This window comes from Triturus cristatus, chromosome 10 (genome assembly GCF_964204655.1).
Source record: "Triturus cristatus chromosome 10, aTriCri1.1, whole genome shotgun sequence".
Taxonomy (NCBI): Eukaryota; Metazoa; Chordata; class Amphibia; order Caudata; family Salamandridae; genus Triturus; species Triturus cristatus.
In genome coordinates, this window is record NC_140593.1 from 257,043,850 (window position 1) to 257,188,028 (window position 144,179).

General features: G+C 45.7%; 1 long non-coding RNA gene and 1 other non-coding gene across 2 annotated transcripts; both read left to right on the forward strand.

The window, feature by feature from the left end:
- Nucleotides 1-57,492: 57,492 nt before the first annotated feature.
- LOC146789287 (Nuclear RNase P) lies at nt 57,493-57,798 on the forward strand. Its single transcript, XR_014970198.1, has one exon.
- Nucleotides 57,539-77,368, forward strand: LOC146789288 (uncharacterized). Its single transcript, XR_014969779.1, has 4 exons — nt 57,539-57,749; nt 62,023-62,071; nt 62,158-62,310; nt 76,467-77,368. It is a non-coding gene; the product is annotated as an uncharacterized LOC146789288 (long non-coding RNA).
- The last annotated feature ends 66,811 nt before the right edge of the window (nt 77,369-144,179 follow it).

Genomic DNA, 144,179 nt, shown 5'->3' on the forward strand with positions numbered 1-144,179 from the left:
ACCAGGACAAAGCAAAACAACACAAGAATACACTATTCGAATGGCACAAAGCCACAAAACATGTCCAACAAGCACAAAAACAATACATTCACTGACCTGCAACTGACAAAATCCCAAACAGAGGCCCAAAACACAACCACTCCTTATAACACACCCACCCAAAGTTCAAACACAGCCACACCCACCAATGGACCAATAAAAAGGGCCCACAGACACAAACCATGAGCCTTTGCAACAGACTCACTGCTGCCAGACCCCACAGACAACCTACAGCACCATACTTGAACCTTTACTACACCTTACACTTGCACACCTTCACACACCCACCTTCACAAACACCCCCTCATCACATTCACACACACACACCCACAACCATCCACACCCACACCCCCCACAACCATCCACACCCACACCCCCCACAACCATCCACACCCACACCCCTCACCATGCCCACTAACAAGAATCCAAAGTTCACTAGCCAAGAGTTGAAGGTCCTTGTCGACGAAATCCTCAGAGTCGAGCCACGCCTCTTTGGAACATTGGTCAGACAGACCTGCATGTCCGAAAAAACAGCCATGTGGCAGAGGATTGTCGATGCTGTGAATGCTGTTGCGTCCACCAGAAGGACCAGGCATGAATGCCAAGCCAGGTGGTACGATCTGCGGAGGAGGGTCCGAGACAAAATGACCGACGACCACAACCAGGCCAACGTCACTGGAGGAGGGCCGCCCCGCAGACCCGTACAATACCATCCCTGGGAGGAGAGGGTGATGGCCATACTGCCGGTGGTGTCAGTGGACGGATTAGAAGGACTCCGAGACCCGGGTGAGTACACAAACAACTCACCTCACATGGGGGGAACGTCATCCACAACCAAACTCACAATCAGGCACGCAACCACCCCAAGCTATCGCATGACTCAACCACACTCCATGAACACGCACATGCCACTGGCGCCACCATGCCCCATGCACCCAGCTGGACAATGCAAAGTCACAGGCCACAGAAATCACCAACACAAGACACGGTAAGCCGGATGGCGGGAGTGTGGGCCCCAAAAATCACATAGTGCAACTCAGAAGCAGACAACAATGCCCTCTGCCCATATGGCCTAGGTCACAGCCAGACAAACAGTGTGTCCCCACACAGGAAAGACTTACCAGCAAATGGCGGACGCCTTGCATTAAGACATGGGGGTGACGGCACGTTTTTGCACATGACAGCAGCTAATGAACAGCCAACACTGTGAAAGAGTGGCAGCACACACCACCACAGCAGCAGCGCAGACACAGACACTACACCCAATGGGTCCCTGGAGATCAGAAACAAACTCACATCAACAAGCCAAGGGCCATTCAAAGAACTGCAAAAAGTGTGTGCCTAGGAAGCTGGGCTGAGGTGACAGAGGGTGACACACAGAGGGAGGGAGAGGGGGAGAGAGAGGGAGGGAGACACAGGGAGACGGACAGAGGGAGGAGGCTGACACAGGGAGGGAGGGAGAGGGGGACAGAGAGGGAATGAGAAAGGGACACACAGGGAGACCAAGTCAGCCTTGGGGGGTGTGGGAATGTCTGCTCGTCAGCAGGTGGACTGCGTGCATGTAGACAAGGGTGGCCAGTGCCTGAATCCCCCTCTCTTCTCCATGGCAAAACACTGGGCCATGTATCAACCAGTGCACGAGCACAACGCCAGCTACCTGCATTATATAAGTGTGTGGAACAACTCCATGTGCCCACGTACAGTGCAACACGGAAGGCGCCAATGCATGGCTCGCCACACCTGCTCACTCCACTGCTGACTGCAGTCACAATTGACGCAGCAAGTAAGACTGTGCCACAGATAGGTAAAGTCGCAAAAACTGTGGCCAAGGGACATACCCATGCACAAGTGCACTGTGAGTGGAATGCAAGACATATCCAAATTCCCAGAGGAAATGTGCCAACTTAGAAACGAATGAAACATGGATGTTGCATGGAACAAAATTAACATTGTCTCTCTCACACACAGGTCAACGTCGTGGATCACCCCCCAACACTGGGGGGGAAGACTCACAGGACCCGGCTCGGCGGGATGACGGACCCACCGGCAGCGACGACTCTCACCACTCTGTGGACGACCCCGACCAACCTGGCCCCTCTGATGTCCAACCACCTGCAGCACCTGCGTCAGGTACAACTGGGCCAACCACCACCCCCACTCCTGCCACATCCCAGGAGACACCCAGGATCCCTGCCCCACCACCACAATGCAGCCAGGCTGTCCAGGAGGGACACGGTGTAAAGGGCACCCAGGAGGAGGCAGGCGACAATGCCAATGCCACCCCTCAGGGGTCCCGGAGACCCGATGTGCCCACAAGGGCAGGCCAGGTGCAAGTGGGCAGCGGTGGTGGGAGTGGAGGACGGTGGAGGCACGAGCCTGACCAGTTGGCTGCGGAACCGGTATATTCCCATGTCAGAAACATCCTGGAGACATACCGGCAGGACACCACGGGCATGGCCCAGGTTGTGTCCATCCTCGAGGAGATCAAGACCCAGCAGGCCCAGCAACATGCGGAGCAACATGCCTGTCTACTGCAACACCAAGGGCGGATGGAGGACAGACAGGCTGAGCTCGTGACGGTGTTCACGGGAATTCACCATACACTCCGTCGGATAGCCGACAACATGGGCAACCCTCCCTGTGCCGCCAGGCGTAGAACATCACCACCCACAGGGAGGGATCAGGAGGAGGAGGAGACATCCGACGGAGCATCCCAAACATCGTCACGGCCTGCTTCTGAGGGTCCCCGCAGGAGGGCGGGTCGTCCACGGAAAAGACCGTGAGGGTCGGCGCCACAGCACCATCCCCCAGGACAGCTGGCCTGGCACCTGGCCCACTGGACCAACAGCAGCACAGCAGCAAAATACATTCTCTGCCACATGGACTTGCTGGTCACTGTCTGACCAATGTTGACAAAGACTGTGGCATGGACTCTGAGGATTTCCAATGGCAAGGACACCAACTCCCCTAGTGAACTTCCACACACCCGGAAAGCCCCTCATGTACCCCAACAAAAATAAAAAGTTACACGATAAAGAGATGATGCCTACATTTTGCATTATTACCTTACATGTGTCTTGTAAAGTCTAACCATGCCTGAGTTCTCATATGACTTCAACCATCCACACCCTGGGGCCTGAGTCTGGCACCGGACACACATGGGTCACAATGTATTAGGCAACACAGACATGGAGCACCATACACACCCGTGATGGGCCCAACCAGCTGAGGGGGTGGCCGCACAACCGTGCCAACAGACATATTGAGTACAGCGACAGCCATGCGCAGAGGTCAGGGATCATGTGGAGTCTCCTGGGGGGCACCCAGGTATGTGTGGACAGGTGGCAGAACCATGTCCTGCAAGCTTGAGTCAGGTGGATGCAGAGAATGGTGGCCTGGCCAACATTGGATGCATGGGGATGGCACATGTCACAATACCCACACAGTCATGGACATCATGCACAATACACAGTCTAATCCCACACAAACAGCTTGCATCTTGCTACTCGACACATAGACACATAGCCACTATCAGGGAAAACCATGCCAGACATGCCGTATGCACCGAGGCAACACACCAGCATTGACTGAGAAGAGGCACCTTGGAGGCATAGGGACACCTTTATTAGTCATGTATTCCGGAATGCAGAGGCAACTCGGAGTACACATACACAGGTAATGTGGAGTAACATGTGGGTCCAACACTGGCACCCCCCTTCTGCACCACAAATGCTTGATATCCATGGAACTGGCACACAAGTGTCGGGTAACAGCTAAACACCCTCTGCTGCTCACGGAGAGGCTGCCATACACCATTGATCCTCTGATGTGGAAGTCCCACACCATGTCAAGCCAATGCAAACCGTATGTGTCCGAGGGCAGTGTTACACACATTGATGCCATCATCACAATGCACTATCCCATCACAGATGACTGTCAACAAGTCTGACCATCTATTCAGGTGTACCCAGCTACATGTCATGTGTCCCATGGTGATGCGACATGTCTGCAGAGGAACCAAACATCGACAGGGGCAGTGTGCACACATCGTAAACAACTGCCACACCCAATACACCCCTGATGCATCCCTTACCCTAAGGAGACTTCCAAACTTGTCCATGCGTGTAACGCTGAGTCAGTACACGATGACGTGTCCATGAGGAATAGCAGTGCCACAACAATGCAACCAGCAGACGCCATGCGCAGGTACCTGGGGATGAGAGACACACAAGAAGTCAGCCACAAAAAGCACAGCCACTTGCATGTGCATCTACTCGACACATGTAAGGATGACAACATGCTAGGTCACAATTATGACTGGGGAATTACACTCATCACTGGCACCATCACTCCAGTGACACATCCACACACACCTCTGACTCACGTGGCATACATGCAGATGGACACACACATCGCAACACATGCCACACGGGGACCAATGCGTGCACACTCAGACACTGGTACTCACCACTAAGCAAAGAAGTCGCGTATGAGCCGACTCCGAATGTCCTCTTGTGGAACCACATCCTCCACATCACTAGCCCCATTGCCAAGCCCTTCGTCCTCCACGGGTGGATGGTCCTGATCATCTTGATCCAGGATGAGTGGCACAGCTTTCTCAACTGCCATGTTGTGCAGCATGCAGCAGACCATGAAGATTTTGCAGACCTTCGCCGGGGCATATGGGAGGGCGCCGCCGGTCTTATGGAGGCATCTGAATCGGCTCTTCAGGAGGCCAAATGTCCTCTCTATCACTCGCCTTGTCCGGCCATGGGCGGTGTTGTAGCGGAGCTGGGCCGGCGTGCTGGGGTTGCGCAGAGGTGTGATCAGCCATGGCATGTTGGGATAGCCAGCGTCCCCTACATGGAAACCACATGGACATAAGTAGGACAGGAGAAGCGGTCGTGCTGGAAGTCTACACAAAATACAGGACAGACAGAGTGTACCCACCAACAACACATGCTCGTTCGTTGCGCAGCTGCGTCATCATTTCAGGCACCCTGCTACGCCTCATGATGTAGGCATCGTGTGCTGATCCTGGAAAACTAGCACAGACATGTGAAATCACCATGTTGGACAGACACACCACAATGGCATTGATGGAGTGGTAGTGTTTGCGATTCCTGTACGCTACCTCCTGTGCCTGTGGTGGTACCGAAGCCACATGTGTCCCATCTATGGACCCAATGACATGGGGCATCCCTCCCAGGGCATAGAATCCACGCTTGACCCCAGTCAACAGTTCAAGAGTTGGGAAATGGATGAACTCATCAAGGTGAAGCAACATGGCCTCTAAGAAATCATGCAGCACACGGCTGAACATGCTCTGGGACATGCCACCAACATGAGCTATGGTATATTGAAAGGTACCCGTGGCAAGAAAATGTAGGGCTGCCATTACCTTCAGCTTGGGTGTCAGTGCCGTAGGATACCTGTGCAGCGGTTGCAGGTGTGGTGCCAGCCTTGCCGTCAACTCCTCAATCAACGGTTGGGGGAAGCGGTAGCAGCGTATACAGTCATTCTCCCGCATGTCAGCCAAGTCCGCAATTGGTCGGGGAAGAGGCGGCGCTCTGCAGTAATTTGGAAGTGACAAGGAAGAGTGAGTGCACTACAACAACAATTTATTTGTACTGAGCACATGTTAATCTGTCCATACACATATGCCACATACGGAGTCAGGTATGTGCCACATGCCCTGGACACGTATGGCTGCCAGGTGACACTCCTACCAGGACCCAGCTACACACGGAGATTGTGAACCTCCACATGCCATGGCATGGGATTAGCTGTGTCCCAGTGTAAGTGAACAGCCAGACGCAACACAGGAGTGACATACATCAACACATCAGCAGAAGTAGGATGTCGATTTCAGAGACAGGTAGCGGAACACTAGAGCCACAGGTCACATGACATTACACTAGGACAGCCCACACACCTTGCCAATAAGGTGTACATGTAATGACTCACCACACATACATTGAGAGGATGCAGACAGGTCCTTGTTACGCTACTCCGTGTCCCATGCATACATACGCACCTCACATCCGATACCACATGTGGCCTGGTGTGCGTAACAGTGTGCCATGTCCATCTACACACAGACACATGTTGGTTGCTGCAACAGCTGATGCTCTTGAGGGAACACCAACATCAAGCTAATGGGAACACACCACACATACATGACATAGACACATCGTGCACCGTGGGTAGTCACATGTCTGGTGTGGTAACCCCTGTAGCGGCCATCAGGGGACACTTGCGTGTGTTGTTGACTGTGCCATGCCAGTGACGCTCATCCCAAGTATGCAGTACGACATGCACACATGTCAAAGGAGTCAAGGGCATGCCTGGCACATATTGCACCGTCACACATAACATCTGTACACATCTCATCATACATCTATTGCCTCCTCGACTCAGGAGTAATGTGCCACATCACAGCCTTTCACACCTGTGCCCCACACATGTAGTACTGCCCAGACAATGCCTTGATGTCCATCCATGGACAAGTATGTCAGCTCTATTCCTTCCTGTGTGCTGCCTGTCACCACTGTGATGTGTGAAAGGCACCGTACATTCGCTCAGAGGGCCTGTGTACGTTCCCTAACACTATGGGAGTGCTGCCGTATGCGTATCCATAGTGATAGTGAGCGTACAGGCGTGTGTACGGTCCGTATCACTATGGGTGTGCTCGCGTATGCGTACCCATAGTGATAGTGAGCGTACAGGCGTGTGTACAGTCCGTATCACTATGGGTACGCATACGCGAGCACACCCATAGTGATACGGACCGTACACACGCCTGTACGCTCACTATCACTATGGGTAAGCATACGCGAGCACACCCATAGTGATACGGACCGTACACATGCCTGTACGCTCACTATCACTATGGGTACGCATACGCGAGCACACCCATAGTGATACAGACCGTACACACACCTGTACGGGCCGTTTCACTATGGCTTAGCTCGCGTATGCGTACCCATAGTGATACGCCCCATACACGCGCGTGTACGGGCCGTTTCTATGCATTTGGGGTGCCCTAGGGCCCTGGAACTCACCGTACCTGTGTGTGAATGTCCAAATTACATAGGGGACACATGAGGGACAAGTATAAAGGCCTACATGCATGCTGGTTGTCATGGAGACCAAGTTTAAAGTATGAACTTTTTTCTGCAGGTGCACAGCAGAAGTCAGTTTGAATGAATCTACTTTGTTGCAATGTGGTTCTGGAGTTGACATCATGCTCAAGAAAAGAACACAATTTAAACCCACTGACTGTGCTAGGTTTGAAGGGATTGGAGGAAACATAGGATGCAAATGTGAGTGACCAATCACTCTGTACTCCTGTGCATGAAACAGGCCAGCAAGGCAGATATAAGGCAGCCAGGTCCCATGAGGGAGCACTTGCCTGCACATCTTTGGATTCTACGACCCAGCTGCTGCTCCTGATTCCCTGGAACCATGTCAAGGTCTGTGGAGAGGGCACAGCCTTTCACCCTGGAGGAGAACCTGGCATTGCTGGATGTGATCCTCCTACAGTACCCCCTGCTGTATGGGCGACCAGGGTATCAGGTGAGTGCAGAGTCTACTAGCACAGACTGTGTCCCTTTTTTGTGACTGTGACTTCTGGAATTGTGTCCAGGTGTGACACACATGCAATGTACTGTAGGGTGAGTCCCAGGGGGGGAGGAATGCCTGATGTCTCCCAGCCAGAGCATGCTGTGGTGCATGTCTGCCATCCTCACTTGCATTGTGTTTACTGTGACAATCACTGCATGGTGCATGCCACATTCTGCCTGTCTTATCCTCCTGGGAATGTAGCCTCTACAGTCCTCATTTGATTATGTGGTCAGCCCAGTGTGACAGGTGACTGTACCCACAGATGTGTGTTAGTTCTGTGTACCTGTGCTGAGAGTGTCCACATGATGTGTTCGTACCCTGGACATCGGTGTGTGTGTAAGTCCCCTGTCATGTGGGTGGGTGCATATGTGGAGTGTAGCACCCGGGCTGCATGAGGGATGGATATACCCTGCCCATCTGATGTGAGCAGGGAGCAGTGCTGTGTGTCTGACGTGCAGAGCCAGCCCCACACCTGTGAGCCCCCCCCCCGTCTACTGGCACATGTGCAGAGTGAGGTTTGTTGCTGCATTTGGCAATGGCAGGTGAATGTCCTGTGCCTGTGTGTGTCTGTGTACTCTGCTGAGGTAGCGTCAGTGGCCTGTGCCATGTGACTGCTTAGAGGTGCTGCACATAATCCTGGTGTAGCTTGTGATGCACAGTGTGAGCCAGGATCATTGATTGTGTCGTTGCCCTCATTCCACCTGTGTACTTTCAATGGCACGTACTGCTTTTGCCCTTCCCCAGAGGATCATGTCCCTATGACAAAGGTGCAATGCGTTGGATGCATACTATGCCTTGTTGTAAACAGCAAATTGGTTCTAATATGTGTCTCTGTGACATGTGCCAGGTGTATTGATGTAGTGTCACTTGTTCATCCTCACAGGTAGGCGCCTCTGCCAAGAAGCAGATCTGGATGAACACCGTCAGTGCCATGAGGAGGACGGAGGGTCGCAAGCGGCGCCTGGCCCAGGTGAGAAAACGCTGGCAGGATATCCGGTGCTGGACGCGGAGGATCGCACGGGTCCTGCTGGGGGACTCACCTGAGACCCATAAGAACCGCAGGTGCCGCCGTCTGACCCACATCCACAAGCATGTGCTGGCGGTGGTCTTTCCAGACTTGGACAGGCGCTTACAGGAGAAGCAGCAGCAGGAAGGGGGTAGGTACATGTGTGTTTGTTGTGTGTCACCAGCATTTGTAAGTGCACAGTTGCATGGATACACTGCCAGGGTTTACAGGTGCTGTGCAGATCCGGTTACCCACAGTATAGCGGTGCTCTCTTGCCTCCCTTCCCCTCCTTGCAATGTGTTCCCTGGTCTGTGTGTAGTCACTCCTTCACAAGGTTATCTAGGCTGGCAGTTTTTCCACGTGAACAATGCCTGTAGCATCATGTGTGGGGGTGGTGTGTAACAGGTTTTGGGACCTTGCCTGTGCCCTGTCCAGTTCAGTACTTGTGGGTTCCATGTCAGTTGGCACTGATGCTGAGTCCGGACATGGGAGTTAGTCTCTCAAGTGTCATGCCTTACAGCACGCATGTCCTATGTTGTGGCCTGTGACATGATGTGCATGAGTGTGCGATACGCATGGTGCAGGGATGGTGGCGTGTGTTGGAGTCATTCCCATTCAGGACCATGGAGTTGTGTGGCCACTACTGTCCCCTGGGGCATATTTTCCTATGTGTCATGTGTGTCATCACAAAATGTGGACACTCTCAGTGTCTACAGCATAGGTTGTGCTCTGTGCCATTGTCCCCTGGCACCATGTATATTGACGTAAAATGTAGTACAAGTGTCCACTGTACAGCCTGACCTGATTTTCCTTGTTCATACTCACGGTGGCCAGTGCCTGTGTGTCTTGTTACAATCATCTGATGATGACCATTTGTACATGATTATTTGGACAGGCGCACCTTGGGTATTTGGTGTCCAATCTTGCATTTATCCAGCCCATGTGTATTTCACCCAGACTAAGAGATGTAAGTGCTTCCTGTGTCTCAACAAATTGTCTCATGTAGGGGGTGGTTGGTGCGGGCAAAGCCTACATGTCAAAACCTGATATCTCCTTGCTAGGTCTGGCCAGTGTGTGATGTTTGTCTGGGCATACACTCAAGGTGCAGTGAGCCAGTCATGGTGGGCATGTTTTCAGTATTACCTATGCAGCATGTGCCTCAAGTTCATGGATATGGTCCCTGCTCATCCCTATTTTCGGCAACGCTGTGTGGTGCAGATGCAGTGCTGGATTGTCCCCAGAGCCTGGCTCCTCTGTCAAAATCCATTTCATGTCATTTGCTATTGTGTCATGCTCTCCATAGTTTTTCAGTGGCATGGTGGGTCAACCAACTGTGTGTTGCATGCCCTACATATGTACCTTGTTTTGTAGATGTTACTCATCTTTCTTTTCAGGCTATGCACTGTAACCTATGTAGATTGGACTCATGTGACATATGTATACAGGTGTATGATTAATTGCTGTCTCTTCACCTTGCCCACAGCATCGTCGGGGGACACGGAGAGAGACATCAGCACGGACGGAGCGGAGGGACCGAGCACCAGTGCCAGTGGTGACATCGTGGCTGGCACATCAAATGGAACTGAGGCGGAGGAGAGTGAGGCCGAGGACCTGTCCAGTGCCACCACAGAATATGAAGCTGACGGGTCCGAGGATGAGCTCTCCGAGTGGGCGGAGGCTGCACCAGCAGCTGACAGCGGCACAACATCTCTCCCCGCCCCCTCCATTGCCATCAGCCGCCTCCCACTTGCTCGTGTCCCTTCCCAGCGTGCCCGGTCACCACATGTCTCCTTCCTGCCAGGCACCGCACCCCCTGCCCCTGTCTCCACTGCTGCCGCCAATGCCGAGTCTGTGGACATCCAGCGGCAGTTGCAGGTTGGTCAGGCTGCGATGCTTAATGTCCTCCATGGCCACAGCCAAGTGCTGAACAACATGGAGGCATACTTGGAGGGCATTTTCTCATTGCAGGCTGACCAACGCAACTTGCTGAGGTCCATTGACTCGACACTGACTGCAGCAGTGGGTCTCCTGCAGCGTTTCATCCAACCCCCTACCCCTGACCCATCCACACTTCTCACTCCCATGCCTGTCCCACGTACACCCAGACGTCAGCATGCACCCACCACAACAGACACAGGCACCACACCAGCAGGGAAGGTCAAACGCACACCTCCTGGCACGCACACACAGGGTGAAGTAGGCACACCCACTGGGTCGGGGGGCAAACGTAAGTCACGCAGCCAGAGTGGGAGTCCGCATTCCACCAAATCCACTCCCTCCAAATCCCCTCCCCTCAGCTCTCCTGACCACATATCCAGCAAAGACTCCTTCATGGCCGCTCTGTCCCTGAGCCCCACAGTGACACCACCCCGCAAGCGGTCAAGGGAGTCCCCGGTCAGGGTGGTTGAGTCCCCCCCCTGTCCACACCCTCCCCCAGTGGCGCTGCGACCCATCCCTCTGACCCCCCCCTCCTTGGGGCCTGTGGTTCCTTCGGGTGCAGGGGAGTCGCTGGAGGACCTTGCTAAGGTGTGCAGCGCCATCCTGGCCTCCGCCTTTGGCCCTGCCCCACCCCCTGTGGTGGAGTCCTCTATCCCTGCACCCACGATACCTACCTTTCGCCCTCATGTCCCTGCGGTGCCTGGTCCTTCACCCCCACATGATGCCCCCCCCTCTGGAAGACGAAGGAGTCTGACTGTGCAGGCAAGCTAGGGGACACGCGTCCCACTGTGTCCCCCACCTGGATTTGTACTTTGGATTGCCCTATGGGCATTGTACATTTTGAACTTTCAAGGGACAAACAGATTTTTGGATGCTGAATAAAGCAATTTATTTTTCCTTAGTACACTACTGTCTGTCTGGTATTGCTGTTGGTGGACCTGCTCCATTATTTTGGGTGGTGATAATGTGTTGGGTGTGTGGGAATTGTAGTCTTGTGCTGGTCATAGGGTGGATCCTGGTATCTGTGTGCCATCACAAGCTGTTGGCTACATAACTTTGTTCATGTAAGCAGTCACTGCATGGTGACATCGTCCCAAGGTGTGTTCCTTCCTCTGTGTAACCTCACATCTTCCCTGCAGGGTCATTCCAATATGTGGTGCTGAGCTGTGTCTACATCAGCTGGGTGTGTGACGGACTCGTTAGACTTGGGCCATGCATGCTGAGCGATGTCTCCACCTGCATCATTCGTGGCATCCTTGGTGGTCACTGTACTTGTGTATGTAGACTGTTGACAAGACTTCATGTGGACATGTTCTCTTTTAGGCGCTATGCATGTGTGTACTCCCAGCCTCGTTCACATGTGGTACATGTACTGCAGGGTCTTTGTGCACCTGACTGACATTTGTGGGCATTGTATCTGTGGGTACTCCACCCTTTGCGTTCCATGGGCACTGCTGGGTGGACTCTACACCCACCCCTCCTGTGTCTGGGCACTGCTGGGAGGACTCTGCACCCACCCCTCCTATGTCTGGGCACTGCTGGGAGTGATAGGCACCCACCCCTCCTGTGTCTGGGCACTGCTGGGAGGACTCTGCACCCACCCCTCCTGTGTCTGGGCACTGCTGGGAGGACTCTGCACCCACCCCTCCTATGTCTGGGCACTGCTGGGAGTGATAGGCACCCACCCCTCCTGTGTCTGGGCACTGCTGGGAGGACTCTGCACCCACCCCTCCTGTGTCTGGGCACTGCTGGGAGGACTCTGCACCCACCCCTCCTATGTCTGGGCACTGCTGGAAGTGATAGGCACCCACCCCTCCTGTGTCTGGGCACTGCTGGGAGGACTCTGCACCCACCCCTCCTATGTCTGGGCACTGCTGGGAGTGATAGGCACCCACCCCTCCTGTGTCTGGGCACTGCTGGGAGGACTCTGCACCCACCCCTCCTGTGTCTGGGCACTGCTGGGAGGACTCTGCACCCACCCCTCCTATGTCTGGGCACTGCTGGGAGTGATAGGCACCCACCCCTCCTGTGTCTGGGCACTGCTGGGAGGACTCTGCACCCACCCCTCCTGTGTCTGGGCACTGCTGGGAGGACTCTGCACCCACCCCTCCTGTGTCTGGGCACTGCTGGGAGGACTCTGCACCCACCCCTCCTATGTCTGGGCACTGCTGGGAGTGATAGGCACCCACCCCTCCTGTGTCTGGGCACTGCTGGGAGGACTCTGCACCCACCCCTCCTGTGTCTGGGCACTGCTGGGAGGACTCTGCACCCACCCCTCCTGTGTCTGAGCACTGCTGGGAGGACTCTGCACCCACCCCTCCTATGTCTGGGCACTGCTGGGAGTGATAGGCACCCATCCCTCCTATGTCTGGGCACTGCTGGGAGTGATAGGCACCCACCCCTCTTGTGTCTGGGCACTGCTGGGAGGACTCTGCACCCACCCCTCCTGTGTCTGGGCACTGCTGGGAGGACTCTGCACCCACCCCTCCTATGTCTGGGCACTGCTGGGAGTGATAGGCACCCACCCCTCCTGTGTCTGGGCACTGCTGGGAGGACTCTGCACCCACCCCTCCTATGTCTGGGCACTGCTGGGAGTGATAGGCACCCACCCCTCCTGTGTCTGGGCACTGCTGGGAGGACTCTGCACCCACCCCTCCTGCGTCTGACCATGTACGCTCCATACAAACACTGTTGGGGTGGGGGTACGCTCCATACATACGCAGGTGAGGGTATGGGTCGTACATACATGGTTGGGGTGGGGGTATGCTCCATACATACGCGGGTGAGGGTACGGGTCGTACATACACGGTTGGGGTGGGGGTACGCTCCATACATACACAGGTGAGGGTACGGGTCGTACATACACTGTTGGGGTGGGGGTTCGCTCCATACGTACGTGGGTGAGGGTACGGGTCGTACATACACGGTTGGGGTGGGGGTACGCTCCATGCATACGGGGTGGGGGTACGGTCCGTACGTACACTGTTGGCATGGGGGGTACGCTCCATACGTACGCGGGTGAGGGTACGGGTCGTACATACACGGTTGGGGTGGGGGTACAGGCCGTACATACACTGTTGGGGTGGGGGTACGCTCCATACATACGTGGGTGAGGGTACGGGTCGTACATACACGGTTGGGGTGGGGGTACGCTCCATACATACGCGGGTGAGGGTACGGGTCGTACATACACGGTTGGGGTGGGGGTACGCTCCATACATACGAGGGTGAGGGTACGGGTCGTACATACACTGTTGGGGTGGGGGTACGCTCCATGCGTACGCGGGTGAGGTTACTGGTCGTACATACACAGTTGGGGTGGGGGTACGCTCCATGCATATGGGGTGGGGGTACGGTCCGTACGTACACTGTTGGCATGGGGGTACGCTCCATACGTACACGGGTGAGGGTACGGGTCGTACATACACGGTTGGGGTGGGGGTACGCTCCATGCATACAGGGTGGGGGTACGGTCCGTACGTACACTGTTGGCATGGGTGGTACGCTCCATGCATACGTGGGTGAGGGTACGGTCCGTACATGCACTGGTGGGGTGGGGGGTACGCTCCATGCATACGGGGGTGGGGCTACGGTCCGTACATATCCATACCCACGCTGTGGAATGCTTGTGCGGGCCGTACCCAGGCCTTTGCCACGTGGGTACAGCCGTCCCGCCATTGTTGGGGTGACGTAGGTGTGGGCGTGGTACGACTCGTACCCACACTCTTAAGGCGTGGGTACGGGACGTACCTGTATTGTTGTGTTGCCGGTTCGCGTCGTCAACCACTTCCGTTGTGGCGGACACTGGCTTTGCTGGACACGCCCCCACCCCCTCGTAGTGACCAGGGCCTGGGGGTCAGGTATGTCCAGGGCATGTGTGCTGTGTGACTTTGGTGGGGGTTTTGTGGTCTGTCCCTGCTCCTGCCCCCCCCTTTCCCCTCTCCCTTTGTTGTTCTGACCTTCTGCGGCATCTGCGTCGTAACCTGTAGAGGAGGTCGACTGCTATGAGGGCCGGGATGACACGTAGGTTCGGGTCCATGTCTGTCCGTCGCGTGCAGGTACTTCTTGTTCGCGTCGTCCTGATTTCCTGGCAGTTTTTGGCTGCCGGAAAATATTCTCCGTGCGGGATGACGTCGGTGCGAATCGTACTTCCTGGTTCATGAATGGCAGGCTGCGTGCGTCCCAACGTCACGTCGGCGCTTTCCCGGATCACATTTGTATGTTTATTTTCGTCGGTCGGGGTTTTGTACGATTCGTACGGAAATAGTATTTCCGTGCGAATCGTACTTCCATGTTTGTATATTGTTACGACCGGGTACGCGTCGGACGGAGAATATGCTCCGTCCGACGGTTCGTACCCGGTTTTTACAGGATCGTAATCGGCCCCCAAATGTTTTAATGAGTTCAGCTAGTGCCGTGACATATAGATCGAACAACGAAGAGCCCTGTGGGACTCCGCAAGGCAGGGAGAAGGGCTTGGAGGTGAACTTACCCAGTACCACTCTCTGTTGCCTTTCGCTAGTAAAGATTGAAGGAGATTAAGTGCGATACCCTGTATCCCCAGCTTCTGCATATGGTCAACCAAAATATCATGGTTGACCGTATCGAACGCCGCAGAGAGATCCAGTAAAATCAAAGCCGCAGTCCCTCCACTATCCAGAGTTTCTCGAATTTCCACAGTGGCTACCACCAAGGCAAACTCTGTGCTATGATTTTTCCTGAACCCGTACTGGGTGTCATCCAACAGATGGTTCTGTTATGTTATGTTATGTTAAGTTAATTTATTATGCGCACAGCTACTCCAGCGAAGGAGCGTCCCGGCGCACAGACAAGGAGGAACACAACATAGCAAAACAAGGACGCCCAAGATAGACAGCTAAAACAGAAAAGTCTTAATCGCTCTACGGAAAGAAAGCAGATCGTCTAACTGTCGGATTTCCACTGGGAGGGTGTTCCAGATTAGAGCAGCTTTCACGCTGAAGGAACGACCCCCCATCCGACAGAGTCTAAATCTGGGGACCACAGCAAGGGCCTGGCCCTGAGATCGGAGGCTACGGGTAGGAACGTAGGAGGAAATAAGATTGGACAAGATTTCAGGGCCAATACCTCTTAGTATCTTAAAAACCAAGCAGAGGACCTTGAAAAGAATACGCTTCCTTACAGGGAGCCAATGCAAGGAACGAAGGACATTCGCCACCGGACAAAATCTGGGCAGGCCAACAATGGCTCTAGCCGCAGCGTTTTGAACCCGCTGTAAGCGGGTTAACTCAGCCTGATTCGCCCCAACCAGAAGAGAGCTAGCGTAGTCCAGGCGAGAGATGATAGTAGCCTGGACTACCAGCTGTCTGGTAGGGGCATCGAAGTATTTGAGGACTGGTCTAAGACCTCTTAGTAGGCCGAAACAACAAGCTGACGTTTTTTTAGTATGTCCTGTGAAAGTAAGGCCGGCGTCCAACCAGACCCCCAGATTTTTCACCTCCGACACAGGGGTCGGAGTGGGGCCCAGCTCGGAAGGCCACCACTGATCACCCCAGAGCTCCACTCCCTTCCCAACAACCATCACCTCTGTTTTTGTGGCATTAAGCTGGAGACAGTTTTCTGTCAACCAGCAAGCCACCGCCTTCAGTCCAGACCGAAACCTAGGGGCGTCTAGCTGGACATCCCCGCTAAGAGTAACCGCCAGCTGAGTGTCATCGGCATATGAGAGCAAAGTAAGGCCCCACTGCCTCGCGACATCAGCCAGCGGTCTCACGTAAAGGTTGAACAACGTGGGACTTAGCGAAGACCCTTGCGGAACCCCCATGGCCAGAGGTTGAGAACTGGACGAGAAGGGAGGAATAGCCACACAGAATGACCGATTGTCCAGGAAGGAGCGGAACCACTGCAACGCCAGACCCTGAACACCAATCTCCTCTAGCCGATGCAGGAGGATGCCATGAGATACAGTGTCGAAGGCGGCGCTGAGATCTAACAATATCAGCGCCGCCGTCTGACCCGCATCCAACCTAGCACGCAGATGTTCCACCATTGCGAGGAGAGCGGTCTCCGTGCTGTGACCAGCACGAAAACCGTTCTGTGTGGGATCAAGGGCATTGGTCCGGGCAAGATGTTCCGACAGGGCCAGATTGACATGGGCCTCTGTCAACTTTGCCGGCCACGGTAGCAGCGAAATGGGGCGAAAACTTTCAGGCTTAGACGGGTCTAGGGAGGGTTTTTTAATAATCGGAGACACTACCGCCTGCTTCCATTTAGTTGGAACAACCCCCGACTCCAAGGAGAGGTTGACAAGGGAGCGCACCACAGGGCGTCCCAAAAAGGTCTGGTCTCGGAAGAGAGCAGGCTTTACCGGATCAGATGGAGATCCTGATTTAACTTGCAAAGCAAGTTTGTCAAACCCATCAGAGGTGAGGGGGGGAATGAAGGCAGGGTAAACTGACGTAATGTCTCGATGGAACTTTCCAGCGGAGCCCCAATACTAGGGAAGGTCCGATAGATCGCTTGGACCTTTCCCAGAAAATAAGAGGCTAGGGCTTCACAATGGGAGACCGAGCTCTCGGCTAAAGGGATAGTCCGTTTGGCCATAAGATCTTTAACCGCTTTGAAGATGGCCTTCGACGGGTTGGTGCTGTTCCGAAATTCTTCAGCATAGAAGGCCGCACGAGCCCGACATATGGCCCGGTGGTAGATCTTAACCGAAGCAGCATAAGCGGCTTTTAAGTCCGCCCCATAGGTCTTCCGCCATGCCCACTCCGCCCGTCTACAGGCCCCCTTCAAAGCGCGTAAGGCCCCGCCATACCAGGGACTAGACTCCCGGGGGTTGATTTTAATTGATACAATAGGTATCAGAGTGTCCAGCGCCCTAGTGAGCCAAGAGCAAAAGAGATCATACCCTTCATCCACATTGTCCGATGTGCCCAAGGGTTCCACCAACAAAAAATGGTGGAAGTCTTCCAGCCTGAGTTTGTTCCAAGATCTCCTAAGTACCCGTCTGGCTGAAGAAATGGGATAGGTCACTGATACGGGACACTGAATAGACACCAGGAAATGGTCAGACCATTCTACTGGTGTAACTGCATTAACTTTGGCCTCAGTTAAGTTGGTAAAGAAAGGGTCCAAAGTGTGTCCCCCTATATGCGTAGGCTGTGAGACCAGCTGGAATAGTTGAAAAGCCTCTAGATCCAAAGAGATGGCACGAGCTGTCAAACTGGACAATGTGTCGAAATGCAGATTTAAATCGCCCAGTATAGAGAAATTGGCGCAGTCGGTGGTCAAAGTGCCGACAGTATCCACAAAAGCATTTCTAAACGACACATCACTGCCAGGTGGACGATATACCACCATCCCAGACAGTGTAAACTCAGGATTGACAGAAACTTTAAACGAGGCGCTTTCACAGCCAGTTATTTTGATACTATTCCACACACAGGGAAAACAAGACTTAACTATCAGCGCTATTCCCCCTCCTCTGGAAGCTCTATTCAAGGTGTATATCGAATAGCCAGAGGGGCATGCCAGATTGAGAATGGCAGTATCAGCTTCCTGAAGCCATGTTTCAGTTATGGCCATAATGTCCGGACCTTCATCCTCAATGAGATCATACAGATTCTGTTGATGTTTCAGGATCGATCTCACATTCAAGTTCATAATCCGCAAAGCGGGAGAAGACACCCTGCTACGTTGAACCGCCGAGTGAGATTTCCGAAGAAGCGGCTTTGGGGGGCCAAGAATCAGGCCGTTACATGGGCAATGGTATGGGCCACAGAGAGGATGGATCGGCGGGTGCGCACAGCAGCGACTCACCTGATTGATAAACATCAGGCTTTCCCTGGTATATGTCAGCATGCCGGCGGACACGTTGTTCAACTCTCACGCACCCGAGCCAGAGTCCGCCACGACCCGCACGGCCTTAGCGCGGACGGGCAGGACTCTGGCACGACTCTGGCCACGCGAGGACACGCCCGCTGCGCGATCCCGCTGCGCTAGGGGAGGAGCATTAAATGCCCGTTCCCCTCTGGCGCATGCGCAGTAAGCGCTGTGAGCCTGATCCTCACCCCCAACCCAAGATGTCTGCCACCCCGGCACCCAGAGCCCGGAACCAGCCCGCCAAACGGCGGTGAGGGACACAAATTAGAATGCAAGTGAGGGGGAAATGAAGCGCGAGTCCGAAAACCTAAGAACAAAAGAAAACAGGTAAGATATTAAAATTTGCGCGACAGCGCCGTAACGCTCCTGCTGCAAACGCTCCTTGTCAGGGGGGGAAGGAAGGCGGGGACTCGCCTTAAATGCCCGTTCCCCTCTGGCGCATGCGCAGTAAGCGCTGTGAGCCTGATCCTCACCCCCAACCCAAGATGTCTGCCACCCCGGCACCCGGAACCCGGAACCAGCTCGCCAAACGGCGGTGAGGGACACAAATTATAATGCAAGTGAGGGGGAAATGAAGCGCGAGTCCGAAAACCTAAGAACAAAAGAAAACAGGTAAGATATTAAAATTTGCGCGACAGCGCCGTAACGCTCCTGCTGCAAACGCTCCTTGTCAGGGGGGAAGGAAGGCGGAGACTCGCCTTAAATGCCCGTTCCCCTCTGGCGCATGCGCAGTAAGCGCTGTGAGCCTGATCCTCACCCCCAACCCAAGATGTCTGCCACCCCGGCACCCGGAACCCGGAACCAGCCCGCCAAACGGCGGTGAGGGACACAAATTATAATGCAAGTGAGGGGGAAATGAAGCGCGAGTCCGAAAACCTAAGAACAAAAGAAAACAGGTAAGATATTAAAATTTTCGCGACAGCGCCGTAACGCTCCTGCTGCAAACGCTCCTTGTCTTCAATATATTCGGATAGCTGCTCATTCATTACTTTCTCCACCAACTTAGCAGCAAGGGAAGTCTGGAAATTGGGCGATAGTTGTTCTAGTCCAGGGCGCTGAGATTATCCTTTTTAAGAAGTTGTAGAACCAAGGCAGATTTCCAGTGCACGGGGAAAGCACCCTCCGAAAACATTATATTGAAAATCTGCGTAAGATGTTTTGCCACTTGCACTGGAATCATATGCATTATTTTTGGTGGACATGGGTATTACAGAACATCAGATTTAACTATAGGGATTAAACTCCTGAGCAGTTATTCATAAGGTACCTTAAAAGTAGAGAGCCTAGATTGACCTGAAGCTGCATTTAGTATTTGAACCTATGACGGTATAGTTGCCCTGCCTGCAGAAAGTTTATTAAACATATTGGCTACTTTCTCTTGAAAAAAGCAGGCAAAAGCATCACAAAAATCTTGACTATTCACTGCTGAATTAAGATTGACTGGTACTACCAGTTTTTTTTATGACTTGAAAAAGGGTTTTATTGGCATTACATGCTAATTTTATCTGCTCAGAGTAATAGAGCGTTTTAGCAGCTAGAATACATTTTTTAAGTTTGGCTAATTTACATTTGTAGGTTATTCTTTCATCGGACTCATAGTTTTTCCTCCACTTCTGTTCTTGCCTACGAAATTCCTATCTTGATGTCTTGAGAATCTCATTGTACCATGGCTGGGAGACTTTCTTTGTTATAGGTTTTAATTTGACCTGAGCTAGAGTGTCTAAGGCCAAGCCTAACCAAATGGAAACGTTTTCAACTTTCTGCTCTAGATTATAGGTCGGTTGCCAGAGTGAGGTTGTAAGTATGGCTTCCAACTCAGCCAGCTGAATTCTGTGCCAGGCTCTTCCTGCAGTTTGTTGAACTACAGGTCTGTGAAAAGAAGTCTCCTGAATTTTTACCTGCCATTTACCTGCCCAGTGGTCGGACCACATGAGAGATGGATCATTAGAAACAGATGTCCAGCCCTGTCTGTCGATCCTCTGGATATTAAAGATAGTCCAAGACCGTTCATAATATTAATCGGTTTGTGGAGTCCGAATCATTCTCCTTTTCTAGATGAAAATTAAAGTCACCCAACACTGAGAAGTTGGAGTTGAGGATGGATGATGCAAGTGTCACACTGAGCTTATCCGCAAAACTGCAAGAGGCCTATCTGTCCCATTGGGTAATATTGGGTTGCCTTATTAAATTTAATAAGTGCTAATCTTTGATTGGGACCAGGTAGCTAGTTCATGTTTGTTATCTATGAAATTGTAATGAAAACCCTCTTCAATTTTGAAAATGCCTGTTGGTATTTTCCTACCATTAGCCCTTTTGCGCCTGCAATCTATCTTGGGTCTCATTGACAGTTAGACTTATTGAATTCCTCCCAGACAGTCACACAACAGTCACCAACAGTCACACAACAGAAGGATTAGGTGCCTGAATGGGCCATCTGCTGGCAGGCTAGAAGTGGGGTGGAGCTGAGCACAGCCCCACTTGCAATTGAAAAGGCTGTGCTCTGCCTTTACACAGAGGACTAGTTATTACTTACCTATTGTCACTGCAACCAGCCTGGATCCAGGGCTGGGAAGACAGGAATATCCATGCAATTCAGAGACTTTCTAGAACCTTCTCCCACCTTCCAGAGGAAGGGCACCAGGTGTAAAAATAGACCCTCAAACCCACTCTTCAGTTCATTGTTTCACCTACGGAAGGAATCTCAGAGAACAGCCTGCTGCCTTGACCTGTTTGCACACTGTAAGGCTGGTTTACTATACCGAAAAAAGACTGCTTTGCTGCCTGCAGCCTGCCTTGAACCCTCAGAGGCCAGCACTGCTGTTTAAGCCTTGCATCCACGCCTGCACCCAAGACTACCAAAGTGACTTCAAGGGATAGTTTTCTTGCCTACTGTTCAGAGCGTTAGGGACACAAACGGCTCCCACCATCTTGGATCCGCACTTGGACCCAACCTGAGTGAGTCCTGAACCACCAAGTGGTGTTCCACCACTCCTGGGCCCTTGGTTGTGGTACTAAAGGTGCGCAAATGGCCATAATCCAAAACTGAAAAACTATTTTCACCAGAAATTGCTCTGAGAACCAGGAGGAGATCAGGACCAACATGCTTGTTAAGCTGCCCAAGGCACATCACCTTTCGACCTGATGTTGCAGCTGCTACTGCTACTTTGTTCTCCGTGGGCTGCAAATCCTATTCAGTGGTCCTTCATCAAAGGGTTATCTGAGCCCCTGGAACTGTATTTGACTACTGCCTTCTGCCTCATTCCACTGGAGATTTTGGACTTCCAAAAAAAAAGAATATGTCCGTGCATAGAAATATTCATTGCAGCTCCGACTCAAGGCTCCCTGAGGACAACGCTCCCTCCTCGGACGCTTTCTGCAGCTTTGCCCTGCTGAACTTTACCTACTCAGAACATTTTTCTCAAAATTTCTTCTAAGTCCGAAGGTCAGCGCTGACCGAGCCCAATCCATTTCTTGTATCTGGCTCACGCTCCATCGCGGTCGGCCATATATTTTACTTTGACCTGGTTTTGCGCGACTGGATGTAGGCAGATGGCACTTTGATCTCTAAGGTGCTAGTTTTTACAAAAAAAAAATCTAAATCATAACTCAGCTTCTATGGATTGGATTTTTATCATTTTGGTGTCACAAAATTTATCAAAATGTACTCTATTTCCCTAAATTGGTGAGGGATTTTTCTTGTTTTGTGTTTTCATTTTATTACTGTTTGTATACTGCATAAATACTTTACACATTGTCCCTAAGTTAAGCCTGATTGCTTTTTATGCCGAGCTACACAGGTGTAAGCACAGGTTAATTTAGTAACTTTTCTTGGCTCACCCTTCAAAGGAGTGTGGCTGATGCTTGACCAGGGCTCACACCCCAGTCAACCAACGACCTAATTTCTCACATTAGTTTTCAGTGGTGTGGATCAGGCTCTGTATTTGTGAAGTATCATACAGTGTTTTGTGTTACACAAACATCCCAGAAAAATAATTTGACATTGGTGATCTATCTTTTTAAATTTTTGCTGGTTTTCCATTGGCTGTTTTATCCTTTTTCTAAATTTAAGTACACTACCTTATATTTGCACCGTGGCGAGGGATCTGTGCAACTTTGATACTCTCAGCAGGGCAAAGCTGTTGAAGCTCTGCAGGCAGAAGGAGCTGAAAGCAGACAAGAGGGCTATCCAACTGGGTCTCCGGGTAGCCCTCAGAGCCTTTGAGGAGGTGCAGAGGTGGTAGTCCACCTCAGGAGAGGATAATGGTGATGACAATGAGGAGGAGGGAACACTGACAGAGGATGAGAGGAGGAAGGGTCCAGTCCAGGTTTATGAGCTGAAAGGAGAGCCAATCTCAACCCCAGCAGATTATCAATATGCCCCACATAGAGCAGAGAGCAGTGTGTCTGCCAGGAGCCTCATCCCAGAGGAACTGGAGGACAGAAAGGCAGAGAGGGAGCTCAAATTGCAGCTGGCCAAGCAAAAGATGGAATCTGTGGAGAAAATAACAAGAGAAAATGTAGAGGCTGAGATAGCCTAGGATGAGAAGCAACTGTCCATGGAGAATCAGAGAATGGCCCATGCGCTCAGTCTCAAAGAGCTGGACATAACAGCCAAGCAAGTGGATTCTAGCAGTATTGGTGGCAACTTTCTTGCAGGACCCATTGAAGAGGTAAGGTTCCACCTACCCAAGGAGTTGGTACCTCCTTAAGGCGACGGGAGATAATATAGTTAATGGTGTTCTGTGTATGAGATAGCACTGACGGTACACAAGGTCCCAGAGGTGTACTTGGTAGTAATTTGTGGCGGTACATGGCTACAGTGTGGAAGGACACACTTCATACAGTTGAAATTGACGACCAGATCAAGTATGCCCCATGAAGGCTATCATTCTTTTTTCAAATTCAGGTTGACTCCTGAGAAATATCATCAGAGGTTCAGGAACAGCCACAAACCCCCAAACAAGTCCTGGGTGGACACCTTGGACTATTTCAGCAAGTCACAGAAGTGCTGGGTGAGGTGCAGCAAAGTGGATAATTTTGTTGGGCTGTACAACCTGATTCGGAGGTAGCACATGCTCAATACCTGTTTTTGGAGCTATGCCAACACCTGGCAGATAGCAAGGTCACTGGCCCCCGATACCCTAGAAATGTTATCATTTCTGTAGGAGAGTAGGATCTGCTTCATGTTTACCTCCACTTTTTGCTGGTGTTTCACTGTTTTTCAACTTTAGTCTAGCTGGGACCCTGCTGTCCAGGGCCCAAGCCTAGCTGCTTCCTCTCTAAATTGATTGCATGTACTTTAGGTACACCACAGATTAGATCCTGAGGTACCCTTGTGAGTCCCTAGTATATGGTACACTATGTACCCAGGGCATAGGTACCCCAGAGGCCTACCAGTGGCTGAAGCATGTAATATGCCACCCCTGGAAAGCCACCCAAAATGACGCCACAGGTCTGCTACTGCAGCCTGGGTAAGGTGGTGCATGCACCCCTTACTGTGATATAGGTTACCTGTATCACTATATATATATATACACACATATAAACCTATAAATCACTCCTATGGCAGGCCTTAACAATCCTGAAGGCAGAGTGCTTGGTTCTTATGTGAGAGGATGCCCCTGCATGATCAGAGCCCCTCTGCAGCGTTCGGAGACCCTTCTCTGATGCTGTTTGTAGGGCAGCCTGACCATATACTCTTAAGTGCATTATACCCTCGCGGTAAATGCTAACTTTGGGATGGCTGCACAGAAACATGTTGTGTTTGGTGTCAAACACTTTGGAATTCTAACCCCCCCACCCACCATTTCTGGCAGCGGGGGTAGTATTCCACCCTTCTAGAGGGAGAGATGTCCCCACTGGTATCCTCGGTAGAAACTTAATAGAGCCCTGGCATCACAAAATGGATGCTTTGGCCTCCTGCTGCTGACCAAAACTCTGGCAGGGGAGGCCTGGACAATAGGTTTCCTGTCACAAGAAGGTGTAACAACCTCCCAGACAGGCTTATTTGTATTAGGGCTGGGTGTGAGCACTCTCTGAGTGCTTTGAATTCCTGCACTGGGGGCACATTTGGTGTCCCTGTGCATAGGCCAGCTCAGACCGGTTCAGGGGCCTCCAGCCCCTGCTCTGGCCTGAAACTGGACAAAGGAAATGGGTGTAGCCACCCCTCTTTCCAAACCCTCCCATAGGTGGGTCCCCAGAGCTAGTCCAACCCCTTCCTTAGGTATAAGTAAGGAACCTCTGTAACCAGAAGTTTAGATATCCCTGGATGAAACACTGAAGCTGAATCCTGGAACTGCGACGCTCTACTCAAGACTCGAGGACTGAAGAAATCTCCCTTGGGGTCAAGGGGTGACTCTCCTGCTTGGCAGGCACCAATGAAGCAATTTGCCGGTCTGCATTTCCGAAGCTCCCGCCGGACTCTGATGTATTTGCAGCCCAGACATCTCGGAGGCCGACAAAGCTGAGACCCGCAACCCTCGTGAGTAGCGTGGAACTGGAACTCCTGGTCACCGTGCACTTTTGCAAGTGCATTGACTTCTCGACATCTCCTGAAGTCGTGCTTGGGCTAACTTGTATCCCCAACCTCCAACACAGAATCCACCGAAGATTGTTGGCCTAGTCACCCCAAGTGACCCGTGGGCCGCCATTTTGTGTTTCGTCTCGAGGTCCCTTCGCGATCCCTGGTCCGTCGACTGGTGGGTCCCTGAGGGGGTATCTTCGGATTTCCTTGGGCTTCCCTGGTTGCTCCAGATGTACCCCGACTCCCTACCAACTGGTGAGTCCCACAGACCTTGCTGGTCTGCACCGAAGCATCTTCCTCCTTTCTGCGTGGGTTGCTGTTGCCAAGGCTTGGTGAGTCCAATCCAGACCCCAACACCGCAGCACTCGACATCCTTTGTGGGACAGCTCTAATTCAGCTCCTGGTTGTTGTTGACGCCTCCTGGTCCTTGTGGCTGAAGAGTCAAGCTTCACCTCCTTCACCTGAAATCACCCAACATCGGTGGGCATCTGCCTATCGCTTTCCTTGTCACTGGCTAGTGACCCAGACTCTGTCCCCTCTGCTTTCAGGTTCTTCTCGTCTTCGATCCAGGCTTCAATCTCTTCGGACACTTCGCATCTTCACGGTAGCAGCAGCACTTCTTCGCCTGCTCCCATTGAAATCGATGACGCGACCGACACCATTTGACACCTATGCACCCGGCTTCCCTCGGTGGGGTAACACGAGTACTCTGGTGCTCCCGTGGGTGCTGACCCTAGAACTTCCTAAGTCAAAGAGGCTTTGGTCCTGCCTCATTTCTAAGTGTTCCTAATCTTTAAAAAACTAACCGCGGCTTTCCCCATAGAATCTAACGGGAGCTCACAGCTGTGTTCTCACACTGCACAGTGCACACGGCCCCCATGGGTCCCCTGTGTCACTACCTCGGGTGGTTCCTTGGGGTCCCAGTAATTCTACAGGCTCTAGGCCTTGTGTCTAGTTAAGTCGTGGTTCTTATACCACTATTTTAGTATATGGTTTTGCTCGCCCCTAGGGCCTGATGTGTATTTGTGCTTATTACTGTGATATTTGAAGTGCAACTTATGTGTTTTGACCTCTAGATTCATGAAGAGTCTAGGAGGATGTGTTTAGAAATAAATACATACATTTTATATATATATACCTGGTGAGGTTATCTTTCATTTAGGAACTCAAGAGATTATAGACTGGTAAAACAAGCTGCTTTACATTCCTTCAAGACTTACCCTGAAGGCTGCTCTCCATAGCTACCACTAGGATAGCTTTCAATAAAGGTTGTCTTTAACCTATAACCAATAAGGGGTTGTTTGGACTGGTACAGGGTGCGCACTATAACTAGTGGACAGCATACACCAGGTCAACTTCTCACAATTTCCAGATACTTTCACACCTGCATAAAACCATGTCACGTACATGCATCACCAATCACAGCTGTAAATGCTAATTTTCCCAGTGACCACACTTGTAAACATCTCCTTAAACGCACTCACTGGTGATATCTCTCTTAATAGAAAGCATCCTTGACCTGGCTGACTCAAGACACTACTGTTACATTGATAGGTTGGAATCAATCTAAAAGGTGCTATTAAAAGCTGTAATAGTCCAACTACATGCATACATAAAAGCACAACAGGTCTCTGGACACCCAGGGGCAGAAGTCCTTGACACTGCGTTCATGTGGCAAGCTGTTCCACCGGTATAAGAACTGCAGCAGTGAGGACCGGCACTTGTGTCTACGCGACTCACTGCTAGCAAAGAACTGCACGACTGCAGTGGTAGAGGACCGGCACGTGTGTCGACACGCCTTACCCTGTGGAAGGAAAACCTCACACTAGGATGGCCTCCACGACTTCGAGGGATCCTCTTGGCCCTACGACCCGAGCTGTGCCCAGCACTGTGCCCGAGATCCCGTACCCTCCTGTAAGTGGCCCTGTCAGCCTCCTCCTGCACCTCTTGCACTGCCTGCGAAACCGCAACCTCCCCAAGACGGTCTGACGACTGTGTGGCAGTCTGCTGAAAACTGATCCGCTTCAGTGCTCTCAGCAAACTGCGAGGGTGAATCTTATTGCCAGTATTGGCCGCCTCAGTGTCAGATTCCAGCTCCAGACCACAGGAGTCGACGATGGACCCAATACCCCACCACCTGAACTGCCACCCGAAGGAAGACTCGTAGGTCAGAGCTTAAGTAGAGGGGAAAGGGGAAAAGGGAGAAAAAGAGAGACAGCCTCCGCGTCAGAGAACCGGAGTCCTCACTTGCTTCGGGTCGATGTGGTGGAGAACATCTTCTAGCTGCACCTGGGAGGGAACGACATTGATAAACTACTACACCTGAGGCTTGAGCCGGGTGTATAGTGAGCGTGCGGCTAGCGAGGTACTGAAACTGCTTTTAATTGTTTTTTAACTGAATACTGCTGCTATTACCTTCGCACTGCTTATTTGCACAGCTTCGCTCTGTTGAGCTCATTTGCACAGCTTCTCATTCTACCGCCGTTGCAAGGCGGAGCCGCCATCTTGGGAGCTTTGAGGTTAGCGCTCTAGGCTTCCTCATTGGCCCCTACTTAAGGACGGTGCCTACGCGAGCGCGCCCAAGGACACCTGAGGCTTGAGCCGGGTGTATAGTGAGCGCGCGGCTAGCGAGGTAAAGAAACTGCTTTTAATTGTTTTTTAACTGAATACTGCTGCTATTACCTTCGCACTGCTTATTTGCACAGCTTCGCTCTGTTGAGCTCATTTGCACAGCTTCTCATTCTACCGCCGTTGCAAGGCGGAGCCGCCATCTTGGGAGCTTTGAGGTTAGCGCTCTAGGCTTCCTCATTGGCCCCTACTTAAGGACGGTGCCTACGCGAGCGCGCCCAAGGACACCTGAGGCTTGAGCCGGGTGTATAGTGAGCACGCGGCTAGCGAGGTACTGAAACTGCTTTTAATTGTTTTTTAACTGAATACTGCTGCTATTACCTTCGCACTGCGTATTTGCACAGCTTCGCTCTGTTGAGCTCATTTGCACAGCTTCTCATTCTACCGCCGTTGCAAGGCGGAGCCGCCATCTTGGGAGCTTTGAGGTTAGCGCTCTAAGCTTCCTCATTGGCCCCTACTTAAGGACGGTGCCTACGCGAGCACGCCCAAGGACACCTGAGGCTTGAGCCGGGTGTATAGTGAGCGCGCGGCTAGCGAGGTACTGAAACTGCTTTTAATTGTTTTTTAACTGAATACTGCTGCTATTACCTTCGCACTGCTTATTTGCACAGCTTCGCTCTGTTGAGCTCATTTGCACAGCTTCTCATTCTACCGCCGTTGCAAGGCGGAGCCGCCATCTTGGGAGCTTTGAGGTTAGCGCTCTAGGCTTCCTCATTGGCCCCTACTTAAGGACGGTGCCTACGCGAGCGCGCCCAAGGACACCTGAGGCTTGAGCCGGGTGTATAGTGAGCACGCGGCTAGCGAGGTACTGAAACTGCTTTTAATTGTTTTTTAACTGAATACTGCTGCTATTACCTTCGCACTGCGTATTTGCACAGCTTCGCTCTGTTGAGCTCATTTGCACAGCTTCTCATTCTACCGCCGTTGCAAGGCGGAGCCGCCATCTTGGGAGCTTTGAGGTTAGCGCTCTAAGCTTCCTCATTGGCCCCTACTTAAGGACGGTGCCTACGCGAGCACGCCCAAGGACACCTGAGGCTTGAGCCGGGTGTATAGTGAGCGCGCGGCTAGCGAGGTACTGAAACTGCTTTTAATTGTTTTTTAACTGAATACTGCTGCTATTACCTTCGCACTGCTTATTTGCACAGCTTCGCTCTGTTGAGCTCATTTGCACAGCTTCTCATTCTACCGCCGTTGCAAGGCGGAGCCGCCATCTTGGGAGCTTTGAGGTTAGCGCTCTAGGCTTCCTCATTGGCCCCTACTTAAGGACAATGCCTACGCGAGCGCGCAGCGGGCGCGCCGCCGGCGCGCCGAAGGCGCGCCCAAGGCAAGCCCGTCTGCGCCCGTCCGCGGCCGGCCGGGGACAGGGGCCATGACCCCTGGCCGAAATGGGTCAGTAATTTGCTGGAGCGTGCAACAACTTCGAGCCTTCTGTCCGGCCTTTTCTAAAGCCTGTCTCCATAGTCTTAAGGCGGAAGACACTAACAATTGTAAGGAGTGTCAGTATAACTGGCTTAATAGATCTACGCTTAAGGCTGAGAATAGTAGGCTTACATGCGGACTACTTAATACTAGATCTATGCGGAAGCATAGTCTCGATATATACGAGCTGCTCACAGATATGAAACTTGACCTACTATTTCTTACTGAGACTTGGCTTGACCCCAATTCTGAACCGGATATAGTCACTTCTCTTCCCGTTGACTATTCCATAGTACGACTGGACAGAACTGTGGGTAGAGGTGGTGGAATAGCTATAATTTTTAAGAAGCCACTATGTTGTCAACTTGAACCTCTCGCTATCGCTGACAGTGAGACAGGAGCCTTCTCCATTAAGGTTAACGATGGTAACACGGTGAAGGGTTTCTTGGTCTATCGTGCTCCTGGTCCGTTTACCCACTTTACTACCAGCCTAATCGAAGGTATAACGGAAGCCGCTCTGCGTAGGAACAAGCTTATGCTCTTAGGTGACCTTAACATCCATCTGGATGACCAACAGGATAAAGGAGCCACTGACTTTTGTCAGCAATTACATTCCCTTCAACTACACATCAGATCCAAGGCCCGACCCACCAAAAGGGCCACTTATTGGACCCTATCTTTGTCAACTGGGAAGGCATTGAAGTTAAGGCCCCCGTTCCTGTCCCTTGGTCTGACCACTTCTTTGTGCCTTTTATAATAAATATCCCTGGCAGTAATATCCAGAAGCCTACTAACTCTAAATATATGAGCCGTAGATGGACTGCCTTTTCTAAAGCCAAGTTCGATACTGCTCTGACTAAAGGCGGCAGACCAGGAGGGGAGGATGCTGTGACTGCATCGGATAGACTAGAAGGTCGCATTAGTAATGCTTTAGATGACATAGCCCCTCTCTATCACAAAAATCCTTGTAGTAGACGCCAGAGATCCGCCCCCTGGTATAGTGATGAACTTCGCCTAGCGAAAGCGGAATGTAAACAACTAGAAAGACAGTGGAGGTTGGCTTACCTTGATCAAGCAAAACAGAGGTATATAGATAAACGTAGAGAATATCATAGTTTGATCAGGCGTGCTAAAACAATTCATTTTTTAGGTAGGATAGGAGAAGCTAATAACTCTACCAAGGAGCTATTTAAAATTTATATGGAAATCTCTCTCTGTGGCTCATCTGTTGACCCGTCCTTGATCTCAGAGGAAACCTGTAACCGCATTGCTGCCTTCTTTTCTGATAAAGTGGCCACCATCTATTCCACTTTTTCGGGGGGAAGGAAAAGGGAACAGAGTTCAGTGACAGTATATTGATCGATGTGGGTGCTAATAGCCTTGACAACTTTCTCACCCCATCCCCTGACGAGCTCCAGCAGATATGTTGCTCCATTAAGTCAGGATCCCCCCGTGATCCTGCATCACCGAAACTTCTTGGAGAGAGTATTGAGACCCTTGAACCCTATATTAGAGATGTTCTGGATCTTTCCTTCAAATCCGGCACCGTACCCAAAAGTCGGAAGCAGGCTGTAGAACTCCCGCTTCAAAAAAAAACTAATCTTAGCTGGGACAGGTTGGATAATCTCCGTCCTATTTCACTCCTCCCCTACCTGGCCAAAGTGGCAGAAAAGGTGGCAAATCTTCAACTTATGGCTTTTGTGGAGAAAGCCAACCTGCTCCATACAACTCAGTTTGGCTTTCGTGCACGCCATTCTACGGAGTCTGCACTGCTCATGGCCACTGAGACCATCAGGCAAGGGGTCGATGAGGGGCATACTATGGTCCTCATTTTACTTGACCTAAGTGCAGACTTTGACACTGTAGCACATTTCACCTTGCTACAGTGTCTCAACAAAGGGGGAGTCACTTGGTCAGCACTGAGGTGGATCCAATCTTTCCTGACAGACAGGGGCTTTCACGTCAGACAGGGAGAATACTACTCTTGTGTATTCAGTCTTGATCAAGGGGTCCCTCAGGGCTCCGCCCTCAGCCCCACCCTGTTTAACCTTTATGTCTCCCCTGTAGCCACCATTGTGGAAAGGCATGGCATCCAACTAGTGTCATATGCTGATGACACACAGATGGTCATCTCGCTGTCACGAGCACCTGATGTTGTGGCATCCAGCTTCAGTGCTTGCATGCAGGAGCTTGCATCCTGGATGTCTGACAACTGCCTGAAGCTGAATGGGTCCAAAACTGAAGTGCTCGTGGTAGGGGGTAGACCGAACGTGTGGTCCTCGGCATGGTGGCCAGCATGCCTGGGCTCCACTCCAGTGCCCTGTCAACAGGCCAAAAATCTTGGAGTGATGTTTGACTCCGACCTATCATTTGCTCCCCAGATTCATAGGGTTGTCGGAATGTGCTTCGGTATGCTCAAGAGTCTAAGGAAGATCCTGGACCTACTTCCAGTTGGTGCCAGGCAGACTCTTGTGCATGCCTTGGTCACATCCAGACTCGATTACTCTAACCTCCTCTATCTAGGAATAACAGCCAGAAGCCTCAATCGTCTCCAGGTACTTCAAAATGCCACAGCCCGGCTGGTGCTGAGGCTTCCTAGAAGAACTGCCTCTAAAGCTGCCTTGAAGTCCCTACACTGGCTTCCGGTCAGAGAAAGGATTATCTTCAAAGCACTCTGCATGTGCCACCGCATTATTAGGGGCAGGGCGCCAGCTCCCCTACACAACCTCATCACCCCCTACAGACCGGAGCGGATGCTCAGATCCTCTGGCACCGGACAGGTAGTCGTCCCCAAAGTCCATAAAGCTCGAATGGGGGGGAGATCTTTCCGGTTTCTTGCAGCCAAGAGCTGGAATATGCTTCCGATGGAGCTGCGCCTCGAACCTTCAGAGGCTAAGTTCCGCAGAGCGCTAAAAACTCACCTCTTTCGCTCAGCACTGATGTAACCTCCATGCTCTAGCCGCCTCACACTCTTCACTCAGCACGGGGACACGCCGGGGTGCGTAACCATGCGCTTTACAAAATTCCATAATAATAAAAATAATAATGATACAACCTTATAATGTTAGTTCAATATACTGCTGATTTTGATTTTGACTATAATTACCCCATTGACCAAAGGCTTTTGCTGCTCTCTAACTGGTAGTATTGAAGATGTTTGACCTTACCACACCTGCAAGGGCGACAAGAAAACATGAACAACCTATATTCCTAAATTGCTGTTCTAAATCTGTTTCTAGATTAGTGTTTACCTCATAATACTATGTAATATTCCTCAAAAATCCTTGTATTCAACTTCAGTAGCAATTGTCTTTTCTACAACTCCTTAGCGTTCTTTCTGAGCTACCTGTTGGTAACTGGGAATGAGCTTAGTCACTAAAAAGAGTTCTCAGCATTAAGTTCCAACAGGAAAAGAGATTCTCAGTACCTTGTCTTGTCAGTCAGTGTAGAAATGACACTAAGCGGTCGTTGCCCTTCAGTTTGTTTCCTTTAGTTTTCTCCACAGCAACACTCCCTCGTTGCGCATGCATTGTCGACCTCAGTTGGACTGTAAATAGGAAACTAATCTCAAATCAATAGACGCTACTCGCGTCTCCAAAACAAGCTCGAAAATTGCCTCAGAAAGACTGTGCGTTGAGGAGACACTATCTCCGTGCACGGTCACAGTTGAAGTGCGCAGTTCCTTCGTGTAACATGTGCATTGAGGACTCAGCGGGTCGCGCGAGCTGGAGCACTAGACCGCCAGGGACATCTTAAGGATTTTGGGGGCCCTGGGCCAAACATATTTTGGGAGCCCCTGTTCAGAACAGCTTTGAATTTATGATCCAATTTGAGCCCCTCTTTCCCACGCAGTTTCTGTTTCCTCAGTTGTGTTAGCAATCCAATTTGCATCGTAGGCATTAGCCTATATATTCCTGATGTATATGGACGTGTGCAGCTGACAGCGGTAGGATTTAGTGTTTCATGCCCTGCTACTAGTTTTTTAATACTTTTTAAATTGTATATGTGTGGCTGAATTACTCTGTGATTATTAACAATTTCTCCTACCTACGCACACTTGCACTTTACTTGATTCTGCTTGCCTACACCTCCTTAGCTGCTCCAATTCGCATCTCGCTTTTCCTCCAGTCCTGGTTCGCCGCAGCTGATACTCCGATTGTGCGGACGGCTGGGGCTACTATCGGGCTTCTCACTTTCGCCCACCCAGTTTCCACTTCCTCAACTGTGTTAGCGATCCAGTTTGCATCATAGGCATTAGCCTATATATTCCCGATGCAAACGGACGCACGCAGCTGACAGCGGTAGGATTTAGAGCTTCCTGCCCTGCAACTAGGTTTTTAATACTTTTTAAATTGTATATGTGTGGCTGAATTACTCTGTGCTTTTTAACAATTTCTCATAACTATGCGCACTTGCACTTTACTTGATTCTGCTTGCCTACACCTCCTTAGCTGCTTTGATTCGCATCTTGCTTTTCGTCCAGTCCTGGTCCGCCGCGGCTGATATGCCGATTGTGTGGAGGGCTGGGGCTACTACTGGGCTCCTCACTTCTGCCCATGCAGTTTCCACTTCTCAGCTGCGTTAGCAATCCAGTTTGCATCATAGGCATTAACCTATATATTCCTGATGCAAACGGACGCGCGCAGCGGACATGTGCAGCGGGCGTGCTGCTGTTATGCCGAACGCGTACCAAAGGCAAGCCCGTCTGCGCCTGGAGGTGTCTGGTGCCGGCCATGCTGTCCAGTTCCCCTCCGATGAGTTTCTTACACTATATTACAATAAGGAAAAGCTGCTTAGCCTTAGGCAGCTACCATTATGTCAGTGTACAGCGGCTGATCCGAGCTTGGAGGTAGACTTTCTTTCTAATAAGTGAAAATGGTCTCTCCTCCAGCCCAGGAAACTCATACCCAAAATCCTCACACACAATAAGTGTAAAAGCAATAAGAAAACAGAGGACTTAAAGGCCACCCTTTTAAGTTGTCGCTCTAAGCAAAAGCATGAACCACACATTTATCGCCTACTTTTAGATGAACAGCCTGATCTTTTATTTCTCACTGAGACCTGACTGTCTGAAGCCTCCAACTCTACTATCACGTCTGCCATCCCTACGGGTGATTAAATTCTTAGGAGGGACTGACCGAGTGGGAAGGGAGCGGTGTCGCCATAATTAAAAAAACAAGACTGCTCTGCCATCCCAATGGAAAACATTGAGGGCGCAGAGTCCTTAGTCTTCCACTGTACCTTATCCCCCATCATAGCATAGATGGTTTTCTGATTTACAGACCTCCCAGTGCAATTGGAAATTTTATTACTACGCTTAATACAGCCACCGCCTCCCGGGCCTTAAATTACAACAACTGCTTAATTCTGGGAGATTTCAATATACATATGGACAATGGAAAAGACCCTCAAACAAATTCCTTGTCGGAGACGCTGCAGGCCTGCAACATGTTCCATCTATTTCTTCGGCCACCCATGAGAAGGGCCATACCCTAGACCAAATCTTTCACAACTTTGACATATCAGTAAGCCTACCTCTTCCCATTACCTGGTCTGACCACCTCCTATTAAAATTCGCCATTCCCAACTCTGCCACAGCCTCTCGGGCTAACGCAGGGCAGAGGGTCCCTAATTACAGGACGTTCCATAAAATATCTATCCCAATGTTAGCAGACACCCTTGGTCGTTCCACACCGGAGCTGTCTGGCTGCCCTGACTCGGACTACCTCTCAGTAGATTCATGGCTCCGAACCAACATTGATGCAGAGATACCGGTTGTTTTCAACTCCTCAAAGAGGTTGCCCCCCCAGCTCCATGGTTTAAAGATTCCCTCAGATCTAACAAAAGAAATTGTAGAAAAATTGAATTGATATGGCGTAAATCCTAGCTACCTGAGGACAGGAAGGTGTATAAAGATACATTAAAAGCTCATTACATTCTTGTGAAGGCAGCCAAGTAAAACTTCTTTCAAACCAAGATAGAAAATGCCCAAAATAAGAGTAAGGAAATCTTTAGCATAGTTAAATCCTTTACTGCCCCGGAAGCCAGCACAAAGGAAGGGCCATGCATGGAAGAATGGTCTAAGCAAATAGCTCAATTCTTCCACAAAAAGATCTCCGTGATCCAACAAGCCTTCACTAACATCTCAGAGAAAGAACTGACCTTCTGCGTTTATTCTAATAGCAAATTTCACCTCTTGGATCCTTCATCTCTACTAGCTTTCCATGAGTTTCAGCTTGAAGACTCACTAACTCTTCTCCAAAGCATTAAGTCTGGCTCTCCTACTGACCCATGTCCAGCGAATATCCTGAACCTATTAGCTCCCACCAAAAACCCCGCGGTAAACCAGCTCTTTAATGCTTCCCTCTCCTCAGGCAACATGTCGAAATATGGAAGAATGCTAAGATTCTTCCACTGATAATAAAGGCTAACGCCAAACCGACGGACCCTGCCAACTACAGGCCAATTTCAAGAGAAGCATGTAACAAGACTCTCCAAAAACACATTGATTATGGGAAGCTCCTTCATGAGTCCCAATCCGGTTTTAGGGCTAGCTACAGTACGGAGTCCGCTCTGCTGGAAGTGACTGAATTTCTCAAGGGTAAGCTGGACCAGGGAAGCAAAGCTGTTCTGATGCTGCTCGATCTGTCGGCGGCCTACGATACAGTCCCACACGAAAGGCTCCTGGACAGACATGCTAACATCGGCCTGGGGACACCGCCTTAACATGGATGTCATCCTTCTTGGCAAATAGATCTCAGGACATCTGGCTCCTCCCTTTCTCAACCCCGGTTCCGGCCTTGAATGTAGGTGTCCCTCAGGGCTCCATTCTCAGTCCTACCCTTTTAAATATATATCTATCCCCCCTTGCATTTCTGGTAGAGGAAGAGGGCACCAAAATTGTTTCCGATGCTGATGACACTCAGCTGATTTTTACGTGTGAAAAAGGAACCAACTTTGACGGGGCAATGATTTGGTCTTGCCTCACAAAGGTTTGTAACTGGCTTAAGATCAATCAGCTGAAGTGCAATCCTGACAAAACTGAAGATGTTTTCTTTGGTAATCCAGAAACGCCTGACTGGAGCTGTTGGTGACCATAAGGAATTGTCATAGACCAGACATTCTCCATGTGCTTTCAAATCCAAAATCTAACTGGCGTTTGCTTTGGCATACTCTGGATGGTAAAATAAATCCTGACACTGTTACAGCTTGAGAGCAGAAAGACAGTGGTACAGGCTCTGGTGACATCAAAGCTTGACTATGTCAACAGCTTGTACCTCTGTCTTCCCAAATCCCTTATCCAGCACCTATAAGTGTTACAAAATGCGGCGGCCAGAGCCATCCTGAGACCTAAACCCAGATCTAGTATGACCCCTATTCTTAAGTCTTTACACTGGCTCCGCATAAAAGAACGGATCGACTTCAAAGCGATGACCATTTTCTTTAAAGCTTTCCAGGGCTTAGGAGCCGGCTACCTAAATAAGCGCGTTAATCGCTACACAACATCTAGACCCCTAAGATCTTGCAATGTCAACCTGGCCATTTTGCCTAAAATATGCTGTGCCCGCACTGGAGGCAGATCCCTCGGCTTTCTAGGTGCAAAATTGTAGACTAGCCTCTCTGAGTCTTTGAGACTAACCACAGACCTATTCTCTTTCAGGAAGAACTTAAAAACCTGGCTTTTTAATAACTGATTGGTCATTTACGCACATTTTCGACCCACTGTCACGCGTCAGGACACTCTAGTAAGGGTAGATGCGCACTTTATTAAATACACTATTTCATTTCATTAGGTCCCTGACAGTTCAAAGGAGGACTGGTCCAAATTCTTAGGGCCTTATTTATGAGGCATTGCTTCACTTTTATGCTGCCGGCGCGTCACTTTTTGTGACGCACCGGCAGCGTGATAAATGTGCCATGTTGCGCCCTATTTACAAAGTGTCGCATCTAGGCGGATGCCTCACTTTGTAAACCCCTGCACCACATTATACCCACACCAGGTATAATGTATGCAGGGTGGGTGTTGCCCTACAAAAAGCCTCGTAGATATCTATGAGAACTCAGTGTGCCACTTCTAGGACGCCATTGCATCAATATCTTACACCTGCCTCACAGCAGGCGTAAGACTGATGGAGGCCCTTTCACATGGCACTTTCCCCATGTGAAAGGACACATTGCTGGAGTTGCGTCTATTTTCAGACACACCCCAGCAATGCATCACTTTTGCGCTTACAGATACGTCAGAAAGACTGACGTATCTGCAACTCCTTGCGACATGATGCGTCATACGGTAAATATGACGCATCCATCATGTCGTAAGGAGGGCGCACTAGGAAGTGACGCATCCCTGATTTCACACAGCGATGCATCACTTATCATAAATAAGGCCCTAAATGTGTTTACATCTAATATTCAGGGATAGTTATGTGTGTTTTCAATATTGTAACACAGCATCAGCTCGCCAATATTACTGCAAATAATCTTTGTGACGCCCTCCCATTTCTTATATGTTAGGCCTTGTTTTGATGTAAAAGAAACTTTTTTATGTATATTGCATGAAACATAAACAAAACATTTCTCTGCAAAATGGCTGTACTAGACTAGACTCTCACACATCGGGTACATAAAAAAATAAATTAAATGAAAACAGGCTTTAAAACAATCTGTTTAAGAAATATTCAAGGTCATTAAAGCAAAACACTGGAGAATGGAGCTAACTCTGTCAGGGGGTCCCCCTGAAAGGCTGGGGCCCTGGGCCAGAGCCCACTTTGCCCATGCATTAAAACGTCTCTGTAGACCGCGACCCTGAAAACAAACGATCCTTGCCAGGACCACCATTTTCCAAGTGAGAGTTTTTTATTATTCTCACACAATGTTTTATTGCGAGTTTTGAACCCAATTGCTGTCTAATCCATCGAGGGTATTTCCTGACCTCCAACAAACGTGAATTCTTGGTTCTTTGTGCATTGGCCACTCATACCATCGCTACGGTGGTCTTGACACTCAGAAATGTGGTAGATTGGGGGCACCCAAGAGGAATCCTGGTCCTCTTGGGTGCCCCCAGTCTACCACAACCGACATTGCCTGCAGTGGTGGCGTGATACACCCAAAGACTGGACTGGAACTGTAAGTGGCTTACTTAGTTGTTACCCTGCACAATTGTTTTTCTCCACAGGGTAATATTGAACTGGTCTCAAATTGGCACTGTCAAACTTCTGAAACATGAAAAGTATTTTTAATGCGAACCGTACTTACCGTAATGTGAAGACCTTGGTCTTATAATAAAATATAAACAAAGTATAATTTTCTTAAATTGGTCTGGATCTCCTTCATGAGTCGTGTGTCCATTATTGATTACTGTAGTGCAATAAATGTCTTACACTCCTCTGTGCTACGGCTAAGGCTGCTCACCCACACTACCATTAATAGAGCCCTGAACACCTTTGTGGAACCCCTGGACTCTGTTAACGGTATTACCAACTAGTGACAATATTATATACAGACCCAGCTTCCGACAGGTTCCTCCTCCTGTAATTATGCAGCTCATAACATTATAGAGTGCTTGGCTCCACAGTATTAGTGGTAGCAGTGATTAGCTGCTTACCCTCTTATTGCATGTCCCCTGCACTGCTCAATAGATCCCCCCTCTGTAGCATTTCATTTGGAAGTCACGTTCACTGTCTCACTTGAATCATCAATCAAAGGAAGCCCCTTTTCTTAAAATATGACAAATTCCAGCAACAACAACTGAAAAAACAAATGTAGCCTGGTGGCTTTGCCAAGGATTGTACCCTGATACTTTTTGTTGGAAGGCAGGAACTGTCCACCTGGAATCCTCATACCAAGAGTATCAGTTTCAACTGTTGATGGTACCTTCCTGTGCTGCCTTGCACGAAAGGCAGAGAGCAGAAATGCACCGTATCCATTAAGATATGGTGTAATTCTGCTCTCTCATAGCTCTGGCGCACTTCAGGCAGCCTAGTGCTGATGCAGGCACCTTTGCACCACGGTGCAAGGGTGACTGCATTACAAACCAAATTGTTTTTGTGCAGGAAGAAATGCTGCTAGAGGCTTGTAAATATACTCCCGAGACTTTTTGCAGTGTTCCACTGCCCAGCCCTTGTTGGAACTGATAACGCAAGCAACCTGCTCAATGAAACAACTCTGGAGGTGTGAATTGGACATGTGAGCATCTGAGCTGCATCTGGTGAGATAGGCCATCATCGCTGTGAGCTCATGCACCTGGAGCATGACGTCTCCCCAACTACATTTTCCCATAGGCCATTTGTCATGAGACGTTAGCAGTGAGCAATCGCCCAGGTCTGACCTAATGACTGTAAGCTGCAGAGATGTTGTTTTTCTCTGGCACACCCGGAGAAGCCAATGCAACTCCAGCAAACGTGATCTATGGAACTGGGATCCTTTGGATCCTGCCTTCTTAGCAGCACAAACACTAAAGAATCTTTTACTGAAGAAAGCTGCTAGGACGGAAAGTAGTTCAGGGCACTCAAATGTAAACCAAGGCTATTCTAATGCGAATTTGCAGTATGCATTTCTCACTCTCTTTTTTGGGCATCGACATTTCCAGCATAGCTACTAGGATAATGTAAAAGTACAATATATGCCACAACACCTCTGTACGTTACTGAGCAGAATTATTTAAGGATACTAACGCATTTTTATATTATTTGATAAAATGTTTGACTATAATATTTATTTTGAGTGATATATGTGCTGCCTGAACTAGTTGTTCTGTCCCACACCGCACCACTTTTCAGGAGTAGGCCTTGCCTACGGAGGATGTACTGTAAAATACTGTGAGCAAGCTGTAGTATCTGATGTCTATGTTTCAAAAGACTAAGCTAGCACTTGTTCAAAATATCGCCTACCTGTCCTTGACTCCTTTAGGCTTTGGAGAATTCCCGACTCCAACCAATCAGAAATCCAGGTTGAACTCAGGGCAGAGCCTTCACTCATCACAGTCAGGAACAACATCTTAGAAACAGCTGACCACAATGCTCTGGGCATGGGCATGCAAAGCCTTTTTGACTTGTTGGTTCCATTTGACACCAGAGAGCAGACACTCCTTCTGCACTGATTAAAAACAACGACTCATTGCTCAGAGGAATTGTCCTATCCAACTGCAGTCAAAAATGAAGACTAGCAAATTATCCTCATTGACCAGCCCATTCAACTGCAGACTCACATTAGGCTCCCCATGTTCACCTTTATAATCGGCATTCACAGCGGTTTCCTCACCCACACTTCAACTTCTACTACTACTGCGATGACACACAAATATACCTAATGGTGGCTTGTAAGTGAGGCAAGGGAGAGTAAACATATTGTACGATTAAAATATTGCAGTTAATATGTAGACTACTAAGACATCATGAAGGTAAGCATATATGAAATAGTTGAGATTTATTATTCGTGCCATGTCAGTGACACCCACGTTATTTAGTCAACTGTGCAAATAAATGCACATTCACTCATTACTGTTATGTCTAAGAGGGGGGGGTGTTCGGGTGCAAATGTGGTAAATGGCAAACGGGGATGTTGCAATGATCAACACGGACATGATGGTCACTGGTACGGACCAGAAGTCCCGAGCGACTCTGGTCCCTTTATTTAAAGCCTTCTAGCCACGCCTGGCCAGAAGGTGATACAATGTATAGGTAAGGTTCCTGGTTGGGGTCTCTCTCACCGGAGCGGCTAACAACTAGACCGCTACATCCCATCCCAAATCAGTCTGAATAAACGACATGAAATTAACACACATAGTCAGTGAGCCTTTGATTGCGCTTTGGACGAGGTCTCAGATTATACCGATGTCGTTGGTTGTCATCTCTCGGGTTTGCGGGTTCTTCTACAGGTGACCTTTCCTCCGGCCTAAGATCCCTGCAACTCTCCTGGCCTGCTACACTCATGTTCGGGCTGCTTGCCTCGCTATGGCTTCCGCCTATCTGACCATGGTCTCGGCAGGGGACTTCCTCGACCATTGGTCCCTCTACTCTTGAGCCTGGCACCCTCTTGAACCACGAAACGTTTCGAGTGATGACTTCCCCATCTCTTTCGGCTGTTACTGCCGTGCCCTTCACACCTTTGACTAGCCACGGTCCTGGTTCATAAGGTGTGCGGAATTTCCCTCTGCTACGACGATTTCTCACAAGCACGACACAGCCCGGTGTCATCGGCCAAACCTTGGATCGTCTATTCCTGCTTGCTCTCTCATTGTTGGCTAGTCTCCTTGCCTGTGTGCTCGCAGGATCATAAGGTTCAGGCTCCCAGTTCTCTGCTACAGGGATGTTGTCCCGCCATTGCCCAGCCAGCATCAGCGACCACGGAGAACGTTGAGTGGTGCAATGTGGAGTGCTCCGATATTCCCGCAGGAATTTTTGAAGTGCGACTTCCGGGTCGGACTGCTCAGCCACAGATATCCGTAACACTTTGTTCAGCGTCCGCATGAACCTCTCAGCCTCTCTGTTTGCTTGCGGCCACTGCGGCGTGATGCGGTGATGTTTGACGCCTAGGCGCGCCAGAAAGGCCCTGAACTCGTGCCCTTGAAATGGGGGTCCATTGTCTGTTTTGACCACATGCAGTAGTCCGAAGAGTGTGAACGTCTTGTCCAGCATTGACAGTAGGTGGTCGAACGCGGTTGACGGTTGTACTTCCACTACTGGATATTTCGTGTACCCATCTATCAGAACGGCTGTCACTCGCCCATCAGGGAAGCTTCCGAAGTCGAGGCTGATCCATGACCAGGGTGACGGAGCCGGCTCCTCTGTGATCACTGGAGCTGGAGCTTCCGAGCACCCTGTCAGCTGACAAGCTCGGCACCTGCGTATGAACTCTTCTATGGCTTCTTCCAGATTCGGGAACCAGATCTTCTCACTCAACCTGGCTTTCATCCGTCTGGTGCCTTGATGACCCTCATGGGCTAGGGCAGTCACTTGGTCTTGGAGAGTTAGGGGCATGACAATGCGTGAGCCTCTTAGCACCACTCCGCTAGCTGCGGCGCTCAACTCCTCATGGACTCGCCACACCTTCCCGAGGCGAGCTTGGTCCATTTCGGTCCATCCGCTAACGTCTTGGAGAAACCCTGCCCACGAACCCTTTTGTATCGCTTCCAGCACCTTCTTCAGAACCTTGTCGGACTGAGTATGTGATTCAATCTCTGACAGTGTTAGGGCCTTTGGGAATGCCCACTGGGTGATCATGCTGACAAACTCCTCCGTCAGTTGCTCTTCGCAATGAGTTTCCTCCGCGGTAGCGGCTGGGTGGCGTGACAAAAAATCCACTGGATTTTTGGCACCAGGCCTGTATACCAGATCAAATTGGTAATGCTGGAGTTGAATCACCCACCGTTCGATCTGTGGTGGTGGGTGGGGTGCCGTTCCTCTGAATAGCGGGACAAGGGGCTGGTGATCCGTTACCAAGCGGAACGGATGTCCGCTCAGATATAGGTGAAAGTGGTTGCAGGTCCACTTGATGGCCAGTGCTTCTCGTTCAATTTGGGAGTATCTTGTCTCCGTTGCCGTCAGGGATTTACTGGCGAATGCTAGGGGGACCCATGTTCCTGGATTCGTTTCTTGGGACAACAGCGCTCCAAGGCCTACGGGGCTGGCGTCCACGATTAGTTCCGTTGGTCGCTTTGTGTCGAAATATGCCATCGTTGTCTTTTCTAGTAGTGTGGATTTTACCTTGCTGAAGGCTTCCTGTTCTTCCGGGTCCCACTTCCACATGCTGTCTTTCTTGGTTAGGTTTCGCAATGGTTCTGCGACTGTTGCAAGGTTAGGTATGAACCTCCCACAGTACGTTGCCATACCTAGAAAGCTTCGAACTTCTGATGCTGTTGTGGGAGCTGGAGCTAGCTGGATTGCTTGCGACTTCTGGGGGTCTACTTTAACACCCTCTTGGCTGAAGACATACCCAAAGAATTCGATAGTCTTTTGGAAGAACTGGCACTTCTCTTTGTGTAGAGTCACCCCGTGTTCTGTGAGGCGATGGAGCGTGGCTCTGAGCCACCGTTGATGGTCTTCCAACGTTGCTGAATGAATTAGGATGTCATCACTGACATTTAACACCCCTTGAAGCCCTGTCAAGACTTCCCGGACTGCGTTTTGGAATATCTCGGCAGCTGAGGATACTCCGAAATTTAGTCTTTTGTACCGCCTAAGTCCCAGGTGTGTCGAGTAGGTAGTTATGTACCTGCTTTCCTCAGCCAACCTCAACTGGTGGTATCCTGCGTTGAGGTCTAATTTAGAAAACCACCGGGACCCATTGAGATCCACAAGGATGTCGTCTGCGGTTGGTGTCAAATGTCTCTCCCGACGTTTTGCCTGGTTAGGCATGCACATGTCTATACAGAGTCTGATTTGTCCAGGCTGTTTCGGCTTCTCAGTGATTACCATGGGTGATACCCAGAGGGTGGGTCCGGTAACATTTTCTATCACCCCTTGTTGTTCCAGTTTGATTAACTCCTGCTCCACCATTGGCCGTAGATGGAATGGGATGCGTCTGTGCCTTAAGACCACGGGTTTCACCGACGTGTCAATATGCAGTCGGACTGGAGGTCGTTTCATGATCCCTAGCCCTTTGAACAAATGTGGAAACAGTTCTAGGATGTCTTCTATCTGAAGTACTCTTACCGCATTTGCGCTTAGGTCCTCCGCGGTGTGGCTCCCCATGAGGATATCTGCCTCTTTGTCAACCACGTGGAACGCAGTTTTTACTTCATGACTTTCTGACTTCACCTGCACCGTCATTTTCCCTTTTAGCGGCAGGGGCGTACGACTTCCATACATCAGGATTTTTACCTTGGACGGCGTGAGCTGGGGTCTTGGGTTTAGTCTCTTATAGTGCTGGCTCCCCATCACGTTGACCGAGGCTCCGGTGTCAATTAGGGCTGTGACGGGGGATCCTGCGATCTCGATTGCACACGTCGGTTGAGGACGTCGCCTCCATTTTATGTCACTTGCGAATGATATGAGGAGGCACTCCTCTTCCTCATCTGTGGACGGGTCTTCGAGGTACCCTCTGTGCGGTGGGGCTACCTTCAGTGTTCGTGCCGTGTCGGGTTCTTCAAGTGAGAGGTGTCTCACTGCTTTCGTCGGTGGCCGTCGTCCGGCACTCCCTCTGCTCCGCATGCCCCCACGGCATATGCTGGCAAAATGGTTCGGAATCCCGCACTTTGAGCAAGTCTTCCCTCGAGCCGGACACTCTTTTGGTGCGTGCTCTTCTTTGCCGCAGTATCTGCACTGCGACTGGCGTGGCCTCCTTGTGGGCCACCGCCCTCTGCTGCCACACCCTGGGGTGTACGCTGCATCCACCCTTTCTGTCTTGATGGCCATTGCTGAACTCGCTGTGGGCATAAGCGCCGCCTCCATCACTGTGGACCGGACCTCGGACAGGTCATGTGACCGTGCTAGGACCAGCATGTCTTCCAACGAGATTCTGGGTTGTCGGAGGATGAGCGTCCTCAGCGTCTTGTTTCGGCACCCTTGGATGAGTTGTGCGCGCACTTCCTTAAGTGGATCATCCTCCGTGCATGTGCTGGCTAACTCTCTCAAACGTGCGTGGAACGTATCCATGGACTCCCCTTCCCTTTGACGGGCCTGCCGCAATTTAAAACGTTCGTAATCGGGGTTTAGTTGCGGGTCAAAATGGGCATTAAGTGCCCTCACTGCTGCGTCATAATCTGTGGGGGCCCCCGTGTTCGGTAGGTGCTTGAAAAGCTTGTATATCTCATCCCCAGTGAAGTGTAGCAACAACGACCTCTTGACGGCGCCATCTGTTTCTCTGGTGGCGGTAAAGTAATTGTCCAGCCGGCCAACCCACACGTTCCACGTTGGTGATGCAGTGGCGGGATCAATTAGTTCGCTGAGCGGTGGTAGCGCGCTCACCTGGGAATGCACTGGCGTTGCTGGAGCTGCCGCTGCTGCTTGCAGTGGGGCCGCTGCTTGGTCCGTCATGGCTGTGCTTTGTGGCACTCTTTTTTTTGTTTTCCTTGACTGAGCCTCCTGCTGTCTGTGAGTTTGTCGTGACGTATCCCCTTTTCTGTCCCCTTTTCTATTTTTTTTTCCCCACAATTCTCTGGTCGTGCTCCAGCACCTCACTCTGCCCCCTCTTGTTTTTCTGATAAGCTGGGTGTTTCCCCTGCTTGGCGCTTATTGGTGGCTTCCCTTGTGGGCTGTGATGTTCATTCTTGTGGCCCTTGTGCTGTGCAAGGCAGTGTGTTACTCAGCCAGTCTGTAATGGCACTCTTGTGGCCCTCTTCCACTCTATTTATGTTGTGTTTGCCAATGCTTGTTGTCTGTTGGTGTTGCTGTGACTCTTGGGTGTTGCTGTGGCTCTTGGGCGTGTGCCTCGACTGACCGACAAACACCGCTGGGGTTTTCTTGCGCTGCTGCCGCTTCTGGCACACCTTCCGTTCCAGGCAGGCAAAACTCACCACTGCGCATGCGGGCCCCTCCGTGATGAGCGCAGGCCTCAGCATGCTTCCAGACACCGCGCGAGGCCCAGGAGAAGCGCGATCCGGAGCGTAGCGGATCGGTTCGGTGCCGAGCAGGGAGCGATGGTAGAGCTCACCTCGACCTGCCCGCAGGCGACACTTCGCACACCTATCCGCTGACAGGGCGATCCTCACGTCGCAGGGACCATCGGGCAGTCGGGCTGGAACGTGGATCGGCAGCGACGATCCGCAGCCGAGGTGAGGGGTTCTGAAGCCTACACCCTCGTCGCCAGTGTTATGTCTAAGAGGGGGGGTGTTCGGGTGCAACCGTGGTAAATGGCAAACGGGGACGTTGCAATGATCAACACGGACACAATGGTCACTGGTACGGACCGGAAGTCCCGAGCGACTCCGGTCCCTTTATATTAAGCCTTCTGGCCACGCCTGGCCAGAAGGTGATACAATGTATAGGTAAGGTTCCGGGTTGGGGTCTCTCTCACCGGAGCGGCTAACAACTAGACCACTACAATTACTACAGTAAGAAGGTGGAAATACAGTAAAGCAAAATTGATTTTAGGGAAACTCTGTTTATTGCCTCAAAGTTAGCACGTATCAAATACTTTTTCACAGGGAAAGACCTCTCCTAATAGTCACAAGGTCTCTTCAATGTGATCCTATCTTACTGCAAAACTTTAACCCATTGAATCCTGGTTTTGGTCAGATATCTTTTGGAAAAACGAGCATACATGAAAAAAGGCCATGGCATAAACCGGAAATGAAGATGCACAGCTTTTTATATGCTATTTACTACCCCTTTGAGGGTGTGGATGGGCATTGTGACACATTTTAGGCTTCTCTTGTCATGATTCATAGTCCCGCCTCACAAACAACAATGGAATGAAAATGTATGTTAATTTATTCACATCTGCATATATACTATAAATGTAAACGCCAACTGCCCTATCTTACAGGAGAATGAACTGAACTCATAACAAAGGCGAGAAACATAATTGATAGGTTCCAGTTCTGGAACAATCTTCTCTTTCTACAATGCTCCTGCTCATGTGCTCTTTAGGCCCTATTGCAACAGAAGCCCTAACAAAGACTCTCTCTATAACTCCAAACATTGCAACACTTACACCAAGTCTGCAAATGATGCCTACTAGTCTATTTTTTTGCTTACTCTGTACCGAGTGTGAGAAAGTGCCATCTTTCTTGCATGGTATGCCCCCACTTTTTGCTGAATTGCTGATGTACTTTGACTGAGTGTGCCCTGGGCTCCTGCTAATCAGGTACCCAGGGCCTATGTTCCTTCCCTAAAACTGTGTTGAAGCCTAAACCCAATTGGCATCTCTGGCCACATGTCAGCCGCTGGTAAATGGCACACTAGGTACCCAGGGCCTTGTGACCAGAGAAGGCCCCTAAGGGCTGCAGCACTTATTGTGCCACCCTTAGAGGCCCTGTACCCTGACACACACACACTGCCCTTGCAGGCTGAGTGTCTGGGTGCAGGACAAAACAGAGAGTCGACATGGCACACATCCCTGTGTGCCATGACCACAACACACACTGCCCTGGCATACCTCAGTCACCCCTCTAGCTGGGTGCCCTATGCCAGTGGTGTGGGTACAGGCGCATGAGCCCTGTGCCCCTACAGTACCCAGGTCCATTCCTGGGCACTGTAAGTGCAGTGCTGCCATTTAAGAGTATATGGTGCTGATAGATCGTCAACACGAACTCCACAGCACCATGATGGCTACACTGAAGACTGAGAAATTTGGTATCAAACTTCTCAGCACAACTGATGCCAGTGTGGGATGTAATGTACAATGCACGACAGAGGGCATCTTAGAGATGCCCCCTGAACCTAACCTACTATCCACGTCTTGTCTGAGGGGCTGCCTAGGCTACCACACAGCAGACATGTTGCTGGATCCCTGAGTAGAGAGTCATCCGCTCTCCTGGGCCTGCAACAATGCACATCCTGGGCGAAGTGCAAGGTCTCCTCCCCAGGATGGGCAGGGGAAGCTTCAAAGGCATGCCGCCTTTGTGAGCTTCTCCAGGCCACTTGCTGTACTCAGCAACTGGTCCCTACCGGTTAAGACCCCCACTCTGGCAGGAAGACTGGCCGGAAACCCCAAGGAAGGAAAAGGGGTGTGCCAGCCTCTGCCAACCCCACCCCTCAGGTGGGGGAGGCAAGGTGAAGCACATCTCCGGGCTCTCGCCATCTTGAAGATGGGAAGCCCTGCCCAATCAGGACTAGGCTACTGCCCCCCTCCCACAGGAGAGTGGCAGGATAGGGGGAGTACCCACCCCAGGGAAGGGACCCATTGGTCCCTGCCCTTTACCTACCTGTAACGCCCCTAAATTTAGTATTTAGGGGAACGCTGAACCTTCCTTCCTCAAATCCAGATTCCGAAACAAGAAAGAAGAACAAGGAACAAGAAGACCTGCCGTACAGCTGCTAACAAGAGGAAGACACCAACTGAATTGGCCCCAGCCCTACTGGCCTGTCGACCCTCGAACCTGCTCCTGCTAAACCCCGGCATCTCCAGTGGTCAGCAACCTCAAAAACCCCGGAGGACCTCACTGCCTTGTGACTCTAACTACCTGGGACTCCCACGAGCAGTGGTACTGCTCAAAGCAAGTAACTGACCCCTGGCATCAGCCAGGAACCGCGAACCCTGCACACTCTGCACCTGCCAAGCCTGGCCTGTGCTGGAGTGGACAAAGACCACGAGGACGTCCCCCCGGCGACTGTGACCCTGAATCCAGCACTCAAGGACCCACCTCGACGCTCCTGATGTCGACGCCTGCAGCCTCAGAACCAGGTACCCCTCCAACCGCGAACAGCAGAGGGTAAGATTTCCCAACACCAGAAGGCACCCCTGCGCCCGGCACCCTGCGGCCCCCCTGTGCCCAAATCCTGGATGGCTACCTATCCTCCAACTACCCAACTTACCTCTCGAAGTGGTGGTCGCACCTGAAGAATCTTCTTCCCCGAGCTTGCAGCCTTTGTTCGTTCTTGAGCTTCTCCATTGAAATCCATTGAGCGCCCGACGGCTCAAAAGCACGCTGCACCCAGCCGCCTAAGTGCCGCTGGCAGTGCAACCTCTACTCTAATCTACTTCCCCATTTGCCCTGAGCAAGTGACCAGGAGCTCAGCTCCCACAGCTGCGTGGCCTGCGAGCCAGCAGCCACCAACCAAAGGCCCACTGCCTCCCTTAGGATAACATAGGCCTAACTCACTCTGCACCCGGCTGCCCCTGTGCCGCTGAGGGTGTAACAACTGTACCTACCTGACCCTGGGAGACCCCTGAGTCTATGCCCAGAACCTTAACTCTGCCAGTCGAGTACTTACCCAAAAACAGATAACTCACTTTTCTTCCATAGGGTAACATTGACTGGTTTCACTTGGAAATTCTTCTAAGTGTCGAGTTTTGAAACTTAAAATATTCATCTAAAATCAGCCAAATTACGAAAATGAATTTACTCACCTGTTATCAGGAGAGATCCCAGTGCTGTCTCTTGGTGCCCAGCACTGACCCTGAAAAGTAATTACAACCGTACTTACCTATAACTTGATTTTCCTCCATAGGAAAACATTGCCTGGTTTTGCCAGAAATTCTTCTAAGTATCGATTTTGCAAACTTACAAATATTCATTAAAAATCGCCTGTATAACAAAAACACATTCTTTCAACTGTTTATAGGAGATGCCCCAGTGCTGGATCCAGGATCCAGCACTGAGTTAGAAAAAGTAACAATAACCCCACTTACCTGCTAAGTGAATTTCCTCCCATAGGATAACATTGGTGATTCTATGTGAAAAAGTTTTTAAGTGTCAACTTTTAAAATACAATAATATTCCTTAAAGATCACTACTGTAACCAAAACGTTTTTACTCAACTGTTTACAGGAGATGTCCCAGGACTGAATCTAGGATCCAGTCCTGTGGTAAGAAAAGTAATCCAAAAAGTAATCTATTGCATTTAAATAGAAATTCCCGTTGAGCTCAATGTATAATTGTGTTTGAAATTGTGTTGCCTATTGAAACAACTGTAACATTGCATTCAGAAGTCTATTGCCTATTGAAAGTATTTATCTAAAGCATCTCATTCTGAGAAAGTATATTTTGATACCTATTGTTGGTTCTAAAAAAAAACAACCATATATTTGTATACAAAACCATTGGCCTAGAGTTCAGTTCTTGAGTGTGTGAGACCATTTGCTGACTGAGTGTGTACAACAAATGCTTTACACTGTCCTCTGATAGTGCCTTACTGCTCGACCAAGCTACCACTTTAGAGAGGAAGGTTATATCTAACTTTAGCCTCTGCCAAACCTCTGGGGATTGTGGACTCTGTGCACAGTGTACCTATTTGGGAACAGTATATACAGAGCCACTTTCTTACACCGAGTCAGTCCAAAATCCATGGATATTACAGATGTTTCTCCCTTTTTAGGTCTCGCCAAGCATTGCAGCGTGAATGCGCTGCCATCGCTTTGCGAGGCACGCAGTATATACTGTAGTGTGGAAGCTTCATGGAAGCTCCGCTCACTCTCTGCCCATTGGCTTTTGTCTTAAATGCTGCCTTTCAATTGGTTTGAGGCTTGTTAGTCCCTCCTCATTCATCATTTGCATCCTTCCACGGCTATTGGCCACTTTACTCCTGGCACTATTTTCTTTTAGGTCTTGCCTAGCGTTGCAGCGCGAATGCGCTGCCATCGCTTTGCGAGATATGCAGTATATACTGTAGTGTGGAAGCTTCGTGGAAGCTCCGCCCACTCTCTGCCCATTGGCTTTTGTCTTAAATGCTGCCTTCCGATTGGTTTGAGGCTTGTTATTCCCTCCTCATTCATCATTTGTATCCTTCCACGGCTATTGGCCCCTTTACTCCTAACACTATTTTCTTCCCTGTCTCCCCACCCCACCACCCCCTCCCTGAGTCTGTGACTTCTCACCCTCCCCCACCCCCCTCCCCACTCCTGTTCATGTTCTCTTGCCTGCTGGCACTTCTGTTTTCATCTTTATTATTGCCACCTTGAAATATGCGAGTTCAAGATGCGTGCTGTACAAAAACTTCTCGTGTTTAATGAACTAGATTTTAATGTTACTCTAAATATAATAAGACTCTAGGCCACATTCGGGATATGCATGGCAACTGACGCCTCTTAGTTCACAAATGGCATTGTTGTCGGGCGGGAGGAGTGGCAGTGTTTTAACTCATGCTTAAAACTAGCACTTTTAATAACTTCCTCTCAATTCAGTGCTATAATCTTGTGTACTGAGGTGACACGCTAAAGAAATGCACTTTTTTGAATTCTGAAGAGACATTATCGCACATTTACATCATGTTTACAGTAGGATTAACATGCTGATCATTTTCACGGCTCGCCCACTGGCTCGTATACGGCTGGCTCTACCTGTTAATTAATATATTGGTGATTAAATAAAGAGGACTAGCTTAAGTTGACCAAAGTGTTACAGTACTCAAATAAGTTCTGTCACGGGCACCTTGTTGGTGTATTCATGAAGCCCTCACCCACCAACCTAGTTGGTATATTGCTGAGAGTGCAGTGAGGTTGGGTGAGTTACCGGAGGACGACGGCGGGACAACAGGTACAAGGCAGGCACTGACCAGAAAGACTGGTCATCCCCTTACCGCTTCCCTCCAGGAAGCCTTGGCTAATAACCCAAAGCATATGCATGAGAAGGGAATCCCCCTCTCACATATAGAAAAACGCCTTAGTGAGTGTATCACATAGTCTGTACCACAACACTAAGTCTGTTTTATTTCACCACACCTTTTTTAAAAAAACGGTCCTGAGGAAAGCCAGAACACTCTAAGGCACTGGCTGAAACATGTCGACCATCTGAAGGACGCAGGGGCCAGTAACTCGCCACCCTCACGCGTCCTGTAGCCTTACTTTTAACCGCTGGTGACGGCCCAGTTATTAAAATTTAATTTACCCTCGGGTACTGGGACCACCACCAAGCCGTTTTAAATCACAACTCACCCAACCTCACTGCACTCTCAGCAATATACCAGCTCCGCTGTAATCAGGCGTCGTAGCACACCCGGGACATACTAGGTGTCACTGGGTGGGCCCGATGATGAAGCATGCCACCAACTAGGTTGGTGGGTGAGGGCTTCATGAATACACCAACAAGGTGCCCGTGACAGAACTTGTTTGAGTACTGTAACACTTTGGTCAACTTAAGCTAGTCCTCTTTGTTTAATCACATATAAACCCTCGGGGACTCGGACTAGCTAACTAGTCCTCTCTCTCCCTCTTGTTACACGCAATTAATATATTGGCTCATGCACCTCTAACAGAGAGAGATGAATGGATGTATGACAGTGAGCCTGGTAGATGGTAGAGAAATAGACTGGTGCAGACAAACTGACAAAGCCAGTCTCCATTGCCTCACGTCAGAATCATCACTTTCAATAACCAGGAAATCTTCCGGCAACTCCCGCATGCCCCAACCTCATACCCCTCACCTATTTGTAGCAGAAGCGGCAGATTCTGATCTGTGCCATGCTGGTTAAGAGGAGCACGGCAGAGTATGTAGAAGCGCTGGGATCCCTAGCCTCTCCGGGTGGGCACCTAAGCCTTCCGGGTGCCTTCATACTCAGGATAAATGAATACATTTTGTTCTGTGCTTTAGTCGCCCCTCTGTGAGCACTGTCTGGAAGATGAAGCTCTGTGTTAATAAACACATTCAGAGAGGTGGTTGTGTACAAACAAACAACAGCCACAATACCGTACGTTTTGAACATGTAGTTAAATACCTGGTCATCGAGGACCTCATTGGCTTATCATTCCATGGCACTACCAAAATCATATTTGGACACATTTGCTCAACTGTAAAACACTCCCTTCTATGGGTCATTTAACAACTCGGGCTTTGGGGTTAGGTAACCTACTTTGGATGCTGTGTAAAAGAGTAAATACAAAAATTGATGCAATGAAACTAAGCAATGAGTACTGTCTAAAACACTGTTACAACTGACACGCATTCTGGCATTTTGTTTAGTTAATGTCGATTTTCTCATAGATGTGAGTAAAGTACTCTTAATATCGTAATGAAATCTGCACACTTTTAACTAATAGCACCGGGCGATCTTTAGCAACTAGGCAATGAATACATTTTCATGTACCCCCGAAGTCCCCCTGCCCCCCGCCCCCTAGGCAAACTTCATTGCCTCCCAGTGTTTGGGGGATAACCAAGATGCAGGAGAGTGAGTCAAATAGTCTAGAAAATGAAAGAGAAGCCAGGATTTGGATTCGCATGCTCTGATTCCGATCGCATTGGTTAGTCTGTAAGCACTACTTTTATTAATGAGTTTCACATTAGTAAAGCACCACAGTGTGCATGTGTGGCGACACTTCACCCATGAGGTACGTGCCAAACAATTGTTGATATTATCCACACTTTGCGTCTTTTTCAATATATTTATCACGAAGTGCAGGACCTTTCCAAGGGATTTTGCACACTACATACATTCACTCCAGAAATAAAACATATAGGTAATAAAACATTGCCATTTACAATGTCAATAGCTCTAACTCACAAATGCGAGACCTATTTGCACTGCAAATGCTTGTTTTCTTGGCGACCAGGAATTTGATGTGTTTACTGGAAGTAACTTGTGTAACTACAATCATGTCCTCTCCAAAGTAAATATATCTGCAGAATTCTCTCACCCTCCATCCCCCGCCATACAGGGCATTGCCCAATAAACTGTAACCAAGAAGGCTTAGCCTTAGAAGATGACCTTTTCAAGCACCTAGAGGCAATTAAGCTGTGCAGTGTAGTATGATTGCTACAAAAATTTTTTATAAAAATTACTATGTATTGTAAATAATTTTGGACTTCACACATTTATTGTTCCCAATGACATTTTCCCTCTATAGTCTACTTAAAAACCATAATACAAGTTTACAACTTGGGATACAGGGATGCAAAGCAACAGGCCGGACTCTGTTTATCAAGTATTAAATCCTGGATAATCAATCAATCAATCAATGGCCATTTATATAAAGTGCACAGCTACCTCGACCGAGGTGTCCTGGCGCTACCATACAGACTAGAGAGACTGAACAGCTTATGATACTAATCCCCCTGCCTAAGAGCCAGGTTTATAGGGCCTTTCTAAGGTAATTTTCTGTTTCTAACAAGCCCAGGTGGCAAGGCAAGGTGTTCTATAGTTTGACAGTCCTTACCGTGAAGGACCTGCCCCATCTTCGCATCTTTGTAAAATGTGGGACCGAGAGGAGACTCTTCTGATTTGATCTCAAGGTCCACTCCTGTCGATATAGGCTAAGCCTCAACCTGAGGTAGCCTGGACCCCTTCCAAGAATGGCTCGAAAAGCAAGAGTGAGTGCCTTGAACTCAATCCTCCTGGCCACTGGGAGCCAGTGAAGCTGTCTCAGGTGCAGGGAAATATGCTGGCGAAGAAGCTAGGTCTCTGTGGTGAAAGATAAGCACTTGTGCAACAAGAACATTGGCTTCTGTCCACTAAAACCACCTTTCAAGGGTCTTTAATAAAAATACAACTAACTAGTAAATAAAGAGATAAACGAATGAATTCTAAAAACGGATGACATTAAATTGGATTCCGTTTCTAAGTTTCTGTCAGAAGTTGGAGGAGTTCTGCTGGATTTCGAATGTTGAGAACTGTATGATGGGCTCTGCTTTCCTTTTCCAGACTAAAGAAGACAAAATACATCACTTGCAAGATGTAATGACAGCTTTCTGCTCAGCAAAGGAAGCGCCACAAACGGTACTTCAAAGATGAATACGGATTATTGTCCTCTTGAAAATAGACACTGATTCTAGGACAAACTGATAGGTATTGGAAGCTGTTCAAAACATCCCAATGGCATACATGCCAACATTTCAGAAGAGCAAAGTTGGAGATTCTTAAAAAAAAATCGGGAGAATGGGGCCTTGAATCGGGTTACTGTCATGTATGGGTCTTGGAAGTGTGCTGCTGCAGGATCGGACATTTGAAACGCAAATGCACGTTTTTTTCTTACCTTTCAGAAGCATGGAGCGCAATGGCAGGCAGAGAGAGGGTTATGCAAGTGTTCTGCACTCACTGGCCTGGCAGGTTGCTGGCAGCGCATATACCAACCCCCTCCCCCCGTGTGGCAGCCCAGGCACACACACAGCCGCCCCCGAGTACTCCACAGGTCTTTAAAAGACCATTCGCTTGTTAATGGGGCTTTGTTGGTTTTTCACCCCTTCTAGAGCCCCTGCATCGCCACTCTGACTATTGCTGGAAGAATTAGCACGTTACACAATACCGAGCCCTGTCTGCTGAAACCCTGAGGAATCGGGTTTTTGCTTGCAGGAATCAGGAGGCGGGAGACTAGCCTTGAAATCGGTAGTCTCCCGCCTGAATCGGGAGGGTTGGCATGTATGCAATGGTGATGTATTGTTCAAGCTCCTCTGTACGTAAACGGGATATACACTCTCGAAGGGCTGCAGTCAGGCTATCCACGAGCTTAAGCACAGACAAGTGCTCCCTCATTTACAAAATGCCCATGTACCCCTCAAGGAAGCTGAGAAAAAGGGTCGAGGTTATGGGAATTAAATGTCTCTCTGGATATTTAATGATAACGCAGATTTTACCAAACAATCACGTGACAGAATGGATTGAAATAGATACAGGTCGAGATTCAAGCAAATTAGAGAACGGACATGAAAATGGACCAATCTTTGACGAATTCACATAACTGGATAGAAAATGTACATCCATTTCAGTATCTTCGTTTCTGAAGTGCCACGTGAGCTCAGTAGGCGCATTTCTGAATGCCTTCTCGAATTCTTGGTTATTCTTTCTTGAAAAAAGGTCTCTAGATTTTCATGGGCTTTTGGGTCTAACATTCCTCAAGACCTTAGCATAAGGCATATGCGTCACATTACAGAGACAATAGCTAACAGGAGCATGGGCGCGGTGCCAGTCATGAGGCTGTATGCAGTTGGGGCCACATTATGATTGATCATCGGCCTAACAAAGGTTTGAGAACTTCAGACACGCAAAAACAAAGTTTCACGCTAAAGCACTTTTAAAGGGAATTATCAAGCCTTTTGTCAGTAAATTCGGGCCACTACTAGGTTACGACCAAAGTAGCTGTATTTCTTTGCTTTGTGGCAGCACCGCTCCTTCCACTCCACTTCTGCTTGGAGGTCCTCCACTATTTTTAGGTCTTGCCCTGAGCGAGAGCGCAAGCGCTGCTTTGGGGTTGATCTGTGGTAGTTCACTAATGAGGGAAGCTCCGCCCACTTCCCCGCCCATCTTTTTCATTGGCTTGCGTCTTTGTCCTTCCTAAATGCTGCCTTCTGATTCGTTTTTAGGGTTGTTAGTCCCTCCTTGTGACGGCAATGTCGTCATTTGTATCCTTCCATGTCTACTGGCCCCTTACTTCGAGTGTTGCAGGGTATGTGTTATTTAGATTGTAAGCACTGTTTTCTTTAATGAGGTTCTCTTACTGCCTGTGCCTTCTCCCCCTCCTGCAAGTCTGTGCCTTCCCGCCCCACCACCCACACTCCCACAGTTCGTCCCTTCTCGCCTCTCTGCCTAACCGTCCGCCCGCAGCCCCGTTTGCAATGCAATAGGTCTTGCGTAAATGCAAGTCCTATTGCATTGCAAAGGCTTGTTGTTCAAAGTTAGCAGATCTTTTGAAAGACTAGTGAAAACACTAATGTTCCGCAATCTCGCCCTAACAATTTAAGCGCATGCTCAGTGCCATACACGACTATTAGTGGGTCGCCACCATGCATGCCGCTTTGTAAGGAGCTGGTGACATTGGCATAGGGGTTCTCAGCAGAAGAACGGCCCCGTAGCTGGTGTTGGCCGCAATGACACCGCTGGCGTAGCACTGTTTTGCTCATTAAAATTGAGCTTCCTTTTTTTTTTATTATTATTATTTTTTTTTTAAATACCTCCTTCTTCAACTGGGTGAGTTATATATATTAAAAGAAAAATACAAAAAGAAAATTGAGTTCCCACACCTTCCTAAACCGGGTGAGTTGTATACAGACGTCATGGACATAGAAGAGGGACTAGCATGTTACGACGCAGTGACAGAGCGGCTAGATCGACAGGCTCTATCTAGTAAGTTAGGGGAAAGAATAGAGCTACTGTAAAGATAGAAAGGTATTTGTCAGCAATTGACCATATCAAAGGCATGCACGCTCTTGTTTTATAAATGGTGTAATCTGTAAATAGTGCAACACCTCTTTAGTCATATCAATAAAACAGAGATTGTGGTCCGTCGGCTGCGCTGCCGCCTCTGGTGCAGGAAACCAGGGTTCGAGACTCCAGGTCGCGTCCACATCCTGTGATTCTAGGCAAATCACTTAATCTCCCGTGCCTGAATGTGTAATGTAAATACGGTACTATGTAAAGCTCTCCAATACCTTCGGGTCGAGTTCGCGCTATATAAATATGCAACAACAAAAAAATGTAGTTTTGTATTTCATGGAGGAAGATAAAATTATAGATATCATCATACCTTGGTCATCAGACTATAGAGTGTCCATTGAAATCTGACTCTGCTTTAGTTATCGGATTAATGTTATTTACTGAATTTGTGATTATGCTTTACAGGAGACACGGCGCATTGAAAGCAATTTGCTCCTCTATGTAGATGCCTTTAAATCCAACTTTTCCAAGATGGCCGTTCTACAGGTCCATGATTGGGTGCGAGGTTTGTCGCAAGGGATAAGTTTAACGTCAGAGGTCATTTACATATTAGGAATCCCGAGCTATTAGCGGTTTTCTTGGTAAAACCGGCAATTTGCGAATTGGTAGTGCGCGTTTTATACATTGTAATTCATTCCCTTAGAACTTTTATTGTTCATATTTAGTACATTTCCACAAAATCCCCTGCTAAATTCAAAATAATAAAGTCACCCTCAGTTACAAAACATGTGAAGCGGAGTCATTTATAAACGAGTAGGCGTAAACATGGTTGTAGCGGAGGAAGCTCATCACTGAGGTCACGTGCTGAGTGCGTCTGTCACTCAAGTACCTTGGGGAAGGTCTGAGACAAGAGCCGGTAATTGCCCCAGCAGGGCATCCCCTGATAGGAGGAGCGAGCTCCCAGAGACCCGGGGCCCAAAGGGAGCAGCAGGAGACGCGTGACCGTATATCTAGTTCTCGCTGATGCGTAACCCCCTCCGGGCATTGGAAGTGGTTCGCGGCTGGCACCCGCCAGAGTGCAATGGCTGAGGTGAGGCACAGGCGCTTCATGACCCAATTCAGACTACTGTCCTCCCGCTTTTTTAATTGAATGGTATTTGTTTCTTTTAAACTAACTTGTATTACATACTCAAAGCGGAGAAGTATGATACCTTATCATATCAGACGATTGTTGCATGATTTGCGTGCCAAATATGTTATCATATCAAGGATCGTTTATGGGTTCTTAGAACCAGAGACAAACTTTGTCTGGGCTCTCAGTTAATTTCTTGCCTCGTCCCATTTATCACAGGCTCTAATGATGGGGCAGCCACGGGCTTTGGACGTGGCTTGCATTGTGATGGGCTTTGTTTTGAAAGTGGCTTCTGTTGTGACTGGCTTTGCCAGGGCACAAGTCCTAAACAAGCATTTGCAATGAAATAGGTCTCCAAATTCCGAAATTTTGAGCTATTGGTGTTGTAAATGACAATGCCTGTTATTTATGTTTAAAAAACAACACATAAAAAGAAACATTGAAAATGCAAAAGGCCTTGTTTAAGTTAAAGCAATTCGGTTTGTGAGTTTGAGCTATTGACATTGCAAATAACAATGCCTTTTATTTTTGTTTTCGTTTCAAAAACATAAATAAAAGGCATTGTCATTTACAATGCCAATAGCTTAAACCGTTTAAGTTTGTTTACAAAACTACGAAGACAGGTCGGCCCTCTTTCTGTGTAATATATAGCACCTTCCTTGTGACTCGGAGCAGTTCCGAACAGATGACACCAAAATGTCAGGCGGGATTTTGTGGATGTGGTGTCATGGCTGACGAGGAGGCACCGGTGACGCGCGCTGCCGTCAATGTCCTATGTCCAGTCCCCTGGGTGCCCTTCTGTGCTTACAAGAGCTACACCGAGGGCGGCTGGAATTATGCGACAAGGACCAGGCAAAAATTATGCGGCAAGAAAAGGCAACATAAAAGACGTAATGCCTCACATTTGGATATTACTTCATGATTTTGTCATGTCTACATATGTTAACACCAGCTATGCACGGTTTCACTTCATTAGTACCAGTAAAACACCGGCATGCAGTAAAAAGCAACTGTAAGGCCAGTCAACCTTTGCCAAGGGCCACGTAACGTTTTAATAACTCTTAATCCGTTTGAGTCAAATTTTTTGTGGTTGCTAAAATAAGCAAATTATGCAGCAGATGATAAGAGTATGTGGCAATTACAGTAAATCCATAATTATGCGGAAAACTTTGCACCCAAAGAACAGCATAATTCCAGTGCCCCTGGCTGTACCTCTCTTGAATGCCGTAGCACGGACAAGCACAGGTGACGTCCAGCTGCAGAGGCAGTATTTCTTTTCTTTTCTAGCACTTTACATTTTTGGTGGAAAGTGAAGGGAGGCTGCCGATGAAGTAATTGTAACAGAGCTGCACAAAGCGAGGATTAGGCCCAGGTCTCCGTGCCTCGACCACGCCCCCTGTTTGTGGCCCCTCCCCCATTGCTTGATTCAATGTTGTAATGTTCCTTGGAACATTAACAATCGTTAGCAGTGCTTGCTTTAGGCAGAACGTTTTTAGAATTATGATCACATGAGTAAATATTTTATCGATCTCGAAAGTTTTAATATTATTAACACATGCTGATGAGCGAACTGTAAAACACTAATGGAATCAGGTGCATCTCCTTCCGGTAGTGTAAGAAGACTGATTATGCACTTAAGCCTCGATAACCTCTTATTGCTCCAAATGGGAACTCCGTAAGCTACTGAAGTGTATGGGATAGCGCCAAAAGCGCATTTGAAATCACCATCCAATCTGGGAGCTGGTACCAAAAATTGTATCTGTGATATTACTGGGTGCTCCAGTCTAAAGATCGTCCCGGTGACACCAAAGAGGAATTCGGATTGCATAGAGACACTCAAGGTGATTGGGGCTATATTACCTTACCTCAGAACTCGAGGTACTCAAAGCCAACAACTGATCTGCACAGTACAATGGTTTTTCAATGTGAACCGAGAACAATTCATACGGTGAATTTTGTTGTGAAAAATAGATATCAAGGAATTCTATGCATTTCTGAAATGGGCTCATGATATGGAGTTTAGCAGCAAGGGTTATTTAAACAGTAATTAATTTTTGGGTACCCATTCAAGCTTGTGATTTAGAGGACATTTTACAAAATAACTTCTTTCTTACACACTTGCTTACATTTGAAATGCACAAATGCAATGAAATTCAATGTGTAATAACAAATGCTCTGATATTCTATCTTCCCACATGTCTTCTGATAAAAATGGTTCCTCACTTGTACTTGCACTAGAGCCCTCAACAGGAAATTGGCCAAAATCCAACATGGATGCTTCACATTTTCCCACTCAAATTGACCCTTTTTCCCAATGTGGGTAGCTGTGGATTGTGGGCCCTCAGGTTAGGCAGCACCTAGATAAAACCTAACAGTTTTTGAAAAGTAGATGCAGAATCCCTTGCAAACCTTAACTTTAGCTAAGAAAACACATCTTCCTCATATTTCTGTCATGGAAAGTTCTGGAATCTGTGTGGAGCTCCAAACCTCCTACAACTCAGCATTCCCATGAGTTTCCCAATAGAAATGGCAACTTAATGTTGATTGTAGGCCTAGTGCCTGCAACATGAAACGGGCCAAAATGTAACATGTACGCCCCACATTATTACGCTCAAAACTGACCTTTTTAGGTCTCGCGTATGCAGTGCGCATGCGCTGCATAGTAAAAAGACCTTTAGCCATCAGCACAGCTTTGCGGGCAAAAACATGCACACATTGCATTGTTTCCAACGCGTGCACGTCTGGCGATTCCCTTGCAGGAGCGAGCTGTTTCGCCATGTGTTATCAATTATCTCTCCTGGCGCCGCTCACTCCCACAAGGGAAACGCTGCCTGCTCTCGTCCGCACTCCCCCACCCCCTACTTGTGCGAGGCGCGCATGCTTGTTATGCCTATAATCAGCTTCATGGCGGCCCGAATGAGTTTAAAACAAGGGTTACTACAATAGTTTAATGCCACAAGGGACAGTACAGAATTACCACTAGGAATATATGTACCAAATGAACCCGCATTTTTCTGACATCTGTGACATGGAATTTAGAGCAGGAACAGAGAGAAGGATGAGTACAAGTGCATGTATTTAAGCAGTACTTCCAGTCCACTTCAAAGAAGCATAATAAGCATATAGAGGAGCACGCACGGTTAGAACACTACTGACACCACCCAGCATACTTCAATGGCCGGTCCGTGGCTGACTCAGTGGTTACCACAAACCATTCGCCAGAAAAGCCCACCGTCACCGTGGCCATGCTCTAGAACAAGGCACTGCAAGTCTGTGCATTCCGTGGGAAAAAAACACCACCTACTCAACCAATAAGCATTTCGGTATTTCTGTGCAGCACGCTAGGATTGGCTGCGGTGTCACTAAGCCTCCAATTCTAGTTCATTTTACACAGGAGTTCCTCCCACACCCTATAATGTCAGAATATGTTCAGACCTATGATTGGGTGCCACGCGACCCGGAAGTACTGAAATTACGGGCAACTAGCCGTTAAAACATCATTAACGGGCAACTGTTAGAGTAACTTATCTTTGTCAGTTTTCCTTGGTATTTTCTTCCTTAGTGTCTGTTGTAGCTAATGTTCCTTGATTGTATGGTCGGTCGTTGACAGTTATTGGATTAGCTTGGCGGAGGTGCTGAGCTACTTAACATCTTGTGGGATTTAGTTTGCATGTACGGAATGTTACCAATACACGGTTTATCGCCACTGTTGTTAAATAATCGGTGAACTCTTCTACAAGTTTTGGAGCTTTATTAAAAAAAAAGTCATGTATGTGTCTGTGTTTTTTTTGGGGGGTGCTTTTAACAATGCTGCAAACTGTTCTCGTTATTATTGTCACTGAGCAAAAGAGATGGTAGTGTTTCTAAGCCTAAAAGTTTCAAGTTTTTGGCGGGGGGGGGGCTTTTAACAATGCTGCAAACTGTTCTTGTTATTATTGTCATTGAGCAAAAGAGATGGAAGTGTTTCTAAGCCTAAAAGTTTCACATTTCCATGCGCGTCAGTCAGCAAGTCCAGTGTTGTGTGTGTTTATATATATTTTTTTTAAATTTATTTTACTTCTGCAATCTGGGAATTGAACCCCTGCTGATTCAGCGATAAAGTTATTGCTATAAGTCCCAGAGTTAAATATAGCGGTGCTTAGTTGAGCCTCTTAAGCATGGACTCGGGAAACTTGAGATCTTTGTGTGGCCATTCTACAGGTGCTCTGACTTGTGCTCTCTTGTTCCACAGGTTCCACTGATGGCTGCTCTTGATAGACAGCATCAGACATATCGGACAGGTGAGGAGTTCACGATGACTTCTTCACTGCAGGTCTCTTTCACTTGTCGTTCTTCCGCCTGTCACCAGCTCTTTACTTTATTTTAGGCTCTGACACAGGGCGCCTGAATGGCATCTCTGAAACCAACTGGCAGACCCCGGTATTGTCGTCAAAGTTTAAATCTCGGTTTGTCTATGAACCGGGCGTGGCAGGGAGTGGGAACCCACTACATGGAGCATCCGAGACAGATCATACGGAAGGTGAGTGACATGTATGCCTCAAAGTTTGTTAGTTGCAGACGAAATGGCGGCATCTGCTACGGGCTGTTCATCTCTGTGCAGACATCCTGCATTAATAATGAAACTTTAAATACATGTGTGCTGTGGTAAGGTGACAAGCAATGTGTAGCGTGTGATGCCACCGGCAATAATAACCACTCAATAAAAAGTTAAATAAAAAATGAGAGATGGAGAAAAGAATGAGCGGAAAGGAAACCATGTGGAGCCAGAAAAGAGACTATACCAAGCCAATTAAGTCTTACTGTATGAGATTGCTTTAAAAATGGTATTTTAGCCATGCTGCACAGCAGCTACATGTCTCTATAACATGGCTAAAAGACCATGGTAGAGCCAATATGCTGGACCACAAACCCTCGGTGGAAGATGTGGCACAGCTGATCTTTTCGCATAAATCAACATCTTTCAGTTCTTAAAGGTATCTCTGCCCTAAGCTGAAAACTAGGGTATCGCTTTTTCTTCCGTGACAATATGGCTTTTCTTTTTTTGACACCTGTGTAGCACTTACTCGGCCTCTCTTCTGGGCAAGTCATTGCACAGTCTCTCTCCCTACGATGTATACTGTTGACATTTGTGGAGTGCATAGTCTGTTAGTATGGCCTTCTTAGTTGTTAAGTACTTTTACTCTTTTTAGTCTAGCCTTAGCTTGTAGGGGCTTTTAGCCAATCCTCTTTATCCCTTGGTCGGTTACAGTCACTCACATTTTTCTTCCCTCCCTCCCCCCACTGCAGCAATGGGGTCAGGCCACTAAAGCTTCTGGTTAAGTTCATAGAGTGAGGACTGAGGGGCAAATGTACGACCCTTCCATTTTGCAAATTGCTCGTTTTGCGACTCGCAAAATGGAATGTACAACAGTGTCTTAGACACTGTTGGCAATTACCAATGGGATCACAAATGACCTGCTGCATTAATATTCTTGAGGCAGATCGCAATTTTTTACGACTCCATTAGGAAAGGCCAGCACCCACAGGAATGGTGGCCAGCTGGGGTCAGCAGACCACCATGTCTGTGACGGTTTTTTAAATCTTTTTTTTAATGCAGCCAGTTTTCCTCAAAGGAAATTGGGATGCATTTAAAAAAGAAAAATGAAACGTTTCTGTTTCCCACTGACCACTGCCTGCTCTTATAAAAAGATTTTATCAGCCAATCACAAAGGGTAAGGGGTATCCCCTAGGCACCCCTTCCTGTTTATGAGTGGATTACCACCTTTTTGAAATAGGTGGTAAACAATGAATGTTTTGCGACCGCAATTGTGGTCACAAAAGAATCGTGCATAGAAGTGCGACTTGCTATTGGGAAGAGATGCCCTTCACACGCCCCTTCCTATTAGCGAGTCTCAATCACTATTTTTGCGAGTCACTAATAGGTTACTGACTCGCAAGATAGTGTTTATACATTGCACAGACCTATTTTGCGGTCGCCAATTTGCCGATTTCCTATTAGCGTCTGCAAAAACAAGCATTGGCATAGTCAATAGGACTCGCCTTTGGGACCTTATAAGTGTTTAGCCATGCAACAGTTAATTTTGTTGCAGTAAGGATATTGTGCTGCATAACTAAATACTTATAAGGTCCCAAAGGCGAGACCTATTGGCTATGCCAATGCTTGTTTTTCCATTGTGGTAGTTGTTGATTTGGAGCCCTAGGTCAGGAAGCAGCTTGGGAAACCTAGCAATCATGCACATGTTTGAATACTAGACACTGGAGGGAATCCAGGGTGGAGTGATTTGCATGGCTTTCCAAAGGTTTTCTTACCAAGACTCCCATGCAAACTAAGAAGAAGAAATTAGCACCCTCCAGACCTGTATTACTTCAATTCTGCTGATACATGCTGTTGGTGCTATACCATTTACAATGAAATATTGACATGTGAATGGTTTTTCATAAGATCAATTTTATCTTTTGTGTATATTTTATTTAGCAAGTTTTCTAGTATTTCTTATGTATTATTTGTAAAACAGCATATTAATATGAACGGTCTACAAATACATAATTAACAACACCTATTTCTTTGGTTTTATTTAAATAAAACAAGGTAGTGCCATCAAAAATAGACCAACTGCCTTCATACCCAAGCCTCTTATTCTATATTCTATTCACACTGCATCACTAGCATACCACAACATTCACACTGATGTCCCAGCAATCTATACATCAAGACAAGCCTCAGTAGAGATACAGTATGTAACATTATTCGCTTCGGTGTTGTGGGCTGGGATCTGCTTTCAAACAAGAGGTCAACACACGTTTTGGTGTGCACAAATAATTCCCCCAGAGTATCAAAAAACCGAAATGCACTACCTATCTATTTTCAAAAGAGCGCAATAAATAACAGAAACTTTTTGTTGAAGTAACACTGAAACGCGCGTCGGCGTGTCTCTGGGAAATAATAAACCCCTGTTCCCTATGCATTTCATTGATTGAACCAAATATTATATATCCACATTGATTTGATCACTGGTGGATCATGAACCTGAAATCTGATTGATTGATGAAAGGATATATATAGATATACTTTAACAAAAAGTTTCTGTTATCTGTATAGGGAATTGATATCAGTTTTGGGCATCATGTTTGATGAATGTTTAATGTACTTCCACATTCAGAATGGGTTATGTGAGTGTTAGGATGTATGTATGAATGGTATATAAGGTAGTCCATGGGTATTTTCATTTTCAAGGATCAATGCCATTTCGTTGTATATATTTTATGATGACAATAGCAAAATTAAAAGAAAATGTTTTGATTAAACAATTTTTTTCTTGAATTGAGCACATGGTATAGCTGGAGCATTATACCTGACGACTTTATTGCGCTCTTTTGAAAATAGATAGGTAGTGCATTTCTGTTTTTTGATACCCTTGAATTTCCCCCTTTGCACTACCTATATCGTCTTACGGGTACCCCCTTGTTTTAGTGGTTATATAATTCCCCCCAGTCACCTTCTTCAGGACCACACATAATATTTTGGGTTTACTTCCAGAGGTAGGTATGAAGGGAAGAGTCTAATAAAAACAAATAATTACATGGGATCAGGACCAACCAAAATAGCCTCCCAGAATCTGGAGGAAAAACCTAAATATTAAAGATGGGTTCAAATGTATAATGCCATAGCTCAAAAAGCACCAAAGATTAGTAAGGGATAAGGTGTTCTTGTGTAGAAAGAAAGTGCTGCCTCTCCCGAGCATTCATTGTGCAAAATGTGTGCTCTTTTTCCCATTTGCCATGCATGAGGTGAAATAAATTCAAAGGTCACAAAGCAATTATTTTTTAAGGAAAGAGGCAAGTGAATAGATTCAGAAAAGATCTCTTGCATGCTTATGGTCCTATTTCAAATACCCCATACATAAGTGCATTTATAAATGTGTCTGCACTTACTAAGATAGTTATGGGTACGACCCTAGTCCTAGGATGCACTAGTCCTTGAGGATTATGTGTAGATCCAGAGGCAAATCCTCATTTAATAATGATCAAATATCTTTAGATGTGTCTCTACATTTAAGATCCTATTTGGAAAACATAATGAGGAGAAAACTTTTTTTTAAGCTCAAACATAATCTTTTATTTTAAAAAGATGAATTTCTATTATCACTAATGAGGCGCTACGTGTTACCTTTGTTAGAAGTTGACACAGTAACTAGTAAATCTACAGAGGTGCCATGTGTCTGGCGATTCAGATAAACTTGTTTGGTTCTTGGTTATAAGAAGTCAGTGTCCTAATATATAAAAAGAAGTTACCTCTTCATTTATTTAGTTATACGAGAGGTACCACAAGGATAATACGATTGGAGGCATGGAGTACAAAATGTCTCCGATAAGATATACATAAGATAAAGAAGGAGAAATTCCATACAATTTATCTCTTTGTATATATATATATAATATATATATGTATATATGTAAATAGGGCCCCTGATGTCCAGCTATAATCTTGCTAATGTCACATATTAGCTATCATTGCATCCCCTGTATGTCGCTATGATATTTCTTAAGCTGTCTACCCAGTAGAGGTATGCAGGTCAAATTTCTAATGCCTAACTCACAAATGTGATCTACATCTGGTAGGGGCCATGACACAAACCTGCAAATTACATTTGAAGTGGAAGCAAGGTCATAAGATGAAAACACTTAGAAAGAATTGTGCTAGACCACTAGAATCCATATACATTGGATCTATTGCCCAGGCATAGAAGCGTTACGGAAACCGATATTCGACTGGGTGGTAGTAATTACCTAACAAAAGGCTACACAACCTAACTGTGAGAGAATATTTATACCAGGTTCTTACCTATTTCAAGACTTCAGGAAGAGTACCTCATTGTTCTGGCAGGGAGAACCATGAAAAATGTGTCAGCCAGCATCTGGCGTTCCCTAAATTCAATAGAGATGAAATTGAACAAACTAATGTCAGCACGCAGACCGTGTGTGCGTAGATAGTATGAGAAAGTTCCCTAGAGGCGTTGCTATCTTTAAATGGGGTCTAACATTAGCAGTGTTGAATCTGAACGTGTAGCAAATGGGTCCTATATTGCTTCCCCCAAGAATAATATGACCCTCTTAGGTTTCTGTTCCCACAAATCAAAAAATGGGTAGGAGGAATGATATTGAAAAAGCTATCGTAGGAACGATTGCAAAGTGTACGGTGAACAGCTCAGAAAAATGTCACCAACTGAACATGTCATCATCTCGGATTGGGGTTTAATAGTACCCTCGCCAAGATTATATGGCAAATAGGGGTAGAGCGAGGATGTATGCAAAAGCTGTCAGTTATCTACCTGTGTTTGAATTCAGACGTGGATCAGTTAATTGAGGAATTCCACCTAAGTATATTGAAAAATAGTAGAGAAAGGAAAATCCCATAATCATGAAGGATACTGATTGCACCTTACTATTGTTTTGCTAGAAGTTTACTTAATGGTTTATAGTGGCGTGTTAGTTGCTTAAACAGAGAGTAATACAACTTATGGCATCAAAACCACTGATAACAGCGCATTAATCCCCACGCTGCCACTAAAATCGGCATGAACTCAGTCTACGTCCGCACACGAGTGTTTAAATATATCGACATGCGTTTACTGAAATCTTCAACGCCCACGGCTTCACTCTCTATATTAAGCGCTCAGCGATAAGAGACCTCACTCGATGTATTACTCTCTGTTTAAACAACCAACACACCACTATAAACCATTTAGAAAACTTCTAGATTTGCCTACAACCTAACAAGTTACAAGCCAGCTGGTCAGCAACGTGTGTAAACCGGGCTATTCACAATCACAAAGTGATTTGCAAATTCAACAAGAGAATCCAGTCACAGCCCTGGGGCAGAAAGCCCACTAAACACCAGGGATTTTTTGGGCGTATTTTTTTTTAAGGTGGGGGCTGCCCGAAATGGGCACCCCAATGCCCCCACCCGCGCAACCATTACAGCCTTTCTGCCCCCCTTGGGGGCTGAAAGCCCACTGGGCAACAGGGATTTTTAGTGAGAAATTAAAATGAGGGTGGGGCTGCCCAAAACGGGCATGCCAATGCCACAATCCCGGCCACCATTACAGCCTTTCTGCCCTCCCTGTGGGCAATGGGGGCAGTAGCCCCCAATCTGCCACCCCGGGGTGGGCAGAAAGCCCACTAAACACCAGGGATTTTTTTGGGCACATTTGTTTTTAGGGTGGGGGCTGTAGCCCCCAATCTGCCCCCCCCGAGGGGGCAGAAAGCCCACTGGATGCCAGGGATTTTTTTTGTGCAATTTTAATGAAGGTGTGGGATTTTTTTGGGCGCATTTGTTTTTAGGGTGGGAGCTGCATGAAACGGGCACCCCAATGCCCCCACCCCGCCACCATTAGAGCCTTTCTGCCCCCCAGGGGGGGCAGAAAGGCCACTAAATGCCAGGTATTTTGTTTTGGCGCAAATTGTTTTAGGGTGGGGACTGCCCGAAACAGGCACCCCAATGCCCCCACCCCTGCCACCATTACAGCCTTTCTGCCCCCCCCCCCGGGGCCCAGAAAGCCAACTTGATGCCAGGGTTTTTTTTCTATACGTGTAGGGGTAGGGGCTGACAAAAATGAGCATGACAATACCCCACCAGAGAAATTCCTGTCTTTCTGCCCCCCCGGAGGGCAGATGGGGCTGTGGCCCCTGATATGCACCCTCAGGGGGGGAAGAAAGCCCACTAGGCACCAGCGATTACGCTGGCTTTTTTTATGCGTGGGGGCTGCCCAAAATGGGCATACCAATGCCCCCACCCCCACAAAAAATAGCCATAGTCTTTCTGCCCCCTTGGGGGCATATCTTGGCAAACCCTCCCTCCCCTGATTCCCCCCCAAGGTGGCAGAAAGCCCACTTGGCACCTACTTTTTTTTGGCAATGTGCCTACTTGTGGATTTTGGGCCCTAACGCAGCTGGCACGTAGGGAAACCTAGTATACCTGTACATTTTTGAAAACAAGACACCAAGAGGAATCCAGGATCAGGTGACTTGACTGGCTCTCACCAGGTTCTGTTACCCAGAATCCCTTACAAACCTAAAAAATTGTCAATAAAACTAATTTTCCTCACATTTCTGTGGTGGAAAGTTCTGGAATCTGCGTGGATCCACAAAATTCCACCCAACTTGCGTTACCCAAAGTCTTCAGAGAAAAATGGTACCTCACTTGTGGCAGAAAGCCCACTAGGCACCGACTTTCTTTTGGCAATGTGCCTACATGTGGATTTTGGGCCCTAGCGCAGCTGGCACTTAGGGAAACCTAGCAAACCTGTACATTTTTGAAAACTAGACACCCAGGGGAATCCAGGATGGGGTGACTTGTCTGGCTCTCACCTGGTTCTGTTACCCAGAATCCTTTGCAAACCTAAAAATTAGCCAAAACAAACACGTTTTCCTCACATTTCTGAGTGGATCCACAAAATTCTACCCACCCCTCATTCCCCGAAGTCTTCCAAGAAAAATGGTGCCTCGCTTGTGTGGGTCAAGTACCCACATCTAGGGATACCTACCAAACCCACACATTTCTGAAAACTAGACACCCGGGGGAGCCCAGCGAGGTATGGCTCACGTGGGTCCCCCAACGTTTTCCTACCCAGAATCCCCTACAAACCTCAAAATCACTTTTTTCTCAAATTTCTGTGTGGGAAAGTTCTGGAATCTGTGTGGATCCACAAATTTCCTTCCACCCAGCGTTCCCCCAGGTCTCCCAATAAAAATGGTACCTCACTCGCATGGGTGGGTAAAGGACCCGCGACAGGCAAGGGCCTAAAACCTATTGAGGCGACATCAAAATTACCTATCACAAACCAACTTGGTTTTGCAAGGGGGGTCCCATGAGTTTTTGGCCCGGGGCTAGACGGCCAACTAGGGAAACCTACTAAACCCACACATTTCTGGAAACTAGACACCCGGGGGAGTCCAGCGAGGTATGGCTTGCGTGGGTCCCCCAGCATTCTTCTAACCAGAATCCCCTGCAAACTGTAAATTCCGCTGAAAAAATCACTTTTTTCTCAAATTTCTGTGTGGGAAAGTTCTGGAATCTGCGTGGATCCACATATTTACTCCCACCCAGCGTTCCCTCAGGTCTTCTGAGAAAAATGGTAACTGACTCTTGTGGGTAAGCATAGTGGCTGCAACAGGAAATGGCCCAAATCCTACTGTGGAGACTTCAAAATTACCTATAAGAAAACTACCTGGTTTTGGGGGGGGGGGGGGTCACCTGAGACTTTGTCCCCGGGCATGGCGGCCATCTTGGGAAAGTACCAAACCCAAACATTTCTGAAAACTAGACACCCGGCGGAGTCCAATGAGGTATGGCTTGCATGGATCCCCCAACATTTTCCTACCAGAATGCCATGCAAACTTCAAATTTAGCTGAAAAAAAACACATTTTCCACATATTTTTGTGTGGAATCACCATGCCTACCCCACAGCGTTCTCCTGAGTCTCCAGAGTAAAATGATACCTCACTTGTGTGGGTGGGGCAAGGGCCTGTGACTGGGAATAGCCCAAAACATAGGGAATAAGGGTATAGCACCGAGAATTCTAAGCGCTACATTTTTTTTAAAATACGTTTTTAGCCAATTCAGTATTGGACAGCCACACAAGTGAGGTATCATTTTACTCGGGACACTAAGGAGCATGATTCCATGGTATAATCCAGAAAAGCTCTGCTGTCCATCTAGAACCGCAGCATGAATCAGGTGTAGTTCCACTACACCGGTTTCGTGCTGCGGTTTTGAACTCGGGTTGACGCTGTCTCTTAAGGACCACAGGTTTTGAAGGAACCCATTGTCCATTATACAGTGAAGCTTTTCTGGATTATACCACAAATTCATGCTGAGTTTACGGAAGGACGCGTTGGCTCCGTCTCTTAAGGATCAATGGTTTTGAAGGAACCCATTGTCTATTATACCGCGAAGCATTTCTGGATTTTATTATGGTGATGAGTGGATGAGGCTGCACGGTCACTGTAAGATAACTGAGGCCTCAGACACCCCACTTCCTAAAATAGTATTCCAGGTTCCCCCCCACACACATACCCAATCTAATGTATTTTCCAATAACACTCTTTCACATGAGATAAAAATGTCGACTTATTGAAGAAGATATAAGAAGATATCCCTCACCAACATTTCACATAGTGATGGCTAAGGATAAGGCTTTATGTGTTAAATAATGGGTCGAATTATTGCAGATGCATATTGAAGATTTCTTTCACCCTCAACCTCTTATTTGTACTGTAAATGTAAATGTTGACTGTTGTTTCCTGTATATTACACGGTATATGTTTATGTGTTTAGATGTTTTTTATTGTATACATTTGTATGTATTAAATATGATATGATATCTGACAAATAATATATCATCCACCTGTTTTAATTTAATTCTTGTCAGTCTCATTGTGTTCAGGTATCTGTATGATTTAGACACTAATTACCATTGATTGGCTCAGATCAAAACTAATAGTGGAGTAAGACTTTCAGTTACAGTTCTGAAAATGCCACTTTAAGAAAGGTGGTATTTTCTTGCCTTAGCCATTTGATGCCTGCTGCCTGTCTGGGCACATAACTGGGTGTAGTTGGCAGCTGGGCTTTTTTTATTTCTTTTAGACAATCATACACAATGGAAGCTTAGGTGTGACTAAATGGGCTATCACTGGCAGTATGGGAGGGAGGAGCTGGGCCCTGCCTCACTTACACCTGAATAGGCAGTGTCCTGTCTCCACACAAAGGGCTGTGAATCTCAGGTAGTTAGTCTGGTGCCAGGGCAGGGAAGGCAGGACATCTGTGCACTTCAAAGGCATGCCTCTATAAAATTCAACCCACTTCAAAGTCAAAACTGTGTATAAAAGAATGACCTCAGACACCACCACTTCAGTGCACTTCTGAACATGTGAATACCTTGCCAGGAAGAAGGACTGCTGTGCTTCCGAAGGGCTGTCACTCTACTGGACGGCTTTTCTGCTGGAATTGCTACCCTGCTGTGCATCGCTACTGCCTGCTGCCCGCTTACCTGTCCAAAAAGGTCTTGATCAGCATCTCTTAAACCCAGCACGAAGAACCCAGAGTAGCTCCAAGGGCTAGTTGACTGACCTCCTGATCTGATAGTCTCAGGGAAATAACACGGTTCCAAACTCCTTGCACCTGGACTCTGACAACTGTGAGTCTACCCTGCCAGGTGGTGACACCCTAGTTCTGGACCCTTGGAAGTGGGCCTAAGGTACATGCCAGCAAAACTGACACATCTTCTCTGCTGAGTGGAGCATCCCCAAGCAGAACCGATGCATCTCCTCAGCTGAGCAGAGGATTCCCAAGCATAACCAAAGCATTGCAGCTGCTGAGTGGATTGGACCCATTGCAAAGACTTGCGTAACCCCTGCAGTGCTCGAAACCAATGAATTGCCACCAATGGCACAGCACATCCACAGCCAAGGCCTTTGCATCTCTTGTTGATGGCAGCCTCAATGGCAGACTCCGCATCTCAGAGCTCCTCAAAACTAACACATCAGCAGCTGTGCACCGCATCCCCAATGCTGGACTTTGCATTGCAAGCCCTGTGAACAGGATCCTGGATGAGAATGCAACAGGACCTCACACCACAGCCTTGCCACATCTTGGAAATGATGCACCACTGGGACTGTGCAATGTGTCTTTGGCTGAGATCCACAAAATGCTCCACAACCAGGATTTAAGGTACTTTGTTTAGCAAGCCCAACAGCGTCCTTGTAGCCATCTCCCCACTCCATTATGGTTGACCTGAACATGTGCCTTCATCTCAGTCCTGCGTGACCAGATATCCACAGTTGGAGCTTTGTGCTTTTTTGTCACTATTTTTACTGAAAATTGAATATCTTCGGTGCTACTAATTAGATTTTTGTTGTTTTGGCCTTGTATAATTCATTTTTAGCTCTCACCTATGCAGCGCGCATGCGATGCATAGGAAAAGACCTTTAGCAATTGCTTCAGCTTTGCTGCCAAAAACGTGCACGCATTGCATTGCTTTGAATGCAACGCGTGCACGTTTGGCAATTCCCTTGCGGGAGCGAGCTTTCACACCATGTGTTAATTACTAACATATGGTTCCTGCTCGCTCCCGCAAGGGACACAGGCGCAGGCCCGTCCTCTCTCCCCTCCCCCTGCTGCCTCCTCCTCTCCTCATCTTTTTTCCCCTTCAGCGTGAGGCACGCTCTTGTTAGCAGCTGTTATCTACACATCTAAACAGTTGTCAAAAAGTGAAGAAAACAAACCCGGTTAGTGTGAAATGAATTTTACGCACTGCCCATTGTGATATAACTTTATGGAAAAAAGGGGAACGTTTAGACTCGCGTAGGCGATGTCCTTGCAGCAATGAATGAAAGTACTTCCCTATTCTGATGAGGAAAGTAAAATTCATGGCCATTCAGTAACGCAAGACTGGAGTGGTTTGTAGTATAGTTATCTACAAAAGGAAGAGTGTCAGGTGTTTTCTCATAACCCCTCCCCGCTAACGCTCATTATTTCACCTGCCTGGGCACTTACAGCCCCCTGACCAAAGCCGCACTCCAATTGAGTAGACAAGCAATCGCCCTTCACATACGTGTTGATTATATTATCAGAGTGTGCCCAAGAAAAGGTAGCAGCAGCTTGGAAGACTGTTAGCGACTATGACAGAGAGTAAATCAGAATCGTGCTACGATGAACGCTCCACCTGGCCCCTAAAACACCCTCCGGTGGCAGAGGAGAAACTAAGGGCAACACGCACGCCTGCAAGCCTGTCAAATCCAGTTACGTATTCAGCAACAGACCCTTCCCACCCCACCTCTCTCCTCACTACCTCCCAGCCCCCAGCTCTCTCTCTCTCGACCCACACCATGGCTACTGGGCAGGGGCACATGAAACAGACTGGCTCTTTTTCTTTTAAATTGAGAACTCACGAATTCCATGTTGAACAGCTTTAACAACACTTTATTACAACATTGCTCTGTGGCTGCTTTTAGAGCTTCTGCAGCACCAACAACCACAAACAGGAAGAACCAGCTGTGACTAACTTTTTTTTTTTTCCATTTAGCACTGCCTCAGACCTTGTCACGTGATGCGTTCCATAAAGGCTTCACGTAAACACTACTTTCAAAAAGAGCTCCTTCCTCTGTGCTCATAGCTGTGTTTCAACTGCAATCCGGGGACCGCGTTCAGCAAAGAAGTCCAGTTTGTTACATTTAAAAGAATCCTTGGATAGTTTTTCTCGCGTAGCAAATTCACACGGGAATAAATGATACATTAGTAAACGCTAAAAGGAGAAATGTTGTCCTTGCAGGTTATTCCTGGAACGTAACATTTACAAAATACTGTTTGACATTTCACATTCTTAAGGACAGGTCGTGGGGACCGTGCCATGCATGTGCGGGTATTTTGTGAATGCGCAGACAATAATTAAGTGCGATTCATCTGTATATACAATTGTTAAACGTCACTGTTTGCATTCCACCATAGTTGTATTGAATTTAAAAACGTGCTTACATTTCAGGGACAGGACACATGAGCTAAATGCATTTTATAGAATGTGTTTGTTGCTATTCTTAAAACAAAAGTATGTATTGTTCACTTTTTACCACAAAATGTACAGAATCGCCTGATGCCTATCTTGTGGAATGATAGTTGTCGATGTAGTGTTGTGGCCCACATGCTGCTGAAATCACGACACAGACACTGGATATGTGGTTAGTTAACTGGCCTGGAGCACGTGCAACGGGGCCTTTTATTTGAGGGTCACGTCACTCATGACGCCTGTGATGGATGGGTGTGGGGTGCATGTGTGTCCACTCCCACAAGAGAGTGGCTGACTAACTGTCTGCTGAGACACTAGAACGTGTGCAACACTACACTACATTCCTCCCAGAGTTTATTCAAAATAAAATAAAGTCCAACTTCTGGAAACAAACTATTCACATAGGACACCACACAGTCTCATGGGCCAGAGAGGAAGTCCGCAGGACAATAGTGTACAGGTGCAGCTGGGAGCACCTGAGCATCTCGGCACACGTCCATAATTTAGCCAGAGTCTACTGGGCACGAACGATGCATCGATGGAGTCCAGATTCCTTGGCAGCCTGTCAGTCAGATCAATGTCCTCTCACACACTGATGGCTGAGCTAGCGGGCTCTGGCGGTGATGCTGTTGGTGTCTGTCAACTAAAATATGGTGCATCTTCGAGCGTCGGTGGAGTCCTTCTGCAGAGTCTTTGCTTGAGGTGTCTGGGCACTAGGATGACCAATCTGCCAGGGCTGGAATGGTGGCAATGATGTTCAGGACATTATGCCCTGAAGCTGCGGTGCCTTCCGGTACCTTGTCGCTGGAGCCGCTTCTCGACCATCTCTCGTGCAATGATCCCTGGAAGCAGGATGCACTTAAGGCCCTTGTGCAGGGCTGCTTGTGGGCCGCCTGGGGGCTGATGCAGGAACACTGACGGGATCCACCGAAGTCGTTTGGGCAGCCGCCTGGGTGTGTGAGTTAATGGTTGGTTGGCTTGCCATTAGGACACATGGGCACATGGAACACGGCCTTTGGACACTTGGTCTCTTATTTCGATGGGTGTGCTTCAGTCTCTTTGTTGTTCTCCAGGTTCAAGACTCCACTCTGGTGATGGTGTCACTCCTTGGTGGGATGGGGTTATGCACATCTGTGTATGTGCCTTTACAGGGTGATCCATCTACATTCCGTGACGCTTGATAAATCAAAGCGCATTGGACAGCAGTCTACGGGGGGTATGAGGGGGATGCTTAGCTCTTGAAAAAGAAACGACAGCCCACTTAAAGTGAGGAATTACCTCTTAGATGGTGGCAGGTTAAAAGGGTTTATTTAGACCGTGGGCGGAGAGTATGACAAGGCAAACTTACTTGGATTCTGTGTGACACGTGGATAGTCGCAGAGTCATCCCTCCGAGCTTGACTTGAAGGGTAACCAGGGGGAGGGGTTGCGGCTGGAGTTCCTACTTTCATTTGTATGCATGTGTGCACGTGGCTTTGTTATAGGATCAACCTAGCATTAAGGCAACGGAATGCTTCACAATGAAAAAGACACAGGCTCATTTAGAAAACAAGCATAGGTATAGCCAATAGGTCTCGCCTTTGGGACATTATAAGTGTTTATCCATTCAACAGTTGATGTTGCACCAAGGACAGGGCCGGACTGGCTGTAGCGGGCACCGGGCAATCCCCCGGTGCGCTGCACGGGTGGTGGACGGTTTTGGGCCCCTGGGGGCCGTTTTTGTTACAGGGCCGGTTTTGCAGCATAGCTGCAAAATCGGCCCTGTAACAAAATCGGCCAAAAACCGGCCCTGGGAAAGAGCTCGGCAGCACCCCCAAGCCCCGGCTGAGCACTTTGCCAGGGCTGGTTTTGGTTCCCAGTCTGGCCCTGACCAAGGATATTGTGCTGCATAATTAAATACTTATTAGATCCCAAAGGCGAGACCTATTGGCTATGCCAGTGCTTGTTTTATTATGTACTGTCTTTATTACACTCATGCTTATTTTTTTATTTTGATATATAGTTTTGTCAGGGATGCAACCGTTTAGACAGCACATTAACCCATATTCTTGCAGAATGTCAGTGCATACAAGATTTTGGATGCTAATCTATTTTTCTATCTATTAATTACTACTAGGCAATCAGGAAACACTGGAAGCCCCGACTACCACCTGAATCCTATGAACGGTGGCAACAAGGTGTGAGATGTCTTCGGTGTGAGCTAATACATGATATACATCGCTGTGAAAATGATACAAATCCCAATAGGAAAAAGATTGGGAAACAATGGAAAACAGGAAACAGTGGAAAAGTAAAGGAAACTGTGCTCTAAGCACATGTAAAAATGCCAAATACCAATAATCTAGATGTAAACTATATCAAAGTGGAATTATCCTGTTTTGAGGCACACCTTGATCATATTAACTTGGGGCAGGCAAGTTAGTATGGAATTAAATGTAGAATATGAATAGTGTATTAACAAAAAACAATTATCATTTGCTCTTGAAGTACCCAATGAATTAATACATTCCTAAAACAACAGGTATGGGTAACAGAGTCCTGTGTGACTGTGTGGATGATCATGGGCCTATCGCTGCATCATGGAGGAATGCTGTTATTTGTGAGTAGCTTAAAATGAACAATGTGCAAAATTAAGTAAAAGTGCAAAAGTTCATTCTCATATTCGGATTGAAAGGAATAGGCAGGGCATAGGACATTTAGCAAAATATTTATTCTGCAGAAAATGCCTAATTAAATACAAGCTGTTCATAGTTTTTAGTTTTTAGACCGAAATAGCGTCTCTGCAGTACTAGGCTGAAAATCATTTTGAAGTACTCATTCATAGAAGATACACTGCACTGCAAGCATGAGTGATTAACTAGAAATTTTGACTATGGAGCACATCAAAAATGCTGTTTTATGGTTTCCACCAAGGTCATGGGTCAGACACATGCCAAGGTACTAAAGGAGGATAAACTACAGAAAGTGCTGCAATGCTACAGCAACACCAGCTAGTGCACTAAATAGAGAATTACATTTAGTTACTGGCTTTGAGGTCAATAATTTTGTTAGCACAAGCATGGCGATCCTCTCGAACTGCTGTATGATACTGGGATCCATGTATTTCCACCTATCACTTTATCGCAGAACTTTGAACTTTCATTTACTTCTACATCTACAAGGTAAGTATTACATGTAATTACCCTCACTACATCGACTCCACTGCACCAACTTTCCCTTATAGCAAAACAACTCTGGAGCAGGACCACAACTCTGGGACTCCCTCCTGTAGGAGAGAGTAGGATCTGCTTCACATGTTTACCCCCACTTTTTGCTGGTGTTTCACTGTTCTTCGACTTTAGTCTGGCTGGGACCCTGCTATTCAGGGTCCCAGCCTAGCTGCTTTCTCTCCAAAATGATTCCATGTACTTTAGGTACAGTTCTGATTGGATCTGAGGTGCACTTATAAGTTCCTAGTATATGGTATACTATATACTCAGGGCATTGGTCCAACAGAGGCCTACCAGGGGCTGAAGCATGTATTAAGCCACCACTGGAAAGCCACCCAAAATGACACCACAGGTCTGCTACTGCAGCCTGTGTAAGGTGGTGCATGCACCCCTTACTGTGATATAGGTTACCTATATCACTATATATATATATATATATATATATATATATATATATATATATATATATTCACTGAAAAAACCATAGGTTTCACACACGTTATAGTTAGGAATTAGCATTTAAAAAACCTTAGAAATTCAGTGAAAAAACCATAGGTTTCACACATGTTATAGTTAGCTGGACATTTTACTCGTAAAAAACCAATGAAATTGCCCCGTTATAGTTAGTTCAGCTAACTATAACTCGCGCGCCCGCAATGCACTGCTGATGACGTCACATATTACATCACTCATGACATGGTCAGTGACATCACTGATGACATCTCAAATGACATCACTGATGACATCACAGATGACATCATCCAGTGAATGTGTGTTTTTCTGAAAATTAAATATGTTTTATATATGTATATCTCAAGGTTGATAGAAGAATAAATGGGTATATTACTGTCTAAATGGATGATTTCTTTTTGAAAAATTGATTGTGTAACTGACTGATTAAGTGTATCATAGTGAATACATGGCTTAGTGAGTAATATTTAAATATGTAAATATCTGTATCATTTTTTCACTTTGTGTATAAGTGGCTGCATGGGTTGGTGAGTAGCTACATGGGTGTCTATATAGGTTATTAGTTGATTTTTTTGAGTATTAGTCTGAGTGTCTGCATGGTTCGGTGGGGGGTATGACGTAGTGCATAGGTGCATGAATGAGTGACTCACTGTTTGTATGTGTTGAACAGAGCATGTGTGCAGGACTGCATGGGTGGATGCGTGTGTGTATTGGTGTGTTAGTGAGTGAATGACTGTCTCAATAGTGTCTTTATGAGTAACTACATATGTTTTAAACTAGTATATGTGACTATTGGTGTATATATGTGAGTATATGTGAGAGGGAGAGATTGAAAGAGTTCCTGTATGAATAAGTATGTGTTTCTATAAGTGATTGTTTAAAAGACTAAGTATGTGTAAGTTTCCGTAGAAGTAAGTGTGGTGGTGTGTGTATAACTGTATATGCAGGTGAATGTATGTTTGATTCTTTATTAGCATGAGTGACTATGTGTGTGAGTAACTCTATGGATGAGTGGCATTATGTAACAGGATGTATAGGTGTATGAGTACATATGATGAGTGAGTACATGTATGAGTGACTGTATAGGACTGTTGGTGAATGAGTGGATGTGTATGTTGATCTTAGAATTACTGAAGAGGTTGTTGTAACTGGTATTGGTATGTCCATTGTTTTGAAAATTTTAGTCTCTATTTTTGAATGTGTGTATCAAAGCTTATATTAAGGTGAGAGGAGGTCTGCCACTCTATCACAAGGATGATGTCATCAGTGATGTCATCAGTGATGTCATTTGAGATGTCATCAGTGATGTCATGAGTGATGTCACTGACCATGTCATGAGTGATGTAATATGTGACGTCATCAGCAGTGCATTGCGGGCGCGCGAGTTATAGTTAGCTGAACTAACTATAACGGGGCAATTTCATTGGTTTTTTACGAGTAAAATGTCCAGCTAACTATAACATGTGTGAAACCTATGGTTTTTTCACTGAATTTCTAAGGTTTTTTAAATGCTAATTCCTAACTATAACGTGTGTGAAACCTATGGTTTTTTCAGTGAATTTCTAAGGTTTTTTAAATGCTAATTCCTAACTATAACGTGTGTGAAACCCATGGTTTTTTCAGTGAATTTGCAAGGTTTTTTAAATGCTATTTTTTTTTTTTTTTCTTCATTATTTTCAAACATATTTTTAATTTAATTTTCTTACCTTTTATAAAGACTATGCTTAAATTTTTAAAATCATTAAATATTTATTTTATATAAATTTTTTAAAATAAACATGTAAAATTTATTTCCAGATTTTTTTTTTTTTTTTTTTTTTTTTATAGTACGCGTACCGTAAGCTCACGGTAAGCGTACGGTTTACGCAACGCCCGTAATCTATCTACGCTGCTTGCGTATAGTTACGTACTTTGCGTAGCCGCGCGTACTGCGCGTGGGTCGCGTGCGCGCTTACGCCACACGCGCACGTTACGCGGAAGTACCGGGGAGTGACTGTTATGCGCATGCGCGCAAGCGCGTGTCTTTTTTACGCACATGCGTACTTTTTGCCGTAAGCGCACCGTAAGCGTACCGTAAGCGTACGGTAGGTCATGTGATCATGAAACACAACTTTTGATTGGTTGAAAGTACTTTCAGTTCTAGAACTCTCCTACACCACACCCATTCCCCTCATTTCTGCTTGTGATCCCTTGGGAGAAGGAGCTGGTTTGTCTTTGGGATACGATGGCAGAACAGCAGAGCTCTTCTGAGAGTGAGGCTAGCACCAGCAGCACTGTCTTGAGGCAGAGAGCGAGGAAAGTAAAGCCTTCTTATGTTTGGGATTATTTTACTTTTCCAGAAGGCCAGCAAAAGGTGAATGCACCTTTAGTTACTTGCAAGCTGTGTAAGCGTGTACTTTCTAGAGGTAATCCTAACAGGAAGTATTCCTTTGGGAATCACACCATGAAGAGACACCTCCAGGATGTACACAGAAGGACACATGGTCATCTTTTTGGAGGTAACTCTTCAGAAAGACGAGCCAGTACATCCACAGCAGCTCAGCCTGGACCATCACCTGCAGGGCTTACTCCTTCTTCTGCAGGTCAGGTGAGCCCTTCATCTGTGGGGGGAGAATCTCCTTTTGCTGGCCCTCTGGAAATGAACCTTCGATTTCGGAAGGTTGATATTCATTGCACATTTTGTAAAGGTCTAATTTGTCATAGGGAGACCAGTGTTTCCCTAGTGAACAACAAAATAGATCAGCACATTTGTAGCTTTGAATGATTTTCCCATGCTTCCTTTCCTCTGTCCCTGCATGAACACAACGGTTTTTTTAAGAGCCAACCTTATCTTCCATCTTTTTTTTACTTGTTTTTAAAAACTTTTTTTTTTTTTTTTTTACCGTACGCGTAAGCGTACCTTTTTTTATTTTTTAAACACTAAAAATCATTTATCACATTACAAAGTCCTTGAGAGACTACAATTTTTATTTTTGACTTACCATACTCACTCAAAAAAATATTTATTCATTTGTTTTTTTAAAAAATAGTTATTAAAATGGTTGTAGTTTCCGAAAATTTTCTATATCGATCTGAAAATAAAGAAAAAAGTATTAATATTTTTAAACCATTTTATAATACAGTACACATATTTACATTTTTTACCAAAAAATATTTTTGCCTTATTTTTGCTGTTTTCAGAATATATTGCATTTCACTATTAATTGTGAAAGCAATTGCATTCATCATTTTACAGCGGGCAAAAAAAATTAACAATCACAAAGATTGTATTAAAAAAGCCCAGAATCTCTTCTCACTTAAACTTATCATTACAGAAATGCATATTATTCTAAAAAAATATCATCTAAAAACAATACTTTTTTCTTTAAAATACCGTCTGATATGTTTGTTTGAGAAGTATAATCACAATATTATATCTCAAATAACTCCAAAATACATCTGATTTTATTTCCTTTAGGCCAAATAGTATTTTTTTTTTTTTCCTGGAATAAATTTCCAAGGGAAATCCATTAAAATTCTAAAGTTTAATCTGTCCAGATCTCACCGATTCTCTGTAACATTTTGGTTCACGAAAATTTTTTGAATAATTTATTTAGTCCACAATAGAATTGCTTACTTTTCCACATGGCCAAATAGTAATTTTGTAAATCTTTTTTGAAAAAAATTTCCAATGGCAGTTCAATAGCATTCCAAAATTTAAAATGTGCAGAAGTCACCGATTATCTCTAAATTATTGGTTTTTCAAAATTGCATTAAAAATTAAAAAAGTCCACATTACAATTGGTTATCTTTCCATTAGGCCAAATGATAATTTTAAAAATCTTTTTTTTACAAAATTGCAATGGTAATCCAGTAAAATGGTAAAATTATTTTGTCCAGATCTTGCCAAGTCTCTCTAAAATTTAGGTTTCAGGAAGATTAGATAGGAATTTGCTAAATCAAAAGGCAAACGTTGTTTGAAAATCAATTGGGAATCATTACACAGTGTCCAGCCTTTTTCACATTTTAGATAAACTGTGTAATGTCCAGAAGTAACAGTAGGTCCATCATGGAAAATTATTGCAACAGTTACAAAAGTTTTTCCTGAAATTGATAATTGCTGTCCTGTAAACTTCTTTATTAAAGTATCCAATTTTGATCCATCAGCTCTACATCGTTGCATCATTAAAATTACATACTGTCCGTATTCCTTTAAAATTAATGTTGATAACATGTCAGAATTACACTCACCACATTTCATGCTATGATTAGCATCTTTAACTAATTTTGCAAAAGTGACTGTTTTACTCTCTGGCAATGTCAAATAAATAAACCTTTCATTATCAACAATAGAGCCACATATATTATAACAATTATCACAACTATGTTCCCATTTATAAGAGAGACCAAAAAAAATGTCAATGGGAACTCCTTCTTCTTCCACTACCTGAAGAAAATACATCAAAAATTCGTGTGCATCTTGCTGTTCATTTTGAGAAAACTGTGTTCGTCCTGAACATACATCTAAAAGTTTTCTAATGTCAGTAGCACTTTCTTTTTGAGTTTTATCTTTACTCAGCTTTTGAAAAAGGAGACTCAGCTCTGAACAGAATCTTTTTCCCTGATTTACTATTATCTGCTCTTGCAAACTTTCCAGATAAAATGCAACATTCAGCACTACATTTGCATAGCAGTTGACACCAGAGCTATTTTCAAAATGACATCCTACAACCTGTTCTTCATTTTCCTTTTTCTTTTTGCTTGCAATTACATCACTCCTCTTTTTTTTCCTCTTCTCTATATCTTCATTACAGATATTCTCATTTCTCCTTTTACGAGAAACTACACGTTTCTCCAACACAGGATACTGACCTAAATGAGGAGCATAGCTTCTTCTTAATCTATTATACTCCTTTACACAGTTTGTATCAGCACTAACTTTTGAGTCATCAAAGTCTATCATGAATAAACCTGATAATGTTTTGACTCGTGACAAAGCTACATATGCCATACCTTCTTTGAACACAGTTGAACCAATGTTCACAAATGCACAATCTACAGTCAATCCTTGAGACTTGTGAATAGTTACAGCATATGCTAGAGAAAACGGAAACTGCTTCCTACGTACATATAAGTCTTTCACAAGCATAAAACGAACTGTACAACGACAAATATCTTTAACTTCTTCTATCTGATCAAATTTTATTTTTAAACATTCAATTCCTTCTTTTTTCTGATAATTAATAAAACCCACAACTCTTCCCATTGCTCCATTCACTAAGCCTTTCTCAACATCCAAATTTCTCCTTAAAAACACTCTACAGTTCATGCAAACATATAGATTTTTTTCTAATCCTGCTGTTTTGGAGATGTTCTTCTCTAGTGAGTCCAATTTATTTTTCAGTTTGCCTGTTACTGTGACAGTAATTCTTCCATCCTCAATTTTGTCCACTGCTTCCAATTTCCTGATGTCTTCCTTTTCCAATTTCAAAAGCTCCTCATTAAATATTGAGCATTCACGTAGAGTTGGCATTAAGCAGATGACACTTTTGTTTTCTGCAATATTCTTGTATATTTTCTCTGCAACTATTTCTTCCTTTGGAAATAAATTATGTAGCAGCCGACTCTGTAATGCTTTTTTCCCAACTTCTGTGAGTATTCCAATCCTGATATCTTTCAGAATACTTCCATATTCTTCATCGTTTGCTTGCCTCATATTAGTTGTAAGTTCCTTGTACTCAAAGAAGGACCAAATATTTGTATTTCCAATGCTTCCCAATGACTTCTTCGTGTCTTCATGTGTCACAGTATTAAACACTGGTTGTCCTTTAACTGGAGTAAGTTGCAAAAGATCCCCAAAAACTATGACGTGTTTTCCACCAAATAACACGTCATAGTCTGTCTTCAAAATTTGCTGCATTCTTAAATGCACAAAGGCAAGCATTAAGTTCGATACCATGCTCACCTCATCAATAATGAGAACTTGCATCTTCTTCAATACTCTTGAAACTTCCAAGGATGCTTCTCCAGTTAGCTTGTTGAATTGTATTTTGTTCTCATGCTCCACTGGTAACATTAGCAAACGATGTAAGGTGATTCCTTTTATGTTATATGCTGCTAACCCAGTTGGAGCAGTAACCACACAAGACAAAGTAGAATCCGTTTTTTGCTTTTGGTAGCTTCTGATGACTTTAATTAGGAAACTTTTTCCAGTGCCAGCTTGTCCGCTTACATACATCCTGATTGGATGAAATGATGTGCATGAGCACTCTTTTTTGATATGTAGAAATCCGTGATCAATTTTGTTTTTGATCTCTTCATAAATTTGTTGCTGCTCTTGATTCAGTTGTCTTTCCAAATTTTCTAAGTCTATAAATTCTTCTTGACCTTGATTCATAGCCGTTTCCACTTCATTCATGGCTATTGATGCTTCATTTTCAACGATTGGTTGTCCTAGGGGATCTTGACTGTATGTTCCTGAACTTTGGCTGTCCTGAGAACTGTCTCTAGCTATTTCTGCTGCAATTGTAGTTTCCTGTTCAATTTCTTCATTTAACATTTGCAGATAAGTTGAGAATGTACTGCATTGTATGCTGTCTTTACAAGCATTAAAAGAATCTTCATAGCTCTGGAATTCTCCCAGTAGTTCATCCTCTGTACGCCATGGTTTAAACAACTGTAAAAGAGCCAAGTAGTAAAATTCTTTCTTGTCGGTAGTGTCGCAACTCAGCTTCCGGTGATTTATCAAACTTCCTTTGGTTTGCTTCACCAAACATCCTTCTTCACCAACAACTTTATATTTTCCACTGTTGATGTCTTCTGCAGCTTTCCGTGAATAAATGTAGTTCTGTAACACTTCATAGAGACACATGTTCTCCAGATGATGACTTCTCTTGGGATAATATGTGTCCAACATGTTTGTTTTCAATATATCTGTACTTTCTGGGTCATTCTCAGCCAAATATTCAATTTCTCCAACAGATTTCAGTACCCGATTTCTCATTGCTGCAAGGCCTAAACTTGCCCAAATTATTCTTCTTGACTTCGAGTAGAGACTTGCAGAAGATAACCTATCTGAACATTCGTAGGATCCAATTTCTCGATGCGATAACATCTTCAAACTGAAACTGTACAGCTTCTTACTGACAGTCTTCTCGTGAGAAATCTCTTCCCACATTTCCTTCAATTCTGTTTTTTCTGATTTCGTAATGTAAGACGTTACATATCGAGCAACAGCAATGGAATTGTCAGCAACATACTGTATATCCATGTTAGCGTTCCACATGGATAAAATGACTGGGTTGTAGTCATTTATATTTTTTGATTCTTCTTTTCTTTTAAGGTTGTAGGTATTCTTAGGTGATTTTCTTGTGATAGTATGTCTCACAGCTGACATAAAACTGTTGACTCTTCCATTTGAAAGAACAGGTCTAGGAAATCCAAATCGACATTTAGTGTAGTATTTTTCTTTGCTCTTGTATTTCCGTCGACAGTATTTTCCACACCGATGACTTTGGAAACGTAGAACTTGCTCCTTTAACTTGTTCTCTTCTGTGCTTTTTGGTATAGCACATGTTGCATATTCTTCAATGTAAGATAACACTGCTTCATCAGTATCTGTTCCAAACTTTGGGGCATCCTTGATCCACAGCAGCATATGAATATGAGGAGCACCTCTTGCCTGGTACTCTTTTCTCCAAAAGAAATCCACTACTTCTCCAAGGGGTGGATTTTTTTTATTGCAGATGAAGGACATCATAGCCTCAAATCTATGATTGAAATATCTGCAAACATTAACCGGATCCAATGAGCACAGTTCTCCTGCTGTCTTGTATTCGATGTTTTTAATGTTTGAATTGGCCTCTCGTAGAAAATCCAGTAAATCATCCCAAGCGTACTCGGCACAGCTTAGGGTAAGGAACCATGTTGGTGTTCCTAAATTGCGTAACATGCATTTTAGTTCACCATGGCGTCGGAACCAATATTCATTTGTCCCACGCTGACAAGCCATCAGATTGATCAGTTGTGTTTCCAAATGATCATCTCGGTGCTGCACTTTCTCCATAAAATCCTTAGCAGACACATTTTGTAAATGTACTCCACTTTTTAAAATGTGATTTACTGCATAAGACAGTGCAGACAAGTCGCTTTCAAATAAAAGATGGAACAAATAAGGAATACTTTGTCGAAATCTGGGATCTTCAGCATATAGTCTTGTAGTCCGATACTCTGAAGCTGGAATCTGTTCTGGACGTTCATCGTATCGTCCTCCTTTTCCTTTAGGAAACAGCTGGGGAAAACATCGAGCTTCCAAGCTCTCCTCCCATACACTCACGGGATTTCCTTTTGCTTTCTTCATCTGAAAGAGATCAATATTGTCTCCCATAACTTCTTTCGAATGGAGAGGATGTATGCTAAAATGTTCATAAATTTCTTCTTCCTTTGACTTGTCCACTTTTTCAATTTGTCCAGTTGGTGTTTCTGTGTCTCCTTGTAAATCTTCTTCTTCTTCTTCTTCTTCTATATAAATTGATTCATACCATTTGTTATTTTTTTTCAAATACAAATTTGCTCTTTGTACTTTCCGCACATCTACCAGCTCCTGCCAAATCTTCTTATTCTTTGTAGGTACACCATTAACCAGAATAATTAATGGTTCAGTTTCCAAAGTATCCGCATCAATAGTTTCCATATTTTTTTTCAAATCCAAGGGCAAATACACCACTCTACCTTTTAAACCTCTCAGTAAATCTGAAGGAGGTAATTTACCAGTTTTGGGCTCCATACGTACTATGGTCTGGAACGGATGAACACATTGAATGAGTATAGACTCATATGTATTTAATTCAGAAAGTTCAGCAGGAATAGCATCCAATTCTAAATTATTATGTACAGCTCTGGTCGGCATTCTATTTTCCTCTAACTTATTATAACAGTATTTACAAATACGCTGATCTTCACCCAATTCAAAACAATTTTCTAGAAATATATATGTGGCAAAATCCTTCCACTTATAATTATCTTCATTTTCACTCTTTCTGTAGAGATCAACATTCCTAGTTTGTTTTCTATAATGAGTTCTGCGGCAACAAATACAAGTAAAATTTGGTCTTTCATTAGAGACTATTGCAAATTTTGTTATGTGATCATTAAATGTGTTACTTACAGAGGGTTCTACATTCTCTTCCACTTCTTCCTCATTTACTGTGTCCTTCTCTGCACTGTTTTGTTCAGGACCAAAGTAACAAAACTGAATTTCATCAACAACCTTCTCTACATCTGATACCGTTCCTCGGAACAGAGCCCTATTCAATTCATTTAACTTTATTGCTGGACTTTTGGCAAAATACAACCGTCTCACAAACTTTCTCATTTCAGTATGATGAACAGCCAGCATCCTAAAATGAAGGAAAACACTATTGCACACTTTTCTAGATAGACAAGCAAGAGAATGACCCTGCAAACCAGTATTCTCTCTCACTCTGCATGGATCCAGACTTTGAAGCACCTTAATCTTTTGTTTTACACTTTTTTTTACTATATTCTCTTAGAAACTCTCGAAATCTGTCAATAGATTCCTGACGCACAGTGCAAATACTACTACAATTCCAAGTGTACACTGGGGCTTTAGGACGTCTCCCCATTGCCTCATCTGCCATCACTTGTACCTCATCTCTTGGAACCATTATCTCCTTCTCCATTATGCAACCATTTTTTACTTCGTATGAACGACCTCTGGTGTCAACTGCATGCAGCAAACTATTACTTTGAAAATAGCTCTCTTCATTAAAAAAAGGTTCACTACTTGAACTATGCATCCACTTTCCTAAAAACACTTTACAAAAGTTTGTTCTGTTCACTACTCTTTTGCTTTTGCTTTGTGATTTCAGTACATTAACCATTTTATCTAATGTACGCATCCTATTCAAAATTAATATGAATAGTTTCCTTTTTAATTCTAATGCTTTTGCTGCAATGGCTTCAATTTCTTTTTTTCTCTTGTAATATTTAGCCTTTTGCTTATATTTCTTTATATCCTTTATCAAATTGGACATAACTCTTCTCTGAAACATTTTTCTACGTATCTCTTTAAATGCTGTTTTTCTGCTTATGTTAAACTTTTCAATTGCAGAAGGTATATTTGCATTAACTAAATTCTCAATTTTTTGCTGTTCTCTATGTTTTGTTACATTTTTCCGAGAACAGACATTTTGTACATTTTTCTTTGTTTTAAATATTTTGTTTAGGAATTGTTTTTTTTCCTTACCAGAAGATTTTTTCTTTTTCCCAACATCAGCATCTTCTACTAACTTTGGTCCTCCAGTTGTCTTCAAATATAGTTTTTTTTTTAGCGTTTTTTGAACTCGAGATTTTGTAGGCATCTTAAATTTTGTTCACTGTTCTTCAGCAATACCTGAAAAAAACTAAAAAAAAAATCTGTTATTGTATTTAAATATATTACTACATTTCTTTTCACAATAGTCACAAAACGAAATTTCTTTGCCAATTTGAATGCACACAAACTGCTCTTTTTTTTGGGCAAGTGAAAATCTCTTTTACAAACTGTCACATTATGAAAACACTTTTCAGATTTTTTAAAAAGCCCATGTCCACAGTGCTACACTCCACCAAGGGCAACCAGCCTTAGTGATGCTGAATGTATTTGCATTACAGACTTAAACCTGAAAACCCCACTGGCTTCTAAATACTGTGCATGACTATACACGGCAAGGACATGGGTGTGTGCTAAGCCTCTGCTTCTTCCCCCAATAATTCGCTCCCCCTTTCCATCTAATGCAACTGTGAAATCACCAGAGCAAGACGCAATAAATCTCTGCCTATAATTCTTCTATGCACACAGAGTCATGTTTTCACATTAGTCCCAAAACGAAATTTCTTTGCCAATTTGAAAGCACACTTACTGCTCTTTTTTTTTCGGGCCAAGTGAAAATCTCTTTTTACAATTTGAAATCACTTTTACAGATTGACACATTATGAAACCACTATTTTTGATTTATTTAATTGCACGTGTCCAAGCTGTTTTTTTTTCAGACCACCACCATGTGCATTCTCTGTGACTGCCTACACTCCAGCAAGGGCAACCAGCCTTAGTGATGCTGAATGTATTTGCATTACAGACTTAAACCTGAAAACCCCACTGGCTTGTAAATACTGTGCATGACTATACACGGCAAGGACATGGGTGTGTGCTAAGCCTCTGCTTCTTCCCCCAAAAATTCGCTCCCCCTTTCCATCTAATGCAACTGTGAAATCACCAGAGCAAGACGCAATAAATCTCTGCCTATAATTCTTCTATGCACACAGAGTCATGTTTTCACATTAGTGCCAAAACGAAATTTCTTTGCCATTTTGAAAGCACACTTACTGCTCTTTTTTTTTCGGGCCAAGTGAAAATCACTTTTTACAATTGGAAATCACTTTTACAGACTGACACATTATAAAACCACTTTTTTTGATTTATTTAAATGCACATGTCCAAGCTGTTTTTTCAGACCACCACCATGTGCATTCTCTGTGACTGCCTACACTCCAGCAAGGGCAACCAGCCTTAGTGATGCTGAATGTATTTGCATTACAGACTTAAACCTGAAAACCCCACTGGCTTGTAAATACTGTGCATGACTATACACGGCAAGGACATGGGTGTGTGCTAAGCCTCTGCTTCTTCCCCCAAAAATTCGCTCCCCCTTTCCATCTAATGCAACTGTGAAATCACCAGAGCAAGACGCAATAAATCTCTGCCTATAATTCTTCTATGCACACAGAGTCATGTTTTCACATTAGTGCCAAAACGAAATTTCTTTGCCAATTTCAAAGCACACTTACTGCTCTTTTTTTTTCGGGCCAAGTGAAAATCTCTTTTTACAATTTGAAATCACTTTTACAGACTGACACATTATGAAACCACTATTTTTGATTTATTTAATTGGACGTGTCCAAGCTGTTTTTTTTTCAGACCAACACCATGTGCATTCTCTGTGACTGCCTACACTCCACCAAGGGCAACCAGCCTTAGTGATGCTGAATGTATTTGCATTACAGACTTAAACCTGAAAACCCCACTGGCTTGTAAATACTGTGCATGACTATACACGGCAAGGACATGGGTGTGTGCTAAGCCTCTGCTACTTCCCCCAAAAATTCGCTCCCCCTTTCCATCTAATGCAACTGTGAAATCACCAGAGCAAGACGCAATAAATCTCTGCCTATAATTCTTCTATGCACACAGAGTCATGTTTTCACATTAGTGCCAAAACGAAATTTCTTTGCCATTTTGAAAGCACACTTACTGCTCTTTTTTTTCGGGCCAAGTGAAAATCTCTTTTTACAATTTGAAATCACTTTTACAGATTGACACATTATGAAACCACTATTTTTGATTTATTTAATTGCACGTGTCCAAGCTGTTTTTTTTTCAGACCACCACCATGTGCATTCTCTGTGACTGCCTACACTCCACCAAGGGCAACCAGCCTTAGTGATGCTGAATGTATTTGCATTACAGACTTAAACCTGAAAACCCCACTGGCTTGTAAATACTGTGCATGACTATACACGGCAAGGACATGGGTGTGTGCTAAGCCTCTGCTTCTTCCCCCAAAAATTCGCTCCCCCTTTCCATCTAATGCAACTGTGAAATCACCAGAGCAAGACGCAATAAATCTCTGCCTATAATTCTTCTATGCACACAGAGTCATGTTTTCACATTAGTGCCAAAACGAAATTTCTTTGCCAATTTGAAAGCACACTTACTGCTCTTTTTTTTTCGGGCCAAGTGAAAATCTCTTTTTACAATTTGAAATCACTTTTACAGACTGACACATTATGAAACCACTATTTTTGATTTATTTAATTGCACGTGTCCAAGCTGTTTTTTTTTCAGACCACCACCATGTGCATTCTCTGTGACTGCCTACACTCCACCAAGGGCAACCAGCCTTAGTGATGCTGAATGTATTTGCATTACAGACTTAAACCTGAAAACCCCACTGGCTTGTAAATACTGTGCATGACTATACACGGCAAGGACATGGGTGTGTGCTAAGCCTCTGCTTCTTCCCCCAAAAATTCGCTCCCCCTTTCCATCTAATGCAACTGTGAAATCACCAGAGCAAGACGCAATAAATCTCTGCCTATAATTCTTCTATGCACACAGAGTCATGTTTTCACATTAGTGCCAAAACGAAATTTCTTTGCCAATTTGAAAGCACACTTACTGCTCTTTTTTTTTTTCGGGCCAAGTAAAAATCTCTTTTTACAATTTGAAATCACTTTTACAGACTGACACATTATGAAACCACTATTTTTGATTTATTTAATTGCACGTGTCCAAGCTGTTTTTTTTTCAGACCACCACCATGTGCATTCTCTGTGACTGCCTACACTCCACCAAGGGCAACCAGCCTTAGTGATGCTGAATGTATTTGCATTACAGACTTAAACCTGAAAACCCCACTGGCTTCTAAATACTGTGCATGACTATACACGGCAAGCACATGGGTGTGTGCTAAGACTCTGCTTCTTCCCCCAAAAATTCGCTCCCCCTTTCCATCTAATGCAACTGTGAAATCACCAGAGCAAGACGCAATAAATCTCTGCCTATAATTCTTCTATGCACACAGAGTCATGTTTTCACATTAGTGCCAAAACGAAATTTCTTTGCCAATTTGAAAGCACACTTACTGCTCTTTTTTTTTCGGGCCAAGTGAAAATCTCTTTTTACAATTTGAAATCACTTTTACAGACTGACACATTATGAAACCACTATTTTTGATTTATTTAATTGCACGTGTCCAAGCTGTTTTTTTTTCAGACCACCACCATGTGCATTCTCTGTGACTGCCTACACTCCAGCAAGGGCAACCAGCCTTAGTGATGCTGAATGTATTTGCATTACAGACTTAAACCTGAAAACCCCACTGGCTTGTAAATACTGTGCATGACTATACACGGCAAGGACATGGGTGTGTGCTAAGCCTCTGCTTCTTCCCCCAAAAATTCGCTCCCCCTTTCCATCTAATGCAACTGTGAAATCACCAGAGCAAGACGCAATAAATCTCTGCCTATAATTCTTCTATGCACACAGAGTCATGTTTTCACATTAGTGCCAAAACGAAATTTCTTTGCCAATTTGAAAGCACACTTACTGCTCTTTTTTTTTTTCGGGCCAAGTGAAAATCTCTTTTTACAATTTGAAATCACTTTTACAGACTAACACATTATGAAACCACTATTTTTGATTTATTTAATTGCACGTGTCCAAGCTGCTTTTTTTTCAGACCACCACCATGTGCATTCTCTGTGACTGCCTACACTCCAGCAAGGGCAACCAGCCTTAGTGATGCTGAATGTATTTGCATTACAGACTTAAACCTGAAAACCCCACTGGCTTGTAAATACTGTGCATGACTATACACGGCAAGGACATGGGTGTGTGCTAAGCCTCTGCTTCTTCCCCCAAAAATTCGCTCCCCCTTTCCATCTAATGCAACTGTGAAATCAACAGAGCAAGACGCAATAAATCTCTGCCTATAATTCTTCTATGCACACAGAGTCATGTTTTCACATTAGTGCCAAAACGAAATTTCTTTGCCAATTTGAAAGCACACTTACTGCTCTTTTTTTTTCGGGCCAAGTGAAAATCTCTTTTTACAATTTGAAATCACTTTTACAGACTGACACATTATGAAACCACTATTTTTGATTTATTTAATTGCACGTGTCCAAGCTGTTTTTTTTTCAGACCACCACCATGTGCATTCTCTGTGACTGCCTACACTCCACCAAGGGCAACCAGCCTTAGTGATGCTGAATGTATTTGCATTACAGACTTAAACCTGAAAACCCCACTGGCTTGTAAATACTGTGCATGACTATACACGGCAAGGACATGGGTGTGTGCTAAGCCTCTGCTTCTTCCCCCAAAAATTCGCTCCCCCTTTCCATCTAATGCAACTGTGAAATCACCAGAGCAAGACGCAATAAATCTCTGCCTATAATTCTTCTATGCACACAGAGTCATGTTTTCACATTAGTGCCAAAACGAAATTTCTTTGCCAATTTGAAAGCACACTTACTGCTCTTTTTTTTTTTCGGGCCAAGTGAAAATCTCTTTTTACAATTTGAAATCACTTTTACAGACTGACACATTATGAAACCACTATTTTTGATTTATTTAATTGCACGTGTCCAAGCTGTTTTTTTTTCAGACCACCACCATGTGCATTCTCTGTGACTGCCTACACTCCACCAAGGGCAACCAGCCTTAGTGATGCTGAATGTATTTGCATTACAGACTTAAACCTGAAAACCCCACTGGCTTCTAAATACTGTGCATGACTATACACGGCAAGCACATGGGTGTGTGCTAAGACTCTGCTTCTTCCCCCAAAAATTCGCTCCCCCTTTCCATCTAATGCAACTGTGAAATCACCAGAGCAAGACGCAATAAATCTCTGCCTATAATTCTTCTATGCACACAGAGTCATGTTTTCACATTAGTGCCAAAACGAAATTTCTTTGCCAATTTGAAAGCACACTTACTGCTCTTTTTTTTTCGGGCCAAGTGAAAATCTCTTTTTACAATTTGAAATCACTTTTACAGACTGACACATTATGAAACCACTATTTTTGATTTATTTAATTGCACGTGTCCAAGCTGTTTTTTTTTCAGACCACCACCATGTGCATTCTCTGTGACTGCCTACACTCCAGCAAGGGCAACCAGCCTTAGTGATGCTGAATGTATTTGCATTACAGACTTAAACCTGAAAACCCCACTGGCTTGTAAATACTGTGCATGACTATACACGGCAAGGACATGGGTGTGTGCTAAGCCTCTGCTTCTTCCCCCAAAAATTCGCTCCCCCTTTCCATCTAATGCAACTGTGAAATCACCAGAGCAAGACGCAATAAATCTCTGCCTATAATTCTTCTATGCACACAGAGTCATGTTTTCACATTAGTGCCAAAACGAAATTTCTTTGCCAATTTGAAAGCACACTTACTGCTCTTTTTTTTTTTCGGGCCAAGTGAAAATCTCTTTTTACAATTTGAAATCACTTTTACAGACTGACACATTATGAAACCACTATTTTTGATTTATTTAATTGCACGTGTCCAAGCTGCTTTTTTTTCAGACCACCACCATGTGCATTCTCTGTGACTGCCTACACTCCAGCAAGGGCAACCAGCCTTAGTGATGCTGAATGTATTTGCATTACAGACTTAAACCTGAAAACCCCACTGGCTTGTAAATACTGTGCATGACTATACACGGCAAGGACATGGGTGTGTGCTAAGCCTCTGCTTCTTCCCCCAATAATTCGCTCCCCCTTTCCATCTAATGCAACTGTGAAATCACCAGAGCAAGACGCAATAAATCTCTGCCTATAATTCTTCTATGCACACAGAGTCATGTTTTCACATTAGTGCCAAAACGAAATTTCTTTGCCAATTTCAAAGCACACTTACTGCTCTTTTTTTTTCGGGCCAAGTGAAAATCTCTTTTTACAATTTGAAATCACTTTTACAGACTGACACATTATGAAACCACTATTTTTGATTTATTTAATTGCACGTGTCCAAGCTGCTTTTTTTTCAGACCACCACCATGTGCATTCTCTGTGACTGCCTACACTCCAGCAAGGGCAACCAGCCTTAGTGATGCTGAATGTATTTGCATTACAGACTTAAACCTGAAAACCCCACTGGCTTGTAAATACTGTGCATGACTATACACGGCAAGGACATGGGTGTGTGCTAAGCCTCTGCTTCTTCCCCCAATAATTCGCTCCCCCTTTCCATCTAATGCAACTGTGAAATCACCAGAGCAAGACGCAATAAATCTCTGCCTATAATTCTTCTATGCACACAGAGTCATGTTTTCACATTAGTGCCAAAACGAAATTTCTTTGCCAATTTCAAAGCACACTTACTGCTCTTTTTTTTTCGGGCCAAGTGAAAATCTCTTTTTACAATTTGAAATCACTTTTACAGACTGACACATTATGAAACCACTATTTTTGATTTATTTAATTGCACGTGTCCAAGCTGCTTTTTTTTCAGACCACCACCATGTGCATTCTCTGTGACTGCCTACACTCCAGCAAGGGCAACCAGCCTTAGTGATGCTGAATGTATTTGCATTACAGACTTAAACCTGAAAACCCCACTGGCTTGTAAATACTGTGCATGACTATACACGGCAAGGAAATGGGTGTGTGCTAAGCCTCTGCTTCTTCCCCCAATAATTCGCTCCCCCTTTCCATCTAATGCAACTGTGAAATCACCAGAGCAAGATGCAATAAATCTCTGCCTATAATTCTTCTATGCACACAGAGTCATGTTTTCACATTAGTGCCAAAACGAAATTTCTTTGCCAATTTGTAAGCACACTTACTGCTCTTTTTTTTTTTCAGGGCAAGTGTAAATCACTTTTACACACTGACACATTATGAAACCACCATGTGTAACTACAACAAAAACAATTCCCATTTCTATTATTCATTTCTTAATTTACCACATACATCCCCTCTCAAACTGTAAACTCACCTTTAAAATTAGTTAGTTGTGAAAGAAATGTGACACTCAAACAGCAGATTATCAGAGCCAGGATCTCTGTTCTGTTCACCTCTCTCCTCTCAGCAGAACCATATAATGGCAAACTTTCCCTCTTTTTTTCCACACATATACATGTAAGTTTCAAATCTCAGTGCTTCCCCCTTTTTTTCACATGTATTCACACATTTCTATTGGTTGAAAACCAACCCTTTTCCAAAAGTACCCTGCCCCCAACTTGACTTCTGCCTAGTACCCTTCCCCCAACTTGACTTCTGCCTGCTACCATAGCAACAGCTCATGGAACACTGCTGTGTGCAGTTAGGTCAGAAGTTCGACACACAATGTTTCAATTCCACAGAGCAAGAGTGCTTGACTTTTCAAACCTTACAGCAAATCCATAGTACTGTTCTTTGGTTACACATTTTTTTGTACCAATACAAAACATGCTTCTATTAATTTTCACATACAGCCTAGTTTTTATTCTAGAATGGTATGAAACAGCCAATCAGTTCTTTTTGTTTTAAAAAAATATGTATGCCTCCATTTCCAAACTGTCTTTCTTTTCTTATTGCCATTCTACTGAAAGACACCTCCTGAGTGCATCCAGTTCTCCTTTGAAGATGTTCACAGTGTGGATTGTAGGGCACAGCTATGTCTTCTGGAGTGAAAAGTTTGCAGAGAAAACAGATATGGTGAGAGACCTTGCTTTGCCAAATGTAGACATTAAATGGATTGGTCAGAGAGGGTTAAAGTGGCACCAATTGATGCCATTGGTGAAATCCTTCATTCAAATCCAACACCCTGACCTCATAATAGTGCACTGTGGTGGCAATGACCTAGGCACTTTGACTGGGGTAGGTCTGGAAATGCTTATGAAGGACACCTTTGCACAACTGTTTACACTTTTCCCTAAAACTGCCTTTGTGTTTTCCAACATATGCCAAAGGCAAAAATGGAACTGGTCCAATCATTTCTGTCCACAGATTGACAAAGCAAGAAAGCACGTCAACAAATCTGTTTCTGCTTTCCTCCGTGACTATGGTATGGGTGCCATTTACCACAACAACTTGCGTTATGACATGCAAGACATTTATAGAGGAGATGGTGTGCACTTCAATGATGAAGGGAACAGAGTCTTCCTCTTGAACCTTAGACTCTGCATCAGTACTTACTTGTAGGTACCACTAAAAAAATGACTTCATAAACACAACAGCTATTTTTAGAGCTCCCTAATTTCTAAACTCTTAAATCTGCTTTTCATTTATCTATTTTTTTTTTTTTTACCGTACGCTTACCGTAAGCTTACCGTACGCGTACCCCGTGATTTTTTTTTAAATCAATAAATGTTTTTTTTGTACTTTTCTGTCCTTCTTTGACCCCCTTACAAATGTTAGGGGGTCTGTAACTCTCCTCATTGCCCCCTTTCCTTGTTTTCACTCTTTTTTTTCAGAGTGAAATACACAAAATGGCGGCCGCCGCTTCCTGGTTTCGACCGATTCGAATGTTTACTAAGATCTAACAGCCAATCAGAATCGCGCTCGCGCACGCCGCCGTACGCTTACCGTAAGCGTACGGTAAGCGTACCGTAAGCGGGCTCAGATATATATATTGATTTAAAGGCTATTTTCTCAGAATCTACTGAACAGATTTACACCAAACCTACAAAAGGCACTTCCTTGACCTGAGGACCACCTCTCTGCCAAATTTCAAGTAATTCTGTTCAGCCGTTCGGGCTGTAGCTCGTTCTAAAGGTCCTATGGAAAAATGCATGGGAAAAACGCGTTTTGGGACCCCCCTTTTATCTCAGCCCCCGCTTGACGAATCCCCCCGAGACTTTCAGGGTAGGAGCGGAGCGTAGCGCCCCACCTAATTTGTGAAATTCGCGAGGATTCGTCGACCGGCGCCAAAGTTATTCAAAATAGAATGTTGAGGTTTTCCTATGGAAACGTGGTCCTAACTATAACTACCTACTGGCGACCGCCAGTAGGTAATATATATATATATATATATATATATATATATATATATATATATATATATATATATATATATATATATATATTATCTACTAGCGGTCGCCAGTAGATAGTTATAGTTAGGACCATGTTTCCATAGGAAATCTGAAAATTCTATTTTAAATTACTTTGGCGCCGGTTGACGAATACTCGCGAAATTTTGAAAACTAATGGGGCGGTCCGTTCAGCTCCTACCCTGAAAGTCTCGGGGGGATTCGTCAAGCGGGGGCCGAGAAAAAAGGGGGGTCCCAAAACGCGTTTTCCCCATGCATTTTCCCATAGGACCTTTAGACACAGCTACAGCCCGAACGGCTGAACAGAATTACTTGAAATTTGGCGGTGAGGTAGCCATAAGGCCAAGGAAGTGCCTTTCGCAGGTATGGTGTAAATCTGTTCAGTATTTCTTGAGAAAATAGCATTTAAAAGCATATCAATATCTATACGTGCGTACCGTGCGCGCACTGAGCAAGCCCTGTGCGCGCACCATGCCATGCGTGAGCGTAATTCTGATTGGTTGTTAGATGTCAGTAAACATTCGAATCGGTCGAAATCAGGAAGTGTCGGCCGCCATTTTGTCTGTCGCACTAAAAAGGAAAGGTGGAGACCGTGAACAGGGGGCAGGGTAGGGAGTTGTAAACCCCCTAGTCATTGTCAGGGGTCACAGTAGGACCACGAAGGGCAAAAAAAAGATTACAATTTTTTAAAAAACATTGCGAAGTGCGCGCACTCTACGCGTACCCGAAAAAACCTTAAAAACATCACGAGGTGCGCGCACCCAGCGCGCACCCGTAAAAAAACATAAAAAAAAAAAGAAATAAAAATCACTTTTAAGTGTTTAGATATTAGGTGGCTCTAAAAAGAGCCCTTGTGTTCATTGAGTGTTTTTCGGTACCTACAAGTAAGTACCGATGCAGAGTCTAAAGTTCAAGAGGAAGACTCTGTTCCCTTCATCATTGAAATGTACACCGTCTCCTCTATAAATGTCTTGCATGTTGTAACGCAAGTTGTTGTGGTATATAGAACCCATACCATAGTCTCTGAGGAAAGCAGAAACAGACTTATTGACGTCCTTTCTTGCTTTGTCAATCTGTGGACAAAATTGGTTGGACCAGTTCCACTTTTGCCTTTGGCATATGTTAGAATATACAAAGGCAGATTGAGGAAAAAGCGACATCAATTGCACAAAGGTGTCCTTAATAAGCATTTCCAGACCTACCCCAGTTAAAGTGCCTAGGTCATTTCCACCACAGTGCACAATAATAAGGTTAGGCTGTGGGAGATGTAGAAAGGTTTTCACCAAAGGCATTAATTGGTGCCACTTTAACCCTCTCTGACCAATCCATTTAATGTCTACATTTGGCAAAGCAAGGTCTCTCACCATACCTCTTTTTTCTGCAAATTTTTCACTCCAGAAGACATAGCTATGACCTACAATCCACACTGTGAACATGTTTCAAGGAGATCTGGATGCACTCAGAAGGTGTCTTTCAGTAGAATGGCAATATGAAAAGAAACACAGTTGGAAAATGGAGGCATACATACTTTTTTTTGATAAAAAGAACTCATTGGCTGATTTAAACCATTTTACAGTTAAAACTAGGCTGTATGTTTACATTTTTAAAAGCATGTTTTGGATTGGTACAGAAAAATGTGTTCCCACTGAACATTACTTTGGATTTGCTGTTAGGTTTAAAAGTCAAGCACTCTTGCTGTTTTGATTTGAAACAATGTCTGCGGAACTTCTGACCTCTCTGCTCACACCAGTGTTCCATGAGCTGTTGCTATGGTAGCAGGCAGAAGTCATGTTGGGGGAAGGGATGATTTGCAAAGGGGTTGAAAGTTGCAACCAATAGAAATGTGTAATTCCATTTGAAAAAATGTGGGAAGGACTGTGATTTTTCATTAACATGTATATGTGGGAAAAAAGAGAGGGAAAAATTGCCATTTACTGGTTGTGAAGAGAGGAGAGAGGTGTACAGCTCTGAGATTCTGGCTCTGATAATCTGCTGTTTGAGTCCCACATTTCTTTCTCAACTAATTAATTTTAAAGGTGAGTTATGAGTTTGAGAGGGGAAGTATGTGGTGTATTTTGATATAAATATAGAATTGTCATTCTTGTTTTTAAGTTGTGTTTTACATTTTGTGATTTAGGAGAAATTTAACTGTCTTGAACTAGTAAGATATTATGGAGTATGTCTTCACTGTAAGTTAAGGTGTAGTGGTATTAGTGAGGAATATTGTTTTGTGACTAGAATTACATCATGAGTCTGTCTGCACACAGGATTTTTTGACAGAGTTTTAATTTGTGTTGCTTTTGTTCTGTTAGCCTTGCACTCGCAGAAAAGGGGTAGTTTGTTATGTTAAAGTGTGATGGTTAGCATTCAGCAGAAAGTATTTACTGATCAGTGAGAGGCAAATGCAAACACATTTGAAAATAGTATGGTACATTTTCCTACCACTTTAAAAGTTGTGTTTAACATTTTATGTTAAGGAAGATATTTAAGTGACTTGAACATGTTATATATTATGGAGTATGTCTTCATTGTAAGTTAATGTGTACTGGTATCACTCAGGAATACTGTTTTCTACCTAGAATCATACCATGAGACAGTGAGCACATAGGAAATGTAAAGAGAGATTTCATTCCGGTTGGTCTTGCTCTATTACCCTTGCACTCGCAGGAAAGGGGCAGCTTGTTTTTTTGTAACAATCTAGTCTAATCAGTCACCCTCTAACACATGGTCATGGTCTCAAGGAGCTGTTAGGACATGTGCTCCTTTCTGCCTGTCTAAACTAGAATGAACATGTGTCAGTCTGTTACAGTAATTATCACTTGCTCTACCCCAGTAGTAAATGTGCTTTCAAATTGCCAAAGGAAATATTGCTTTCTGCCTAGAATGATAGCATGAGTCTGTGTGCATACAGGAATTGTTGTTAGCGTTTTAATTTGTGTTGCTGTTGTTCTGTAAAACTTGCACATTCAGGAAAGGCTCAGCTTGTTTTCTTCCAATGTGTTGGTTAGCAATCAGCAGAAATCAGTATCTCAAAAATGTGATGCAAATGCAAACACATTTGAAAATAGCATGGTAGATTTTTCATCAATTCTTGCAATGGTTGAGGTGGTTCCTACATGTTGAAAACTCCAATTAACCCTTACCACACATGTACTCTTACACACATGTCTGTACTCTTCATGCAGTTGTGGGAGTCTCCATGCAGATCTCTCTTGCAGCTGACAATACACAGTCTCCAGAAACACACTCTTTGCACACATGCAGCAGCTTCTGCTACACTCCCATGTGTATTAGTCAGCTCTGTGTGCTGTTTCAGATAGCAGTGTGTAACGCAAACAGATTCTAAATCACCAAGGCTCATTTCCTTTGCTCTAGTCTAATCAGTCACCCTGTAACACATGGTCATGGTCTCAAGGAGCTGTTAGGACATGTGCTCCTTTCTGCCTGTCTAAACTAGAAGGAACATGTATCAGTCTGTTACAGTAATTATCACTTGCTCTACCCCAGTAGTAAATGTGCTTTCAAATTGCCAAAGGAAATATTGCTTTCTGCCTAGAATGAGAGCATGAGTCTGTGTGCATACAGGAATTGTTGTTAGCGTTTTAATTTGTGTTGCTGTTGTTCTGTAAAACTTGCACATTCAGGAAAGGCTCAGCTTGTTTTCTTCCAATGTGTTGGTTAGCAATCAGCAGAAATCAGTATCTCAAAAATGTGATGCAAATGCAAACACATTTGAAAATAGCATGGTAGATTTTTCGTCTTTTCTTGCAATGGCTGAGGTGGTTCCTACATGTTGAAAACTCCAATTAACCCTTACCACACATGTACTCTTACACACATGTCTGTACTCTTCATGCAGTTGTGGGAGTCTCCATGCAGATCTCTCTTGCAGCTGACAATACACAGTCTCCAGAAACACACTCTTTGCACGCACGCAGCACCTTCTGCTACACTCCCATGTGTATTAGTCAGCTCTGTGTGCTGTTTCAGATAGCAGTGTGTAACACAAACAGATTCTAAATCACCAAGGCTCATTTCCTTTGCTCTAGTCTAATCAGTCACCCTCTAACACATGGTCATGGTCTCAAGGAGCTGTTAGGACATGTGCTCCTTTCTGCCTGTCTAAACTAGAAGGAACATGTGTCAGTCTGTTACAGTAATTATCACTTGCTCTACCCCAGTAGTAAATGTGCTTCCAAATTGCCAAAGGAAATATTGCTTTCTGCCTAGAATGAGAGCATGAGTCTGTGTGCATACAGGAATTGTTGTTAGTGTTTTAATTTGTGTTGCTGTTGTTCTGTGAAACTTGCACATTCAGGAAAGGCTCAGCTTGTTTTCTTCCAATGAGTTGGTTAGCAATCAGCAGAAATCAGTATCTCAAAAATGTGATGCAAATGCAAACACATTTGAAAATAGCATGGTAGATTTTTCATTAATTCTTGCAATGGCTGAGGTGGTTCCTACATGTTGAAAACTCCAATTAACCCTTACCACACATGTACTCTTACACACATGTCTGTACTCTTCATGCAGTTGTGGGAGTTTCCATGCAGATCTCTCTTGCAGCTGACAATACACAGTCTCCAGAAACACACTCTTTGCACACACGCAACAGCTTCTGCTACACTCCCATGTGTATTAGTCAGCTCTGTGTGCTGTTTCAGATAGCAGTGTGTAACGCAAACAGATTCTAAATCACCAAGGCTCATTTCCTTTGCTCTAGTCTAACCAGTCACCCTCTAACACATGGTCATGGTCTCAAGGAGCTGTTAGGACATGTGCTCCTTTCTGCCTGTCTAAACTAGAAGGAACATGTGTCAGTCTGTTACAGTAATTATCACTTGCTCTACCCCAGTTGTAAATGTGCTTTCAAATTGCCAAAGGAAATATTGCTTTCTGCCTAGAATGAGAGCATGAGTCTGTGTGCATACAGGAATTGTTGTTAGCGTTTTAATTTGTGTTGCTGTTGTTCTGTAAAACTTACACATTCAGGAAAGGCTCAGCTTGTTTTCTTCCAATGTGTTGGTTAGCAATCAGCAGAAATCAGTATCTCAAAAAATGTGATGCAAATGCAAACACATTTGAAAATAGCATGGTAGAGTTTTCATCAATTCTTGCAATGGCTGAGGTGGTTCCTACATGTTGAAAACTCCAATTAACCCTTACCACACATGTACTCTTACACACATGTCTGTAGTCTTCATGCAGTTGTGGGAGTCTCCATGCAGATGTCTCTTGCAGCTGACAATACACAGTCTCCAGAAACACACTCTTTGCACACACGCAGCAGCTTCTGCTACACTCCCATGTGTATTAGTCAGCCCTGTGTGCTGTTTCAGATAGCAGTGTGTAACGCAAACAGATTCTAAATCACCGAGGCTCATTTCCTTTGCTCTAGTCTAATCAGTCACCCTCTAACACATGGTCATGGTCTCAAGGAGCTGTTAGGACATGTGCTCCTTTCTGCCTGTCTAAACTAGAAGGAACATGTGTCAGTCTGTTACAGTAATTATCACTTGCTCTACCCCAGTAGTAAATGTGCTTTCAAATTGCCAAAGGAAATATTGCTTTCTGCCTAGAATGAGAGCATGAGTCTGTGTGCATACAGGAATTGTTGTTAGCGTTTTAATTTGTGTTGCTGTTGTTCTGTAAAACTTGCACATTCAGGAAAGGCTCAGCCTGTTTTCTTCCAATGTGTTGGTTAGCAATCAGCAGAAATCAGTATCTCAAAAATGTGATGCAAATGCAAACACATTTGAAAATAGCATGGTAGATTTTTCATCAATTCTTGCAATGGCTGAGGTGGTTCCTACATGTTGAAAACTCCAATTAACCCTTACCACACATGTACTCTTACACACATGTCTGTACTCTTCATGCAGTTGTGGAAGTCTCCATGCAGATCTCTCTTGCAGCTGACAATACACAGTCTCCAGAAACACACTCTTTGCACACACGCGGCAGCTTCTGCTACAGTCCCATGTGTATTAGTCAGCTCTGTGTGCTGTTTTAGATAGCAGTGTGTAACGCAAACAGATTCTAAATCACCAAGGCTTATTTCCTTTGCTCTAGTCTAATCACTCACCCTCTAACACATGGTCATGGTCTCAAGGAGCTGTTAGGACATGTGCTCCTTTCTGCCTGTCTAAACTAGAATGAACATGTGTCAGTCTGTTACAGTAATTATCACTTGCTCTACCCCAGTAGTAAATGTGCTTTTAAATTGCCAAAGGAAATATCGCTTTCTGCCTAGAATCAGACCATGAGTCTGTGTGGACACAGGAATTGTTGTCAGAGATTTAATTCATGTTTCTTCTATTTTGTAAGAGTTTGACTCGTAGGAAAGGATCAGCTCATGTGATAGGATTTGAAAAGTTTTTTTTTAAAAAATGTAATGAATTTAAATTACATAAAGGTATTTTTTTTAGTTTTTTTCAGGTATTGGTGAGCAACAGTGAAAAAATATAAAGATGCCTATAAAGTCAAGAAAAACAAAAGAAAATAAACAACAACTATATTTGTAGACGACTGATAAAAAAAAATAGGAGGCGAAGCACGTGTTGGGAAACAGAAAAAGTCTTCTGGTAAGCAAACTAAAGATTTTTTTAAAAATATCTTCAAAAAAAAAAAATGATCGGAAGATACATTCAAACAGTGTTTCAAGTACAAAACAACAACAGAGTCGACAGCAAAAACAAAATGCTAATATAGACTCAGAAGTTAGGAAGAGTGACTCAACACGGAAAATAGATTTTAAAAACATTTGTCGAAAAATGTTTCAGAGAAGAGTGATGTTAAATTTGCTGAAGGATATGAAAAAATATAAGAAAAAAACCAAATTTTATAAGAAAAAGAAATTAATTGAAAATATTGTTACCAAGGCATTAGAAATAAAAAAAAACTATTCATTTTAATTTTGAACAGGATACGTAGATTAGATAAATTAGTGAATGCAATGAAGTCACAAAGCAAAAGGAAAAGAGAAGTCAAAAAAAAAACTTTTGTAAAGTGTTCTTAGGAGAATGGAAGCATAGTTCAAGTACTGAACCATTTTTTAATGAAGAGAGTTATCTTCAAAGTAATAGTTTGTTGCATGCAGTTGACACCAATGGTAGAGCTTATGAAGTTAAGGATGGTTGTGTAATGGAAAAGGAGAAAATGGTTCCAAGAAATGAGGAACAAGTGATGGCTGATGAGGTTATGGGGAGACGTCCTAAAGCCCCAGTGTACACTTGGAATTGTAGTAGTATTTGTACTGTGCGTCAGGAATCTATTGATAAATTACGTGACTTTCTAAGAGAATATAGTAAAAAGAGTGTTAAACAGACAATTAAGGTGCTTCAAAGACTAGATCCATGCAGAGTGAGAGAGAATACTGGTTTGCAAGGACATTCTCTGTCTTGTCTATCTCGCAAAGTGTGTCAAAGTGTTTTTCACCATTTTAGGATGCTGGCTGTTCATCATACTGAAATGAGAAAGTTTGTGAGAACATTGTATTTTGCTAAAAGTCCAGCACTAAAGTTAAATGAGTTGAATAATGCTCTGTTCCGTGGATCTGTATCAGATGTAGTGAAGGTTACTGATGAAATTCAGTTTTGTTACTTTGGCCCAGAACAAGAAAGTGCAGAAAATGACACAGTTATTGATGAAAATGTGGAAGAGAATGTAGAACTCACTGTTAGTAAAAAGTTTGATGATGAAATGACAAAATTTGCTATCATCTCTAATGAAAGACCAAATATTACTTGTATATGTTGCCGGAGAAGCCATTAGAAAAATCAAACAAGGAATGTTGATCTGTATAAAAAAATTGAAAATGAAGATAATTATAAGTGGAAAGATTTTGCAACATATATATTTCTGGAAAATTGTTTTGATTTGGGTGAAGATCAGCGTATTTGTCAATACTGTTATAACAAGTTAGAAGAAAATAGAATGCCAGCTAGAGCTGTACATAATAATTTAGAATTGGTTGATATTCCTCCAGAACTTTCTGATTTAAATACGTATGAGTCTATACTCATTCAATGTGTCCATCCGTTTCAGACCATAGTGCATATGGAGCCAAAAACTGGTAAATTACCTCCTTCGGATTTACAGAGAGGTTTAAAAGGAAGAGTTGTCTATTTGCCATTAGATTTGAAAAAAAATATGGAAACTATTGATGCGGATACTTTGGAAACTGAACCATTAATTATTCTGGTTAATGGTGTACCTACAAAGAATAAGAAAATTTGGCAGGAGCTGGTGGATGTACGAAAAGTACAAAGAGCAAATTTGTATTTGAAAAAAAATAATAAATGGTATGAAGCCATTTATATGGATGAAGAAGAAATACTAGAATACACAGGAATACCAACTGGGCAACTTGAAAAAGTGGATAAGTCAAAAGAAGAAGAAATTTATGAACATTTCAGCATACATCCTCTACATTCTAAAGAAGTTATGGGAAACGCTATTGATCTGTTTCAGATGAAGAAAGCACAAGGAACTCCCGTGAGGGTATGGGAGAAGAGCTTGGAAGCTTGTTGTTTTCCCCAGCTGTTTCCTACAGGAGAAGGAGGACGATATGATGAACGTCCAGTACAGATTCCTGCTTCTGAGTATCGTAATACAAGACTATATGCTGAAGATCCGAGATTTCGTCAAAGTATTCCTTATTTGTTCCATCTTTTATTTGAAAGTGACTTGTCAGCACTATCTTATGCAGTAAATCACATTTTGAAAACTGGAGTACATCTATGTAATGTGACTGCAAAGGATTTTATGAACAAAGTGCAACAGCGAGATGATCATTTGGAATCTCAATTGATCAATTTGATGGCTTGTCAGCGTGGGATGAAAGAATACTGGTACCGACGCCATGGAGAATTGAAATGTATGTTACGGAATTTAGGAACTCCTACATGGTTCCTTACCCTAAGCTGTGCTGAGTACGCTTGGGATGATCTTCTGGATTTTCTTCGAGAGGCAAATTCAAATATTGAAAACATCCAATACAAGACAGCAGGAGAATTGTGCTCATTGGATCCGGTTAATGTTTGCAGATATTTCAATCATAGATTTGAGGCTATGATGTCCTTCATCTGCAATTAAAAAAATCCACCTCTTGGAGAAGTTGTGGATTTCATTTGGAGAAAAGAGTACCAAGCCAGAGGTGCTCCTCATATTCATATGCTGTTGTGGATCAAGGATGCTCCAAAATTTGGAACAGATTCTGCTGATGCAGTTTTAAGTTTCATCGAAGGATATGCAACATGTGCTATACCTAAAAGCACAGCAGAGAAAAATTTAAAAGAGCAAGTTTTACGATTCCAAAGTCATCGGTGTGGAAAATACTGTCGACGGAAGTACAAGAGTAAAGATAAATTCTACACAAAATGTCGATTTGGATTTCCACGACCTGTTCTTTCAAAAGGAAGAGTAAACAGTTTTATGTCAGCTGTGCGACATACTATTACAAGAAAATCGCCTAAGAATACCTACAACCTAAGAAGAAAAGAAGAGTCAAAATATATAAATGACTACAACCCAGTCATTTTATCCATGTGGAATGCTAACATGGATATACAGTATGTGGCTGACAATTCTATTGCTGTTGCTCGCTTTGTCACATCTTACATCACTAAATCTGAGAAAACGGAATTGAAAGAAATGTGGGAAGAGATTTCTCACGAGAAGACTGTCAGTAAGAAGCTATACAGTTTCAGTTTAAAGATGTTATCGCATCGAGAAATTGGATCCTACGAATGCTCAGATAGGTTATCATCTGCAAGTCTGTACTCGAAATCCAGAAGAATAATTTGGGCAAGTTTAGGCCTTGCAGGAATGCGAAATCGGGTTCTGAAATCTATTCGAGAAATTGAATATTTAGCAGAGTTCGAACCAGAAAGTACAGACATTTTAAGAACAAACATGTTGGACACATATTACCCACGAAGAAGTCATCACCTTGAGAACATGTGTCTCTATGAAGTGCTGCAGAACTTTATTTTTAAACGGAATGTCACAGAAGATATCAACAATGGAAAATATAAAGTCATTGGTGAGGAAGGATGTTTGGTGAAGCAAACAAAAGGAAGTTTGATAAATCACCGGAAGCTGAGTTGCGACACTCTTGATAAAAAGGAATTTTACTACTTGGCACTTTTGCAGCTGTTTAAACCATGGCGTTCAGAGGAGGAACTACTTGGAGAATTTCAGAGCTATGAAGATTCCTTCAATGCTAGCAAAGACAGCGTTGAATGCAGTACTTTCACAACTTATGTTCAAATGTTAAATGAAGAAATTGAACAAGAAGCAACAATTGCAGCTGAAGTAGCTAGAGACAGTTCTCAAGACAGTCAAAGTTCTGGGACATTCAGTCAAGATCCTCTAGGACAACCGATCATCGAAAATGAAGCAGCAATAGCCATGAACGAAGTGGAAACAGCTATGAATCAAGCTCAGGAAGATTTTGTAGAGATAACATATTTGGAGGAGCAACTGAATGAAGAACAAAAACAAATTTATGAAGAAGTCAGACAAAAAATTGATCACGGATTACTACATGAAAATAAAGAGTGCTCATGCACATCTTTTGAACCAATGAGAATGTATGTAAGTGGGCAAGCAGGAACTGGAAAAAGTTTCTTAATTAATGTAATTAGAAGCTACCTACAGAAAAAAATGGATTCCATTTTGTCTTGTGTTGTTACTGCTCCAACTGGGTTAGCAGCGTATAACATCAAAGGAGTTACCTTACATCGTTTGCTAATGTTACCAGTAGAGCATGAGAACAAAATACAGTACCACAAACTAGCAGGAGAAGCATGCTTGGAAGTAAATGAAAGTACTCATTATTGATGAGGTAAGCATGGTATCAAACTTAATGCTTGCCTTTGTGCATTTAAGAATGCAGCAAATTCTGAAGACAGACTTTGACGTCCTATTTGGAGGAAAACACGTCATAGTTTTTGGGGATCTTTTGCAACTTACTCCAGTTAAAGGACAACCGGTATTCCATACTCTTACACATGAAGACACGAAAAAGTCATTAGGAAGTATAGGCAATGTAAATATTTGGACATATTTTGAGTATAAGGAACTCATTACCAATATGAGGCAAGCCAATGATGAGGACTATGGAAGTATTCTGAAAGATATAAGAATTGGACTACTCACAGAACATGGCAGAAAAGCATTACAGAGTCGATTGCTGAGTAATTTGTTTCCAACAGAACAAATAGTTCCAGAGAAAATATACAAGGAAATTGCAGAAAAAAATACTGTAATCTGCTTAATGCCAACACTACATGAATGTTCTGTATTCAATCAAGAACCTTTGAAATTGGAAAATGAAGAGATTATAAAACTGGAAGTTGTGGATAAAATAGAACATGAACGAATAACTGTTATATTGACAGGCAAATTGGGTACTAAATTGGATTCTCTGGAGAAAAACATTTCAAAAACAGCAAGTTTGGAAAAGAATCTTTATGTGTGTATGAACTGTAGAGTAATTTTAAGACGGAATTTGGATGTAGAGAAAGGTTTAGTGAATGGAGCTATGGGAAGAGTTGTGGGTTTTATTAATTACCAGAAAAAAGTTGGAATTGAATGTTTATAAATAAAATTTGATCAGATACAAGAGGTTAAAGACATTTGTTGTTGTTCAGTTCATTTCTTGCTTGTGAAAGACTTATATGTGCGTAGGAAGCAGTTTCCGTTTTCTCTAGCATATGCTGTAACTATTCACAAGTCTCAAGGAATAACTGTTGATAGTGCTTTTGTAAACATTGGATCTAGTGTGTTTAAAGAAGGTATGGCATAAGTTGCTTTGTCACGCGTGAAAAAATTATCTGGTTCATTCATGATAGACTTTGATGACTCAAAAGTAAGTGCTGATGCAAACTGTGTAAAGGAGTATAATAGATTAAGAAGAAGCTATGCTCCTCATTTAGGTCAATATCCTGTGTTTGAAAAACGTGGTGTTTGTCGGAAAAGGAGATTTGAGAATATCTCTAATGAGGATGTACGGAAGAGAAAACAAAAAGATAGTGATGTGACTGCAAGCAAAAAGAAAAAGGACAATGCTGAAGAGGTTGTTGGTTGTCATTTTGAAAATAGCTCTGGTGTCAACTGCTACGCAAATGTAGTGCTGAATGTTGTATTTTATCTTGAAAGTTTGCAAGAGCAGATAATACTAAATCAAGAAAAAAGATTCTGTTCTTTGCTGAGTCTCCTCTATGAGAAGCTGAGTATTGATAAAACTAAAATAGAAAGTGCTTCTGATATTAGAAATCTTTTAGATGTATGTTCTGGACGTACACAGTTTACACAAAATGTCCAGCAAGATGCAAAGGAATTCTTGATGTATATCCTGATGGTACTGGAAGATGAAGGGGTAGAAGTAGAAAATGTATTTGGTGTCTCTTATAAATGGGAACATTGTTGTGATAACTGTATGGACACAAGCAGTAGTAATGTTGATTCTGAAAGGTTCATATATTTACCATTACCAGAGAGTAAAACAGTGACTTTTAGTAAATTAGTTAAAGATGCTAATCACAACATGGAATGTTCTCAATGTAAATCAGACATGTTGTCAACGTTATTTTTAAAGAAATATGGACAGTATGTAATTTTAATGATGCAACGTTGTAGAGCTGATGGAACAAAATTGGACACTTTAATAAAGAAGTTTACAGGACAACAATTATCAATATCTGGAAAAACTTTTGTTGCAGTTGCAATAATTTTTCATGATGGGCCTTCTATAACTTCTGGTCATTACACAGTTTATCTTAAATGTGAAAAAGGATGGACACTGTGTAATGATTCTCAATTGATTTTCAAGCAACGTTTGCCTTATGATTTACCCAATTGTTACCTAATTTTTCTGAAACCCAAATTTTAAATACTAACATCATCATTGGGAGAAAGCATTATTAAAATATTAAAGGATTTAAATTGGATATTTCGCTCAAAAGAGATTTTAAACTTATCATTTGGCCGTAAGGAAAGGTAAAACAAACAATTGTGGACTTCTTTGACAGATATTATTTTGGAAAATGTTCTTTTGCAACAAGGTTTACAGACGTTATTTTTTAGAAATTGTTATTCTTTTTAAAAGGTATTTTTAACATTTCTATTAAGGTATGTTTTAGTGAGGATACATTTGGGGCTTTTTTAAACAATCTTTCAGATTGTTTTTTTTTTGCCCGCTGTTAAATGATGAATACAATTGATTTCACTATTGTCAGTGAAAATCAAAACATTCTGAAAACAGCAAAAAAAGGGCAAAAAATTGCTTTGCTAAATATGAAAAAAAATGTACTGTTTAATAAAGTGTATTGTTGAATATTAATACTTTTTTTCTTTTTTTCAGAACTAGAAAGAAAATGTAGAAGATGTTATTCAGTTATCTTTGCAATTAAATAAAAACATTTAAATCTAAATTATTTATTTTGATGGTCAGGTAAGTTTAACATATCTGTATGTGTCACTGGTTTCGTTTCATGCTTCCTTTTCTTCACCTGTCCTTACTCTACTTTTCTCATTTCTCTTCTCACTCTCTCTTCCTCCTTTACTACTCTTTTGTAACTTCCTCACTCCTTCTATACTACTCCCCTACCTTTACTACCTCTATCACTAATTTTTCATCCATGTTTCTTTTTCTGTATCCATATGTCTTAGTCTTTTTAACTGCCTTACTCCTTGTCAGTTGTTTGCTCTCTGTGTCTGTATCTGTCACTCTTGATTTGTCTGTTTCACCCTTAATTTCCTTAACATCTCTGAGGCACATTTACAAGCCACCTGCGCCACCACTACGTCAATTTTCTTGACGTACTAGTGGCGCAGGGTGCTCCTCCATATTTACAAGGAGAGGATAAGCCTCTCTGTGTGTCTTTTCCTCTCCTTGTAAATACAGCCAATTCAAATGCAGCACTAAAATGAGCTATTATGTTTTTTGGGTACCTATACATAAATACTGATGCAGAGTTTAAAGTTTAATAGGAAAACTGTCTTACGTTCATCTGTGAAATGTACACCATCTCTTTTTTAATTACTTTGCCTCTCCCCTCTCTTTCTCAAGGAGTTCCTGAAGGTTTAGTAAAGGTGAAAAAAAATGTTTTTTGGTTTTTTTTTAAAAAAACCCATTGGGTGCGCGCTGGGTGCCCGCACTCTAAAAAAAAAAAGAAGAAATAGATTGTAAAAAACAAGTTGTGGTGTTTTGATTTTAGGTGGCTCTAAAAAGAGCCCTTGAGTTAATGTAGGGACAGAGGAAGAGAAAAACCAAAAAAAAAAAATAAGAAAATTATGGCCTCTCGCAAGGATGCTCCTCAAATTTTCTTTGAATGAGATCAATACTGCTCTCACCCAAAGTATTAAGACGACCACAATCCATGCAGTGAGTACTCATCCTCAAAAAACAAGGACGAATATCCAGAGGTGTGGTAGAAGGTGAAGGCACCACTGCAGAAGAAGTGCTTGCCTGAGCTGCCGAAGATGTGCTCGGCTGATCTGCTGCAGATGTCGTCGGCTGAGCAGGTGGAGGGTTTGCTCCAGAAGCTCGACGAAAAGTCACTGGATGCATTTTCTCAACGTGTCTCGTCATAGTATGAATACTAAAAGAATACTTCTTGTTAGGATTCCCACGTGACAAGACGCACTGACACAGTTTGCAGGTGACCTTTGGTGCATTCACCTTCTTTTGTCCCTCAGGAAAAGTGAAAAACTGCCATATAAAGGAGTCTTTCTGCTTCCTCTGCCTCTGTCTCTCAAGAGTGTCCTGCTCACTCTCAGAAGGAGGCTGCTGCTCTGCCATTGTATCTCAACACACAGATTAGCTCCTTCTCCTAGGGAATCAGAACTAACAATGAGGGGGGTGGGTGTGATTTTGGAAGAATCTGGAACTGAAAGTACTTTGATCCAATGAAAAGTGATGTTTCTGGATCACATGACTTGCCATGAGGGGATTGGGTGTGGTGTTGAAACAATCTGAAACTGAAAGTAATGAAAACCAATTAGAAGTGTTGTTTTATTCATCACATACCCTGAGGTGCGCGCACCGAGCAAGCTCCCTGCGCGCACGGTACAATTACGCATGCGCGAACGCGTATGCGCGCATGCGCTTATGTACTATGCGCGTACGTAACGCGCATACGCAGCACGCGCGTATGCGTAAACGTCAGCGCGCGTACTCTACGCGTATACGGAAGTGTCCTGCGTGGAGCACTTACGACGCACGTAAGCGTGCGTACGTACGCATGCGTACTAGGTGCGCGCTCCGAGCGCGCAGTAATACGTATGTATGCGTACGTAAATAACATACGCTGAAATTCATGAAAAATTTACGCAAACGTACTAGGTGCGCGCACTGAGCGCGCACCCCAAGAATTTATATAAAAAAAAAAAGTGGACATAACTTAATAGAAAATATTAACTATGCTGTTCAACTTTAAATTAAATAAAACTTAAAAAAAAATAAGCCACACCAAATTAAAGGATACAGATAATATATAAATGTATACATAGGGAAGTTTTTTAAAAAGAAATATTTCAAAAATATAATAAAAAATTTAAAAAATTAGCATTTAAAAAACCATTGAAATTCACTGAAAAAACCATAGGTTTCACACACGTTATAGTTAGGAATTAGCATTTAAAAAACCTTGCAAATTCACTGAAAAAACCAGAGGTTTCACACACGTTATAGTTAGCTGGACATTTTACTGGTAAAAAACCAATGAAATTCCCCCGTTATAGTTAGTTCAGCTAACTATAACTCGCGCGCCGGCAATCCACTGCTGATGACGTCACATATTACATCACTCATGACATGGTCAGTGACATCTCAAATGACATCACTGATGACATCATCCTTGTGATAGAGTAGCACATCTTCTCACACTCTAATATAACCTTTGATACACCGACAAAAAATTTAAGAGTTTCATTCTCAATACAATACACGCTGCAATACCAATAACTACATACCCAATTATTAACTCTTAGGACAACATACACCTCCACACACTCACCTGTACAGTCACTCATACTTACAGTCACTTCATACAAAAGTATCATATGAATTTATACACACAAATATATAGACACTCACACACTACAAATCATCCATAGAGGTGCTCTCACACTTACTCAATCATGCAAATAATCACACTCCCATTTACTCACCTAGGCAGTGAAACACACTCAAGTTCACTTACTCATAAAAATAGTATCACATTCTTACGCTCTTATACAATCATTGATACAAGCACACACTCATCCATACAGCCACTCTCACAATCACACACTCTCACATATACCCACTTATATACTCTTACACGCATATATACTGCCTTTCACATATGTAGTTAGTCACACATGTGCCACTGAGATATACATTCAATCCCTAACACACCCATACATACACTCATCCAACCATACAGTCCCTCACAGATGCACTCTTAAAACCATGCACCAATAGAATCACACAATCACACATCTATGCATAGAGTGACACACACCCTGCCCACACAAACACTCATGAACCCATACAGATACTCACACAAGCAATCAATAACTCATATAGACACTCATATAGCTGTTCTCAAAACCATGCAGCCACTTATACACCAACATACAGACACATACATACATTTACACAGTTTAGTCACTAGTCTGCAGTAAGATACATTTAATGACTAACTTAAAGAATCATGTTATGCACCACAGAAAATCATCCATTTACACACTTGTACACCCACTCATTCTTAAACAGGCCTTTCCCTATATATATTAAACATATTGAAATTTTTCAAAAACACATACTCACTGGATGATGTCATCAGTGATGTCATCAGTGATGTCATTTGAGATGTCATCAGTGATGTCATCAGTAATGTCACTGACCATGTCATGAGTGATGTAATATGTGACGTCATCAGCAGTTGATTGCGGGCGCGCGAGTTATAGTTAGCTGAACTAACTATAACGGGGGAATTTCATTGTTTTTTTACGAGTAAAATGTCCAGCTAACTATAACGTTTGTGAAACCTCTATTTTTTTCAGTGAATTTGCAAGGTTTTTAAAATGCTAATTCCTAACTATAACGTGTGTGAAACCTATGGTTTTTTCAGTGAATATATATATATATATATACATATATATATACACATATAAATCTATAAGTCACTCCTATGACAGGCCCTATCAATCCTGAAGGCAGAGTGCTTGGTTCTTATGTGAGAGGGTGCCCCTGCATGAGCAGAGCCCCTCTGCAGCATTCAGAGACCCTTCTTTGATGTTTTTTTGTAGTGCAGCTTGACCGTATACTCTTAAGTGCATTATAACCAAACAGTAAATGCTAACTTTGGACTGGCTGCACGGAAACATGTTGTGTTTGGTGTCAAACACCTTGTAATCATACCCCCACACCAGTAACTGGTGTGGGAGTATGATCCCACCCTTCTAGAGGGAAAGACATGACAGCACTGGTATACCCGATAGAAACTTAATAGAGCCCTGGCATCACAAAATGGATGCTGCAGCCATAGACACGGGTCTGGCCTCCTGCTGCTGACCAAAACTCCAGCAGGGGAGGCCTGGACAATAGGTTTCCTGTCACAGGGAGGTGTGACCACCTCCCAAACATGCTTATGTGTATTGGGGCTGGGTGGGAGCACTCTCTGAGTGCTTTGAAGTCCTGCACTGGCAGCACATTTGGTGTCCCTGTGCATAGTCCAGCTCAGACCGGTTCAGGGGCTTCCAGCCCCTGCTCTGGCATGAAACTGGACAAAGGAAATGGGTGTAGCCACCCCTCTTTCCAAACCCTCCCATAGGTGGGTCCCCAGAGTATGTCCAACCCCCTACCTTAGTATAAGTATGGGACCCCAGTCCTTAGGACTTTAAATTACCCTGGATGAAACTCTGAATCTGAATCCTGGACCTTTGACGCTCTGCTAAAGACCAGAGGACTGACGAAATCTCCCTTGGGGGTCAAGCAGTGACTCTCCTGATTGGCAGGCACCAATAAAGCAATTTGCCGGTCTGCATTATCGAAGCTCCTGCCAGACTCTGAAGTATTTGCAGCCCACAAAGAGGATTTCCAGACATCTCAGAGATCGACCCGAGTCCCCAGCAAAGCTGAAACCCACAGCCCTCGTTAGTAGCGTGGAACCGGAAATCCTGGTCACCATGCATTTCTGCAAGTGCATTGACTTCTCAACATCTCGTGAAGTCATGCTTGGGCTGACTTATAGCTCACACCATGAGCACTGAATCCACCAAAGATTGTTAGCCTGGTGACCCATGGGCCGCCATGTTGTGTTTTGTCTTCAGGCCCCTTTGTGATCCCTGGCCTGTTGACTGGTGGGTCCCTGAGGGGGTAACTTTGTCTTTCCTTGTTCTTTCCTGGGTGCTCCAGACGTGCCCTGACTCCCAACCAAGTGGTGAGTCCCACAGACCTTCCTGGTCTGCACCGAAACATCTTTCTTGTTTCTGCGTTGGTTGCTGTTGCCAAGGCTTGTTGTGTCCAATCCGGGCACCGACACTGCAGCACTCGACATTCTTCGTGAGACAGCTTGATACCATCTCCTGGCTGTCCTCGACACCTCCTGGACCTCGTGGCTGAAGAGTAAAGCTTCATCTCTTTCACCTGAAATCCCCAAATATCGGTGGGCATCTGCTCATCGCCTTCCTTGTCATTGGCTAGTGACCCAGACTCTGTCCCCTCTGCTTTCAGGTTCTTCTCATCTTTGATTCAGGCTTGGATCTCTTCGGACACTTCGCATCCTTCCGGCAGCAGCACTACTTCGCCAGCTCCCATTGAAATCGACGACGCAACCCGACACCAAAAGACACCTATGCACCCGGCTTCCCTGGCTGAGGTAACACGAGTACTCCGGTGCTCCTGTGGGTGCTAGCCCCAGAACTTCCTACGTCCAAAAGGGTTTGATCCTGACTCATTTCTAAGTGTCCCTAATCTTGAAAAATCTCACTGCGACTTTCCCCATAGAAGCTAACGACCACTGCACACAGCCCCCGTGGGTCCCCTGTGTCACTACCTTGGGTGGTTCCTTGGGTTCCCAGTGATTCTGCAGGCTCTAGACCTTGTGTCTAGTTAAGTCGTGGTTCTTATACCACTATTTAGTTTGGCTCGCCCCTAGGGCTTGACGTGTATTTGTGCTATTTTACTGTGATTATTGAAGTGTAACTTATGTGTTTTGACCTCTAGTCTCATAAAGAGACTAGGAGGGTGTGTTTAGTAATAAATACATATATTTTATATATACCTGGTGTGGATATCGTTCATTTAGTGACTCAAGAGATTATAGACTGGTAAAACAAGCTGCTTTACATTCCTTCAAGACTTAGCCTGAAGGCTGCTCTCTATAACTACCAGTAGGATAGCTTGCAATAAATGTTGGGGCCGATTCACAGAACTAACTTAAGACAAAATCCTAAACTTACTACTTTTGGTATTCACAGAAGTTACAGACTTAAGACAGTTTTAAGACAAACTTAAGACAGTCTTAAGACAGACTTAAGACAAACTTAAGACAGGCTTAAGACAGACTTAAGACAGAATTAAGACAGACTTAAGACAAACTTAAGACAAAATCCTAACTTAAGTATGTCTTAAGTCTGTCTTAAGTTTGTCTTAAGTCTGTCTTAAGACTGTCTTAAGTCTGTCTTAAGTTTGTCTTAAGACAAACTTAAGACAAAAACCTAACTTCTGTGAATACCAAAAGTAGTACGTTTAGGATTTTGTCTTAAATTAGTTCTGTGAATCGGGCCCGTTGTCTTTAACCTATAACCAATAAGGGTTGTTTGGACTGATACAAGGTGCCCACTATAACTAGTGGACAGCATATATCAGGCCAACTTCTCACATTGGTGTGCAGCGTGTGGGATTCCAGCTTGCTATTGTTTTACCAGATAATCTCAATTGAGTAACTAACTGAAAACCACTAAAGGTACCCTAGGTACATATAATACAAGCTTTAGAATACGGTAAGTTCTACAGAACTTAGAGTTGTGTGTTAAGGATTTAGCACACCCTTTATACAACTCAAGAAAGTTTAGTAGGCCACACTAGAGTAGGTAGTGCAATACACCACACCACACTAGTAATGTCTTCAAGGCCAGGAACCAGTAGGTCCTTGCCAGAACCAATGGGCTTCAAGATTCCCAGTATGATAAACTCCCATTCATGGAATTGAGAGGATTGTGTACAACTAGGAAACTGAAGATAGGCAAAAGTCCAACCACCCAGCCTCTCATAGAGGTACTCAGGCTGGATGACCTTAGCAGATCTTTAGGATCTGAAGGGTTAGGTACAGTGGGTGGGACAGCAGCTGAGGAAAGGTCTAGGGGTGTAACTCCCCATGACCTGACCTCTGAGGCTGGCCAGGCAGATAACAATGATCTGGACCTGGAAAATCCAATTCCCCTAGACAGTGATGAAAAGGACCATAATGGACCCCTCGTTGTCCCTCCTGGGAGAGTTGGTGGTGGACCAAGAAGGTCAAGATCTCCCTCAGTGGAGTCTAACCATTCTAAATCATCCATAGGGACCTCAATCTCCTCTCATAGGAGGGAAACCTCTCAGGAGAGAAGGGAGAGACTGCTTAAGTATGAGGAAGCTCAGCTTGAAATCAGAAGAAAGCAGGTAGCCCTAGATAGGGAGGCCCTAAAGCTCTACAGAGCTAGAAAAAAAGATGGGACTAGAGTCTCATGGTGGCAGCAACATCCCTAGAGATAGGGAAAGGTCTTATGACCATAGAAACCTGAAAAAGATTGTCCCTCCATACCAGAATGGGGATGGCATCCACAAATGGATAACTGCACTGGAAAGGGCCTGTAAAGTTCAAAGGGTCCCCCAGGAGCAGTGGGCATCAATCTTATGGCTCTCCTTTGCAGTCAAGGGTAGAGATAAGCTCCTCACTGTTAGAGAGGAGGAGGCAGATGATTACAACAGTCTGAAGAGTGCCTTAATTGATGGGTTTGGCCTTACCACTGAGCAATACAGGTTAAAGGTCAGGGATACCCAAAAGGCACAGACTCAGGACTGGGTAGACTTTGTAGTTTGTGCTACTAAGGCTCCGGAAGGTTGGTTACTTGGCTGTAAAGTGCATGATTATCAAGGATTGTACAATTTGATTATGAGGGAGCAGGTCCTTAATATTTGTCAGAATCAGCTGTTGCACCAGTACCTGGTAGACTCAGATCTGACCTCTCCCCAAGAATTGGCAAAGAAGGCAGACAAGTGGGTCAGAACCAGGGTGAGGCAGAAGGTACAGAACCAAGGTGGTGAACCCAAGAAGCAAGATCCTAAAAACTCTGATAATGGTGGGGAGAAGGGTAAAGACCAGAAGTCTTCACAAGGCCCCCCAAAACCTTCTTCAGGTGGGGATTCACAGTCTAACAAGGGAAAAGGCCAAAAGAAACCATGGTGCAACATTTGTAAACAGAAAACTCACTGGACCAGTGATTGCACCAAGCCCAGAAAATCTACTCCAGCCACCATTGCCCCTAAGGCAACTGTTCCCCCTAGTACTTCTACAATTGGTGGTGGTAATGTTCAGAATAAGGGTGTAGTAGGGTTGACCCTGGGTTCTGAGATGGACTTTGGCCTAGTCAGAGTTCCAACTCAGGCTGTTCTAGTCTGTGATGGGGGCATGGATATGTCCCCCTTTGTGAGCCCCAGTAATCTGGGCAAATACAGACAACAGCCTTTAATAAATGGAATAGAGGCTTTGGCATTCAGGGACACAGGAGCAAGTGTCACAATGGTGACACAAGATCTTGTGGATCCTGGGCAGATTATACTTGGTGAAATGTAGAATGTGACCAATGCTAGCAATGTCAGAACAGACCATTCTCTGGCAGTTGTTAACTTCTCCTGGGGAGGGGTAACTGGCCTTAAGAAGGTTGTGGTAAGTGCAGACCTACCAGTACAGTGCTTGCTTGGCAATGATCTGGAAACTTCAACCTGGGCTGCAGTGGAGCTCAGGACACATGCAGAAATGTTAGGGATCCCTGCTCATGTCTTTGCTGTGACTAGGTCACATGCCAAAATGTCTAAAACTGGACTGGCTCTGGATCCTAGAATAATGGACTAGGTGCCTCCCAAGAGGAGTAGCAGTAGGGTTAAGGCAGTGCCTTCCCACCTGACTCAGAATGCTGATCAGTCTCCTCAGGGAGATGATCTTGAGCCTGAAGAAGGAACTGTCCCAGAGGAGCTTGAACCTGACCAGGTTGAGTTCTTGGGGACAGGGGCCCTTCCAGGTCTGATCTGAGCCAGGAGCAGAAAACCTACCCCTCTCTTGGACCCCTCAGAAAGCAAGCTGCTGATGAGGCTGCTTGGAATGCTAGTGGCACCCATAAAGTTTATTTGGATGATGGACTCCTTTATTCAGAGTGTAGAGACCCCAAGCCTGGTGCATCCAGGAGGTTGGTTATACCTCAGACGTTTAGGGGCTTCCTATTGACACTAGCCGTTGATTTTCCCCTAGCAGGACACCTGGGCCATAACAAGACTTTGGACAGAATTGTCCCTCACTTTCACTGGCCCCACATGTCTGAAGACACTAAGGAGTTTTGTCGCTCCTGTGTGACCTGCCAAGCCAGTGGCAAGGCACGTGGAACCACAAAGGCCCCCCTGATACCACTACCCTACTAGGGGATTCCCTTTGAGAAGGTTGGGATTGACATTGTTGGTCCCATGGAACCTCAGACAGCATCTGGGCACAGGTTTATACTGGTGGTTGTGGACCATGCCACCAGGTACCCAGAAGCAATGCCCCTAAGGACCACTTTACACCTGTGGTGGCAAGAGCTCTCTTGAGTGTATTCTCAAGAGTAGGCTTTCCTTAGGAGGTAGTATCTGACAGGGAGGCAAACTTCATGTCTAGTTACTTGACTGGTATGTGGAAGGAGTGTGTTGTTCAAGTTCACCACACCCTATCACCCGCAATGCAATGGCTTAGTTGAAAGGTTCAACAAAACCTTAAAGGGCATGATTAAAGGACTCCCAGAAAAGCTTAGGCGAAGATAGGACATACTCTTGACCAGCCTTTTATTTGCATACAGGGAGGTGCCTCAAAAGGGGGTTGGTTACAGCCCTTTTGAACTTTTGTTTGGTCACTCTGTCAGGGGTCCATTGTTTCTGGTTGAAGAAGGATGTGAGTTACCTCTCAAGACCCCCAAACAAGACATAGTCGACTATGTACATGGTCTCTGCTCCAGGATGGCTGAGTATATGAAAAAGGCAACCAAAAACCTTGAGGCTAGCCAGAAATTACAAAAAGCCTGGCATGACCAAAAGGCTGTACTGACTGTCTATCAGCCAGGACAGAAAGTGTGGGTGTTGGAGCCTGTGGCCCCAGCAGCCCTCCAGGACAAATGGAGTGGCCCCCATACAATTGTTGAAAAGAAAGGGGATGTCACCTACTTGGTAGACCTTGGAACCCCTAGGAGTCCCCACAGGGTACTTCATGTCAACAGACTAAAACCATATGTTGACAGGGCAGACATGGGCTTGCTCGTGGCTACTGATGAAGGACATTAGGAAGAGAGTGACCCACTCCCTGACCTGCTTTCTCAGAACCCTGATGATGGGTCAGTTGATGGTGTAGCCTTGGCAGGCAGCCTCACTGCCCAGCAGCAAACTGACTGCAGAAAACTTCTCAGCCAATTCAGACATATGTTTTCTCTGACTCCAAGTCAGACCACCTGGTGCACTCATGAAGTGGACACTGGGGACAGTCTGCCTGTGAAGAATAAGATCTACAGGCACCCTGACCATGTCACAGACTGTATAAGGACAGAAGTCCAAAAGATGTTGGATTTGGGAGTTATTGAACCCTCAGTTAGTCGTTTGGCTAGTCCAGTAGTCCTGGTACCTAAACCTCACACCACAGATGGCAAGAGAGAGATGAGGTTTTGTGTAGACTACAGGGGTCTCAATGCAGTTACTAGGACTGATGCCCATCCCATCCCTAGGGCAGATGAGCTGATAGATCCGTTGGCCTCAGCCAAGTTTCTAAGCATATTTGGCATGACAGCTGGCTACTGGCAGATCAGACTAGCTGATGATGCAAAGCCAAAGACAGCATTTTCTACCCCTAGTGAGCACTATCAATTTGTGGTAATGCCCCTTGGTTCGAGATAATGCACATGCCACTTTCCAAAGGTTGGTAAATCAAGCCCTTACAGGACTGAAAGACTATAGTCTAGCATATCTAGATGATATTGCTGTCTTTAGCTCCACATGGGAGGATCACCTGGTCCACCTGAGGAATGTTTTGGAGGCCCTGCAAAAAGCAGGCCAAACCGTCAAGGCTACTAAGTGCCAGATAGGGCAGAGTCAGGTTGTGTACCTGGGCCACCTTGTAGATGGAGGCCAGGTTCAACCATTGCAGAGCAAAATCCAGACCATAGTGGACTGGATTGCTCCAACTACCCATACTCAGGTGAGAGCCTTCTTAGGCCTGACTGGGTACTATACAAGATTTGTTAAAGGGCATGGATCAATAGTGACACCCCTGAATGACTTAACCTCTAAGAAAATGCCCCAAAAGGTTCAGTGGACAGCTAGCTGTCAAAAGGCATTTGATGACCTGAAACAGGCCATGTGCACTGCTCCCATTCTGCAAAGTCCTGACTACTCCAAAAAGTTCATTGTCCAAACAGATGCATCTGGGTTGGGGGTAGGGGCTGTACTGTCACAGTTGAATGATGAAGGTCAGGATCAACCAGTAGGTTTCATAAGCAGAAGCTTGACCCCAGAGAGAAATGTTGGTCAGCCATTGAGAAGGAGGCCTTTGCTGTTGTTTGAGCTCTGAAGAAGTTGGTGCCATAATTATTTGGTACTCACTTCATTGTTCAGACAGATCATAAGCCCCTCTTATGGCTAAAACAGTTGACGGTTGAAAATCCCAAATTGCGCAGGTGGTCCATTTCCCTACAGGGGATGGACTATACAGTGGAACATAGACCTGGAAGTAACCATACCAATGCAGATGGACTCTCCAGATATTTCCACTTAGAACATGAAGACTCAACTGGTCAAGATTAGTTTAATGTTCCTGCATTTGGGGGGGGGGGTTGTGTAGGAGAGTAGGATCTGCTTCACATGTTTACTCCCACTTTTTGCTGGTGTTTCACTGTTTTTCGACTTTAGTCTGGCTGGGACCCTGCTATTCAGGGCCCCAGCCTAGCCGCTTCCTCTCCAAAATGATTCCATGTACTTTAGGTACAGTTCAGATTGGATCTGAGGTGCTCTTATAAGTCCCTAGTATATGGTATACTATGTACCCAGGGCATAGGTCCCCCAGAGGCTTACCAGGGGCTGAAGCATGTATTATGCCACCCCTGGAAAGCCACCCAAAATGACACCACAGGTTTGCTACTGCAGCCTGGGTAAGGTGGTGCATGCACCCCTTACTGTGATATAGGTTACCGATATCACTATGTATATATATATATATATACACACATATAAATTTATAAGTCACTCCTATGGCAGGCCCTATCAATCCTGAAGGCAGAGTGCTTGGTTCTTATGTGAGAGGGTGCCCCTGCATGAGCAGAGCCCCTCTGCAGCATTCGGAGATCCTTCTCTGATGCTGTTTGTAGTGCAGTCTGACCATATACTCTTAAGTGCATTATAACCAAACGGTAAATGCTAACTATGGACTGGCTGCACAGAAACATGTTGTGTTTGGTGTCAAACACTTTGGAATCATACCCCCACACCAGTAACTGGTGTGGGAGTAATAATAATAATAATAATAATAATAATCCACATTTGTAAAGTGCGAACAATCACCCGTAAGGGTCTCTAGGCGCTGGGGGCCATCGGGAAGATTAAGCAAGCTATTGCCCAGAGTCGCATGGTGCTGGGCTGATCTGCCGCCGGTGATCGAACCGTGATCCCCAGATTCCGACGTCAGTCGCCCTGGCCGCAGCGCCACACCTCTTCCTATGTATGATCCCACCCTTCTAGAGGGAGAGACATGACAGCACTGGTATACCCGGTAAAAACGTAATAGAGCCCTGGCATCACAAAATGGATGCTGCAGGCACAGACACAGGTCTGGCCTCCTGCTGCTGACCGGAACTCCAGCAGGGGAGGCCTGGACAATAGGTTTCCTGTCACAGGGAGGTGTAACCACCTCCCAGACAGGCTTATGTGTATTGTGGCTGGGTGGGAGCACTCTCTGAGTGCTTTGAAGTCCTGTACTGGCGGAACATTTGGTGTCCCTGTGCATAGTCCTGCTAAAAACCAGTTCAGGGGCTTCCAGCCCCTGCTCTGGCGTGAAACTGAACAAAGGAAATGGGTGTAGCCACCCCTCTTTCCAAACCCTCCCATAGGTGGGTCCCCAGAGTTAGTCCAACTCCCTACCTTAGTATAAGTATGGGGCCCCAGTCCTTAGGACTTTAGATTACCCTGGACGAAACTCTGAAGCTGAATCCTGGACCTTCGACGCTCTCCTCAAGACCAGAGGACTGAATAAATCTCCCTTGGGGTCAAGGAGTGACTCCCCTGCTTGGCAGGCACCAACGAAGCAATTTGCCAGTCCGCATTATCAAAGCTCCCTCTGGACTCCGAAGTATTTGCAGCCCAGGAAGAAAATTTCCAGACTTCTCAGAGGCCAACCCAAGTCCCCAGAAAAGCTGAGACCCGCAGCCCTCGTGAGTAGCGTGGAACCATAACTCCTGGTAGCCGTGCAATTCTGCAAGTGCATTGACATCTCGACGTCTCTTGAAGTCATGCTTAGGCTGACTTGTAGCCCGATCCTCGAGCACTGAATCCACCAAAGATTGTCAGACTGGTCATTCCGAGTGACCCGTGGGCTGCCATTTTGTGTTTTGTCTCGAGGTTCCTTCGCGATCCCTGGTCCGTTGACTGGTGGGTCCCTGAGGGGGTAACTTTGTATTTCCTTGGGCGTCCCTGGTTGCTCCAGACATGCCCTGACTCCCAACCAAGTGGTGAGTCCCACAGACCTTGCTGGTCTGCACTGAAGCATCTTTCTCATTTCTGTGTGGGTTGCTGCTGCCAAGACTTGTTGTTTCCAATCCGGGCACCGACACTGCAGCACTCGACATCCTTCCTGGGACAGCTCTAATTCAGCTCCTGGTTGTCCTCGACACCTCCTGGACCTCGTGGCTGAAGAGTCAAGCTTCACCTCTTTCACCTGAAATCCCCCGACATCGGTCGGCATCTGCTCATCGCCTTCCTGGTCATAGGCTAGTGACCCAGACTCTGTCCCCTCTGCTTTCAGGTTCTTCTCATCTTCGATCCAGGCTTGAATCTCTTCGGACACTTCGCATTTTCACGGCAGCAGCACTTCTTCGCCAGCTGCCATTGAAATCGACGACGCGACCCAACACCAATGACACCTATGCAACCGGCTTCCCTGGGTGAGGTAACACAAGTACTCTGGTGCTACCGTGGGTGCCAGCCCTAGAACTTCCTAAGTCCAAAAGGGTTTGGTCCTGACTCATTTCTAAGTGTCCCTAATCTTTAAAAATCTAACAGCAACTTTCCCCATAGAAGCTAACGGGAGCTCGCGGCTGTGTTCACACACTGCACACGTCCCCCGTGGCTCCCCTGTGTCACAACCTTGGGTGGTTCTTTGGGGTCCCAGCGATTCTACAGGCTCTAGGCCTTGTGTCTAGTTAAGTCATGGTTCTTATACCACTATTTCAGTATATGGTTTGGCTCGCCCCTAGGGCTTACGTGTATTTGTGCTATTTTACTGTGATTATTGAAGTGTAACTTATGTGTTATGACCTCTAGTCTCATAAAGAGACTAGGAGGGTATGTTTAGTAATAAATACATATATTTTATACATATACCTGTTGTGGATATCGTTCATTTAGTGACTCAAGAGATTATAGACTGATAAAACAAGCTGCTTTACATTCCTTCAAGACTTAGCCTGAAGGCTGTTCTCCATAGTTACCACTAGGATAGCTTTCAATAAAGGTTGTCTTCAACCTATAACCAATAAGGGATTGTTTGGACTGATACAAGGTGCCCACTATAACTAGTGGACAGCATATATCAGGCCAACTTCTCACACCTCCCATCCTCAATAAGGAAAGCACCTACTCTCAATATCTTTAAAGCTGAACTCAAAATCTTCATAAATAAGAAATGTTTTCAAGGGAGAATAAAAAATGCCTTGACCATTGACTTGCAAAGGTCCGTTGCGCAAATGACCATACAATAAAAATCCATATGGTAATCAAATATTTCAATGCAACATCTGAAGTGATTATTTTTTTAATCTGTTTTTATTGAATGTTTGCCTTTTACCAAGCACATACAGAATATACAGTAGTTCGGGTGGTGGTCTTGTACATAATTTTATGTTGTCTGATATCAGTCATCCTGCCTCAGATTTTTTTTTTAATTGACATGTTTTTATTAGGGTTTTGCATGCATTTCATCACGTTGAACATTCACAAGTATAAGCGTGAATCACTGCATCACAACATCCTGGACCTTTGCGTAAGCTATAGTGGGTGGGTACTGTAGTCCATTAGCTGCTGAGATCTCCTGTGATTGCCTGAAAGACTTGTCTCCCATAGGTCGGTTCTGTCTGGCCCCCGTGCATATCATCCCGGTAGTGCTTACAACTTCCGTCTCGATCGGGGTCCACTCTACCTCCCCAACTTGGTCTATGCAGCGGTCCCTTCTTTCCCAGATTCACTGTCATGTCATGTAACTAGGACAACGGCGTGTGAACCGCCAACTGGGGCTACTGCTGCCTACGGGGCAGCTTGGGAAGGGCCCTAGGGTGGGGTGGGGCCCCAAAACTGGGTAAAGTGGGGGGGGGGAAGGAAGCAGTGCGTGAAGTATGGGAGGGGGGGAAGGATGCGGGATTGGCGAATGAGAAGTTCCCGTGGTAGATTGTGTGTGGACTGGTGGTAAGTACATGTGGTGCACCTTGGGGCTCACCAGGGGGAGGGGGGTTGGGCGGGCCTACCGTTCGTCGCAAAGCAGGGGACTGGGTTCGTACTCGCCCTCACGTCTAGGTATGTTACCTGCCTAATGGGCCACTCGCGTCCTCCGCTGGTCCGGGGCGGTCGGGGGAGGCCGACGAGGCGTGGGGGGTGGGCTATGTCGTGTCCGGGGCCTCCCTCGTTGCGCATGTTTGCTTAAAAAGGATGAGGAGCTGTGCCCACTCCATAGATATAGGGTGTCTGCGGGCGCCCTTCGCCTCTTCCTCCCGCAGTAGTTCCTCCTCTGCTGCTCCCCACTTGAGCACCGCGCCCACCCATGCCAGACCAGACGGCCCCTCTGGGGCCCTCCAATGCATCGCGATGTTCCTCTTCGCGAGGAGAATGGCCAAGGAAATAAACTTCCATTGCACCTTCGTGGATTTCCTCCTCGGGGATATCCCCAGCGCACATTCCTCCCAGGTGAAGGCAGTCGGGATTTCGGTTGTCGCTCGAACGGCTTGGTGTACCTCTCCCCAGAAACGTTGAATGGATGGACAGGCCCAAAACATATGTTTGAAATCGGCGTCTACCAGGTGGCAGCGGGGACATTCAAATCATGTGTCGGGGTAAAACCGGTGGAGTTTGTCCGGGGTGAGGTATGCCCGTTGTAAGATATTGAATTGAATATTTTTGAATCGCGCGTTCCTGGACACCTTTTTGGGGGACTCCAGGGCTTTACGCCACTCCGCATCATTGAATACTCTGCCTGCGTCGTCTTCCCACGTTTCCCGGAGTTTGTCCAGGGAGACGTCCGCCAGCTCCCGGATCGCTTTATAAAGCCAGGTGATTAGGTGGCTGCCTGCTCCCATACACAGCACTGTGTGTAACACCGGATGCGTCGGGGGTTTCCCATCGCGTGGGCGCCAGAAGCGGCCACCACTTTCCAGTAGTTGCCTGTGTTTCAAAAATTGTCCCTGGGGGAGGTCGTACCACTCCACCAGTTGTGCGTACGTCCTCAGTTGTCCCTCTTGGAACAACGCCTCCATCTCTGTGACACCGTGGTCCGTCCACACCTGGAGGGCTCTCGCGGTGTAGTACCTGCTCTGCTGGGGGAAACCCACAAGGGGGAGTAGAGGTGAATATAGTGGCTGGCCCTTCGACATGCGGTGGATCCTCATCATGCATCTGCGGGCTATAGCGACCTGGAGCGGGTGCGTGCGCGCCGGTTTAGAGCCCGGCATGAGCATTCGTCGGATCACAGGTAGAGGCAGTCTGCCTGCCTCTGTGATCGTCTCCTCTACATGCCGTTCCGCCGTCCAGTGGGACAGCCACTGGAGCTGTGCCGCGAGGAAGTACGATTCGAAGGACGGTGCTCCCAGGCCTCCGGCTGTTGTGGGGAGGTACAGTGTGCGCAGCGCTACTCGGTGTCGGCCGCCCCCCATATCAAGGCTGCCAACAGCGTGTCTAGTTCTCGAAAGAAGGAACGCGGCGGGATTATAGGGAGGTTTGCAAAGTAGTAGAGCATTCTTGGGACCATGATCATTTTTGCAATCGCGACGCGCCCTATAGGTGCTAATGGTAGCGTCTTCCAGAACCCTACCGCCGTACGTAGGCTCGTCAGTGCCCTTCGGTGGTTTCCCTCGAAGAGGTCTCTGGGGGAATGGTATAGGCGCACTCCCAAATATCTGGGGGCCGCCCCATCCCACCTCAGCGCCTGAGCGCCTAGCGTTATCGCCAGGGGCCCTGCGTGGGTGCCCAAAGGGAAAATGGACGATTTTTCCCAGTTGACCCTGAGTCCCGAGATTTCCTCGTACTCCTGTAGCGTCGTCCAGATTGACGTGAGGTCGGCCGATATATCACGGACGTATATCAGGAGATCGTCCGCATATAATGACACACAATGGGTGACGTCCGCTATGGGAATCCCCCATGCTTCCCCATCCCGTCGCAGCCTTATGGCCAGGGGTTCCATCGCCAGGGCGAAGAGGAGAGGAGAGAGGGGGCATCCCTGCCTGGTCCCGCTGGTCACCGAGAATGGAGCCGATACGAGTTTGCCGAGTTTCACTCTGGAGGTGAGGCCCCCGTATAGTAGCTGGGTATAGGCCAGCAGCGTGGGCCCGACACCCACGTGTCGCAGGACCTCGAACAGGAAGGGCCACAGCAGGGTATCAAACACCTTCTCCAGGTCCAGGACCAGACACGCCGCCCAGGGATATCGTTCTTTCATCTGATCCTGGATGTGAAAAAGGCGGCGCAAATTATGTGAGGTGTTACGCCGGGGAACGAACCCACATTGGTCCGTATGTACCAGTGTGGGGAGGATTTGACTGTAGCGTTCCGCTAAGATTTTCCCTAGGATCTTGCAGTCCGTGTTCAGGAGCGTTATCGGCCGGTAGGAAGCCGGGAGCACGGGATCTCTGTGTGGCTTCAAGAAGGTCACCAAGATCGACGTCCGCATCGAGTCTGGGAGCATTTTGCGGGCTACCACCTCTTCGTATATGGAGACCAGCCGCGGCGCCAACAGTGTCGCGAACGTTTGGTAGTACTCAATCGGGAATCCGTCCGTGCCCGGCGCTTTCCCGCGTGCTAAGGCCTTAATCGCTTGTTTCACATCGACCGGTTTAAGTTTTTTGTCTAGTTCCTTCCCGATTGTGGGGGGAATCGTGGGCAGGGGCGACCCGCCTAGGAAACCAACGAGGTCTCCTAAGGGTCTGACCCGCGGGGACCGGTATAGGGCCGCGTAGTACCCGTGGAAGATGTGAAGGATATCCATCTGCGAACATTTGAGTTGCCAGTCCGGGGTCCGGAGTTCTGTGATTGGGCGTGGTGCTGTGTCTTGCTTGGCTAGCCAAGCCAGGAGGGATCCTGCCCTATTCCCCTCTCTGTGTGTCCGTGTCGCGTATGCCCGAAAGTTATATTTACGTAGGTCTCGCAGCGCTGTTGCGTGGGAGGATTTGGCCGCCGATAGTTGCGCTGCGGTGGCGTCTCCCTGATCTACCCTCTTCGAGAGTTCCGCGAGCTGGGTCTCCGCCCCCTGCAAGGCCCTGTCTAGCACTCTCCTGACCCCAACTACTTGCTGAATGCAGTGGCCTCTGGCGCTCACCTTGAATGCATCCCACTCAAATGAACGCGCGGAAGCCGTGTTGTCGTTCTGTCGAAAGTGGCCCTGCATATATTCCTCAAGGGTTTGGCGGAATACCGGGTCTGTGAGACATTCCCGGGGCATCCTCCACGTTGGGATCGGGGGGTGAGGGGGTTTCCATCGGAGGACCGCCGTGTGTGCATCGTGATCCGACACTATTCTGACTAGATAGTCCAACTCTTGTACTGAGGGTAAGAGCGACGTTGAGCATAGGAATCTGTCCAGACGGACCCTCAGATCGTGTGCGATCGAATGAAAGGAGTAAAGCTTTGTGGTGGGATGGCGAGTTCTCCAGATGTCTGCTAGTCCCCATCTGTCTGCCCAGCTGCGGAGGCCTGCGGCCTGCTTGTATGCTGATGAGTGGGCTTGCGGGGGGTGCGAGCGGTCCAGGTGTGGATCTAGGGTGCAATTGTAATCCCCTCCCAAGAGCCATGGGACCGACGTGTGATGAGCCAATGTGTGTGTGAGTTTGCCCCAGTAGCCCTCCTGTTCTGTGTTGGGGGAGTATATACTCCCTATCAGTGGTTGTTGGCCCTCTAACAGCCCTCTCTGTCTACGAGTCTGCTTTGCTCTTTAAAGGGCACCCCCGGTCTGATCCACGCTAGCGCACCCCTGGCGAATGCGGAGTAGGTCGTGGCACATATTATGCCTCGCCACTTTCTCTGTAGCCAGTCCGCCTCCCCCGCCGTCAGATGCGTTTCTTGTAAGAGTGCTACCTGGGCCTTCTGTCTCTTGATGTAGGCATAAATGGAGTATCGCTTGCGGGCGGTATGCATTCCCCGGACATTCAGTGTTAGGAATTTTATGTCCGTGTTAGGAGAGTTGTGAGACACGTTGTGGGAAGTCATGTGTATACGTCCTTGTTGTATCGTGGACCCCACAACCGTCGCGCCCGGCCCCTCGTCCACCACTTACCGTCCGCCTGTGTACTGCATCGTCCATGAAGGTTGCCTTGCCCGCTCTGGGAATGGTGGAGAGGGAACACATAGGGTAGGGGGTGAACTGCAACAACGGTGGGAAACAGTCCCAATGCTGGGGGCGCATCGCGCGAAGCGATGTGCCCAAACTGGGTGCCATGGTGTAACTTTAGTTCGTAACTGTGGGGGTGGTGGTTCTGGTGGCTGCCGACTCCCGCTCTGGTGGTTGCCCGTATATTGTTGATGTCTATAAGTGTCCTGCCCGGTGTCGGGCTCAGTGGTTATTCTGTTCCATGCGGTCTGTAGGGCCGCGCGTGTCCGTTTTCCCGCTGATCCGATCCGTGGGTCTCTTGTCAGATGAGTGTGTCTGCGGTCCGGGGGGTCACCATGGGGGGCGTCATCGAGCCCTCTCGCGACCTAGGCGTGGCACTCCTTTCGTCATCTGAGCTAAAGATGTGAGGGCCACGTTCCGAGTCTGATCCTCTGTCCTGGGGACTCAGAGTGGCCACTGCCTGGAGAGCCTTCCGACGTTCCGCAATGATCTGTGCGAGGTCCGGGGAGCTGGCGGTGGTAGTTCCGGTCCGCACACTAATCGGTGTGGAGGAGGCCCTCCGGGGCCGGCGACCCGGGTGTCATTTTCGGGCGAGGGCCGGGGCCATCCCCGGGGTGTTGTGTGTGCTGTTCCACCCATGTCGCCGCTTCTCCTGGGTCCGTGAAGAAGTGCGTCTCGCCGCCATAGATGATCTTGAGGCGGGCCGGGAAGAGGAGCACATATTGTATGTTTTTCAGGCGCATGGCGCGCTTCACTGCCAGGAAGGTGGCCCGTTGCTGCTGTACCGCACGGGAGTAGTCCGGGAACAGCATGACTTGCTTGTCCTCCAGCTGCAGCCGCCCCCGCTGTCTGGCTGCTCGTAGGATAGTGTCTCGGTACTGATAATGGAGGAGCTTGAGCAGGAAAGGGCGAGGAGGCATGCCCGGCTGTGGTCTGCGTAGATGTACTCGTAATCTAACGTTTTAATGTAGACTTGAGCTTCCATTGCTTAAAAACAGGTGATTATCGTTTATAAGCCGACTTGCCTTAATACAACGGTAAGAACGGCCTCTTTCAGGATTAAGGCTGTGACTTTGTTAACGACTTTACAGTCGTTGATAGGGGGTGATATAGACGCGCACACCTTCAGTGGCTGATCTTTAAAGGAATTTCCGATTAAAGTCGGGTGACTAGTTGGACTCTACTGGGGCGAAACTTTTAACTATTAGGACACTATATATTAAGGTAATAGCGACTCATTTCAGTCCGTTTTCTCCCCGTGTTTAGATTTCGGTGATCGATTTGACGGCACCGTCCCACGACTTGTGACTGTTTTATCTCTAAAGTATGTGATCGATGCTAGGCATTCACAATATTGGTTGTGAATACTATACAGACATACAAAATGGTTATTATTCATTATTCATTCTAGAGTAAATATTGAACAGACGAAGACCGAAGTCCATTGAATTTACCATATGTGACATTAGGATTGATTAATTTTCCGAGCCTTCAGGTGAGCCCGAGTTTCACACGTGCTCTAGTTTTAATAAAAATCACACACATACAGACCTTGTGATTATACGTTTTGTCATTACAGGCTGACATTTAGACTATTGTCCTGAGGAAGACCCGCCACTGATGCGTACAAACTTACACATTAATCTAGGGTCGAAACGTCAACGTTGTTCATCAGATTGGTCCATGCAATTTCATCATTTGAAAAATAGAAGATATATGTTGTGGTGTTATATGCAATTTACTTTGGATCAACTTCATTTAAAACACATATTTGTTTAAATTTGTGTGTATTCAGTTTGATGTAATGTCAGTTAATTGTTATGTTATTATGCATTGTTGGTCACTATATATGTTGTGATTTATATGTTTTTTGGTCAGTCCTGTACAGTAATAATTTACATGTGGATTTAAATATAGTTTAAAAAGGAAATTTATCTCTCAGTTTTTTCAAATTAATGATTTCTATGTGTGTGTGTATGAAAGAGATTAAGCATAAATTTCAATAGCTATCTAAAAACATTTAATGTCATTCAAATTAAGCGTACTCCCAACAGAACCAATATTTTTGCTTTGTGGTCTGCGGGCCGGCACCCTGTGGGCTCTCTCCACGGAGAAAAACGCGGTGAGGGCGTCTGCTGGCGTGAATGTGGCTATACAATCTGAGATGTATTTGACCGGGTTGGGTCCTTCGATTCCTTCCGGCAAATTCATGATTCGGATGTTGCTCCGCCTGGAGCGCCCTTCTAGGTCGTCCGTCTTATTCTCCAGCACCTTTATCCAAGTTAGTAGGTCCTGAAGCGTGTTGCCATGCTTTTGCACCTGCGGTTCCAGTGTTTGGATAGAGTGCGCGCCAGTTTTCTCTGGTCGTCGCGAAGGAGGCCCAGGTCCGATGCCAGCTCGCCGAATCTCCCCTCCATTGCCACTCGAGATTGTTCTATGGCTGCCAGGACCTGGTCCAGTTTCCTGGACGTGGAGTCGTCCTTGACGGGCTCGGTGCCGTGGGGGGGTCTCGCTGGCGTCGGCTCGGTCGTTCTGGAATGGTGTGAGGCCGGCGGTATCCCCGCCGTTTTTTGACGACCCATTGTGGGGGGGAGGATTCTCCCCGTGTTGGTGGATGCGTCCGCTCGCCGGTGCCCACACTCTGACTGACCCGGTAGGCCTGTTCTCTCTGCCGGTGTGTCACTCCAGGGAGCTGTCACCTCTGGGCCGTGTCCCGCTGTCCCGTGGGAAAGTGCACCGCCCGCGCCTCTCCTGGTCTTCAACTCGTCAGTGTGTCTGGCTCATGGGACGTCGGTGACCCCCCAGCGTCCGCGGGCCTGCCCTGCTCTCTGTGCGGGGGTGAGTGTTCCGTTATCATTGGTCCCCAGGAGGTGAAACCAAGCCCGTTCCCTCGAGGCTCAGAGGTTCCCTCATGAAGCCGCACGCACTGGGCGGGTCCCTCTCAGCCCGACTGATCCCGTTGTGTCAGCGCCGCAGGCCCCACACACTCCTCGCGCTCCCCGACCTGACAGTCCCTCAGGCTCGATGGGGTGCGCACGTCTGGGCTCCCTCCGTGATCTGCGTCTCCCCGCCGGTCCCACCTCCAAGCCAGTCAAGCGATTGTGCGCGGCCGGGGCTCACCTCGCTCCTCCGCTGGTGACCCCGTCCATGGCTCCGCACACCCCCTGCCACATGACCTCTGGCGTCCGCTAGGGCTGTGGTCGGGGTCCCTCGTCCCGGGCCGCCCCTGAGGATAGCGGGCTGTTCCTCTCACCCCCGCCGGATGATCCGCCATCTATCACCCCCAGACAGTGTGCAGGGGGGGTCCCTTGTTGTCCCCACGTAGCGCACGCCCAGATCGGGGCTCACCTGCTGTGCGGGCCACTCCGTCAGGCTGCCAACACCCTGGCGAGAATCCAGCCCGGCATCTTCTGTCCGCCACGCAGCCACTGGGGGGGAGGGGATTAGCGCTCTCCCGCCTTTCCGCCCTCGCAGCCGTTGGAGCGCCCAGGTCCCCTCCTCGGATCCTGCCTTGGCCCCACTGTCACTGGGCACCTACACGGGTGGCTGCGATCGCCAGCTGGGTTTATCGTGCTGCCTGGGTCGCCGCGGCTCCTCAGTCTCGCCGCCGCTCCTCTCAGGCCGATCGCCTGTCCGCCATCTTGTGTGCGGTCTGCTAGTGTCCGCGCGCGGAGCCCCCGGCACCGCCTCAGCCTCGACCTCGGGGATCTGGAGCCGGTCGGGAGTGTCACCGCTGTTGCTGGGCTCGGTCCGACACGTTTCAGGGTCGGTGGACGCCCGGGGCAGGTAGGACTGACTTTTTCACGGGCCGCCGAGCAGGAGCCTCAGAGAGAGGAGTCCGCCATCTTGGCTGGCTCGGCCACTCCCCATCAGTCATCCTGCCTCAGATATAGACCATTGATGTCAACTTTACTGTATCTGTAATAGCTTACCCTGTGCATCTGCATTCTGTTTGGAGTTAAGACAAAATGTCTTTGAGCTGTGGAGGCGGGTAATAACGGAACTGTGACAAAACAATACTTAGGGGTCTATTACTATGTCGGGCGGATCGCCACCGCCTGCATGGTGGTGGCGATCCGCCCAACAGAATCTCCTACCAGCCTCCCATTTACCCCCGCCATATCATGATGGCGGGGGGTACAGCGGCGGATGGGCAGACCGTCCACCGTTTTCCACCCGGTCGACCAGTTGACCTGGCGGAAAAGGGTTGAATATGGTGGCGGTGTCTGCTTGACACCGCCATCCATATTACAATGGCTGCGGAAACCAGCCTTTCTGTGGCGGCCACTGCATGTGGTTTCTGCAGCTGGGGGCCTGTCGCGGGGCCCCAGGATGTTGGAGGGGTGGAGGGGGCACATGGGGGTACCCATGGTACCCCCCTGCATTTGCATGCACGACGTGGCATGCGCCACATTGTGAATGCAAATGCACAGATGCCTTTTTTGCATTGCGGCAGGTGCTGCTGACAGCACCGCCCGCCGCAATGCAAAAATGTGGGATGTGCCCGCCAGTGTGGCGGGCACATCCTAATTGCACATGCGGGACCTCCGCACACATAGCTGAAGAAACTCAAAACTCCTTCTCAGGATTAAACTAACAAAAAAAGAAGTTGGCACAGAAACTGAAATATAAAAGAACATCTTTATTAAACTCAAAATGAGTGTGACTATGTCACCCAGAAGCCGCAGTAACTGAATGAGGCAGTCCAAAGAGTACAGTACACTGGGGTCTTATATATGTGAGGGTTACAAACTCAGCATAAAAGAAAGGGGCATTCCTGGCTCATGCAAGCATGCAAAATGACAATATGGATATACAAAATCTGCCAAATATTAGCCAAAAGGAAAACATTCAAAACAAGGCATCATGTAACCAGAACGTCCCCCTTGAGTCGTGTTTTTGCCCAATCCCATAAGTTAATCAATGACAGCACCCATAGGTCAATCAGCAATGGCAGAACATGTTTGTGTGCTTCAAAGGAAAGGTTGTGGAATAGGAAAACACAGGGAGAGAATAGCGAAGGCCAAAAGATAAGATACGGCAAGAGAAGAATACTAAAGGCTAACAGATAGTTGATATAGAGATGTCAAGAATTCCTGTCATGCGAGGGGAGGAAAACGGTAACCAGCGAAAACGGACTACATCTCCCAGGATGCTTAGCGGTTGAGAGGTTATGTAAACAGGAGAGCTGTTACATAACTCAAGGAAAACACGCCCTTATGTAAACAGGAGAGCTGTTACATAACTCAAGGAAAACACGCCCTTATGTAAACAGGAGAGCTGTTACATAACTCAAGGAAAACACGCCCTTATGTAAACAGGAGAGCTGTTACATAACTCAAGGAAAACACGCCCTATAAAGGGAGGAACCGGGAGGTACAACGCTGTCGGATATTGTGTTTACACCGACGTACCTGCTTAGTGAAGAGCAGTGTTCCGGAGTGGTGCTCCAGTAAGGCAAGAACGGAGGTAGGTCGAGTCGTTACTCCCTGGGCCGTGTCTTGCCCCATCGTCACCTGTGAAGGACCCGGAAGCTCTACCGGATAACCATTGAGCTTCGCTTTTTGACTCGGCTGAGTCAAAGCGCAGTGACGCTTTTGCTGGTTGGAGTCGTAACTCCCAGCCCGACCAGAGATACAGGGACTGCCAGCTGTAAACGCACACCAGGAGGTGTTTGCCGCGTTACAGACTCGGAAGTCCACAGGATCGATCGAGCGGCTGCTCTCGGTTCAGTCTTCTTTGCTTGTGATTGGGGTATCGGTGACGCATCACCAGGAGGTGACTCCGCGTCCCGGTGCAGTCTGAGGAAGAGGTTGAGCGGCTGCTCCCTTCAGGTAGAGACCCCGGCTGGGTGTTTCCCTGACTCCTCGATTCTCCCCAACACCCTTCGTGCCCCTCGCAGCCTACCGATTGGCATTGTCGGCCATTTCATTTCTGCCCTCTGTTGGCATACGCCGGGATCGGCGTATATGCAGAGGACGGTTAGGACCATCCGTGCTGTGGGCTGGTAACGTACGTAGCCTGGAGGATTCCAGTGACTATAACCTTTGTTTATTCCTTGTATTATTTTTGCCTTCATTAAAATAACTAAACCTTCACAAGTGGTTGCGTTCTCATTATCGTGTCTGTTAAACGATCCTGTGACGTTCAGGGCGTTACAAAATATCCGACCTTAATAACACTAACTGTCTCCCGGTCGATAACAGACATGGCAACACTTGATGATGTGCTGGCTGCTTTAGCGACCGTGCAAATTGAATTGGCTGCCTCCAGGCAAGAAACAGCCGATGTAAAAGCCAGACTGGATGCTATCCAATTGGACCCGCTCACGCCCAGCACCTCCCTCACGAACCAGACCCCTGCGGTAGTAGTGGAAATGCCGGTAGCCGTCCCCTTGGCAACACCAGAGAGGTACAGTGGGGATCCTAACACAGTGCAGGTATTCCTCACACAAGTGGCGCTACACTTATCGTGCAAACCAAGGGCGTTCCCCACGAGTCAGGCTCGTGTGGCTTTCCTTATATCCTATTTGGCTGGAAACGCGGCACAATGGGCCGTACCTCTGGTGAGCAGGGACGACCCCATCTTATGTGATTGGGGTGCTTTTCGCGAGGAATTCCTGAAAGTCTTCGACAGAAGGGCTGACTCGTACACGGCGGACCGTGAAATGCTTGAGTTGAGACAGGGATCCAACGACCTGGTGCAGTATCTCAACGCGTTCCGAAGGCTGGTTGCGGAAACCAAGTGGCCTGTTGCTAAACAGACGGCGCTCTTCCATCACGGGCTGTGCGAGGAGCTCAAGGACGCCGTGGCTCGTATTGACCCACAACCCAAGACATGTGAGGGCCTTATCAACCTGGTATTACGGCTGGAACATAGGCTAAGTGAAATAAAGGGAGGAACCGGGAGGTTACAAGAGATTAGGTAGTCCAGACAAGGATTAGTTTAGGCCGGCTGGTGTCTGAGATGGGTTTCAAGACAAGGACGGAGGGGGTTTTTGACACGTTGCAGTCCAAGGGGCAGAGACACTTCGTGAATCGAGCAGCCTGTGTAAAGGCAACACAAAATAGCGGTGAATGTAAAATGGAGTCAAAATTAAAGAACCTCATAGCGGGCAGTCTCATCTCCCGTGCAATGTTATAGACCCCTTAACGTGAAGGTTTTCTGAACTGTAGGACCAGTTCTTTTGGTCTTGTATTATTCATAAAGTTAAGCTCCAACCAGATGTGGGATCTTTCTGTGTGGTGTTTTCACAGTTTTAATGTTTGAGGTGTAGCAAAAATACTTTAAACATTGCCTCTAAGTCAAGCCTGACTGCTCTGTGCCAAGCTACCAGGGGCTGAGCACAGGTTAATTTGGCACCTGTTTGAGCTTTACCCTGACTAGGATTGTGTTTGCTACTTGATAAAGGATCACACCCCATTGAACCAACCCAGTTTCTAACGCTTACCCTGTGTAATCTCTGTAATCTCACCATTATTATCCTCTAGGGTTAAGGGTAGACACTGGTAAGAAAACTCTGCTCTGCACGTCGAGTTTTTCGGTATTCTGGTACTCCGCGCTACATAGATTAGCATGGAGTTCCCGGATTCTGCTATCCGGCATAAAGCAGTGTTTCTGTTTCTGCTTGAATGCTTGACATTTTAGTTTGGCACTCATGAGCAAGCATCACAGTGCTTTTGGGGTCCTAGTAAGCGCGCAAGAGATTTTGGGCCCACTTACATGGCTTCCAGCTGCGACGGTGCTGATATAGTGCTGCTCGTAATCGCGAACGCACCTCATACAGCATTTCTGCTCTAGAAGTAGCTACATTTTCTCCTAAAGAGGTTTTTGAGTGGATTTTCTTCTCCAACAGACCATTTAACTTGTTTCTAGTGGGAGCAGCTTTTTTTAACGTTTTTTCCAACAAAGAGGAAGTGCGTTGTCCACCTCCTGGTCACTTTTCATTTAGATTTGTAGCTGGAAGGATTGCGCTATTTGCCTGCTGCATATCTACCATTGTATTTAAGGACTTTGCATTTGAGATTTCACAAGTGAGTTCAAAAACTCTTGTATAAGGGTGCTGTTTCTTTGATAGAGAGTAGGCACCAGTATTTATTTCTACTTTTATTTGATTCTGCAAATTTATTGTGGTGAATGGCCTGCAGTTTCAGTAGGGGCCTAGCTATATTTTTGCATTTAATTTTTATTCATTTGTAATGAAAAATTATTGCACAGTTCAGTATGTTTGCACAATATTTATTAATTTTACTATGTGGCCTAATCTGCTGGGCCATAAAGTCAGTTGTCCCAAGACAGTACTAGTCATGGGTGCATGAAACTACTGTTTCTGTGGTACATGTTGTTTTAAAACATCATTTAGCGTTGGGATAGCAATGGATAAAATAAAAAGTATGGTTTTGTCTTGTATGTGTTCTTTGCTCCCCATGCCTCTTTGCTCGGCGTTGTTGTTTGACCATGTGGCCAGCAGCCATTTTGTGCATCTAGTCAGTGTGTTTTTGCCATAGGCTTGCATCTGTACTTTGTTCCACATGCCTGCTTTGGTCGATCTTGTTGTTGTTTGAGCATGTGGCTGCCAATCATTTTGTGCATCCAGCCAGTGTGTTTTTTTGCCATAGGCTTGCATTTGTTCTTTGTTTCCCATGCCGCCGTGCTCACTGTTGTTGTTGTTTGACCATGTGGCTGGCAGCCATTATGTGCATCCTGACTTTACCAAAGGCTTGCATGGATGGATGTGTAATATCAGTTTAATGATATGCTTGAGTATCATTTTAGTGTATGTATATTAAGAATATGATTTTGAGGAACTGTGCTTATATATTACATGCATTCTTTCCATTTGTTTATTTTGCACCTCCTTGCCTCACAATGGGTTTCTTCTCATCCTCCCATACAAACATTAGCAATTATTGATCATTGTTTTCATTAAAAAAATGTTTTACTTTTTAATTTAAATTTCTTATTTTTTTATTTCAATTGTTTTTATTATATTTTTTATTTACATTTAATTTCTACAATTTATTTTTTTAAATTTGTAATTAAAAAAATGTTTTAATTTATTTTTGCACAGTTGTAATTTTTATTTTTGCGTTTTGCCTCCATCCATCTATCTGTCCACCATAGACACACAATCGTGCAACAACATTTTTTTAGGGTATAATTCCATCAGCAACATTTACTTTTTTAATGATTATTATACCTTCATATATTTTAAAGATTATTATTCCATTTACCCATGCACATTGCTGAGGGCCACAGGTGTCCCCTTTAGAATAGATGGACATAAAGCAAATGACTATATCTGTATGTTGTGTTATCCTGATTGGAAATTGGATTTTATGGTATGGGGTGTGGTTTGGCTTTAACCCCTTCGGTGCTCATGACGGAATGGTTCCGTCATGACCCACGGTTGAGCTGTGCTCATGACGGAACCATTCCGTCATGACCACGCCCGCGCAAGATTCCGCCAGCACAGCGGCGGAATCTGCGCAGCATCGAAGGGGTTAAAGTGGGTGATTTATTATTACCTAAATAACTAAACACACTAATACTGCCTTTCTCTGTACTAATTCAAACTGCAACAATGCCATGTTTCACTAAATGTTTTTCTTGCATGTTTGCTTTTAGGTGCACAAGAGAAGAAGAGATATCACTTGCAGTACTGCCAAACAAAAGGCCTGAACAGTGATGTCAGTCCTTCAATCTCTCCCGCTTGTGAAGCTTGGTGCTACTGTCAACTGAGAGCTTTAAGATAACCCCAAAGAAAATTGCTCCCAAGAAAGTGGTCAGCGAGAAGAAGCAACTTTCCACCACTGGCGTGTCGACCACAACCTTTTTTGGGAGCTATGTGCCTGCCAGACCTGCCTCTGGGGAGGAACCTGGAAACAGCACTCCAGCATCAGCAGCACCACCCCGACCTAAGCCCAAGACCATGTCTGTCAGTGAGGCAGTCACTTCAATCATGACGATTGCTGATGAGCAATGACCCTGAATTTGATTTGTCCCTTTCGTAAAGTAGTTCCCAGCTGGATTGTGACCCTCCACACTGCGGGCATCCCAGTGTACCACATGATCTTCTCAAAGCCCTTCTTCTGGGCCCAGAGGGTACACTGTTCCTGGAAGAGCAACTTGAGTGCACGTCACTGAGGAAGATAGAGCATGTGTGCAGAAGAGAGTGCAAAAGCCAAATACAGGTCACACACACATGACAGCTCTTTTGTGTTGTGCATGTGCATTGGACCAAGTTGTGGCCATGTCCTCAAAGGTGACCGTCTTATACCCAGGCAGACATCACTATGCCTTCAGAGTCCTAAGGAGATGCAGGTGTGCACTTGGGATAGAAGAGTGATGGCCATGTGGGTGGTTCACGTCCCTCCGTGCACACACTGGATCCCCCCTGCAGACTCACCACACACTGCACAGGTTGTCAGGGAGCCAGGGCTGGTGTTGCTGCTGGTGGAGGGGTGGATGTGGTGGTGCAGCATGGCTGAACATAGGCGTGGCCCTCCCTTAGCCCGCTGTTTTGCCCACTGATGCACTCTTACATAGGTGCCCCCGCTGCACACAGGATGCTCTTGGGTGTTTGCACCAGGGAGGATGGGGCTGCCGATGAGACCCCACAACATATGGTACACAGCAGCCCTCCTGGGCACAGGTACGAGCAGAGGGGGCTTGCAGCCGTTGCGCTGCTGTGCGCTTGGAGTAAAAGCCACAAGGCTTATGACAAGGGCCTTAGACTAGTGGCAGACTCCATGAAGAATGGGGACAGAAGCCTCATTGTGTCTCTTTGGGGAAAGTGGCCTGTGCTATGCCCCTGGTGATGCCTCGGCCTTCACGCCACCTCACCGAGCCTGCCTCTACTTGCACACACCAATGACACCCAACTCTAACTCCACCTCATAGCCCGCGCTACAAGGAGCCCTGCTGACGGAGGTGGTCACTGTAGCAGACCTCTTCCTGAAATCCTGACATTCTTAGCCAGAGTCTCACAACTGCAGCTACAATCAGGTAATTAGGGGTGGGTGAATGGAGCAACTCTGTCCGCTCACAGAATGCCGCAGAATCTACTGAGTTTTTTTCCAAGTTCACCGAATTCCACGTAGTGCAACTCAGCAAGCTCTGCCCACCACTAGAAGAAATCCATGCAGCTGTAGATATCTTGGATAAATTTAACAGCAAAGTGTCTAAATGGCTGTGACCCAGAGGTCTCAGAATTAAATTTGTGGCCACGGACAATAGCAGGAACATGCACAAGGCTAGGGCAGATGGTGGCTATTTCAGGGTCCTGTGTTCGGTGCTTTGCATCAACATGGTTGTGCAAGACTTTTTGAAAAAAGAAAACCTAGTCAGCAACATACTGACCATCTGCAGGAGAATCTGCACTCATTTAAGGCATTCTTTTAAAGCCTGAAAACAGTTGCAGATTATTCAGCATGCTGATAGAGTACAAATTGGAACTCAACCTATTACATGTTTCAACATCTGTTTGAGCAGTAAAGATCGATCAATGGCTATGTCATTCAAAGAGGAGGGGATGCAATCGGGAAAGCTATGACCATGGATGTGGAAAATGGGATTTAGTCAAATGGCTGGCACAGATGTTACTCCCTTTTGAGGTTTTCACATGGGAAGTTAGCAAGGTGGATAATACAATAGGCCAGGCTATTCCATTGTTGCATCTTCTACAGGACCAGCTAAAGAAGGTACTTGAAAGGTTCGCACTCGCAAGTGTGAACAAAAACACAGAAGCACATACCTTGGTTGAGAGGTTAATGCTTCGCTTGGCTTGTAATGCAAGGCTGAAAAATGACATCATCTTGTCCAAAGAGTATATCTGTGTCACACTACTTGATCCACTGTACAAAAATGTTCTTCCCCTTTCATTCTGTTTTTGACGGGGATGTTTCAAAGTACAAGAGGTGGACTGTTGAGCAAGTCGGAGACCTGGAAGAAGAAGGGTTGGAACTTAGAGTCCCACTCCTCAGTTCTGTGGTGTCACCTTCAACTTCCAGAGGGGACAGTACTGTTGTATCTCTGCAGCAAACACCAACAACAAGAATGCCAGTGCAAACAACAACAGAAACACAAGAATTGTCCACAACCTCTGCATTGCCCTTGTATCACATGGCAGGGCTTAAGTCCAGTGCAGAGGCGAAGGCAAACGACGTCAAGCTAGTGGCAGCATACATGAAAATTCACAGGATGTTCCAGTAGCTTCTGGATGACCCAAAAGATATCTATGTGGATCAAAACCCAATGATGTATTGGTATGGGAAGATATACCAATGGCCAGAGCTCATCAGACTGGCAATCAAGTATCTGGCTTGTCCTGTAGCCAGTGTGTCTGCTGAGCCTGTGTTCAGTGCACCTGGTGCAGTTTTTACAGTGAGAAGGATCAGTCTCCTGCTTTAAAACATGGAGAGACTGACCATGATCAAAATGAAGCAACAGTTCATACCACACAAATAACCCATTCCTTAAACCACACAGGAGGAGGAAGAGGATGATTGGTCAGAATAAAGTGTGTTAGCTGACCAACATCTGGCTGAACCACCAGAGGACGAATTCTACTTTCCAGACTGAGTATGCCAGTGCCACCGTAGAACTTTAGAAATAATTTCTTGTTGAACATCATTCTTGGCAACAACAAAAAGATTAGAAAGTGGAACATTATGTTTGTGTTAGATTTATGCTGCCCCACCATTTTTTAGTCACATATATGGCCGGATTGGACTTAGACCAGGGTGCAGTGAAGAAGCCTCCACAGTTTCTTCATGATATTGGAGACAATGGCAGCCACCCTCTCATGCCTACTCTTTTTTTTTGCATCACATAGCAGGGATGCCCCAGAAGATCATTGATTTACAAGAGTGCCAATACCAAATTCCAAAGTCTTGCCTGCGTCAAAGATATAGTTGTGTACCAACCTAACCTACTTGTGCTTGGATTGGAAGAGGTAACTGCAACTATTGCAACAATGAGTGAATGATTGTGAGTGATGATTGATGATGGCAACTTCTCTCTGCAAGAGCTTTAACTGGTGACACGATGGTAGAACTGGAGGGATTGAGGGGGGACGGTGTCGAAAACATAGAGAGTACCCATTCTGCAGCATAGCTTACACCCACTGATGATTGATGATTTATGCAGTGGCAAACAGTGAGGGAGTGTGTTCAATTAATAGTAAACTTCATTTTAATGAATGGCAATGTTTGTAGCCTGAAGGGTGATCATTTTTCCTGAAGGTGAGTGATCACTTAGCAAAAATGTACCCGTACAGTCCACTCCTTTTTCGGGTTATTCAGAGCCCAGGCCAGTCACTTTAATTAACAAACTCATCTATACAAAATATTGCAATTCTGTTTCTTTTTTAACAGCAGTGCCCTACACGTCTATCTTGCTTCGGTCAGCACTGGGACGGAGTTACTCGGAGTCAGGAGGAGGATGGAAAGACTCCTGCAGGACTACCTCAGCAACAGCTAGAAGAAAGAAGTTATCGA